The following is a 136,551-nucleotide window of genomic DNA, read 5'->3' as shown; positions in this document are numbered from 1 at the left end:
TGTGCTGATGGGTTGGGTGGAGTGTCCTGGTGGTGATGCGTCACGCCTAAGGCTTTGCCAGTGCCTACTGGTACTATTATCTGGCGGCTCAGATAGCTTTCGATACACGAAATATTATGGTGTGCAAAGAGGTAGCGCTAGATCACAGATCGACATGGCATCACAGTTCAGCATGGCATGATACTACATAACCAGCTACTTGACTGTATTGGTATTCAGGGCGGTGGATATGCTCTTGACGAGCGGAAAATGTTTGAAGAATCAACTGCAAACTCTGCCATTTACACCAGGCTAAATCACAACCAGAGAAGTAGAAGCAAAAAAAAGTAGAGCATGTTTACGGCCTCGAAAAGGCCGTTCCTCGATTCATCTGTCGCGCTGATATGTACAATCCTTCCATCCAATATAGACATGTTCTTATTGGATTTCACTCCTTGAATCCAGGTGCAACCTTCTTGCTCCCACCCACCCACGGCATCCAACTCGGAAACCTCCCACCAGTAGTATCGTCATAGACAGTCGTAATCTTCCCTTTCCTCTTGATCCTCTCCGCCCTTTCCTTTTCCACCTTCTCGTTCTCCCGGGCATAATACTCCATCAGCTTGCTGAGGTCTGCGCCCCCTTCGCCTGCTACCACATTCCATGGCGACGATCGATTTAGAGCCCTAGAGATAGAACACATCAGCGAACCCTCTCCTCATAAGCTTTGAAAGATGGGAGAGCTATGGGACCAAAAACACTCACTCAGGATACCTCAGATCGACCCCCGAATGACTCGGCGTCGCAGACGCAAACAATTGTCGGTCAAACGCCGCCTGCTCCGCAGCAGCCTGATGTAGTGCATTCCTCTGACCATCGCGTTCCTCACGGTGCTCCTTGAAAGATGCAATCAGGCGTGTTATCCGGGGTGCGGTTTCCGAGGATGTGGCGAGAGTGTAGCCGACGAGGCCGACAGACATCAGCGAAAGGCTGATGTAGAAGCCTTTCTGTGAAACTGTCAGATTGGATCCGTGAGGTAAGAGGGGATTTGAGCGAGGCTGAGGGAGGGGGTTTGTCGTACACCGAACGATTCAGACCCGGAACCTGCTGGGACATGGTGGGCACTTTCGCCATGGTGGGCGGATTGTGAGGCGAACCGTGGGCTTTGTCGTGTTAGAAGCTGTCTCGAGGACTGAGCCGCAGCTCTACCTCCTCTTGATAGCATTGTGGCCGTAATCTTGGTGGGGGGTGGTCTGGTGTTTGTACTTGGGCTTCCGAGGTTCACCTTATAACGTCCGATGGTTGAATTGCCCTAACTAGTTAGTTAACTAACTTTAGGATTAGTTACAAGCACAGCACTGTAGTAGTTAGTGGCCGGAGCAGCCCATTCATTTGCGGGCCGGTCCAGAGGCACCTGGCTTAAGCCAATAAAGTCAGCTCATGCTTTGCCTCCAAGCGCAGCTTCCTACTAGTATCTGAGCTGATATTTGTTGAAATGCATTCACCGTCGTGGCTTGATGCTGTTGTATCACGAGCATGAATTGATTGCTATTGTCTGTACGGTGTCTGAATGCAGTCCTTTGATCTGGGAACATCTGTTGATACATCGAGACTTGAATATGCAGACAGGCAAGTAGGCCATTGGATTTCCTTACAATTCTCTCACATCGCATACAAGATTCACATACCCTGTCTGATTGCCTCTCCATACATTCGATGCATGATTCAGACTTGCAACAGCGCTTCTCAAGTCGGTACCCATTCCTACTGGTCCACTCCCAACCACATCAATTGTTCCGGCTGTGCACGATGTCGCGAAGGCGTCCAATAGCTCCGCTATTTGAGGATGATGGTTCTCCAGTTGTTTGACGTGGATGAACCGCCCACCAGCACAGAGAATGTCTAGACGCTCACTCACCGAGGATCTCTCCACATTCTTGAAGGTTGTATCTTCACCTATCTCATTGCTGATGTCGCTTGTGACTGGACTTGAAACGCATGAGCCTGTCGCTTTCGGCTCGTTCGTTGATCGTCTTGTGACCAAGATGCTAATCTTCACCCTGTCCGCGTATAAGGCGACTTTCTCTTTATCACAACGAACCCGGTCTTCAATGCTCTTCTTCAATCCCTCAATCTCTGGTAGAAACCACTGAATATCTGCCCTCTTGCGGACAATCCACACGAGCTGTGTTAAGCCCCTTTCCCGGTCGTCGACAGTCTTGGCCAGCAGTTGCAGAACCTGTGGGAAGACGAACGAGATGCCTGTACCTCCTGCGATAGCAAGCATGTTCTTTGCTCTGCTAGTATCTGTAATTTCACTTCCCGCGCCATAGGGCCCTGTCAGCAACACATCCAGCGAGCTCTCACCGCCCCGGCTAATCGCCAGATCTGCCAATCTTCTGGTGATGCCTCTCTTGACTCTCATGACGTACACGTGACGCTGCCATTGTGGATGCTCTGAAGATAGGGATGCCGGTGTGAATGGATGCGCCTCCCACCATGCCAATTCCGGAAACGTCAAGAAGAAGTGTTGCCCAGCACGCCAGGGTCCGTGGTTGTGTTCGAGCTCTAATCGCAGTATCTTCCCACCATCTCCATCTTCAAAGACCTTTAATTTTGCTTCTGCCTTCTTGAATCCCACGCAGTTTTTCGTGCCAAGATAGCCGGTATGGATAAGTAATAACCGCATAAGCCGTATGCCTCGGTCGATGGCAAGTAGAATGATAGCTGCGATTATCCAGCAGGCCAGACCCGTCCAATGGATCCAGCAAGCGGCCAAGTACAAAGCGGCAGTGACGTAATGCGTCAACTTAAAGAACTGATACCCGGTCCGTCGTACAATACGCTTCAAACTCCCAAGGTATAAGACCGTTATTAGCAACATGGCTACAACGCCGAAAATGATGTACAGCTGGCTCATGAATTCGCGATATACGGCCGGTTGAGGCTGGTAGAGACGTGCTTCGATAATGGTCCACCCAAGGGTGTGCAGAAATGATTGGATGAAGATGATGCGACCAGTCCAGACATGGAGGAATAGGAATGAAGTATGTGGTAAGCCTGTCAGAAGGGAAAGAGCCGAGTCTCGAGAGGAAAGGAGAATCGAGAGGGGTGTCAGGGCATAGGCCAGGGCTCCAACTCGGTCGGAAAAGCCACCCAGGCCGGTACGGGTGTTGAACTTGCCGGGTGACTTCTTCACCGGAGTGATCCATGTTCTGTAAGATATACCCACGAGCCTATTGAGAAGAGGCATGTTAGTGAATGTAGTGATTGAACTCTGTATTTGGGTTTGATATGGAACAACAGAAGAAGCGATCGATTCAGGTAAGGATCTAGCTTACGAGAAGATGAGCAAATAAGCCAGCAACCCAGCCAGAAATACTAGCTGCACCCTCGAGATGTGGCCAAAGACACCTGTGAAGCTCTCCGGCAGCATATAATGGTTTATTGTGGCTGTTGTAGCCCTCCAGACTCTCAGTGCATTGGATTGACCATGTTTGCTCTCCGACGCTTCTGCGTCCCGAAAGGTTGCCTTCAAAAGTCCCGTTGACTTTTCACGTGGTCTGAAGATTCGAACAGCTACCCAGAGCGCCAGAACACCACCTATGACGGCCCATAAGATGAAGGTGTACAGCATGGAGAGGTCGTGCATCCGGTAGACGGCATCAAGGTACTCACAAGTTCCCTGATCGTTGACACAGGGGACTACCCGATCGGGGTAGCCCCAGTGAGTCTCCAGACCGGCGGCATTGTCATGGTCCTGGATGTGAGCCCGACGGAGATGAGTGCCCATGATGGCTGGAGAGGTACCAGGAAAATGGAATGGAATGAGAAATCAAATTTGACCGATAGAAATTATGAGATGAACGAACGACAACAGGGAAATAGTAACTTTTCTTGTTATAAGAGATCGATGAGCATATCGGCAGGGCTAGATATGGCCCAAGGGAAGTCCATCCCGTCTGAGTGCAATATTTTCCTGCTCTGGATCGTTTGAGAAGCACTGCAAAAGGGCGGAGAGAGCATTAGTTCTCAACCGCTACGGCGGCACACTGCAAATGCAGAGCAGGTTCGGATTCTGGCCCCTTGGTAGCTCGTAATGTCCTCATGCGTTGAGCAAGGACTGAGTGAGTTCCTCCCCTCCAAGTTCCAGCAGTACCATTAGAGGTCAGATTCTTGAGCAAGTTTATCCCTAGCAGCCGGCCTTGGCGACGCCCTTAGGGAAGGCAGCTTCCAGAAGGAGCTTAGTATGCAGTCCGTTGTATTTTCTACCACGTCCTCTAACTTAGCCAACATAGATTCTGCTTCTTACATCGTGCACCGCACATACCTTGCAAGACTCTGCACCCCCTTGCCACCGTCAACGAATAACGTGCTCGCCATGTTGGTCACAAAATATCCTCATGTCTGAAACACTACACTTTGCACTGGGGAATACTCGTGCCATAAGTCATATATCATACTTATAAATCATCAACCTTTTGAGCATATCATTATCATTAAAACGGTACGGAGTATCCTGCACCGAATCCTGATCGCGCCTTGGCACCCAGTTAAGTTGGCGGTTTTGGCTGTCTGACTCAGGAGTTAGTCACCCAGCTCAACTTCCGCTCAGCCTCTTACTCATCTTCTGTCCTGGTGCTGCTCAGGGAACTTGAGAAAAGCTAGCGTGGTCTACAGATCCATCGTCTACATATATCCCACATATAGTGACATAAATCTCATGACCCACCACTAGCAGAGTCTAGATCAGGAGGTCTAGTCTAGCCCTCATTGCCATCACTGGCAGATGCCTCGTATTACTAAGGGGCTGATGATAAACATTTCATACACAACTTGAACCCCATTACCCCACAAGCAACTGCCCCGTATTACTAAAGGGCTGATGATCAACATTTCATACACAACCCCATTACCCCACAAGCAAATACCTCGTATTAGTAAAGGGCTGATGATGAATATCTCTTACACAACCACGTTACACCACAAGCGAATGCCTCGTATTACTACAGGGCTGATGATAAATATTTCTTACACAACCACGTTACATCAAGGCAGAGGCCGGTTCTTGCAATAGCGATGTCATCCTTGAAGGAGCAGACAATGAGTTGAAAGAGTGGAAGATATCAGGATAGCTGCTACCGCTGTCGCCTATAAAGTTCGACGATTTTCACTTTTACATCAACTTGAATCAGCAACTCATCTCTCTCTCTCTCTCTCTCTCTCATAGCCTTTCGAAACGCATAGAAGCCAGTGTGCCAATTCAGTGCCGTTGCTATTCGCGAAAATGAAAGCCCATAGACTTATCCTTTCTGCTTGCATTGCCGCAGTTGTCGCCAAGGGTAAGCGAGTTGCTTAAGTTTGGGGGTTGTAAGCACCGGTCAGCTAACGTAGGGACTCACTCAGCATACACCTTTGAGAGACTGGACAAGAATAATTCGGGTAAGATAGTATTTACTACGAGTTGCAGCTTGAAGGTAATATACTAACATGAATATTCGCAGTACTTCTTGTCGTCGATCACCAGATTGGGCTGGCCCAACTAGTCAGGGACTTCACGCCGACCGAGTTTTGGAATAATGTCCTTGCTCATGCTGCATTGGGGAATTTGTTCAACTTGCCGACCGTTATGACAACATCAGCAGAGACGGGTAATGCTCTTCCCTAGTGGATAAAAGATACCCTTCTGAACATGTTGGTGGCAGGTCCCAATGGGTATCTACCGCGGGAGATCATCGAGATGCATCCTAATGCGCCTCTCATTCGAAGGAATGGCGAGGTCAACGCTTGGGATAACCCGGAGTTCAGAGCAGCAGTTGAGGCAACAGGAAAGAGGCAGGTCATCCTCGCTGGCATCGTGACTGAGGTTTGTACGTTGAGTTATGGTCATTTCCGGTGTTCTTTTGAGCATTCCACTCACAAGCCATTAGGTACTGCTTTCCTTGCCCTCTCACTAAGAGAAGCTGGCTACTCCGTCTGGGCAAATACCGACGCAAGCGGAACCTTCACTCCCCGCCTGGCGGACGAGGCGAACAGACGTATGGAGCAAGCTGGGGTACACTTAGTAAGTTGAACATTTTCAGAGTCGGTTCAGTTGCTGAGATACCTCCAGATGGGAACGTTTGCTATAGTTGGGGATCTCATGAGAGACTGGAGGAATACGCCTGGGGCGGCTGAAGTTTTTCCTTACTTAGACACGGTAAGCAGCGGGCAAGAAATATCAGAAACACCTCTTCCGATGCTGATTCTCAAAAGTACCTAACGGCATTCTCTATCACGGCACGAGCTCACGGTGGAGCGGTAGAAAACGGAACTATAGTCCCAGGCCAGGCTGGATTGATCTGAAGGTTGTCTGTCGGAACTCTGTCTGAGAAGTAGAGCGAGTAGTAGCCGGAGAGCAGTAAAAGGTTGAACTGTGGATACTGCTAAGAGACCGACAACGGCTTTGTGAAATATTTGTTGATAACAGTCAGATGGCGGAGTGCGATAGGCTCATACCTTCACGCGGTGCTCTCTGTCAGTATCTCATAGAGAGTAGACTCTATGAGAGAAGCTAAGATAAGTCCTCTTGCCTGCGAACAATTACAACGCGTTATAGTAGGTGCCTTCTTAGCAGCCTTACAACTAAAGTGTTGCAAAAGAACTCTATTAAGCAAAAGTCGCAAGCGTATATAAGCTCAGGGTAGAATTCAGTTGATGTTCAAGACTGCTCAGGGTTGCTCAGGACTGCTCAGGCTCGGAGCAGTCTTGCACAGCCACAGCTCAGGGCAGCTTATTTATCGTTCAGGTTGCAGTCACGTGGGCTCAGGTCTTAAAACAGAAATTGAATTTGGAGAGGTTGAGATTCGGGTATGAGTCTTCTGGTATCTGGAACTATCGGATGCATGATAGAAGTCTCATAAGACTCGGCAGATCAATCTTGATGCGCTTTCGACCAGGGGGAGCCGGACAGAGCTTCGAATAACCTCTGGCTACTCTCAACCACAGCAAACCGTAGGATCTTTTACGTCGCCTGGGCTGTTAGAATCGTTGATTAGCACTAGACAACAATGACTGCACAAAGTGAAGATCTTACCCAGGCCACCCACCAAGGGCTTCCCAATTGAAGATGAAAGACCCAATAAGAGCGCCGATAAGGATACAGATGATGATGTATCCGTTGTAGTACATTGCAAGCAACATGATGAAGTATGCGACACCAAACTGTAACATATGAAGTAAAGCTCTGATGAATTGCTGCAACACGTTGGGTTTGAAAGTGCGTCCCTGTCCAATGCCTCGTGTCACTGTCACGGCTCCGTCTTTTGCGCCTCCGGCATGGTGAGTGGCATTGAGGGTCTCGTCCGAAGACTCGGTAGGTGTTCTTTCCGAGGACTGCCGCTCGAATTGGCGGACAAGATATCGATCATACTCCTTGCCCAAGCGGCGGAGGAACTCGAGAGAACACACGAGAAGGATGACACCGATACAAGAACCGGCAAACATTCCGCCGGACGTGATATGCCAAGTGCGAGAGATGAAGCCTGGTAGTTAAATGAGGATCTTTTTGGTTTGCCGAGGTTCGTCTTGCAGAGTTTCACTCACAGGCGTCGACAGTATACCAATTCCACAACATCTTTCCGTTATCAACCTCGTAAATTCGTGGCAGCACGAGCATTACTGACCGAGATTTTGCAGGAGGAGCCGCCGCCCATGCCCATGCCTCCCATACTGCTGCTGGTCGTAGCAGGCGCCCCAGCTGCTGTACCCGTTGCTGATGTCGATGGCGACATGCTCATGCTCATGCTCATGTCCATTCCCGTAGCAGACGTACTCATCGAAGACATATCCATGATTACTGATTAATCTTCAAAGAGGTCTAGCAATTGGCGGAGCTAGCTTGTAGAAAGACAGGAGTTCAAGAAGCTAGAAATTCGTATGCAGAAGGTGTAGACAACGGGTAAGGTATATACACGGGCTCGGGGCGGATTGGTACTATTTAATCGTGGCCGCACATGGTGGGGGACACATGGGCATGGCGGGTCGCCATGCAAATGAGCAAGTTTTTCGCCTGGGACAATGACTGATCCATTTTGAGCAAATATCACAGTAGTGTTGGTAGTGACGTTGCTCAAAATCTGTGATTCAAGTAATCTCTTTCCAATTCACTTGCTCCGATCTGAATTAGGAAAGTTGTTCAGTAACACGCAGGCCGGGCGTCTACTGCCTGCGCAGTCCTTTGGGATCAGGGTTAGCAGAGCACATGCAGTGCAGTGAGCGGTTCAGGCCAGGGGTCCCGTCCCATATAAACAAATGGTGGCGCACTTGGCGCATCAGATATCAACAAAATGAACGAGAAAAACAGCTTACTGTTTGTCATGCTTCTGCGTACCATACAATCCGTCAGCCAAACTTATGGCAAGAGCTACACCAAAACTTTAAAGCCTACATGTGCCTTGGAAGACCTTAAATGACTAGGAGCTTCAGGAGAGTGGTATTTTCAATGTGCTTTCAAAAAACTGCCTATGGGTGGATTGAAGACTTGGTGTCATTGCTAGTTCTCGAAGCGACACCATCAATATGCTCACTTCCTGCCATTAAGAATTGATATTGTATTAGTCCGGGCACAGCCACTCATCCTTTGAGGAGGCAAGGTTACAAGGCGTGGTATACTAGTCTACAACAAAGATACCCTGATGTCTGATGATGTACTGCTAATCTTTACCCTTGAGAAGACCTGGAAACCCATGGGATTGGTGGCTCATCAGCACATGGGAATAGGTCCCATGGGCCGCCGGTTCCAGTGGTATTGTTTTGAGCCAGCGTTGCCCTTTACGGTTAATTTTAGACGGGCCGGTCCTTAACAGAATGCCGATGACGCTGCATCCGACCTGTAACAGCAAATCAGGCCGTACTACGGGGACCCATGAAGTGCTGTTAGTTCAGCGCTAGTATCTTTACTGAAAACGTTCTTTTTACAAAACAGCTAAGCCGATATTAGTTGAAGGGGAAAATTTTAATCCATTGAAATGAACGTGCTTAAATCAGGCTCTGCAGTAACAAATCACTGGACTGTGATAGAGTAGCAAGCACTAGCCGCTACTAGCACCAGCCTAACTATAGTTATGCCTCCCCCCTGTAGTAGTCAGTCACGCCCTCACTTACGTGAATCAGTCGAGTATCAGGCACTATGGATCTTGAACAAACTCGTAGCCTGTGACTAATACCAGTGATCCTGCCGAAGGTTCAAACATCTGTCCGTTCCAAAAAGATGGTACTAACATAAGCAGCTTGGGTCATGCAGGTTCGTCTGCATTTTGTAAATTGCTGCCCAAGCTAGCATGAGGACTCGGAACTTCTGTAGTTGTCGTGCCCAAGCCGCTGGTTAATCTCATGGATCTGGCCAGTTGCAGTGCTCACAGACCCAGTTCGAACTCCTCTGACGTATGCATGTACCACCAATTAACTTCTTTCTGCTCAGGTGCTGTATCACCCCCAGTTTTAAATTTAGACTGGTTGTCGTTTTTCCTGTACTCCGTATAGTTCTCAATTCCCTATTGCTGTCATATTTTTCATTTACCCTAATCTTGAGGCTTCGGACTGAAAGGCCCGCCCCAAAGCCCTTTGATATTGGACCGCGTCACAATTCCATACCACCTTTTCATGTCGTTTGTGTTCCTTCGGATGAACACTTCGTGGCACCATGAAGTCCTCCTTTTCTTCCACCTCGCCTTTCGCGTATCAAATCCCGCCTTCGTCGAAAAGTCATCGATCTGGCGAACACTCAAGAAGCAAACCTTTACCCGAAAGCGGCGATGTATCGGAGCGGATTGTGAAGAAGCCGCCCCGAAGCTCTGATGAGGGAAGATCGAAAGGCAAAAGCTCTCGGTCTCAGTCATCTTCTGCGTCTACTCTTTTTTCGCAACCCAATGTCACACTTGAGGATATACCAATCTCAAACCTACCATCATCATTGTCGACAACAAGGCCGGCTATGGTAACTCCCCGGCCAGCTCCACAATTCGTTGAAAGGTCTGTAGCACAACGAGCCCCGACTCTCCAACCAACGGTGGAAGAAGATGTCCAGAGTGTCACATCAACTCCAAGGATGGCCAAGAAACTTCCACAGAAGTCAATGGACGCTGTGCAGCCACCACCACCGCCGAGCACACCAGAACTTACCACAGCACCATTGCCAGTACAGAAACAAGATTTTCCCAAACCACAGCTAGTACCTGTGGAGCCGACGGTCGGCATTGGTGAGGCTCAACATCCCTCTACATCCCCATCTAGCACGGATGGATCACCTGCGCAAGCCAAATCTAAGCCTAGAAGAAGCCTTGATGACTCCATGACAAGACACTCAGTCGCAGCACCAGGTAATTCAGCAGTAACATCGGCGGCCATAAGAATATCCCCACCTCAGTCTCCCCAACTTCATGTTTACAATCCTCATAACTACCACCAGGGCTATATGTCAGCGGCTCCCCTTCCGGACTCTAAGAGATCCTCCCCTGCGCCCCAGCCGCCTCAGAGTATGCCACCCATCAACTATGGGTATTTGCCAATGATGGGAGGTGGACCGCAACCATCGGTGTATGCTAATCCTTATTACGGAATGCCATTCTCGCCACCTGCAGAACCCAGCTTGCAGAATAACGATTCTCCAAGATCCCCACCTCCAGCTCAGGACGAGCATGAGCAGCTCCTAGAAAAAGTTGCTGGTGTCCTGCCTGATATCAACAGACTGCTGAACAACTATAAAGAAAGACAAGGTCGACTTTCTGCTAGAGAGTTGCTAGAAAAACAAGCGCATCTCTCTCACAGCGAACAGTTGAACAAAGTTGGAATAGAGCTAGAGGCCACAAAAAAGGAGTATGAAAAAGTGATTCAAGAGCTCGTCAGCGAAAGAGGAAAGCTGGAAAGAGAACTTACAGTCCTCCGGCCTCGGGTGACCGAGTTGGAAAGTGCCGAAGCTGAAAAGAAAGCCCTAAAGGCCGAATTGGAAGCCATGAAGGTGAGCAAGAAGGAATTGGCAGAAGCATTGGATGGTACTAGAAGGGCTAAAGAAGAAATGCAAACCACCAAGCTTGCTAATGACACGGAAAATGAAGCCCTCAGGAAAGCTCTTCATGATGAAAGAGAACTGCGCCAGCGTTACGTTGCGGATGTGAAGGTTCAGGCCCAGGATCAGATCGCTTTGAAGCAAAGGGAGTTCTCTAAGATCGTCGATGATCATAAACTCAACTATTCAAAGGCCCAGATGGAATTAACATCTTTAATATCTAAGCATAGTATTCAAAAGGCGGATTTGGACGCTGCTCGAAGCTCAGAAGCAGACCACAAAACCAAACTCAGCCTGAAAAGTAAAGAATTCGATGACGCCCTTCTAAGACACCGGCAAGAGATCGAAACGATAAAGAAAAAGCATGAGCAAGATCGAGGAAAAATGGCGCAAGGAGCTGAGGAACGGGTCGCCCAAATATGCCAAGAACATTCGATCAAGGAGAAAGAATGGAAGCAAGAGTTTCATAGTATTAGCGCTGAGCTCGAATCGCACAAGTTAGAAAGCCAGCGCCTTCGGGCTGAGCTGGAAACGCTTGAAAAAAGCAAAAATGAAGAGAAGTTACACAAAACGGCTGAGCTTGTTGAGAGCCTTGCGCTCTGGAGGACGAAATCCGATGAACTTCAGAAGCAGAATCAGAACCTGGATAGACTCTTGCAGAGTCTTGGGTGTGCCGCTAGGAATTAAGAGCTAAGGGAAATTATTGCTGTGGATGAATGTCTCCTCCGTTCATCACCGGCCCTTAGGGTAATAGGGAGTGATTGACCCTTGCATAGTCGTGAGGTATTTCGCCAACTTGCAGAACAGATCGTTGAGGTTCTCGTGAATGCCTCGTCACAATACTGAGCCACCAGCAAAGCCCCAGATACTCGCGATTCCATGTGAGGTTCCCAATTTCATAGATATGAGTACTGCCACAATGGTCACGGAAGCATGCTATATGCAACGCATGATATCCAGCATATTGCTCGTTCGAACCTTACGTTGAAATCCAACTCTCCCTAACAGACGATGGGACCGAGTAGAAACGTTCCTGCAGCCACTCACATAAAGCACAAACGTGGACGCCCTGAGTCTGCTTGGAGACCAAATACCTGCGAGCTGCATATACATTTTCAAGCCAGAGAAACAACAAATGTAGCGAATGCGATGATTGATCAATCATCGAAAAGGTCGAGAACGTTGCTCACCGTTTTGCAATGGCTAGCCATAAAGCTTGCATTTACGGCCTCGTGGAAATAGCTGTAAGGGTATGGAGATACGCTCAAATTGAGAGAAAGACCGCTAGCCCATTCATGCTCGAGACTGAAGCTGTTGATTTCCAAGGATGCAACCGGCCCGAGCCTGAATGCGACGCAGCCGTTGACGAGGATTTGTCGCATGGCCATGGGACAATGACACTTTGCATACTCAACAAATAACCTGGTGTATCCCCTCCTCTCACCGTCACAAGACCTGTCTCGACAGGCAGAGGCATATAAAGTTGGAAATCAACCTTGGACCTATTTGCAGGGGAAAGCTCTCTTCACCAACTCCTCCATTGGCGTTTGCCACTCGTAGGGAGCTCATAGCAATACCTGAAGTTTGCTGCTAGGCCCGGGAAAAGTCGCAGTTCAGCAATGAAACCAACACATCCCGTAATTCTGTGGGTAAAAGGGATCCCTGCTCACATTCAGCAAGGCTGGACGTGGTGGAGTCCAGCTAGCTAGGCTATTCCTCAAAGCATGTTTCCTTACTCCGTCGTTCTTCATGCTGCTGTCGATGATCTTAATAATCATTGCTAGTCAGGATCTGAAAATCTTCTTAATGGAAGCCCTGCCCAGGCATTCAAGGCTAATCATTCTTGTCAAAATGTGGTTGACCTCAGAACCACTTGCGTAGCTGCGCCACGACCACTGCCAGTATTCTCACCCTCTCGAACCATGACGGAGAATTCTGGCAGTTTTTGACGACACACATGCATCATGCACCGCAAAGACACGTTGGCATCTGAAACAATGTACATGAGATCATCTTAGGCTATCATGCATTTCAACAGCTGCAATGATCGTCCATAATACCCTTCACGCGACTTGGATTCTGCCTTGTGGATGATCAAGCCACATCCATGGATGAGCTATCACCAAGCAGTACTAGCTGGTGTCTAACTACGTAGTACGTTATAGCTAAGCGAGTTAAGCGTTGGGCTGATCCCGTGGCTAAATCTGTTCGGGTTCGAATTCGAGTTCGCGCGTGGGTTTAGCGCCCAGTACGGCCCCCATTTTGCGCAGTCTTCGATGTACGTGATCTCCGCGCTGGACGTACTGCGCATTCCTAGCATACTACTAGACAGCAAAGTCCACCGCCTCAGGCGTTTCCTCAATCAGCCATCGAGTACGCCATATCATCCATACTCGATCATCTGCTTTCGATGTCATCTCCAACCTCACAAGCCCCGTGAATCCCCTGGTCAGTTGCGCCTTGTCGACCTGTTCTTGCACCCCAACGCTCAAGGCCGATTGCTGCACCTCGTTATCCAAAGATTATTCTATTCTTATCGCATGATCCAGTACTCGTTGCTGTGTGTTGATCTGCTTTTTGGGAAGCAGTTGGCAGCACCAATTCTGTCTGTGAACGCAACGACGGTACTCTAAGTGTGCTTACCAGTGGTACAGTTCAGTCCCTCTGTTGCCCCAAAGTGGTCACAAGCTGCCCTTCAGCACGTTTCTTACCTACACAACTCCTAGACGTCTATCTCAGGGCAATCCTTTGAAGCGCGGCCCCTTGCAGTGGCCCAGCTGCAGTCAAGGGCATGTAGGTCAATACCGGTGCGACCAACATACCACCACAGTTAAGCACGACCGATTGCTTTCCCTCCGTACGAAGCTTCTCTGAGGCTACCACGACAGGCCCTACCGGATTGACACACGGCCAAGCTCGGTTATATAATAAATTTATTGGAGCCGCAGGCATGTCAAATGTTGCATCCCAGCCTCGTGCTTCTCGCTCGCCTTCATGCATTAATCGAGACGTAGAGCTGGATTATCCTCAAGAGCCAGATCAATTTGATCGTTTCATTCCTTCAATTCCAGAAGAGTCTTATCCTAACCATAATATTTCCTTGACCCAACCCATGTCTGATGTACTCAAAGGTACGTCACAGTCTTGCCCTACCGTCACAAGCAAACCTCGTATTAATTGCCGCAGATCAGTTTATTGTCGAGACCGAGCAGTATTCTGCTGATCTAGGCACTTACAGCCACGCCTTCTCCCCTCCGACCTTGGACCACAATTTCCAGACGCCTGAGTATTCCTCTGAGAACCAATTCAGTGACCCAAGTGTCCCCCACACTCCCATTTGGGAAGATAATTGGTTTCAATCCGGTGCGCCAGTCGAGTTGGATAAGACCGAACCTCTCACTAAACATGCTTCAAATGACTCTAACCATCTCGCTATAAACGGTGCGCTCTATGATACAATTCAAAGCCGAGAGCTAAAGGTCGTTTCTGCGCTTCTTCCGTCAGAAATCCCGCCACAGTTGATGAGTCCGCAGCTCACAAACACTCCTAGTCCTTCTGGTCAGCATTCTCAGAACGGAACCATGGGCCCAACAAGCGTTCCCGTTGGTGTGACACCACAGAGCAACCCGGAAGAGAACAAGGCTCGGTCTAGGAGTCTACGCGTAAACCCGCACCACACCCCAGCAAACTCTGGGTCTAGCAGTCTTCAAGCAAGTCCATCAGATGCATTCATCCCAGCACCAAGTCCTATATTGATGGTCTCAACTTATAACCGCGGCGACTCACCTGCCAGGTCAGCCATCCCTATGGTAAGAAGTTCCAGTAAGAGGAGTCGAACTAGTCAATCTTCAGCTTTTCTGGCGCCTGCCAATCACTACTCGGATGATGAAGATGATGATGGACTACACCATGGCCCCGGTCAGTCGGCGTCCTCACACGTATCACGGGCCAAGGATGGCTCTTGGCTGCCGGACAGCACGAGCGGACATACAGGATTAGATCCTACAGCGCGAGGCGATCAATTTGTTCCGTCACCCAAAGAGATCGAAGAAAAACGGCAAATCGATGAGAAGAATGCAGAAGTCGCCTCGTGGTTAGAGAAGAGCGAAGCAGGTAGCGAGCTTGGTGAGGAACTTGAAGTGGGTGCACAACCGCGTCCCACGAGGTTGGCAAGACCTAGAGCTCGTGCTCATAGCACTGGAGCTCGGACTGGGACCCCTAGGCTTAGCGCACCGGACGATTCATGTATCCCAGGTCCAGGAGTCGTGCTCGATGAAGACAGTAACGGCGCGTATACTGAAGACTCCGCCTCACGGTCTTCGGCAGATGATGTTCCAGAGTCTCCGCCTGCCGACGTTGACGTTCACCTGTCTGATGATCAAAGCTTATTTCCTGCCATTGAAGAAATTCCTCCGGAGCAGGAAGAGCCGCTTCCACGCCAATTTATCAGAGCTCAGCCATGGCAGGATGTGGTAAGGGGGCCAATTTCATATGACGCAGTGTATCAGCCGAAGACTTCGAACGCTGCCATGTACAAATATGATCTGCTAGCAACAAAGTTTGAGACAGCTTCGCGCGCAGCTACCTGGGGCACTCGGAGACGATTGAGCGAGACTGATGTTCAATCCATATTGTCTGGTCAGAGTGTCAGAAAGCTTTCACTTGCTCAAAAGACCCGCGAACGAGGAAATAGCTTTGTCAAGCAAGCGTCAAGATTTATACCACGCAGGAGCAGCAGCAATGCTAAGAAGAAAGATGCCGAACCCTCACGGGATAACTCAAGTACGGAGTCATTGCAGAAGAAGCGTACAGATACTTTATCAAGCTTTAAATCTCTTCAACGAATTCCCAGTATTGGCAAAGCTCCAAAAACACCTCCAGTGAATACTGGAGGTGCTCTTTTGGCGATGACCGGTCAACTCACAGCGGTAGGACGAAGCACGTCTGCCAACCCGGATACCGGAGGGTTTCTGCAGGGTCCATGGCAGGCTTTGAGCCGTCATAGGAGTAAGAGTGAAATTCCGAGAACGAAATCCTCTGATACACCTGGATTGGCACAGCTCATGACTAATCATGGAGGCCCTCCGATGCCGACTCTTGTCTCACCAATGCAGGAGAAAGCTTCGGTGGAGAAACGTCCTATGGTGCATGCCGATGATGACCAGGAGATCGATGAGGACGAGGATGAGGCAGAGCCCATCACCGAACAGGGAGTAAGAATCGATCTCAAGGTCAAGATGGACAACATTGTGCCCAATTTTGAGGGCTTTCGGACTCACGCAACGCAGCTCAATCCACGATTACAGCCGTTCCTCGCAGAACGTATTGTGCATGAACAAGTTAGAAGATATAAGAACCTTGTGGAGAACAAAGTCAAGCACACGCATGCCGTCAAAAACTTGAAGGAGTGTCCATCCAAGAGCTTCTGCTTCGACCTGGGAGGCGAGGCAAAAGACCTTCCGCCTCGCATGAGCACCAAGGATCCGGAAGCCAGCGGCGCTCAGTTCCAGGTTTCAGGAAACGGGGATTCTGATGGAGAAGCAAATACGTTTGCCGAGGGTGTGGTGACTGCTGCGCTATTTCCAGCCGGCATTCCTCTTCCTCCTGTCAAAAGGCTACCCGCAGAATTCGAGTGTTCCCTGTGTTTCAAAGTCAAGAAATTCCAAAAGCCATCAGATTGGACGAAACATGTTCACGAGGATGTACAGCCGTTTACGTGTACATTCGCGGATTGTTCGGACACGAGGTCCTTCAAACGAAAGGCGGACTGGGTCCGACATGAGAATGAACGACACCGACATCTCGAGTGGTGGAAATGTAACATGCCAGAGTGCAATCATATTTGCTATCGAAAGGATAATTTTGTGCAGCATCTCGTTCGTGAGCATAAGAAGAGAGAGCCAAAGGTGAAAGCACGTGGGTCAGCTAGTAGTAAGGCAAAGCCTGTAGCTGATACAACGGCAGCCTGGCAGACTCGGGTGGAGCAGGAAGAAATCTCGGAGCTATGGGGATTGGTTGAGATGTGCCATGTCGAGACCCAGAAGAAACCGAAAGATGAGGTTTGCAAGTTCTGTGGGAATGTCCTCACTAGTTGGAAGAAATTGACTGTTCATCTGGCCAAACACATGGAGCAGATTGCCATGCCTGTTCTAGAATTGGTTAAAAGTCGCGTGGTCTCCCCAGACACTATCATCAGTCCGATCGAACGGAGCAGTCGGCAGCACCGTGTTCCCAATCCAGCCAGTCCGCAGGGAAACATGAAAGCGGAGCCGAACAGCGTTTCACCCTACCTGATGAATGTTACGCCTCAACACACGGGGTTGCAGGCGACCACTTCTCCCAGTGCCTACAGCCAAGACTCTCACTACACAGCTTCGATGCAGAATTCACCCAATTTCTCACACACACCAACCTCTACCTATGATCCACGAGTCGCAATGCAACCCCAAGATATGACTCAGTTTGCACAGATGCACAATCTGCCGGCCAACATGAGCTACGGCCCTTATCAAAATGCACGACAGCCTCCATCCTTCACACCAATCAACGCGACCGGATCCGCAACAAGCACATATCCTCCACCATTTAATTCCGTGCGCCGTTCGCCACAGCAGATGATTCCAGATGGGCCACAATCTCATCCTGGTTTCGGTCAGATTGATACCATGTACAATAGTCAGCCACCACAACAGGCAGTATTTTCCAGTCCCACAGAAGCAGGACCATACGCTGCACAGTTTGAGGTAAGCATGGGGCAGATGCAACACTATACGACGAGCACGATGGCGTACCATCCGAGCGGTCTGTCGACAGGGACGGTATTGCCGCCCAATCTGATATATGACCCGCAACAGGAGTCGCCCTTCCTGGCGAATCAGTCTAACGATCAGAGCTATCCTTACACGCCGCACTAAGGGCCGGCAATATGGCTAGCGTGTACGAATATTGTGAATTTTGTTGGAACAGGTGGGGGATGGAAAACTTCGGTCTCTCTTTGTATTTTCCTAGTGGACCATGCCGAGTCTCGGACAGGATGACGGCGCGGACATGACAGCCCTTGGGTTTTAGATATGGTCATGAATGAATTAACGAAATGATGGACTTGCTTGACAAGATTTCAATGGGAATGCGTTTTCATAATCAAGCAATCCTAGCAGGCCGGCGCCGTAATCGCAGGACATCTTACTTCTACGTAAGAGTAACTGTTTCCCCCGCCCCCCTTCTTCCCTTTTCTCCCTGCGTCTCCTTGTTTCTCCTTTCTGTTTCCAACGCTTGTCACCAAAGTATAATCATTTAATCCATGCGGATAACTGATCCCTCTTCATCCAGAATTCTATTCTTCTTTCTCTTGCTCTCCCCGATAAATAAAAAGACCAGATGCCTATTGCACCTGCCCAAACATCATTTAGGAAAGGTAGTCAATAATCGAGCTTGTAGTTAGTGGGCCTGAATGGAATGGGTTAGAATTCCGTGAAACCATTCGTCCAGCTCTATCTATCCTATCTGATCATGCTAGGTGTTTTAACTCCGTAGTTTCCCCGAGTCTACCGGGTTCTGTAGCATATTCCCGCGGGATAAGCACTAGTTAGAGCTTGAATTGTGGAATTGGCACACGATTGGGCGATGGGCAATGGGCAATGGGCAATGGGCGATGTCGAAAAGCGTATAGGTGGCCACCAAGGAACCTCTCAGCTAGACGAACTGTGAAAGGTAGAGGTGGGAGCGAACCCTCACACAGATGTGATTAGGAGAGACTATGTGCCAGTATACTCAGGCATTCTCTAAGGCGGCCCGAGGTCGGTCTAGAGACATCTCACTGTCTTTCCTGAGCTCCCACAGCAACGGCTGCGGCCGCAGAAACAAAGGTCTTAAAAGTTTCAAGATGCAGTGTAACAATGTAAATGTATAATATCACCAATCGTACAAAACAGCCCAAGGCGGTGCGGTGGTCTGGTCGGCTGTTGCATAGTCACCTGGTGGCTGAAGGGGCCTGTTTCTTTCTCTTCTCCTCGACGCCGTATTCCGTATCGAGCTCGGTGCGGAGCTTGATCTGCTTCTCAAAGAAGACGAGCAGGAAGGAGGTGCAGGAGATGAGGATGGAGATCTGCCAGACGAGCCTGAGGGAGTCCACGTAGACGCTGATGACCTGCGCGCGGAGGAGAGGGGCGAAAGAGTTGACGAAGTCGGCAGTGGCGTGCTGGTAGGAATAGCCGGCGGAGAGCAGAGTCCAGTCCTGGTGCTGGGGTCGTCGATCCGGAAGGAGAGCTGCTCGGAGGAGCTGGTGAAGATGGCGGCTGGGATGGCGACACCCCCAGATACTGCCCAAAAGTGGAAGCCTCTTTTAGGCGTAGCTCCCCAACTTCTGGCGGCTGATGCCGCAACCGAGCCAGATGTGGATCTAGGCCCTTCGGCCCCAAGTCTAATGCAGGGGTCTCGCCTACTTTACTACGTACCTTTACTTTTACATGCGTATCGGCAACACCTGAGCCCTTGGCTGGTGCTTTCTCTGGATCCAGATCCATCATCGGTCAGTTATTGATAGGAATCAAAGGACGTGAGAAAGGGGTGTGAATGAAAGAAATTGCTGGGTAATATGGACTTTACGACTTTACAACCTCTCCCAACTGGATGTCACCGAGTCTGCTCTCGTGATTCGGAGGACAGGAGACCTGACAAAACAAACAGGAGAGTCTCCGAATTACGTGGTGTCTGCCTCTCTATCTCTCTGTCTCTCTTTCTCTTTCTCTATCTCCATCTTCCTGCTGTCATTCCATGGGGCTTGACGTGTTCTGGATGTTCTGGGTTTTCCAACAGTGATGTAATGACCATCCTGCTGTCCATCCCAGAATTGAGAAAGTCCGTCGTCTGTGCAAGGACGAAAGTTATGGAAATACAGGTGGTCTGCAAATTGACCGGCGGATTTTGCCTTGATTGACTTGGAAATTGAGGGATGCAGCAGGATATAACGTCTCTGCTAGTCTAGACGCCCGGAGAGCTGTTCTTGCAACTCCTTCGGCGGGTCTGGAGCCCATAATGTGTGTACGTAGGATGACGAGGACGTAGCACTCGGTTGTTAGATTAATCTGCTGGAGGGAAAAGAACTTCTTTATCGCAATCGCCCGTGATAGATAATCGTGATTGTTTCTTTTTCGTCTCGGATTATGACACAGAATTTGCAGTTTTTATCAAGGATATTTTCTTCATGGATGTTCTCGTTGAGGATATTTGCGTCATGGAGCTCCAAACGTTTGTGTAATATCTTTCGTAACTTACGATTGAGCGGAAACATCGTCAGGAAAGTACAGCTGATCTTACTTTGCTTTTTTGGCTGGAAATTTAAGGGTGTAATTCTCCTTGAAACCATCTGGTGTGGTTTTTTAGAACACCCCTGATTCCAGTAATAATCGCCCATCAGCCTCCAACCGTATTTCTGATTGAAGTGAAAGGTTTGCTGTTTTGGATCTGTTGCAAAAATTGTGTGATCATGTTGTGGAATTGGAATTTAAGGTCATCGCGAAGTTTTGTGTCATCTTCCCTGCTGCGTTTCCTAATAAACTCTGTCTTCGCCTCGGCGGTGTGACTCGGGTTTAGTATCTTTGCTGTGGACAACTAGATTCAAACAACTCCTGCGACTCCGATAAACAAATGGGAATGATAATTATCAACGGTGTGAGGAAAAGGATATATATCTCCTACTGAGCTGCTGAAGCCTCTAATAAGATCCACATGCTCCTCCAGTCTGCCTTGCATACAGCTTCTCCTAAGGCAACAGTGGTCCTGACATCGAGTCTTGTCTCATAACAGATATTGTGGAAGGCGTTTGCTGGGGGCGCGGGATCTAAGCAAGAGTTAATGTAAGCTAGCCTCTGGATGACACGGGGCGCCAGATCAAGCTTGCGCTGATTCAGCCCCAAATTCAGAGCAAAAGAGATTAGCAGGGTGTAGATCGCTTCCGCTTGATCGGTGAAGAGAAGACACTCGATTTTATACATAACCAGATGCGCTAAACAAGCAAATCCCAAGCCTGTCAGAGGTATTGACGTCGCACAGGGGATCAACCAGGACATTAGCAGGGATTGAGATGAGGTTACGGGAGATGACACATAACCGGCCCTAAGACTTTCAACCCAGTCCTTACATCCACTCACCTGCACTTTGAGAATGTTGTCGGAAAGGGGGAACAGTTGAAGCTCCGTTCTGCGATTTAAAGACTGGCCAGGTGAGGTTGCAGAAAGAGGAACTAGAAGAAAAGTAGCAGCCAAGCTACCTTGCTATCCACGAAATACTGGTCTAAATATAATAGAAGACGTAATTCGATCGATTTATTAAAGCCAGCCACAATAAAACCGTAAAACCCGGATTGTCAGTAAGACCCTCTTTAGAGCCCTCTGTTAGTATCTACCATAAACAGATTGCGTCTTTAGTAAGGTAACTATACAAAGTGACGAGAGGAAGAAGAGCGCGACGGATACTTTGCATAGCTGCTAATTCTCTTGATATTGGGGTTTGCCTGAAGGGTGCCGGTAGATGTATGTAGAGCACCCGCTTTCGCTAGCTGGGAAATTGGATGATGCGGTGTAGTTATTGGGCGGAAAAGAGACGACCGTAGTACTACGGGGGGCCTGAAGTAATGTTAGTCTGGCGTTAAGAGCAACTAGTTCTTATTATGACAACCTAGTGTTATGATTCGCCACCTCAAAGCTTGTTCTGTGTGCATCCATTCTGATGAGTCAAATCATTACATCTAGCTTTTTTCAGGCATAGCTGTTCTGTACAGAGAGGGTTTGCAAGTAAAGATACTAGCGCTGAGCTAACATTACTTCAGGCCCCCCGTAGTAAGGAGAAGCCCTGCACGGCAATAATTGACCTACATTTAGTAACACGAGCCTGAGGACATTCAATATTCGCTAAATTTAGAGGGTCACTAGCACACTCGATCTAAGCTTTAGTGGCGTGTAGAAAATACGCTATAAGGATGAAGCCCCAGAGCTACTGCTATTACCTCCTCATCCCAGAGACACCTAAGGGCCTCTTTAGGTTATTTGACGTAACTTATAGGTCTATATCAGCTAAGCTTCAGCCATTAGCTCCTCTGACCATCTTTACGCCCCTACTGCCTGCTGGAGGCAAGCTAGTACAAGAAAAGCTAGCTTTTATATATCCTAGTTAGCGTATATCAGAGATTTTGGTGGGGTGATCATTACCGTTGGGGGGCCTTGGCGCCTATGGAGCTATTTCCGCCGAACTCTGTACTTTAGATTTGACCTAGCTAGATACACACTACCAATTGATGCTCTGAGTCATTCTGCTCCACCCCCGTATATTTGATTGCTGATATCGTCTTGCAGCGGCCAGATTCTAGGCTCGCTTAACTAGCGGCTTGTTACCTTCCTTTTCCAACCTGACCTGTGGGAAATACAGGTAATCTATGCTATTCCGGGGGTTTGTGGCTCGGAGAGAGCCTTCCGGGCCATCCCCCTGCGTGACTGGCAATCTCGTATTTGATGGCCTGTTGTAACCACAGCGCCAGCACCGTTTCAGTCTCGAGTTTGCTATCCTACGTGCATACTCCACGTGGGTCACCAAGGCCTCAAGCCAATACTCTAATTTGTCTTTCTCCTCACCATTCATCGCGTGCTCAACCAGTCATCTCGGACTCGCACACACCACCTTGCCTGCCTAGAACCGCTGGCGGCTTAAGCCGTGGCCAAAAGGGGTTGATGAGTAGGGCGTCCAAACACTGGGCAGGGCTGCCACCCTGCAAGCAGGTATAAGATGAAGATGACTTCCATAATGGCCGTCCCCAAGCCCTCTCCCGCGTTCTGTTAGGTCCCTGTCGCTGAGTGTGCTTGTGACCCTTTGTCAATTGTTGCCTAAACAGGTGGTTGAGTATCTTGATTGTTTACCTAGTACCGATAACCACCTCAGCAAACAAGCAACATGCCCAGCCATGTGGTGGCCCTTCCACGGTGGTTTTTGGTGCTTCGCATCTTTCAAATACTGGTAGCTGTCGCTATCCTCGGACTGGCTGCCCATGGCATTTACTGGATTCCATACAATGTATGTCACAGCGATTGTGCTTCACCCTGTCCTGTCAGGACCAGCTAACAAGGCCTGTAGTCCTGGATTCTGGCCCTTTTCACGGTAAGCTACTTGAAAACTTGTCAAGTGATGCTGCTCACTCTGCGTTCTCGTGTAGAGCATCGCAACCCTCATTGTCGTCGGCTACTTTCTCATCACTTCTCTGGCCGAAGCGTGCAAGATCGCCTACAACTACTGGGCAGTTCTCGCTCTCGATATATTTGCCATCATCTTTTGGCTCTCTTCAATGGCAAACCTGGCCGCCACACGCAGTGCATTTGTTTATAGTGTCTACAATACCTGCCTGTTCGACTACTACTACTGCTACAAGAAGCGTGATATCGGCTTGGCTGAGCGTGATATCGCCACCACTGGATACCTGGACACGATGAGTGCCGCAGCCGGTCTATCAGGCCTTGAATTGTATATCTCTCTGCACCGGTTGGCCAATGTCTGTTGAAGAACACTAGCTAACCACAACATGTCCGCCAGGCTTCTTTTCATTGCTACCCTTGTCATCTTCTCAGTGCAGATGCACCGACACCGGATTTCTGGCGCTCCTAACGAACCTTCTCCCAGCCAAATGGAGGCGAATTCAATGAGCACAATGCCCGCTGTGGGAAGCCAACAGCAGCAGCAGAATTCGAAGCACACGCAATCGAGCAACCAATACGAGGTATCTCCCGCTTAGAGCCTATATCAGCAATCCCATTGTAGGTGCAATTGCGCATCGAATCTTTTACTTGGTATACAGGCCGATGTGAAAGGCGTTACTGGAGAGTCTTCTATTTTTCAAAGGAAAGCTTGGAATTTTGTTTACGCCTTAAGTGATATCCCTTATTAGTCAATGGACATGGCACATGAGATTGCTCTCCTATTCTATGATATCCTTGTTGCCTGTGAGATTCTCTCGTACTAGGCTCTTTGTATGTCGAGTACGGAGTGCTCAAATGGGAACACCAAACACCTAATTTCAATAATCACAATGCCTCGCTATCTGCTTCGCAACACCCCGAACGGCGAATTCCGGACCACGTGTACCTTCCTTTCCGAAATTATGCCTCCCCAGCCATTCTAAATTCCGTTAAACCTGCGTGAAGCACTATTCTGAGAAGCCTCTAATAGCATCAGATCGCTTGGATGCCCTACTTGCCGCCCACAAGCATAGGATAAAGGTCACACATACTTTATGTTTTGCACCGTTCAAATGTTATGGCCAAAGATGGACATATCATAAGCATAACTGATTGGACCGATTCCGGCCGGTACTCCTGTAAAAGTATCGTCACTTGCCATCTCAACAACCTCCCTTTTATGACAATTCGGGAAGCTTCAACCTCACCTGTGAGGCGTCTAATGTACTCCGCGCATCATCAATGGCAGGAGCATATTTTCCATTAAAGGTCAGTATCTGTCAGCTGCTTGAATGACGGCGATGATGCCAGGTGCACCAGCAAGTCCTTCCATAGCCCCAGGTGAATGTTTATCCGTTGATCTGATAGAAGGTACAAAGAACGAACATAACGTAGCTTAGAAGTGGAGTGATGAGTTTTAAGGTAGAGATGAGGACCACATACGACCGTCATCTTGGTGATAATCGGACATGAAATTTCTTTTCCCCAGTTCCATTCAACTATGGCCTTCATCCTGAGTAGTGGCCACTTTATCAAGCCAAGGCTGAACAACTTGAGATAAAAATAATGATAAATTTATGCGAAATTTTGCTGTAAATCTTATCGGTGCTATAGTTCAGTGGTCAGAACACCTCGTTGTGGCTACTGTTTAATTGTTATGAACTCTTGTGATTCCGAGGAAACGTGTGTTCGATTCACACTAGCGCCATGTTTTTGTTCATCCTCTAATAAGTAGATGTTCTCTCTATATTACAAATGCTCAGTGTTTTAACATTCTTAACATTACTAGCACCTAGTGTAAGGTCTCAGTACTGTAGAGCATCTATCTCTCTAAATTTTGAATAGTTTCTTAGTCGATGTGACTCTCCTAGTAGTTGCAAACTACGTCACACTGGTGTCTTGGAAGATGATTCTGAAACTAAATCGTCCATCGACTTGTAGAAAAGTAAATTGTGTTGAGAGAATGGATAATGGGATCTTGTCTCACAAATAAGGAGTTTAGTGCTCCCGTAGTCTAGCTTGATAATTCTGCTACAGCCTTGACGAAAAGTTTTAAATGTTTCTCTCCTAAGACTGCAGCAAATTTACTTACTTTTTTAGTCCATTCAAGCTCACAGGAACACTAATCTATATTAAGTAGTAATACTGATTCAGTTACGCAGAGAATATTTCTCTGGCGACCGGCTGTAACTAGGTGTGGCACCAAGCTCAACTGCTCTAATTGTCAGTCGCGCCATTTGCGGTGTCGGTGCCGTGGGTCTCTTTGCAAGCTTCTATCGGATCATTGCGGTCTTGCTACTGCTAAAGAAGCGATCTAATACAGCGACCTATGAGAGGCGCTGACGGCGTAGCGAGCATCATTGGACCACTCATTGGCGGTGCCTTAACAAGTAATGTGACACGGCGTTGGTGGTACGACCTGATATCCCAGACGCTCTCGAACAGTACGTTCGCTAACAGCATTGCAGCTTCTACATCAATCTGCCAGCCGGTAGCCTCTCTGTAGCAGTCATTCTGTTTTTTGTGAATCAGCCCCCAGAGATCCGTCTAAGCTGGCAGCAGATGTTGATCGAAATGGAAATCGTCGGTATGGTACTTGTTCTCAGAGGTGTGACCTGCTACATTCTTGCAATGCAATGGGGTGACATCTCGAAAGCCTGAACAGCACGGACGTCCCTGTGGCCCTTGTCGGTTTCGGTGTCCTCATTATTGCCTTCGTTGGCGTCGAATGGTATCAAGGAGAGAACGGTATGATACATAGCCGGATCACGAGCCGATGCACTATCGCTGTTGGCTCCCTCATGGCTTTTTGGTGAGTTTGCTCGCTCATGGATGGAAAGTATCACGGGGTGATTGATGCCATACAGGATCAGCTTTGCATTCCTTCCACGTTCTACTATCTGCCCATATACTTCCGTAAGTCATGATGGCCTTCTGGCCCCTTAGACGTTTGCACACGGAAGACTAACGGCATGAAGAATGGGCGGAGGGTATATCAGCAGCAACAAGCGATATCGGAACTGTACCATACGATCTTCCAATCAATAGGTGCAATGCTCCGCGACATGAATCCTTAGGGCAGCTGCTGACTTTTCAAGCTTTTGGCGTCATCACCGCAGATCAAACCATATTTGCTCTTGGTCATGCTGTGCCATGGATGGTGTTGGGATTGGCGTTCACCGCGGTGGGCTTGGGTCTTATCTATACTTTCAACGTTGGATCACCAGCCAAGGTTTGGATAGGCTATTAGGTGAGAAAGTTCTGGGCTCTTATGCGGCTTGGTATTGACCTTGCGCTTTTTTCAGATTCTGGGGGTGACTGAAGGGGGTGTCCGCTTTCAAATGCCAATCATGATCATGCAGGCAACGACAAGAGAACAGGATGTCCTCCTGGCAACAGCTATCCTCCGGCGTAAGTGCGATAACTGTTGGGTGGTATGAAAGGGGCTATCTGATTTATTCATTCTGGTCTTTAGTCATTCAAACTACCAGTATAGGGGGCGCCTTTGGTTTCTCAGCTCTACAGGCGCACCTTTCACAACTCCCTTTTAAAGCAGCCTCCCATCACAGCCCCTAATATCGACCCAATACCGATCCTCCACCCGGGGACGACGCAGCTCGAAGAGATCGTGCCGGTAGGTTGGTTGGATGGAGCGTTGAAAGCCTACGTGGCCGGTTTTAGGGAGATTCTGGTTATTGCTGTTGCATTTACTGGTGCTACATTTATCAGCGCGTTTGAATTCAGGTTTCTAAGCATCCGACAAACGATGATGGCGGAAGTTCAGAACTCGTAGAAGACATCGTGTCGCGCATATACGGAAGGGAAGACAATTACACTCCAGCAAGCCAGGAAGTCCGTGTTGTACCATCCAGGTACACGAGAAAAAGACAACGAGATTTTGAGTGGGCTCTGTAATAAATTCCTTAAACTCTACATCGAGGCATAATCACTTCCTCCAGTAGTGGTCAGAGAGCGCTTGCAAAGACCTCTGCCAAAGCTATACCGTGCATGTACAATGAGCGGAGATTGGGTGGGATACATAGCGCTTTATCTATGCTTAAGGACTCTACAAAGTGAGTACGAGATGTCTTCTTTCACTCTCACTACACATGCATGCTATGGAGTACGCATATTGCGATCGCGAAGTTATGCAGGCTGGTGACTGAACGAAATATCACCTCTTTCTTGTCAGGAATGATGACCCATCTAGTGTGGTCCGAAACTTGCTGTCCTTTTGGCGAGGTTGTTGATATCCCCTGTTCTCTCCTCGGACCTTGTCAGCTGATAATAATCTAACTTTCGGTATAATCGCGAGGATTTTATGTTATCTATTGTCCAATCGACAAGTCCAGTTATAGCTTGCTACGTCAAAGCTGAGATTGCTGTCAAAAGCAACACTAGGCTAGAGCTACGACTAGGTTTTATCGATAGAGAAAAGTGATAGGCTTCCGCTAGCGCTTTTGGTGTCTTCCTCTTGTTTTCTTGTTTTCTTCTCCCTTGGATTTCTTTCAATCCCCTACTATGTAGATAAAGAACTCTGATTGCTGCCATCAATTCAAGAAAAAGGTCGAATAAGGTACCTCCAGAAGAGATGACGCAGTAAAGAAATTTTGGATTATTTTCAATAGTGAAGAGACTCCTGATAAGCTCTATATCAAGTTCAAGTCTTATTTCTGGTTTAATTTTGAAATGAGTACTTGTACATATCATACCATACTACTATATCATCTATAAACCTATCTTAGAAGGACGAATTAACTTATCTATTGCGGTGTATGACCAAGAATGTCACGTGAGAATAGCTGAACGTGGACAGCACGTGATCCAATGTGCACCATCACTACGCACAAGGCGAACGACGTTGCATTTCAATAGTCGCTGCCTTGCAGGCAAACATCTGCTGCGCCTCACTGGCACGCTGCGATCAATTGGTGAATGAATGAGTGTGCAGGACTGGGTTCCATCATCATGTTGTGATTTGCCAGCCTTTGAGTATCATGCGGCATGTGCAGTCCTTTCGAGTACTTTCACGTCTTCAGGGATTAATATCCGCTCGAATTGCTGGTCTTGGGCGGAAGCCTGTGCAGTGTCACGAGTAAGTCCCAGTAATGGCATACTCGTAAGATTATTGTTGCTAACATGTGGAACATGAGCTCTGCTTACAGCCTGACGGACTAAGTCACGGGGCGTTGAGCAGTCGAAGGCTGCCCTACCTTGACTAACTAGCTAACTGCATTGGCGCACCGGAGTAACAAGCATGATTCTCCATTCGCCATTCTTACTCGCAAGCGCTGCGTCACCTTGACTTCCCTCAGTACTTTTGCACCCGCTCGAATGTTGCAATCCGCCCTGTCAGTACCGACAAAAGGTCGTGCGGCTTCCCACTCGCCCATCATCATTAAGCTTGAGCAAGAGCAAGATTAGGCTCTATGCTATCGCTTTCCTGGTGACCGCTATCCTCTCTGCAGACGTGCTTAAAACACACGTCGCCCACCTTCGCCTTGAATTTGCAGCTTCGACTGCAAAACCAGGCGTCCATGACTGCGGTTACCATGGACGCAGAAAACCACAAACTCGATTCCCCTCGTTAGGTGCGCACGCCTCACTCTTCGGCGACTACTACGAAAGATTTTTATGACAGCTTCTGACTTTTGTATAGCTCTTTTCCACAAGCCATAATGTCTCAAGTACAGGGCATAAGGCTGCCGATCCCAGGTTGTGCAGAGAGAGCCTCGAGTGCTGTAGGCTACTCCGCCACAGTTTGTCAGAGAATATAGTTACGGTGGTTGACACACCCGGTGTAGGCTTCCGTCAGCCTGGACTCCTCAGATGGATCGGCTGCTGCCTCCGCAGCCTTTCGAAACGAACCCCAAGAACTCCTAGGTCTATCTTCTGGACCGCGACCTATGTCTATTACCTCTCCTATACCAAGGAACCTGAGCAACTCTGCCTCATCAGGACAGCAGGCTTATACAATTGACATCCCACCAGACTACAGCTTTCCAGAGGACCTCGGCCTCAATGATCCAAAAGGCTCTCAGCAAGTCTGGCCTGGCTACCAGGTGACCGGCAACGACAATGACAACGTCGCGTATCCACCGCGACGTGTTACTCCAGCAGAACCAGAGCAACCGTGGAACCCAATTCATCTCAATGGGCCGCTGCCTTCTCAACCTCGAGGAGACGACGGGCAGCGTGACTCAACAGCTCCGATGAATGCCAGAATAGGCCAGCAAAGGTCAATCGTCGGCAGTCATGCAAACGAAACTGACGAAGGCTACTACACCTACTCTCAACCCGACATCCGCTCAACCTACAGCGATGACTCGGGCCAAAGGCATCGCATTCGATCCGGACCCTCGTCCATTCCACGCTCGATACCATTAGCTCAAGGGCACTCCACGTTCGCTCAGTACAACGCCGAGCAATCTTTCACGGCCATGGACTACCAGTTCCCAGGGCCGATGGAGCCGCAGCTAACCAGCCAGGTCCCACGAGAACCCCATACTTGTACCGAGCCTGAATGCAAATTTACCTGTAAAACAATGTCTGACCTCAAGTAAGCCTCACCTTGCAACAAGTCTTACCGCCGCTAACACTCTCGGTAGAAAGCATACTGCTCGCCATAAGAGGGAGCATGTCTGCGATCAGCCTGGATGCACACGAGCTAACAAAGGCTTTCCAACCATCAACGATCTAGAAAGACATCAGAAGTCTGTTCATGGGATAGAACCACGCCATGGTCAAAGTCGGATGTACAAATGCTTTGCGCCGAACTGCAAAAACCGGGAGAAGAAATGGCCAAGGCTGGATAATTTCAAGCAACACCTTCAACGAATGCATAAGGACGAGAGCACAGAAGAGTTGATCCGGCAGTCCAATCAGTGGTATGATACAGAAAAGAAGCCACACCAGCCAGCATCCCTAGTAGCTGGCGCAACACCATCTCAAGGCTCGCATTTTTCAAACTCTGGGCCTAACCTCATGACCGAAACATCTCCTCTTGCGAAATCTTACAATCATCTATCCCCAGACTGGCGGCCAACACGAAATGCATTGCGCCAGCAACAGTTAACAACACCGAATAGACCACGACATTCATCCTTATCAAGTCAGCCGAATTCTTCTGCTTCTCTTTCTCCAACCCGAAAGTCTTCCTCCGTACCGTTCCTCGGCCTTGATATGCACTTCGGTAGTTGCCCCCAATTAGGTCAAACGTCAATGGCCATGATCCCTACGCAGCTGTCATCAGACTTGCTGCTTGACAGTTCACAACGCCCGACTCGTGGAAGACCCACTGCGCACACCGTACCGAACCCTGATACTACGGCTCTGTCTGATCTTCCGGACATCGGTTATTCCGCACCGTCAGGATCTTTCCATATTCCACAAGACGACCTGGCTCACATTGCGCCCAACTTGAATGCAGAGGCTCAGTCTGCCTTCCAGTCTGCCTTCCTTTCCGCAGATCAAACCCTAAGTTCTCCTTCCATTCCCGCCAATAGGGGTACAGGGTCCTCGTCATCCCCTATCTCTATTGAAGCCCTCACGGCTTTCATTAACAACAACACCCGCGGGCAAAAGGACGAAAGTGCAGTCCTTCTGCGGATTCTTCAAGCCGGCATCAGCAAACTGGCGGAAGCTGAACCTCAATCAAATACAGCTACAACGACATCGTCCTCTTCCTCAGTCGTGACCTCGACTCTTACTTCACATCCCGACTCAACCAATACCCGTCTGCAACATAGCTGCCCGGAAAAGCCCTGCACAAAGACGTATCCTCGGCCGTGTGATTTGAAAAAGCATCTGAAACGCCATCATCGACCCTACGGCTGTACATTCAGCAAATGCTATGAGAAGTTCGGCAGCAAATACGATTGGAAGAGACACGAGAATACTCAACATTTCCAACACGAATGCTGGAAATGTGCCCTGTGTTCTGGTGGTACAGCCAGGAATGGTCAGGCATCGACATCGTCGTTTCCGGCCCAGTTGTTCTATCGGCGTAATCTCTTTATGGCCCATATGCAAAAGGTGCATCAACTCCCTCCAGAGGCAACACGCGACCACGCTCACAAGCAACGCATTGGCCGAAATTGTCAGACTAGATTTTGGTGCGGGTTCTGCAAGAGAATTGTGGAATTGCAGAAGAAAGGGTTGGAGGGTGCAGATGAGAGGTTCAATCATATCGACAAACATTTCAAGCAGAACCGTGACATTTCCGAGTGGGTGGTTGTGGAGGGCAGCGAAACTAAAGGGCAACACGACGAAGTAGATCGAGAGGAAGAGCAGGAGGAGCAGGAGGAGGATATCAACGACGTGCTAGGCTCCGATGGCATTGGCGACAGCCCGACCAGGGTTGGGGAAGATACCGCTGATGGGCGCTCACGTGAGAATTATGATTATGATGTTAACGACCGCGGTGGTGGTGCCAATGCTCGAAATGACATTGGCCAGAAGCGAACTCTCCCTTCCGATTTTGAAGGGTCGTCACGACCATCACAACAGCGCCGGACCCATCCCGCACATGGCAAAAAAACTCCATACGCCTTCAACTGCTGCCAGTGTAGAGAAGGACCCCACACATTAATGCTTGGCCGACATTGTCCTATGTGCTCGCATGTGTGTTGTGCATTTTGTTCCTATATGGATGATAAGTGCCGAGACGTGGGACGTCCAAGGTGAATCGAGCAAGTTTATGGGGAATTGGTGTTTTGTGTCATCGCTTTTGGCGATTTTGGGGTTTCCTTGGATTCTGACATCTTTTCTTGTGAGGAACGGGCAACAGGACGTTCCAATATCTTACAGCGATAAGGGGGCCCTGGGTTTGTGGGAGTGTATGGGATTTGGTTAGCACTGGCCGTGCTGTCTGGCCAGGATTGTACGGCCTGAACGCTGAACGGTCTTGTCGGTTCCCTCGAGGGTTGTTTTGGTTTTGATGGTGGTGTTGGTTGAAGTGGATTCGCTCGTTGTTCTCTGTTTTGTCTTTTGGATACCACTCTGCGATTCGTGTTTATTTGTTGTCCTTGCTCCGTGGTCGGTTGGCCAGTGGCTGGGCCCGTCCGGACGAGGGACTGATTGATGTACAAGAGATGGATCTGCGAAGACAGCGTACGTTGATATGAAAAGATGTTGAATTGATTCATGTTCTAACGTTTTCTTGATCAACCGACGCATTGCAGCTGCTCTACAAGCCTCTCTTACCCATACCGTCCACTCCCTTCTTTTTGTTCTACGTTTTCTACCTTCCCACTTCCCCTGTCTATGGTCTTTCTTGGTCGTGTGGTTGGGTTGACCTGCTCTTTGAGCGAAGTGACTACCAGCTTTCACACTCAACCAGTTAACTTACTTTCCTCCTAGCTCTACCTCTGTCTCTAGATGCATGCTTGTCTAGATCAATCAATCGACTGACTGACCATGTTGGTCTGAGGTTGCCTAGCTACTCTCCCTCCTAGAACCAGAGGTTGCAATATTCCCGTCCCTACTCCACTCAGACCCGACACTCTCTCACACACCTACAAAACCCCATTGAATCCAGCCTTGAACACCACCATATTAACTGATCATCCGCCTACACATCTGTGCAAAGGCTTGGGAGCGTGACCTTCACAATCACCCTCCCAACCCCGCCGTCATTGATATCTTTCACAACCTGCACCAGCCCGCCCTGCTGGCGGACCAGGGACGTGAATTCATCCACCCCGCCCCCGACGCCGAAATACATCTTCTTGGCCGCGACTAGCGCTGCTGAGTCCGGGTGCTGGGATCGTTGGAGCAGGGAGAGGAGCGTGCTGACGAATGGTTGGAGGGAGAGCGGCGAGTAGATGGTTTCGGATGAGAGGATCAGGATTGGTCTTGGTTTTGCTGGAACCGCTGTTGCTGGTTTCTCGTCGGTGGTGGTGGTGGTGGTGGTGGTGGTGATTAAATCACTGGGAGAAGGAGAGACGAGATCCACGAATGCTGGACCCCATGCTCCGGAGATGAAGTCGATGGATATTCTGGCGTTGATGAGGGTCCGGAGGATGGTGTCCTGCAGGAGGGATGGGGTGATGTTGTCGAGTTCACCCTCGCCCTCGCCTTTGACGTTGCCGTTGCTGTTTCCATTGCCATTGTTGGTAGGATCAGACTCTTGATCACCGAGATCGTTCTTATTCCCTGCAGCGTGACCGCTGGAGAGAGCTTCCCCCCTTTCGCTTCCCCGCTGAGCAAATTGAAGCAAAACATTAGCTCCGGTCACGAGCCGTAGGACCTCGATGTTGTAGTCGCAGAGGACGAATCTGATTCCGCCTCCTCCCCCAATCTCAATGCCGTTCCCGTCCTCGACGTAGTCTTCCCTATCCTCCTGCCTTCGACCACGCCTTCTCGCCCTGGTGCCGAGTACGTGATTCAGCAGAACCAGGCTCGGCATCGCACTACCAGCACCTAACTCAACAACGTCAAATCCTTGCTGCTGCTCCTGCGGCTCCTCTCCATCCTTCCCCAGCCCACCATTCCAACACCGATCTACATCAGCAGCAGTAGCAGTACCGCGTACCCCACGCTCGCTGAACCACCTGCCTAAAAACCCACAACCGGGCATCACGCCATCGACTTCAGTCCCCCCTTCCTTACTAACGTACAAGCACACAGCAAGATACGTCGCGAGATCGAAGCCGCACTCCCACGTCTTGAACCCGCCCTCATACACCCTGGAGCGGAGATCATCTCCGCCTTCTAGGGTAGAGATCAGAGCTTCATAGCTGTAACCACCGGCGTCTCCTTCGTTGCTGGCGTCAGCGTCAGCGTTGGCGTTGGCGGTTGCGTCCTGCTGCCTGGCTTTGGCGTGTGGGTTGATGTCAGCTTCGGCTTTCAGCTGAGCCACGACATCGAAGAGAGCACGGCGGAGGATGGCGGTTGTGGCTGGTTGGTGCGGTGGGGCTGGCAACGATGCTGATGCTGGTGCGGGTGGAAAGCTGAGAGGGATGCAGAGGGTGTTGTAGGATAGGCTGGAGGGGAGGGTCGATAGCTGAAGCGACGGAGAGATGGGGGGTTAGTGGAGGAAGCAGAAAATATATAACCACTACATTCACATTCACGTTCTCATTCTCATTCTCATTCTCAAGTCTTGCTTTTGATGATCGTGATAACAAGATGCAAAAAGTACGGTACTCTTATGGAATGTAGGAGACTCCACGTAAAGAGAAAGCACGCTTACTATCTCAGTCAACGTATGCTTTTCGGGGGCCACAAGCTCTGGCTCCTCGTGGATGGTGTCAATTTGCATGCCATCGTCGAGGTAATTGGGGTCACCCTCAGCATCGGCATCGGCATCTATGTCGTCGCCGGAGAATGCAAATGTGAATGTCGAGGCCATGGTGGCGGTATCTGGTCAAGTCAATGGAGAGCCATTGCAAAGCTTGAGTGGGAGAATCAATTCCAACTGAGCAATGCTGGTTTGGTGCCAGAAACGGCACAATCTTCTTGGATACACCTAAGATGCTATGGAAGACCTACAGTCCAAGATCCCGGCATCTCCACCTTTGGCTCCACATTCCTTCTAGAGAGAGATCTAAGTCTTGGACCCATCTATTCCCATTCCGCCTTCAATCAAGATCTCCTGAACTCCACGCTATCACAAGACAAGAGCCCCCATCAGAAACGCTCAAAACATCTAATCTCCGTTGGGCAGGCCATTCGTAACACGGCCGCCAGGCATACCATTCGTGATCTTAGGTGCCACAATCGCCTTCTCCAATGCCTGTAGGACGTCTCTCTTCAGGTCCTCTGCATCCTCGATACCACAGCTGATCCTCACCAGGTCTTCAAACACTCCTGCCGCTTCCCTTTGAGCTTGAGGGATGCCAGCATGAGTCATACTGCTGGGGACCTCGACAAGACTTTCGACTCCTCCCAAACTCTCGGCTAGGACGAAGATGGAGGTGTTTTGGCAGAATCGCTCTGCAGCTGCGTGACCGCCCTTGATTCGGAACGACAGCATACCTCCACCCATCCCATCACGGTGCTGTTTGATCGCGATGTGGCGATGAGGATGTGATTTGATGCCTGGATAGTTGACAGAAATGACATGAGGAGATGCCTCCAATGCCATAGCCACAGATGTCGCATTATGAGACGCCTCTTTTGCTCGCAGATGCAACGTCTTTAAGCCTCGGTGTGCCAGCCAGCAGTCAAAAGCTGATGGGACAGCTCCAATAGCATTTTGGAGAAAGGTCAATCGCTCCTTGAGATCATCCGAGTTGAAGGCCGCAACGCCCATGACCACGTCGGAGTGACCATTGATGTATTTAGTCACTGAGTGGACTACAATGTCTGCGCCATGATCAAGAGGATTCTGGACATATGGACTCAAGAATGTGTTATCGACCACGACCATGATACCATGCTTGTGAGCCACCGAAGCGACATTTCGAATATCGACAAGTCTGAGGGTAGGGTTACTTGGGCTTTCGATCCAGATCAGCTTGGTCTCTTTTGGCCGTATCAACTGAGCGATGTCCACCTCGAGAGATGGTGAAAAGGTGACCTCAACTCCATGTGCTGCTGCTACCTTGGTAAAATATCTATGTGTACCTCCATAAACATCCGAGACGGAGACAACATGTGAGCCTGCGGCCAGAGACTGGAGGATGGTGGCAGTGGTAGCAGAACCGGAAGAAAAGGCGAGGGCATATCGAGCATGTTCGAGAGCGGCGATAGCTTCTTCGAAGTTGTCTCGATTCGGGTTGGAGGATCTGCTGTACTCGTATGCACCAACTGGCTTTCCAACTGCAGTTTGCGCGTACGTGGTGGAGAGGGAGATTGGAGAAATGACTGCGCCGGTGGAGGGGTCTAGGTGAGCACCAGCATGGACTGCTAGAGTTCCGAAATTGTGGACAGGCGTAGGTGCCCGAGGAGGAGTGTCGATTGATCCGTTGGCTTTGGTGAGAATGCGCTCATGAGGCCGCAGAGGCAATGGCGAGATAGTCATCGTGACGGTTGGACAGAGCAAATGAACGGGGGCCTAGGGCCTGAGATAGGTGAGACCAGATCTGCAGGGGAGTCGAGGTACGGAAAGGGTCTGGTTCTGATCTGAATCGACTGGCGGGACAGTTCAAACTGCCGCAAAAGGTAGAAGAAGACAGGCGAATGGAGGAAGTAGAGTCATTCTACTCTGTCTTCAGCGGACATGGTGGTTTATATCAGGTACTAAGTATACCAGGGCATGATTGTCATCTCGTAAGAAAAGAGAAAAGATCCCGTATTGAGCAAGGGGCAGGATGACGCCATTTCACCTGCATAAAACCGTTGCTCAAGCCTTGGCCGCCATTCCTTACCGCTTGCACTGTCTGAACGGTCTTCACTTTTGACTCCGCCTGGAAGCTTACAAATACTGCTGACTGAGGAAGTGCTGGACTAGAAGGCCCGATGGCCCCTAAACTACTACGGCTACAGGCCTAATTTTTGCACCCCCCCCCTGGTCAAAATATCTTACAAACGCGTTTTTTACATGCGCATCCCTGTCAGCATCCCTGTCGCTATTTTGCACGAATTTTGTCATTCTGCAAATTCTACGAATTCTACGAATTCTATGAATTTGATATAGATACTAATGAGTCTGATAGACCCTCTACTCCTCCTTATTCCTCTCATTCCTCTTATTCTACTCGAGATCAATATTTACAAATTCAAACTCTACATAACGCAGGCTATATGTACAACGAAATTTGTCAGCAGTTACCAAATCTCACTCTATACCAAATCAAATATGCTATTCACAATTGATTAATACCTAAAAAGCATACTAGGTGATATTCAATTATTATTAAAGAAGAACTTAAGCAAATTATTATGTAGGTTTGTTCTTTTGTAGCTAATCAATATATACTATAGATCTAGATCTTTCTTATTATAAAGATTAATATTAGATAATATACTATTCAAAATGCTCTACAAAAAGTAGACTTTTCATATTAAGTTGCTTATTACAAACTTCTTATTTTTAAAAAGAATTAAAAAGCGTATTTTTAATAGGCTTCTAAACATATTAATTAGATATACAAACAATAAAAAAAGATACTATAAAGTAATAAAATATAGGTTAATAGAGATTAATATACTAAAATGTACATTACTTGTTAACCTAATAAAGAGTAAGATCCTATATATATTGTTGAACATTATTAATAATGTAAAGGTTAGATGTTTTAGGGTTATTTCAATAGTGATAAAAAAAGGTCCTGGTATCTTTTAGGAGAAAGAATAAGGTACTATCAAAGAAACAACATATCAAGAGCACATCGTACCTCTCATTGATAACTGGATACAAATAAACAGCAGCGAAGGATTGATATTTATGCAAGATGCTGCACCTGCTCATGCTGCTAAGGGTACTATTCGAGATCTTCGTCAACGTGGCATATCTTGTGTCCAATGGCCTGCATATTCGCCTGATTTAAATCCAATTGAGATAGTATGGAATTAGATGAAAGATTGGATACAAGAGCGCTATGGAGATACTCTACACAAGTACGATGAGTTACAAGCAGCTGTTAATGCTGCATAGAATGCTGTGCCCTCTGAATATCTCAAGGAGTTGCTTGAGTCAATGCAGGAGAGATGTCAAGCAGTTTTGGATGCCAATGGAAAACAAACTCGATTTTAGAGACTAGTCCTAATTAAGCGATTTTGTGCACATCTATACTTAATTTTGCATAGTAGGTTTTGTACGGATACTAGCGTTTTCGACCAGGGGGGGTGCAAAAATTAGGCCTGTAGCCGTAGTACTAGTTACTAGTAGCTTGTGTCTGATAGGAAGCAACAGCTCGACCATGCAGGCAGTGCGAGGAGGAGCTCATAGGAACGCACTCCTCTAGAGGTACCCAATAAGTTCTCGTCAAATGTTGAAGCTACCAACTATACTCTGCGCCACTTCCAGCATGTGAATACTAGTAGTACTAGTAGTAGTATTGCTTTGGCCGGGGATATACAACCACTGAGAATTGGATACGAAGAAGTGTCCATCATCCATGTATTCACGGGCCACTGAATAGAATGTTTGTCAAGTGCACTGACCTGTTCTGCTTGCTATATGGAAACGAAAAACAAAGTCATGAGGAAATCGCTACTCCGAAGATGAACATAAATCTAGTGGTGACCAGAGGGCTCTTCCTCGTCTACATGAACTGATTCTACATATTTCAGGCATGGCCATCTCTCGCTCCAGGCTGACAGAAAAGAGTCTACAAGATTAATTCGCTCTGCTTCACGACAGTTTCCCGAGGCTACTACACAACCTCATACTCCAGATCCCCCCAAGGCCCGATCACACGTCGGCTCAGCCTGAAGAATCTGATTCTCCGCTAACTTTTCATCCATGAGATCGGCTGCAATCTGGTAGCTTCATGCCAATGTGCCGCCTCTAAACTACACTCTCTTTGATCAACATCATCCAGCATTAGATTATTGGTATCTGCTGATATTCAAAATGGCACACCGAACTTTAGAGCAACATATCTCAGTGGACATGACACACAAGAAGCGCTGCAATGAAACTGGATGGGGACTCTACGCCAGCACAAACATAGCAGCACGTGAAGCTATCATCTCCATCGAAAGACCCCTTGTCATCTCGCTCGATATTCCCCGGCTCAAAGATACTTGCTACGAGTGCCTAGGATACGGGAGTGAGGCGTATCGAAACCCCGAAAGAATTGCCTGGGAGGAAGACAAGAAACTACAAGTCTGTACCGGCTGTCATGTGGTTAGGTACTGCTCAAAGGTCAGTATACGATTCATAGTAGATTCAGCTGCAGTGTCTCCTAGCTCTAAGGAACCACGCCCAAGACATCAGAGGGAGATAACAAGTTCTTTGTGATAGTTTGCTGATGGCGCCTTTCTTCAGGAGTGCCAAACGTTGTCTTGGAAATCAGTGCACAAGCATGAATGCAGTCTCTTTGCTCGGTTGCATCCGAACATCCTACCAAACAACGTTCGTGCCATCCTCCAGCTCTTGCTCCTTCGGAAAGCAAATAGGCTTCCGCATGGCGAATGGGATGCCTTCATGAACCTCGAATCGCATCTCCAGCAATGGGAAAGCAGAAATGGACGGCAATGGGAGGACATAGGTCTGATGGCTCGAGGAACGAAAGAATATGCTGGAACCGATCTCAGTGAAGAAACCCTACGAGAGGTTTTTGGAAAGGTGTGGCCATTTAGCCATGGCAATATGCATTTTACTAACCTTTGCTAGCTCTTAGTGAATTGTTTCACAATGGTCAGCCCATTCTATGATCCTTTGGGGCTTGCGCTTCATCCACTCGCTGCGCTTGTCAATCACAGTTGCAATTACAACGCATTTGTTCGCTTCGATACCTCGTCTCATTGTCTCAGTGTTCTCGCATTACGTCCCATTGCTCGCGATGAACAGATTGTTGTATCCTATATTGACGCAACCAATCCGCGTCATGTGCGGCAAAAGGAGCTGCAGGACAAGTACTTCTTCGACTGTGCATGCAGCAAGTGCTCGGACTATGTCACCAAGGAAGAAGGAGTTCCCCAACTGCCAGAGTCCAGTGAGCACTTGCTCGTTGAACAACGCGCATTTGAACTCCTAGCTGCAGCCCAGAAAGACACGAGTATCACTGGGCCTATTCAGAAGTGCCAATATGGGATTCATATCCTCCGAAAGACAGGCGCATGGCCGCTCCATCGACAACCTCTCGCTTCCCTTCGACAACAGCTCGTGGTGTCTCTCATAGCTGCAGGCCAGATTCACCTCGCGTTCGTACACGCTTGGATTCAATACCGGTCCATCGACCCCAAGCTCATGACAGAAAAACACCACCCCATCCGCCTCGTCCATCTCTGGCTCGTTATCGTCCTGTTAAAGCGCATATACTTTGCCTCATTCTCCCCAACAGATCTTCCTATCCAGAAATACACTATTACCAGTAACAGCATCATGCACATAAAACTCATTCACTACCTGCATTGGGCCCTCATGAAGAGAGTTGGGGATGACGACGATGGTACATTCGCCCAAGTGGTTCGCCATCATTTTATCCAGGATGGTGGTTATGAAAAGCAGCGATACCCTATTGCCAAAAGGGATGATTTCCTCAAGGAAGCTGAGAAACTGAAGGCCTGTACTACTGAGATCCTGGAGAAGGAGTTGGTGTGGGGTGAATCTGGTGCCGCAGCATGAACGAGGCGAGGCTAGCTGCGCACAATTCTGCAGGCAAGCCGACAGTTTGAGGGTTTTCATTCTGGCCAAATAGGCAGTCTGCCTGTTGAGTATGGTCCGCATGAGAGGCGAATGGCGCATTGTACCGCCTTGATCTCGTGGAAAGATCTGTTTCAGCATAAACTCGAACATCAGCGGGGATGCATAAGCGTAGCTAGATCCATATACTGGCTCTCAGACGATGTTCGCTGAGCTCCCATAGGGATCAGAACACGACTTGCCTTTTTGATTTTAACGTATTTTTTGGGAAGATAGCGAGAAATCCGTAGTTCCCTACCCCACAAATTGCTCACGTAGCATGCAGAAAAACTGCTCTCTGGCCATGGATCAAGGCTTGCAAGTTCATCTTGTAGAGAGTGGGTGATGAATTGAGCTATCTGCCAACAACCTCATAGAGCTTTGGTTGCATTAATTCAGGCCTATGACACCATCCCCTCCTCTGTGTAAACACGACTTGCCAACCCCACCAACCCCGGCCCTTCCCAGATCCTCTACTTCAGCGGAATAAACCTCGACGAATGCGTCGCACCAATGCCCGGCCTCCCATGCTTCACCGGCTTGTAACTGATACTGAACTCGCCGAGATAAAAGCCCACCATCTCCGGCTTGATCTCGACCTGATTGAAGTCCTTGCCACTGTAGATGCCGATCACCGACCCGATCATCTCCGGCACGACGATCATGTTCCGCAGGTGCGTCTTGACCAGGTCGGGCTTCTCGTTCGGCTTGGCGGCTTGCTTGGCTTTGCGGAGCTTCTTGATCAGGCCCATGGGTTTGCGCTTCAGACCGCGGTTGAACCGTCGGCGCGCACGGGCGTGGACCACGTCGCGGAGTTGTTCCGAGGTTAGGTCGAGGAGTCTGAGGAGGAGGAGGGGGGGTTGGTCAGAGTGTGCTGGAACGGGGAAGTGGTAGGGTTAAGAGAAGGGGGATTGGGGGTGGTAGTGCTGGTCACCCAGACGCGGGGGAGGATATATGAGGCGACGAGTACGTACTGGTCGAGGTCGATTCCTCGGTAGGAAAACTTTCGGAAGGTTCTCTTCTTCTTGAGCTCGGCAGCTTCTTCGGCGTTCTGTCGAGAGTAGTTGGTCAGTCAATCCAGCCCCCCATCTTCGCCTTTATGGATGTCTCTTACGTAGTTGGCGTCAGCCATGATTGCGATGCTTAATCAATGGCTTCTCGCTTATGAATCGCCCTCAGATAAGAGATGGATGACGATGAAGGTGCGGTTGGCAATGGTGTTTAAAGTGATGTTGCTAAGACTGCAGATTGGGGACGAGTGCGGGGCTTGGCAGCTTGAAACCAAATTAGGGCTAGGGCTTGACCATGCATAAGCACTGCTCAGGGAGCCAACCTTGTGAAAGCTTACAGGTGTTTGCAGAACATCAGTAGTGATTATATGTTACTCGGGGGCAAATGGTATGGAGATGGAGAGATTCTTTTCAAGGATATCTGTAACGCCTCACTTCCCAATGTTAATCATAGGCGCAATGACAATCACACCTGGTTGATGGAAATATCTAGCTTGACGAGGTCTGAAATTGGTAGTCTCCATGATGAAGTAACTATCAAGAGAAACACTCTGGTATCAGAGGAGAGTTCCCATTGATCACAGCTAAGACTTTGTGCGAGTGGTAGCCCCTCATTGCGAAGCTGTTGCGGTTGGAATTCTTGGTCCTTCACGAGATTCACTCATAGAAAGCTTCTAGTCGAAAAGACCAAAACCCATATCTTCGTCAGACTCTTCTTTCTCTTCTTCCTTCTCAGCAGGTTTCTCTTCTTCAGCGGCTGCGGCACCACCGGCGGCAGGGGCTGCACCTCCAGCACCTGCACCACCGCCAGCACCACCACTCGGAACAGATGCCAACTTTGACGAACCCTCTTGAATCAACTATAGTGACAGACTGATTAGTAGTATATCCTGTCATTTCGTAAGATTGCTCCCGGCGTACTGTTGAAATGTCCTTGTCCTTCAACTCCGAGAGAAGCTTCTCCAGTCGGTCATCCTCCGCATCAATACCAACAGATTCGAGGACGCCCTTGATATCGGAAGCCGATGGAGATGTGTTGCCAGCAAGGCCGAGGAGGAGGTAAGCTGCAAGATGCTTCATTTTAAATTCGTGTCTAGATCGTGTCAGATTCAAGGACAACAAAGCGAATGTGTGTGTGTGGGCGCGACGAACATAAGAAGTCGAAATTGATGAACGAGAGAGACAATCGATTTAACCGCGAAATTGGGCGGAGACTGAAACGTCAAGTTCGTGGTGTATTTTAATGAGCCTTTCAAGAATTTGAACAACTTTTTGGATTCAATTGTGGGCTGCACTCACAGTGCGGAATTCGAGATCTTGGCAAATTCGGTGCTTGGCACTGGGCACCATCCGCGGCCCATAGCACGTCAAACAAGGGAACCGCCACCATAGGCCCGCAGGGCTGCAGGGCCGCAATCAGTGATTAAAACACAACAATCACCTCACTTTCACGTTCACTTTCAATACTTGTCCGCTATTTCTGCCTGCACGGTCCTTACTACCTTGGCAATCCACATTCTACCGGCACTTCCATGTGATTAGCGAAATCCTTGACCAATTCTTGATGTCTGGGCAGGCATTTAACCTCTGTTCTTAGACGATATCATGACATTAACTGCTTTCACAAACCATCGACGGTGACACTTCAGCAACCCTACGATAAGACTCAAGACCTTCCATCTAGACAAAATGAGCTTTCTTGATGTCCTGGACTCCATCGGGACAGGTCAGCGCGTAGCTGCCCCTCAGATGCCACAGACTTCTTCTGCTCCTCTAAAGCCACCACATCCTTTGTCTAACTCCACTACAGCGAAGACAAAATTTGCAGTCTCTAGAGATTCAGCCAACAGATTGTCTTTGCCAGGAAATGGAACGGAGAGAAAGGTCGGTGAAGCTTTCAAAGCTGTTTCCGAAAGGCCAACACGACCGTCCCCGAAGCAAGGCCCCCACTCTAGGTTGCATGACAGGAGTGCGCCTGTCAGCGCCTCTTCTCAAGACGCCTCCAAGAATTCGCCTGCCAGAGTCGGTAGCCCCGCTTCCTCAAATGCGACCACCAAAGCCCCACCACCAGGCTCATTTGCTGCGCTCATGGCAGAAGCAAAAGCGGCCCAGGAACAAAAGGCGAAGAGTGAAGTTGGTTTGATCAAGCATCAAGCAACGACTAGGGTCCGATTGTCAAAGTCTGAGAGAAAGAAACAAGAAGAAGAGGGAAAAGCCATGAAAGCAAAGCTGGGCAAGCAGCCGCAACACAACAGCAAAGTGGACAAGAAAGCCCGTTTGGATCCTAAAAAACGTCCAGAGTCAACATACAAGGGGACTGCGAAACCAGCGGCACCAATATCTTCCTACAAGGGCACTGCTGGTCTCCCGAGCCAACATCGGTCCTCTTCGGCGGATCTAAGACATAGGGGTGGTAAATCATCCAGCAGGTATGATGAATATCTCGGGACCGATGAAGAGGATGAAGGTGATGAGGATATGGTGGATGACGGATATGAATCAGATGCATCTTCTGACATGGAAGCTGGTGCATTTGATGTTGAGGAAGAGGAGAGCAGAGCGCTTCGTGAGGCTAGGGCTGACGACGCCAGAGAAATGGCATTGGAGAACAAGCTGAAACGAGAGAAAGAGGAGCGGAGAAGAAAATTGGAAGCCCTGGCGAGAAAGCGACGTTGAAGTGCTGACATGGCACCTGGTGCCTAGTTCTCGTTTAGAGGAACTCGAGCCCCGCGACTCGATGCCACTTGCTGAGCATCAAACTGAATGACGAATCCTCTTAATGGCCTACTTCAGAATTAGCGAGCATAAAGGGGTTGGAGTTTGGATTTGTGCAATCTTTCGCGTCCAGCGTCAGCCGAGACCCGTCATTCCCCAATTGTCACTTTCACAATCGGCTATTCACAGCAATCTATAGTATTGGTACAATCACCTCTGCAGGCTAAATGAAGTGGAATAGATGGCATAAATTAAGCTAGACCTAAGTGTCAGGCCTCACCTGTTCCACCACTTTTCAAGTACCAGAATTCTGACGACTTTTTGGTGTATAACTAATTCGATTCACTATGTAACCCCAAAACTGGCCACTTTAAAGACTCATTACGTTCGTGACATCACAATGTGTTGATGACTGAACCTGCGACTTTTCCCCTCGTGACCTATACGATATTTGAGGCGTCCAGCCCGTGAAAAGTTACTTGTGGAGAGATTTCTGCAGTGTTGTCTACGTTCAAAAAGGGGCAAGAATGGAGGAAAAAAAGAATAAGATGTATGGAGATCGCGTGATCTTTGGTATCAGAGCTACTCCCACGGTTTCCAACATGTCCAATGCGGGAGGCATATTTTAAATATCATGTCTTCGTATACCAGGTACGGCATTGCCAGGGCAACGCAAGTACAGCTACAGATTGTCCTGCCGAAAGGACTAAACGAACATATCATTTCCGTTGAACTGGCACCACCAATGTATCGATCCCTTGGGTCCTGATATGCCTGGTGTTGGAAGCTGGAGACCTGAACGACAATTGAAATCAGAAACCTTTGTTCCTAACAGAGATTACTATGTGATGTGGCCCAGCGACCAGCCAACACTCCATCATCCTACATCTATCTAGGGTGTGAGACACGCATCCAAAACGCATCCCGGGTCAACCATCATCATGGCAAACGAGACGCCATGGTACTATCCTCCTGGCTGGGATCGCGAACGTATGCTCAACGCCACCGACGAAGAGAGCGGGACCATGACCCAAGAGCAACGTGACACCTTCCGTGAAGGTCTGCACGCTGATTTGGGCGAAGCAGGACTGGAAGATTTTCAAGCGGAATCCTATATGCGCTGGAAGCGGCGCGAGAAGACGAAGGAAGCAGCCACTGTCGTCCCTGAGATTCGTAATCCCCCACCTTACGTGGAGACAATGAATCTCGCAACGGAACGGAACGGGCGTGAGTGGCCGCAGTGGGGTTTCGTGGTGTTCCGGACGACGCCTTACATGGACGAGGGAGGCTGGCGCGCGATGAGGCATCGGTGGGACCAGATGATCGACGACCAGTTTCAAGACGATTTAGATCTGCCCGGTGTGCGGGAAGCGAAGCGGAAGTTACGATTCCTCTGGGTCGAGGGGCCAGAACTCGAAGGTGCGCTCCCAGCTGTGATCGCAAGGTAAGTAAGCCAAACTTTACATTTGTCCCTCGGTATTTATTAAGCCTGCGGTATCATTGCTCCAAACACTAACATCTGCCTCTCCTACTCTTCACAGCCGATATCAAGCTATGGGCTTGCCATATGGCATAGTCCATAATGTATGCCTCTGTATCAGTCAAGCAAGTATGGACGCGATCTTGAACTCTCCAATGCCATCCCAGTTGTCTCGCAGACAGCGCAAGAAAATCCCATTTGTCTTGGCCGTCACCGGGAGTGCAAAGCAGCCTCGTGCGTCGCTGGAAGTTGGACACGAAGAGAAGGATTGTCAACGGGAGGACTTTCGTGGCTACTTCAACGTTGCTGTCGAGGCATTGCTGAACCATCTTTTCGCCTGCACCGCTGACGATATGATGGACCCAGATGTACTTGGGAGTCGGGTCAAAGGTGATGACATCTGGTGCAATGCCTACAGAGACGGAATCCACAAAACAGATACGGGTTACTTCCACGATGAGAGAGGTGGCTAATTGTGTCAAACTTTCCCTCGGCGGAAGGACACCGGAGCATGATGAGGACCCCCTAACAGCAGTATAGATTCTACCTCAGATGGCAATCTCTGCTCAAGCGAATCAGTGGTAAGCATAACTGAGCCTTCATCTGCTGCGCACACGGCAGGATGTCCGATGCGAAGGACAGTTCAATTAATGTATGTTGCCAGCACCGACCGCACGTGAGCTGCTCACCATGCCTCGCTGTTGACTCACCATTACCCAAAAAGATTCCTTATCTACCGAGTCTTCGAGGACACCGCATCTACCGCGGAATCCGACACCATCGTTCTTGTCAACGAGGGTCTCTTTCCATTACCTCGTGACTGACCTTGCTCGAAATGTTCCAAACCTCGTCTAATTACAACAAGCTCGTCGCGCTGCACAAAAACAATATTCCCATTCCGGAAGATCCCAAGCATCAAATTGCCCGTTGTACTTAGCCAGTCTGTGGGAACGAAGAAGTGGCGGTCATAATACTCGACATCGAAATTCAGAGAGTCGGCAGAGCAGATCCAGCCGTCCTGGTGCAGGAAGACAAGTCCATGTCCATAGGCGCCGACAAGGCACTCGACTTGGTCTGCCAGTGGCTGGTACTGGGGTATCGGAGTGGCAGACTCGGCTTGTGGAGTGAAGTCTGAAGTATTCCAGAGCAAGAGTCTTGACTTTGATCGCGCCGCTATCGACTCGGCGAAGGTGGCGGCTACGACTTCACCATCGAAGCATGGAACGATGGATCGTACGGCGAGTTCTGGGAGTACTGAGCCAAGCATATGAATTCTCTATTCTGGTGTCAACCTGGTCAACGACTGCCAGTGGTACAGATAGGCCACATTATCGGTGACAAGTAGCAGCTGGGATTTCTCCGCAGGATGGGTGCTCCATCTGTATCGTCGACGATTATACCATGCCTCAATTGACCAGAGGATGTCGTCGCAGCTAAGGATATTAGCGGTCGTGTACAGCCTGCATTAGTTAGAAGTTGACTCACAGCGATATATATAATGTCCTGTTCGCGATTAATATATTAACTACAGTAAAACCCACAATTCTGTAGAATTCTTGGCAAATTCAGAACATTACTTTTTTTCCCGGCAGATTTAGGACTACTACGTATTGATACACCAAGGGTATCCAGCAAACTTAGTCCTCCTTACTCATTATAATTGTGCGATTCTAGTTAGCTATTGTGATGGATGGAGCATTTCCTCTGCCATAGCGCAGAAAATGCACGTGACCAGCCACATGCTCGGGTGACAGCGCTTAGTATGTACTACGGCTACAGGCCTAATTTTTGCACCCCCCCCCTGGTCAAAATATCTTACAAACGCGTTTTTTACATGCGCATCCCTGTCAGCATCCCTGTCGCTATTTTGCACGAATTTTGTCATTCTGCAAATTCTACGAATTCTATAAATTCTATTAATTTGATATGGATACTAATGAGTCTGATAGACCCTCTACTCCTCCTTATTCCTCTCTCATTCCTCTCATTCTACTCGAGATCAATATTTATAAATTTAAACTCTACACGACGCAGGCTATACGTACAACGAAATTCGTCAGTAGTTACCAAATCTCACTCTATACCAAATCAAATATGCTATTCGTAATCGATTAATACTTAAAAAGCATACTAAGCGACATTTAATTATTACTAAAAAAGAACTTAAGCAAATTATTACATAAATTTATTCTTCTGCAGCTAATTAATGTACACTATAGATCTAGATCCTTCTTGCTATAAAGATCAATATTAAATAGTATACTATTTAAAATACTCTATAAAAAGCAGGCTTTTTGTATTAAGTTATTTATTACAAACCTCTTATTTTTAAAAAGAATTAAAAAGCACGTTTTTAATAGGCTTCTGAATATATTAATTAGATATATAAATAATAGAAAAAGATACTATAGAGTAATAAAACATAAGTTAATAGAGATTAATATACTAAAACGTACGTTATTCATTAACCTAGTAAAGAGTAAAATCTCCTATATATATTGTTGAACATTATTAATAACGTAAAGGTTAGATGTTTTAGGGTTGTTTTAATAGTAATAAAAAAGGTCCTAGTATCTTTTAAGAGAAAGAATAGGGTACTATCAAAGAAACAAATAGGCTTCTGAATATATTAATTAGATATATAAATAATAGAAAAAGATACTATAGAGTAATAAAACATAAGTTAATAGAGATTAATATACTAAAACGTACGTTATTCATTAACCTAGTAAAGAGTAAAAGAGTGGGATCCTACGTGTATTGTTGAACGTCATCAACGACGTAAAGGTTGGATGTTTTGGGGTTGTTTCAATGGCGATAAAAAAGGTCCTGGTATCTTTTGGGAGAAAGAATGGGGTACTATCAAAGAAACAACATATCGAGAGCACATCGTACCTCTTATCAATAACTGGATACAAGTAAATAGCAGCAAAGGATTAATATTTATACAAGATGCTACACCTGCTCATGCTGCTAAGGGTACTATTTGAGATCTTTGTCAACGTGGCATATCTTGTGTCTAATAGCCTGCATATTCGCCTGATTTAAATCCAATTGAGATGGTATGGAATTAGATGAAAGATTGGATACAAGAGCGCTATGGAGATACTCTACACAAGTACGATGAGTTACGAGCAGCTGTTAATGCTGCATGGAATGCTGTGCCCCCTGAATATCTCAAGGAGTTGCTTGAGTCAATGCAGGAGAGATGTCAAGCAGTTTTGGATGCCAATGGAAAACAAACTCGATTTTAGAGACTAGTCCTAATTAAGCGATTTTGTGCACATCTATACTTAATTTTGCATAGTAGGTTTTGTACGGATACTAGCGTTTTCGACCAGGGGGGGTGCAAAAATTAGGCCTGTAGTCATAGTAGACCTTTAGCGCAACTATGTACAATAGCCAATTTTCCACTCTTCCCATACAAATTACTACTGTACGCCCGGTATTTATTGGAATCCTATAAGAATCAATTAAATGGTACGTTAAAATCTGCTTTTTCGAATGGTACTAATTTCCTAAATAGGCGACTAGATATCAGAAGCGGGTGTACCATCCCTTGGCCCTGATCACTGCATTTACAGGTATTCATGCTCTTGATCAAAGCATCAATAGCTTCTTGCCCAACGGCGTCCCAACCCTCATGAATAGCTGTAAACAGACGTTGATACTCAGCCTTGGATTTGCCTATTTTGATTAAGTTAGGGTAGTTGTTATTGATCTATTGCTTGAGTTGCGCCTAGAGATGCTCAATTAGGTTCAGATCCGGACTATAGGGGGGCCATTTAAGCAGAGATATACCCTCCTTCTCAAACTAGGCCTTGACCTTTTTTGCAGTATGGATTCAGGCGTTATCTTACATGAAAATCTGACCAGATTTATACATTTGAGGGATTTGCTCACGGAGAACAGTGAGATAAGAGTTGGTAATATATCCTGACTTCTCTGAATCAGGATCACGCTCTAAAAGAATGATATCTGAACGCCTATTTCTATAAATTGCACCCTATATTATGACGCTGATATCCTTACCTTTCTTAAATGGCTAAATCATATCCTTATCCCACTTTTGTTATGGCGTACGAAAGTTCCAAACTCGCTGGGCCCTAGAGCCTCTTTCAAGAGAATATTTATTACTAAATATAATCTTGCGCTAGTCATCTCACGTCTAATCTTTTTGTTCTAAACACTAAGCAAGGCGTTTAGCGACTACTTCAGGAGTTAGAAGAGATCTTTTTTTAGCAAGCTAATTAGTAATGCCCTTGTCTTTGAGTATTTGACAAAGGGTGCTTTTTAAAACAGGTACCCCAAGGGCAAGTCAAAGAGCTGTATAGGTAATTCTTGGATTGGCTCGAATAATGTATAGAACGTCTCGTTTTTGAACGCGATTTAATATAGGGGGTCTACCAGAACGCGGCAAGCTATTACCTTCGTTGCGGAGTGGATTTCGTACGAGGGTGTTGAAAATAGTGGATTTGTCGCAAGTAACTTTTTCGCCAATTTCTGCATTTGACAGCCCCACAGCCTTGTAAGCTGAAATCTGACCGCGTTGAAATGGAGATAGCTCCTTGCCATAGCTCCTGTTGATTTCTAGAGGCGCCAAAGCCCTGCGTTGATTCATGGTGGTTGGTTGAAAAGGGTAGTAAAAAACGCGTGTTGGAAAGAAAGTGCGCGTCGATCCAATACTTTTGACGTGGTACTGTATGACAAGCTCTATGCCCTTAGCCCCATTCTGGTTTGTTGTCTTCTTTTTGTCGACTAAAAGAAGACACCTGAATTTATCCTCTTCACTCTTGCTTCGGAGGCAGGGTCCTCGGAGCCCGACAAACCACATGCGCCTTCTCCATAACATGGCTTTCATCTGGGCCCCCTGTCTGCGGCTTTTTCATAAGCACTCCAAAAACGGTCAACCAGACCTCGGATAGTCCGAGCTTCTCTTTGGGACCTATCATATCCTGAGGCACGAATTCAGCATTATCAGTTGCGTTGACCTTGGTATCCTCGGGAATAGACTGAAATTGATAAGTGTCTGTGCTTTGCCGGAAGGTGAGTGTAAGGCTTTTGTGGCGGAGTAAGAGCGAGAGCCAGTTGGTTACTCCCAGCTGCCATAAAGGCACCAGCACCGACAAAACTCACAGCGACAGCGGACGCTACGGGCGCGGCGAAGGCAGCGAAAATGGTTGTTAGAGTTGCTGCAATCCAAAATGCTACATCATCGCCGTGGTATGCTGGGTCTTTCCAGGGGAAGAATAGCGTTGCCATTTCGTCAATGACGCCTAGATATCCTAGTTGGCCTCTTGTTATCCCGTCCTTTATTGAAGATAGAGTTAGTAAACGCTGAGTTATAAGCTAAGCTGGATTGTATAATGTCGAGAGGGCACTAACATAGGCAGAGTTGAACAGCGTGTTCGGGTGTATGACAGATGACAGGGAAAGATAGGCCGACGCAGGATCCCTACTAGACTCGAAATCTGTGTGAATTAGGAGATTGTTAGGAATTCATCGCTGATAGCTGTGCTTGTAGAATCGATACCAGAAGGAGAGACTACATAACGAACCTGAATACCCTTAGGCAGCACAGGTTGAGTAGAGATAAATTCCACATTTGAAATCGTTCACATGCGCTCCATATTGGCGACCAAGGGCATTATCGAAAGGCTGAGGCCCATCGGACGTAACGTTGTCCCACCACCGCTGAAGCTGCGCGTCAGTATCTGCCTCTACCCAGGCAGCGACCGTTGGTTGCCAACGAGGGTCAGTCCCGCAGTCAGCTCGTTGCCGTTGCTCCAGGGTAGGCAGCCACGCTTTGATGCTTGTTGTCCATAAAAGAAAGAACAAATAGAAACAAGAAGGGATTGTGATCTTCATCTTTTCAAGTTTGCTGTATGCGTAGTATTGCAACTTGGAGAAGACGGTCTTCTCAAGATCTGATACCTGAAGTGGTCTGCACTGGTAGACCGCACCCTAATTAACGTAGGGAAACCATCAAAGCGATAGGTTTTGCCTATTTCAAAATAGTAAAAGCTGATAGAACCATCTCTGCCTTGAGTGAGGCAGATACTAATGCGCAACTTCAGCGGTGATAGCACAGTGTTGTGTTCGATATTTTGCTCAGGTGGCTCTTTTGCTTTATTGGTCCACTTACGTTAAAGCAACGCCTGCGCTAAGCCTGCAAGCCCAAGTGAAAGGACCCGGCAGCCTCGTAGGTAACTTAGTACTTTGCTTTCTCCATCATTTGATTCATCAACTCATGGACAGTGCCGTCGACCATTGACAAAAACGTGAATCGCACGCTTTCAACCCCTACGGCCCAGATTTGCCCTACAGCCCGCCTTTTTGACGTGGCGCCCCGAACTCTGTCCCGCAGCCTGATCGAGGCATCACGCCGCAGAAATGCCATTCCAGCCAATAAAAGCTGTCTTCAAACCAGGGGACAGTTTCCCAATTGGGTTTTGAAACAAGAACGCTTATGGATCGCTCCTACGGAGTACGCATCAACGGATACGCAAATTCGCAGCCAAGATACGTGATTGTCCATGCGGGGACCCTCATAATAGGCCAAAAAAGGTTCACACAATTCATGAGACGAAATACAGCTAGTTATTCGTATTAAGATTAAAAGGAACATCACTTTATTAACGGGTTTCAATGTCAAACGCCAGTAAGGATTTACAACTTTTCTACTATTTTCTCTTTAAACATCATCATTTGTACACCAAAACAGCTTGTATTGATATATTCCTATGTTACTTCAACTTTTGGTGTTCCTCTTGCCAAGGCTGCAGCAGAATCATGACGCTAAATCGCGGGAACGTTATTCTCAACAAGGAAGTGGTCGCATTCAGTGACAAAAGGGATAGATTTTCTTAAAAAGGGTCTCTAGTTGTCGTCGATATTTTTCTTATTTAATTGCTCCTTGGTTTTCTTTCTTGCTTTTCTCCTTAACCTTTTTGTCAGAGGGCAATCTGGAAACAGACGGACAGTAGAGAGTCTTCCGTTCATCAAGAGATACTATCTAACAAGTATATAGTGAGATAGTGATCCAACTTCACAAAAGAGTTACGCCCAAGTAACCAAAGTTACTTGAATGCAGTTGGAATAGTATATTAATCCTTATCCAGATGCCCTAGAGAGAGTCGGACCACGACTCCATCTAGGCCCCAGGAGGCCTCCATGTCAACTCCGTGACATATAGAACGCATGCAAATAACATGCGAGTAACAGGTCAAGCGAGTAGACGATGGCAGCCGTTTGGTAGATACAAGAGTAGAACGCTGGCCAGCTGAAGAATCTCTGTCGGCCAGTCTTTATCTACACGTCAAGAGTCTCTCCTAACATTTTTGGTCCGCCTTACTTTGCGTTGACGGTAATGTTACAGACATTTTTAACTTCCCTTTATTAGTTAGCTACTATCGACGAGCTTGATGGCTAATACGGCCGTGGGTTGAGCATACGAGTGGCAGGCGCAGGTGCACTACTAGCCTGTGGCTAGCGCCGGGGAAATTGGCTGTACATGTACAGCCAACTTCCCAAAGCGGCCTAGCGCCATGTTGATGGGCTTGTCGATCTAGATCGACAAGGACTAGCTCCACGCTTATTGCCCCTGATCAATAAGCTCACCCTTGTACTTAAAAAGGGCAGCACTGCCAGATCTAGATAGATTTAGACAGGCAAGGACAGGACCACAACAGGTGAACAGTATCCTCCTGCAAGGCGGTACTTCAACAGATATTCTCACAGAATGCAGCAGCAGCCACAGCAGGTAGCGTTGCAACGGCGTGGTCTGTGTCTTCATGTCCATGGGGAATCTGCCTATCCTCGGTCGCCATGCGCTACTACTTACCAAGAGAATGGGTAGCTATAGATTTGCGCTAAGTGCCATTACTTACCAGGAGAAGAGGAAGCTAAAGATTTGCACTAAGTGCCGTTAGTAGAAATGACAGTCATTCCGTCAAATGACCACCATACTAATACGATAAAAGAAGCATATTTTGACCATACTATAACCATATTTTTAGTAAAATACGTTGTAGATAGTAAGATTTTATTAGATCATAAACGACTAAGCTGTATATCCTTGTACTCTCTAAGTAATATCACGGTTAGGCTTAATCTAAGCGCACTTTGATGGCTCCCCTAGCATTATTTTAAGAGGGCCTCTTCCTGCTAAGTAGTACGCGGTGCCCAGAGCGGTCTTGGCGTCACGTGACCGCTCACAAAACAACTCTTGGCGCAATCCCTGATACTCGCTGGTTTCCGATTCGAATTGCAGCATGAAGCAAACAACTTCAACAGGCTTGACAGACATCTTCGGAGTCTCGTCAACTCTTTCTGCCTCGAAGATGCTATTGCCAATCGCGTGAAGATGGTCAGCCAGCAGCATCCACAAACCTCGGTGGAGCGACTCCTCGCGCAGCTCGATAAGGCAATGACGCATTACCAGTTGACCAATAGCTTTTCTTGTGGCGGGTCCCTCGAGGTCCGACTTGGAACTCACTATAGTGACTTTACAATTACAAAGAAGCCAGTCATGTGTTTCCGGCCTATTGTTTTTTGGTGCAAAGGCAGCGTGTCCAAGCATACAACTATCGACTGCTCCTGGACTACTAGCAGAAATTGGGAAAATAGTTTGGATGAGCTGGTCCAAGATTGCAGTCCTGCCACCTTTGGATGCGATGGCGAAAACATCTTCGACGAGAAGATTCGCAAAGCCGGCGTTTTAGATGCAGCCTCCTTTTCGACAAATTTCAACCCTTACGACTTCGGTATTGTGGATGCCGTTGCCCAAGAGCTTCTCCCTGGCCTTGCGAGAGCCGGGAAGCAGCCGGCTGTGGAGCGATGGGGCGTGGTTGCAGAGCTCTACAAACTGAATGTGTATTCGGCGCCTTCGGGCATGTTCAAGCCACACGTCGACACGCCTCGCGGACGGACTCATTTTGGGTCGCTCGTAGTTGCATTACCGACTGACTTTCAAGGTAGCATTTTTGGCGATGAAGGGTTCGAAAGTCGCTGATTTGTTGCCAGGCGGCCAGTTGCGGGTTGCTTATAAAGGTAAGGAGCGAGCCTATCTCGACGACGGGTCGTTTTGTCGGAGCGATATCAACTGGGTTGCGTTCTACAGCGATTGCGAACATGAAGTTCTACCCGTCACCGCTGGACACCGCATCACGCTAACCTACCAACTCTACGTCTCCGAATGCATTGGAGGCCTTGTACAGCCCCAACTGCAAATGCCAGATTCGAAATTTTACCCTATGTATCGCTGCATCAAAGACATGCTCGCCTCACCCACGTTTATGAAAAATGGTGGAATCCTCGGCTTTCATTGCGTGTACCAGTATCCCGAAAAGTTCGAGGGCACATATTTCTACGAACGCTACCCACGGACCTTAAAGGGCATCGACGCTGTTATCTTCGCCATCTTCCGAGCGCTTGAACTCACTGTTCATATAAAGCCCTACGAAGCTGGAAGTATCATTGGTGGGAAGATCGCAGATGCGAGGGTGCGACTTGAAAGCCTCTTCACTGAAGAAGCCACCTGTGGAAGGCTAGTAGCTAATGAGGTACGCACCACCCCAAATTTTGGATTATCGCATCAAGGTGACTAAGGAACAGTTTGAACGATTTGATTGTGGCCACTATGTTGGCGACGAAATTTTTGAGCATGTCAAGTGGTTTAATGAAAAGCCCGCTCTACATCCGGCTGGGGAAGGATGTCTCGATGTTGCAAAGCCAACTAGGTGGATCGGCAATGAAACCGAGGTTGATTGGGATTATTTGTTCCGCGCATTGTTGGTGGTGGTACCTGCATCATCAGACCGAACTCTGAAGACTTAGACATTGGCGCCGCCTGATGGTGGTTATTGATTTGGATTCATCAGCAACTGCAGTAGTGGACTCTTGGTCCTAAATCTGGGACCCTCCTTCAGTAAATGTTCAGACAGTCATAAAGCCTCCAAACAAAAGCCCCAGTTCACCATCGGCTGTCCGGAATCATGGATCACTCGCAATCACTCGATGATCGAAGCTCTGGGATATTCGCGGCCATCGATGTCCGAATACATAGATCACTGGCAACCATCGAATACCCGCGATCGTCAGATACTCGCAATCATCAGGTACTCGCAATCATCAGATACTTGCAATCATCAGGTACTTACGATCATCAGATACTCACGATCATCAGATATTCGTGATCATCAGATACTCGCGAGCATCGGATGTCTAAATACATATATTAACCTCCCCCTTTGCGCAATGGGACACCTGCTATGTTAGGACGCATGGGACTTGTGAACATCACATATCTGGCTCCCATATTTTATAGATCTGTCGTTCATGCTGCTCAGTTTTTCGGTCTCTATTCAACACGTTTCTTGCTTCAACCATAAAATTACGCATGTCTTGACTCTTTCTCTGATCAGTTCTTTCATCGTACAAAGAGACACGGGCCGTTATCCCCTGCTAAAACGTCAACTTCGGAAGCTTTTCAAATTTCGGAGGTATGAAACAAAAGTCCCACTATGAGTCACTCTCGCATCAGACTTCATCAATACTCAGGCCTCAGTAGCTGGCATTCTGGGAGTTTAGCCGTGCTGCGATGGTTTCACCAAGACTTTTATCTCACACGTAGGTGAAAAATTGTTAGATTGTGTCATGCGCCTGCCCTGCGCCTGCTGTTCGGGTAGCATGAGCCAGGGATAGGAGGAATTGACGTACAAAAGGCGCCAAATAGACATAGATTGAATCAACACACTTCCAACACAAAATTCAGCGTCTTTTCTGCGCCTTTTCTGCGTCTTTTTCTCGCCTCTTTCTGTTAGGCCGTGGCCGTCTAACAGATTGAGTATTAAGAGAATGCTTGTCTATTCTCAAGAGCGGAATGGCACTCAGCTATACATATATAACAGCTATCTAGGCAGCAAGATAAAGAATGTGACTCATTCGCGGTTGTTTGGAATAAATGACATGGGCCAATAGGAATCGAAAGGTAGCAACATCGCACAACCACAATAGGCAATTTGGTCGAGTTCTGGTGGCTCAGGCCACCCGGCAAGAAGTGATTCAGGATGAGCATCACTGAACAACGAATTCCTTTCGTCTATATAAACAATGACCCTTCTGTCTCCTAGATAGTACTTAACATCTTTATTATATCTGTATAAGGGCGAGAAGGTTGTGCATGACCAACTGCGGGCTGCGGGGCATCCAAGAAATTTTTGATTTTCAAAAATTTGAATTGGCCGTAAGCCCTTAACTGTCCGCCGTACCGGAGATAGCCGAACGGAAAAAACAGCACCCCAAAAAGGGCCTTCGGGCCAACAAAGCAATTATTCTCCATCCATATTTTGCCCTTCCCCACTGCAGTGCCATCAACAAACACGTGATTACAGGACCGATGGGTGACGTACCCACGGCGTTGATGCGCTGAAGCTTTTCTTTAAGAGGTAGGGCCGTGCCTAGGTTTTACCACAGGATCGTGAAAGCCGAAAGCGGTGAGCGCAACGCACCCAACACTGCTAGGGGACGTTGACGCCGATACATGCTCGCCAATTGAAGGCGTCCAATCAAAGCACCTCCAATCATCGGAACAGACACCAGTCCGATCTCGAGTGCTTTTGGGTAGTCTGACCATGAAAAGCACCAGAAGCCGTCTCTAGTGTAGACAAAGTCCAGTAGTGAGACAAGCATCAGACCCGTTGGTGCTTTGATGCTGATTCGGCTTCGATGGTGTGTACTTACTACGTAGGTAGGAGGAAAGGTGAGGGAGGTAACAGAGGTTTGGCATTGTTGATCGGCAACTGGATCAGCAATCAACGTTGGTTTCCTGCTGTCGTAGCTCGTTGTAGCAACTCATCAGCCGACACGTATTTACTCTTTCACTCTACGATGTACGATAGAAAGGCAGAGAAAGGCCGGACGTGACAGCATGTATTAGGACATTAGAAGGTCGTATGGTGTATCTACCCCAAGGATACAAAAGGACCAAAGAAAGTGACCAGTCGAAAGATCAAGAAGACACCCGAAGCACCCCCGGCCCCCTACGCAATCTTGACCCATCCCAATAGTGAAGCTTGATCGAGCATAGGCGTCTCCATTCTGAGGACTGTCTCCTTGTGCATCGTGCCCGTCGACCTCTCATAGTGGCATAGCACGACACGCAACATGCCTCCTTCCTGCCCACAAATCAAAGCAGCTGATGGAGGCCGCTCGGCCGCAAAGACACTGACTGTCATCGAGCCGGTATCAAGCAGAGTGAAGAAGCGCTGGCCGGGCGCCAGTGTCGGCGGCGCACAGGAGCCCGGTCTTTCAATCCACCCAGGGCCTTCACCCACCCGTTCACGAGCCTGTTTGCAAGAGAGGAGCGTGCTTGATGGCGCGTACGAGATGCGCCCAATGGCATTTCCGAATGCCAGATGTTCGATCTTAGCGATGGGAAGAACGCCTTCGATTCCAATGAGCCACGGCGACTGACCCCAGATCTTACCGCCGTAGAGAAGCTGGACTGACCAAGGCGCAGCAATCAGGAGAACCAGGCCGATGACTAGGAGGATGGCACCTGTCGCTACTGTAGAAGGCATGCCTACCATGATACAACCGATGATGAACCACAGCGGTCCAGAACGGAGTCCTATCTCAGCAAACATTCTTTTCCATGCCTTACGTCGCAGATAGGTGATCTGCGGAATATCCTTCCAGCGGATAGAGATACCCCGGCACCCATCGAGGATGACGCCTTCATCACCGCAGACACCAGCCACCTGGCATAGAGGTTGGATGTCCCAGAGCTTGGCGCCAAGCTGATCGTTGACAACAAACTTCTTGTTGAGCTTGGGGCTTGCGCCGACGTCCGGCAGCATGCACATCATCCGCTCGACAATTTGATCCGAGTCGTTGGCGAGAGAGAGACGCGCCAGAGCCTGGAAGAGCGTGTCGTTTGGGTTCGTGCGTGGTCTTTGTTTCAGCAGAGACATTAAAGCATATGCAAGATCGCCCTGCGTATGTAGATTCTGCGTCTCGCGACTACCGAGGGCTTCCAAGCCCAACGAGATAAGTTCCAGTCGAGAGAGGGTCAGCAGGCCGCTGAAGTGCTCTGCCAAGAGACGAGATACTTGTCCGTCTTTCCAAACATCCGAAGCGAGTGCAATCTTGGAAATCTCCATTGTGGAATCCGCTGAGCAGAATTTGATGTTTAGACTTGACGACAGCAGAGCTTCCGGCAAAGTCCACAGGCGGTTGCCCCAATTCGCCATGCTCGCCTCGCTAAAGTCGGGCACCATGACACAGACCCCAACGGCGCCTCTAATGCAGTCACATATTCGATAAACATCTTCCGAAAACAACGGGCCGGGTGTTTGTTCCATGCACCGGTGGTCTAGCCAGTATGCCGTCAAACCAGCCTCTTCCGTCATCTTCTCGGCGAGCCGTTCAAGTCTTTGACAAGCGCTAGGATCTTTGGGACTAAACTGGGTCGCGGTGTAGCTCACGAATAGATATGGTTCCGCTGAGTTGGTCACGAGCTCCCACGAGGCCCCACGGCGGACAATGAGGCGCCGAGGACGGAGAAGGCGCGACATATCTCCGTTGACAACATAAAGGTTATTTTTCCAGTCAACGGTATCAGCAGCAAGCGGGCTTGCATCCAGGGTGTTTCGAGCATATCTCGGATAGTCCCAACAGCGAATTAGGAGGCTGTAATACGTGGACCGAACCGCACTTTCATTGCCCATGGGAATCAAAAGGATAAATATGTGTGCTGGAAGAACAAGGAGCACCTTGCCTGCAATCAAAAGAATATCTGTGATATCCATGGTGCTCCCTGAAGTCTTGATGATCCAGGAGGATAGGCGAAGAAGCCAAGGCGCATTCCCCTGAACTTCTACCCGGCGCCAATCACCGCCTCCCTGGTGCACGTCCACAGATTGTACTCGCATGCGAATTGGTCTGCCGTATGTCGGGCTTAGATAGCGCAGAACATCTTTTGGCCGTGTGGTTACTCGGGACAAGATGTCGCGATGGACGAAGTGTTCGGATGTGGTGGCTTGCTCGGCAACGCGATCGGGATTGCGATACTGGCCCCATTTCGCCCAGCTCCAATGTTTCTGGCCATCAAAGTGCTTGGAGACGTCAACCTGGGATGTGGCATCGATGACGTTAACCTCTGCCTCTGTCTTCATTTTGAAGAGTTTTAGTGCTGGAAACGACGAAAAGCATAGAGTGGATGGGAAAACCCGGTGAGAAAAGAACGCGGAGGGAAAGGGCAAAGAAAAAGGGAAGGAAACAGGGAGTTATAAAGAATGGTTGGTAGTAGATTGCAAGGCTGTGATTTTGCAGTTAACAGCCTTGCGAAGAAAACCCCCTAGGCAACCTGCCGTTTCCATAATAGCCACCATATACATCTTGCAGCCTAGCGTACGAGCTGCGAGTGCTGGCAGCGATTGTCATCGTATGCAGCGGTTGGCTCCTGGTAAAGAGCCCCTTTTCCAATGCAGGATGCAGGATGGATGTCTAGGCGAACGCCACGGTAGGTCAGGTCGGATGTGAAACAGGCACCGCAAGGCTGTCAGTGGTCGGGAGGTCAAATGGTACTCGTATGATCGGACCACATTGGGGGCTGAGCCTCTTCGTGCAATGAGTATAGTATTGCAGAAGGGTGGGTGTAGTCAGGGTGCATGCTCTGGTGGCTCCGAAAAGCTGCACAGAGAATCGAGTATGCCTTGTGTAATTGGATGGTTGACCCTGTCTTTTTAAGATTAGCTACTAAGTACTGCCGCGGACTTAGCGCCATAATTGTGCTGCAGCCTTGGCAGGAGGAACATACGGCGGGACTATTCTTGGGTTAGCCTCACATCCAAAATTTTGAACTCCAAATTTGTAAATCGCTGACTCCACAAGATGCCTTGTAAGATGCCTTGCAAGATGCCTTACAAGACGTTCTTTAATCTAAAAGAGAATTTTAAAAAGAAGATCTTTAAAAGAGGATCTCCTTAGGAGGAGAGAGTCTCCTTCAGATGGCAGTTGCACTCAGAGGACCGAGTCGGTAAGGAGATTGAAGCTTTAAGAAGGACAGGAAATCTGAGCTTGGAAGAATGGCGATTCCTGGAAGCTTGTCTGCACGCCGCATCTGGGAGTCTGTTCACGTCGGTGGTGATTTCGAGGTACGGCGGAGAGGAAGCACGTTTGAACAAAACACCAACAATACCCAGTTAGGCTATTCCTAATCGGATCTAATGCAGGATCTCCTCTACCAGTGATACTGCATTCAAACCTCGATTCCCTCCGTCTTCAAAGCATCACCGTATTCTTTCAGCGAGCTTCGTAGGAAGCTGAGAGCCACACTGCCAAGGAGGTATCAGGGTAGGGAATGACGCGGATGGAGGCCAGAGGACTTGTGAATTTCAGGCTTCGTGTGGGCTTGCGTCTAGCCAGGAAGTTCTCAGGATTACCGGTATTGTGCATTGCAAAAGTGTTGCAAAATTCTCAGCGGTTGTGCGCAGTTGCTGGCCTCGCTCCGTCAAATAGAAATAGATCTTGCAAGCCTCCTATATTCTGAGATCAGACGAATTATATAGCCAGGAGTTGCTGAACCTCGTCTAATTCTTTTGATATACATTAATAGTAATAGGTCTCACCTGATGGAGCCAACTCTTTACATCATAAACTGTATTGTTTCAATAGAATCTTATACATTTGATATACATGTCAAAGGTATTAAAGGATGCTCAACATGATTTTGATATGGAAGGCTTCTAACAGGTTCAGTAATTGAGTGCTCATGGGCTGTTCAAGTTTGACAGAGCAACGTCAGCAATCATTCTCAGTACGAGTACGCTCACAGGAATGAGTAAAAGCTAGCCCTTCCTGTACTAACTCGGTATCAGTAGTCAGTAGGGGCGTAAACATGGTCAGAGGGACAGATGGCTGAAGTTGAACTGACATAAGCCTCCGAGCCATGTCAAATAGCCCAAAGAGAGTCCTAAGGGTCCAAGGAAAAAGGCGGTCATAGCAGCAGCTCTAGGGCTACACCCCTATAACAAAGATTTTACGTGACACTAAAACTTAGATCGAGTGTACTAATGGCGCTCTAATCTTAGCGTATATTGATGACTTTTGATGCACCACTCCGTACACTGTTTCAGACTCGCTTATGGGAGCCAGCCAGACCCCTCTCCTCGCCCCACTCCTCGCCCCTCTCCTGTCCCCGCCGCTGTCCCTGGCAAGCTACGATAAGCTGTGGCGACAAGTGACATCACCCATTCGGCAATGAAATGAGCTTCCCCATGCCATGTTCACATCCATGTCCACATTCTGCCCTTTTCAGATGTTTCGTAGAGAGTACCTACCCAACATCGAGCAGGTTATTTCACATTAACCCTAGAATTTTGCTATCCAGTCTCAATCTTCTGCGTTCTTCCAGGACACGTCCAATTGTCTTATGTCTCCACCAGCCCCGTCCGACTCGTCCATACCAGACATGACAACCTCCACGAAAGCCATGATGGCTAAGGTGAAGCAACTGGTTCCGCCTATGCTTGAGAAATTCCACAAAGGTCTGTACCCCATGATGCCCTGCTCAACAGAACTGATTCTAATCTTCGGTACGCAGGCCAGTTGGGTCGGGTAGCAGTCATTGGAGGCAGCGCAGAGTGAGTTCTTCACTTCTTGATCCCTTACATATGCTACGGGGTTGTATCCGACACCTTCACGCTGAGCTTCGGGAGCCGCCGGCGAACAGCAAGGTTGAAGCTAACAATGCATCATTCCATCAGATACACAGGAGCACCATACTTCTCAGCCATGGCCTCGGCGCGATTAGGTCGGTGCTTACTCAAATGCCTGTTCTCTGGCATGTCAGCTGATATTGACCAGGATGTGATCTTGTTCGTGCTTCATCTCTGCGCTGAGAATCACTCTGCCGGGTCGCTAAGTACTCTCACTTTTCAGAGCTACGTGATCTGCGAACCGTCTGCATCACAGACCATTAAATCTTACTCGCCGAATCTCATGGTGTCTCCACTACTCCGCTCGACTAAGTCCCTTGCTACGAGCCATTTTGACCCATCAATCGAAGAAATGACGTCCCCAATCCTCGCTCTACTGCCGCGGCTCCACGTCTTAGTCATCGGTCTTGGACTAGGACGAGATGACATCACCCTAAAACAAGTTGCTGCTATCATCAAAGCTGCGAGAAGTCAGGACCCGCCGGTTCCTCTTGTTCTAGATGCTGATGGATTGTTCCTGATCAATTCGGACCCTGACCTGATTAAGGGGTACAAAGAGTGCATCTTGACGCCCAATGTGATCGAGTTCGCCAGAATTGCCAAAGGAATGGGTGTCAATCTTGATGAAGGAGATCGAAACAAGGATTGCGAGAACTTGGCTAAAGCACTTGGTGGAGTTTGTATTATTCAAAAAGGAAAGGTCGACCACATCTCAACCGGGGAAGGAACCACAACTTGTGACTTCGAAGGAGGTCTGAAGAGATCCGGTGGACAAGGAGACACACTGACTGGCTCGTTGGGCACCTTTCTGGCTTGGCGACAAGCATATCATGAAGGTTTGTGGGAATCAGCAAATAAAATGTCAAGAGAGGAGACACTTCTGGCGGCGGCATTTGCAGGCAGTGCTATCACCAGGGAATGCTCGAGGAAGGCCTTCAAAAAGAATGGACGAAGTCTTCAGGCTAGTGATCTGACAGATGAGGTTCATGGTTCATTTTTGAGTCTGATAGGTGAGCCAGAAGGTGATAGCAAGCTGTGAATATCTGCTTTGATAGTGGACTAGATGATCCAAGCGCATCCATTCATGCAAAAGCGGTCGAGTTCCTCTCAATTCGTTTTCTGGTCTTGCGGCAAAACTTCCAGAATTGGCATCAAAGAAAATACAGCTAAGTTAGCAGAAGTATGACAGCTAAATCAAATGACGTAACTGTTCGAAATATACGGAGTATATTTCAGACATTTCCAGCGGTATTTCTTTCGTAGTGAATTGAATCAGCTTTCAATGATAACTTGTTACGCTTTTTGTGTCCGCCAGTGATAATCATGATTCTAGCCTTGCCGTCGAAGCGTCTTCTTCGTGCGCTTTCGTCTATTCTGAAAGACAGCGCTCCTACACGCCCTGCCCCGAGGCACATATGCCTTGCATGCCGTGGGCAACTCCTGACTCCACGAGCCAATCGTGCTCCTCAAAGAGCGACAAGTTTGTTGATTACGAAAGCGACCCGCTCAGCTTCGACCTCAAGTGCTCAGGGATCTCCTGATCCCCAAAGCTCATTTACCCTGCCTGATATCTCAAGCCATTACTCCATCTTCCCAAACACGCTTCCGCTTGGGCCTCCGCCTGCCGGTCCATTCAATATAAACCTCACCGCACTTCGGCGCGAATTTCTTCAATTGCAAAGTCGCTTTCATCCAGACAAGTTCCCGCCAGAGCAGAAAGCGAAAGCTGAAGCTCTATCGTCAAGGATTAATGAAGCCTACAAAATACTTCGTGACCCATTGCTACGCGCGCAATATATCTTGCTCAATACATATGGGATAGATGTGACTTCCGAAGACAACAGCGCTCACCCGATGGATCTCGGGATATTGATGGAAGTGATGGAAGCGCAGGAAAATATGGAAGAAGCTGAGACAGAGAAGCAAATTATGGCGCTGAAAGAGCAGAACCAGGAGAGGATTGATGTGACACTGCAATTATTGGACGATGCCTTTTCCAGCCGCAACGCGGAGGTGGCAAGACGAGAGTGCATTCGACTTCGATATTGGGCTAGTCTCGCAGAGGGCTTGAATGCTTGGGATGGCAAAGGCAGCGAAGTGAGACTTGCGCACTGAGTTATCTAAGACTGAAAAGCTCGTGCACTGTGATATGCAATGAGTCAACCCATTTCATCACTCATCTCGACCTACCAACGCACCTTTTCGCCGTCATGACAGAAAAACCTGTCGCTGATCTCCTCCGTCGTTCTATCCACCTGCCTAAAGCAGCAATCTGCAGACTGCTCAACACCCAGCAACGGCTCCTCGACCAGCCCAGGACTACTCGCAAGAGGCAATCCCATCTCCGTCTTAAACCGCCCTAGCGTCAGGATGAATCAACGATATTCGAGTATTCAAAATGTGGTTTCGGCATGGCATAGTTTGCGGTGACGTTCTATTTGTCATAATTTAGCGTGTCAAAGGTAGGTCACACATAATACCGATACACGCGACGGATAACGAAATGATGAAGAATCTCCTACCAGTGGACTCCTCGAGAAGTGGCAAAGTGGCCTGGAAGAGCAGAATAGGTTCAACCTTATTAATGAGAAAGTGGGATTCGCGATCTGAAGGCTTATCAGCAGCAACTGGTCTCCATTGCCCATTGATGTCGTCGATTGCTGTGACCATATACACGAATGCCATGTTTGGATTGGACGGGGACCTACCGCGCATCAGTGCGCATCATCCGACGCAGCATTGTGTCTTCATGATATGATTTTGAACCCTCCGCTTTGAGGAGGGAGGGCAGGCTCTGCGACGTCGGAAGAATAACACTCGGATAGGTGTGACAACTGCCGTTTGAGGCAACTCGAGAGCTTCCCAACAAAGCCTTCATTGGTCTCGCGGTTGCCATAGTTGCTGAAATATGTCTTCAGTATGGATGGTTGCTTCTGGAGCTGGTTGCTTGCCGACGACAGCAGATTACAGTAGGATCACGGTGTCTGTGAAGCGTGCTCGACTAGGGACGTTTCCGATCGGGACTAAATTCAATCTCTTGGATCTGGGAATATAGTCCTACTTCGATGTGAATCTGCCCACTTTGTGTATTCCACGTCCTCAACGCACGCAGACCAAAGGTCCATCTTCTGCAATACACTAAGACTAGATAGTTGTCTATGTTGCCAAGTTGAAAGATCTTCAACAGCTCAAGCTTCTGAGCTACATCCTCATGCGTAGACCATCGAGCCTACCAAGACTTTTAACATCCTTACGTCCCACTCTTTTCCTTTCACAAGGCTTGCAACGTTCATTGCTCATTACCCAATGCCGCCAACGTGACGCCCCGCAAGCCTTGACCCACGAACAAGAGCAAAGCTAATAAATCCTCAATTGCGATGCAATACCTGACAGGCAAGGGAGCTGAATGGCTCGGCGTGAATTGCTTCGATTGCAAAAATCTCTGACTCTGGCTGGGTCTTAGTTTGTCGTATGTGGGTTGAAAGGACAACCCGGTAAACAAGTTGACAGTAAATACTGATAACCCGAAAATATTCCGTGGCACACTTCAAACTCAATCACCTAAAACATTGAAAACACACAGCACCAAATGCCAAGAAAAGAAGGAATATAATCAACTAATTAGCAGTAGTTTCTGTCCCCGGGCATATGGTCGATTTGGAATAATACTTCAATTGACAGAAAAGCCTCCTTTGCGAGTTTTCATAGCAGATGATTCCTGTTAGCCCTCTGATTATCCTTGGCATTGACCAGTAGTACGTAATCAGTCTAAATTATTCTGAGAGTCCCGAACCTGATGTATGAATGTCGGATATGAAAGACGCTTGGAAACATCTTCGAACTTTTTGCTAATTATGTGGGAGGTTGTGGTCATGGGTTCGAACCTGGGCTGGGGAGCTTTCTTTAAATTATAAACCTACTCTTTTTTTGTACTGATTTTGTTCCTCTGAATATAAATCGAAAGGGACTATTGTGTTGATCTTCTGAGAGGGCCTATTGGCCATGTTTCAGATCGTAATCCCTGCGCTTTGCCGCTTTCGATTCTACTGCAATTTCGCTTCTAGCCAATTGTACTTAGAGCTACGCTCGCTAACCCCCCTAGCTATCAATCAACTCGCTTTCTACGCACTCTGCACAGCAGGTTCGCATATTGTTATTAGCAGCATTAATAATTCCAAATAAAATAGCCCAGGAAGTCGTATCCTCCCACCATCAGGATTCTACCGAGCACTATGGGAGCTGAAGAGCTGGGGCCATATCTCAAACAGTTGCGCCAGAGATCGCGCGACCCGTCCTTGACCAGTTCTTCTTTTGTTCCACCAAGTCATAGCCTTCCACGCATGAGATCTCCATCCGAATTTGAATGTCGTTGCACTATTCTATCCTTGGTATAAACTACCGTGAGGGGCGACTGCAATCCATTTTCTTACCGACCACGGAGGAGAAGCAGGAGCAAGTGGAGCAGAAGTTAGGATCGGTCATTTTCCAGTTAGCTATACCGGCATCTGTGCGGCAGTCCAAGCTATCTTTACCATGAAGCGTGTGCTGGTAGTCCTGATATCATTCCTGCCTCTACACCTTCGTGATGACTACAGAATCGACACGAGCAAAAGATATGGCGGGCCTGCGGAACGGAAAAAGAAGCGGCTTATGGAGCCGGATGTGTAATTATCTATATACCTGAGCTTGGTGGTTACGTACTGGCCTGATTCTCTGGCTGCTTGGATGGGTTGGAGACATCCACATTCCAGTTTTTCGCCTCGGGGGATCATATCCCTGTAAGCTCGACACAATCCTCCAGCAGGAACTATCGGCTGCTGCCCCGAGGCAGGTTGATAAATCGGTGAGATGCGACGGCAAGATCCTTCAGTGGTACAGGCACCATCATCGAGTAGACCATAGAACTTTCGGATCCCTCCTCGTACCACATTCCTCCATCAAATACCTACTGCACCTTCTTCTCACCACCCAGCGCTTCCTTCTCCGCCCTCTCGCTCAGCACAAAGCTCTTCACCGCCCGGGCAAGGCCTTCCTCCAGCCCAACAAGAGGGGTATACCCACATCTCCTCTTCAGCTTATCACAGTTGAAATATCGTTGCATGGTAGCATACCTGATGGACTGTCTTGTCATCTTTGTCTTTTTTCCAGTGATATACGTGCTCATCTCGGCGAGTGCACCAACAGGCAACAAGAACCCCTTAGATAGCTGCCATACTTTGCTCATAGATACAGTTCGGCCATACAATGTCCAAACGTAGCGTGCGATATCCCAGAAGTAGGCTGGGGAATCATTCGTAACGATGAAAGCTTCGCCGTCGACCTTCTCGTGATCCAACGGGACGGCTTCGCCAGCCGCTATCCGCGCAGAAGTGTGCAAGAGAGCTTCGGCTGCTACAGCTAGGCCATACGCGACGTTGCCGACATAGGTACAGTCGAAGAGATTGTTGCCCTCGCCGAACTGAAAGTGTAGTTGCCAGTCCGGTGCATGAGCAGCGGTCTGGAGGAGAGCGTCTGTCATACCGGCGCGATCTCTCTCGCCAACAATTCCTGCAGGTCGGATGGCGCAGGTTAACATGTCGTTATGCTTTTTGTTTGCTTCCAGCACAATCTCTTCGGCATCAGCCTGTCCTCAATGCGCTTATCGTCAGTCAAGACCCCACTAGGAATAGGATGGACTCCTCCCAACGACCAGAAGATTTCCAAGAACAGCAATGAACGTACCTTGCTTTCTGTGTAGTATTCTACGGGATGTGGTCGCACAAGTGGCCACCTCTCATCGGCATTGATCAGGTCATTAAGACAATCATGGACCACCGAGCTCGAGCTTGTATGTACGAATGCCTTGCATTTACCACCCCAGTCTCCATGCGCGCCTCCAGCAACTTCTAGCAGAGTTTTTGTCCCTTCAATGTTGACTTTCCGCAGGATCTCACGTGGCGCGTCATAGGTGGGCGAAGCGGTGTTGATAACGACTTGAGGCTTCACCTCCCGAAAGACAGGGAGGAGGGACGCAGGGTCGCAGAGGTCTCCTTCGTGGTAAGTGGCGCCTGGTAGACGGTTGCGATTACATCTGAGGTCAAGGACGTGTACTTCTGTCTTTGCATACAAGGGGTATCGCGAGCGTAGAGTGGGGAATTCGAAGGATGCTGCATCAGGCTTCGACGTTCGCGTCGAGGTAGCAGGCTTAGGCAGAGGAAGATCTTCTTCAGAGGCAAAGTTAAGGAATTGGTCCACCACATGGTAGCCCAGGAAGCCGCAGCCTCCCACGATCAGGACTCTACCGAGCACTATGGGAGCTGAAGAGTCTGGCGCCATAGCTCGATTGCCGGAAAATGGAGGGATTACTGGGGTGTGAGCTCTAGATTGAGAAGCATGATCGAACAGAGACCAAAGTAGATACAGCTCTGTAAAAGTACAAAATTTGGTCAACTGGAGAAGTTGGCGCCGCGGGAACGGTTGATCCTGACCGGGGTGCCATGGCAAAAAGTGGTGCGATGCGGGTCACGGTGGGGAGAAATTATTAGTTAGGTTCTGGAGCTGGTCCACGTTCCCAATCATATATATTGCAGGCATGGTTCATATGGACGGTAGTAGTACAACCTACTACAGGGATGCTTACTTCACTGTGTGGATACATGAAAAGAGGCTCATATTGCTTGTCATATTTGTGCAATCAAGAAGAAATAGTGCAGCATTAGCTCTTCCCTCAGGGAACCTCACCGTCACAACGCCATCGCTCTGAATGCTGAACCTTGTTCACAGACCACTGCATGGCAAAGTTCTGTATCCTCCGCTACTGGTGCGGCCCCAGGAGGCATCATCATACATAGCCACCTTGCGCCACCTTGGATGAGGCTGGGTATGAGAAATAACAATAATCCTCCGACCTAGACAAGCTGGTACAGCAAGTCCGAAGGATTAATGGTAAGCAAGATGCACAGCACCGTTATTAACATTCATCCATGCTTCGTTCGACCGATCGGCGTAGCTGGCGGTGATATTTCTTCTTGTCATCTGCGCTGCCCCAGTACAGTTTTGCGGCCTCTGGATGTACAGTTGTCCGTGGATCGTACGGTGGAGAGTCATCTTCCAGAGCTTCAACGATGGCATCGATATGAGACTTCATCTCCTCCACCTTCTTGGGGAAGTAACAGAGTGTGCCGTCTTTGGCGACTCGATGATGATAGATAGGCGTCAGAACTTTGACTCTGGGTTGCTCGTCCGGAAAGCGAGGGCTTAAGCAAATCCTGATCTTGAACATTCCTCCGTCCAGATGGGTCATGGGCTTGCCAAAGTACGTTATCTGCCAGACAAAAGGGTTATCGCTCGCGAGCTCCAGGTCGATTGTGAAAGCTTTGTCCTTGTGTGCTTCAACAATCTGCTCATGCTGGCGCTGTAGATTAGCAGACACGCCGACTTCTCGTCTCTTCGCGTTCAGACCCTCCTCGGCCCATCTCTCGGTTTCCATGTGAATGGTGCTGTGAATTAGATTAAGTCTTCGCTTCAGATCACTGTATTGGTATGTGCCGTCCATGGTGTTGCCTCCATGCTCAAATTCCATTTTTTGAAATTTCTCGCCATCCCGGTGCTTCTTAGCATATGTCTCTATGGTGCTCAGATAAGTGTCGTAATACCAGAGGAAACGTCTTTTGAACAGATCCTTGAATGGTTCGAATTTGGTTTTCTCCACGTCACCCATTTTTTCCAGCGCTTCTTCTACGTCCTCGTCAATCTCTGACTCCCAGGCCGGTGCTGGCGGCTCCACTTGACCATTCGGCAAAATGCCGAGTTGCTCCTCGAGCTTCTGGATGACAGCGATGCGCAACGTTTCGTGCCGAATCTGCAACTGGGTCAGCTGCCGCTCTTTGCTCCAAGCATAACGTTATTACCTTATCCACATAGAGAGCTTGGTGCCTCAGCTCGTCTGGCCCCTTCTTGTTTTCGTAGCCTGGCTCGTTTTCGTATGGATTGGAGGACATCAAGCTTTGAATGGAGATTAGAATTGATTCCAGGCCCTGCGCTGAGGACCATTCTTCTCCAGGACGTTCCCCCCTCCATGTCCCTAAGATCGACAAGCACACCTTTCCCCCAGCGTAGATATTAGGGTTGAACCGACACCTGCCCCCATTCGTGGTGGTTGCTGTCACGGAAGGTGGGCTGCTCGGATAATCTCTGCCCAGCCTCACGTTGAACTCAAAGAAGCCAAACTCGTAGGGTGTTTCGGGAGGACCAACGATGAGCGCCTTGATATGTTGGATGTTGGAGTCCCGATATGCAACAGCGATAGCTCAAGGCTTGTCAGAATAAGGCAAATAGGGTAGTGGGAAAGCGCTTACATAGGTCAGTGCCTTGTTGAATATGGCGAATCTCCTGCCTAGAAGTCAGAGCAGTGTGGGAGCACTGGGCCGAATGCTTACCTTTGTGATTCTTACAATCGTTGAGGCCATAACGGTAGCTGGTGGCTGGCGTACGGTTCAGTTATAAGATCGGGCAGGCGTATGATGAAGTTGTGTCATAGGCCTTCTGAACCAAAGGAGCATGACTGCAAAGAACAGGAGGAGAAGGGAGAGGATGCCTTAGATAGTATTCGCAGTACTACTTAAAACAAGAGAACAAGGTGCTCAGTGCATGATCCAGGCATCAATGCACTAACTGCAAGCAATCGTGGATCTGTAAGAATTGGTGGCCATTGGTCATGCACATCATTGTCTTCGCCTCTCCGTTTCTCCAATGCCCCAAAGGCTCAACGACGCGCCGCTGAGCCGCAGCTCTTAGCCTCATGCATAGAATGATAAGGCTGGAAAATGGCCTTTTGTTGGGTGGTTTCTACGCCGTACTTCGGGTGCAATAGGAGATGTCATCAACTAAGCATCTGATGCTGGCATTCCATACTGTTCACTGTAGTCCTGGAACAGGTCAAGCTCCCTAGGCTTTACCTGCGAGGTCAAAGATAGGGTATGCTACGATGACCCTTCCTGAGCAGAGCCCACCATTTGAATACTACTGATGATGAGGACTACGGTGTACGCAGTACTGCTAGAACAACGAGAAAAGCTGAACACACATGCTTCTGAGGTAGTGTGTTGGTGGTGGCTAGTAACAGTCCGGCTCAAGTTCAGGCAAGCTGTAAGCTCCAAGCTCCAAGCTCCAGGAGGTGACTTTATTCAGCCTTCACCTTGAAAGCTGCTATATAAAGTACCACTAGCAGCATCCACTGGGTAACCTTCAGAGCTAAGTGGCCCACTGAACTGAGCACCTATGAGAACTAAGTTAGTGTTGTAGAGAGTTTGTAGTGCAAAGTATAGCAGTGAAAGATTTCAAGTAACTAAGTTACTCACTCACCTAGTAACTTAGTAGTTGCCGTGCAGTGGTTTCTCTCGTTATTCCTGTCCTCGAGGCGCTAGGTGGCTTGGCTGGGGTCATATTTCTTGCGCTTCCGAATAACTTCCTAGGGGCAAAGGTCTGGTGTCGTGCTTGACTGCGAAACTGGAAGACCTGCACTGTTCAATCTGTTCATCCTCAGCAGCTTGTCGTTGTTGCGTGCGGATCTTTTTCCATTGTCGCTCGTTTCTTCATCAAATACTGACTAGACTACGCTGCTGCTGCTGCTCCGCGGGACAAACCCTGAGGGTTGGAGCAGCTATTACTGCGAACAACACCACGCCTTTTCCTCACTCCGATTTTCTGCAGCCTGCCTGGAACTACGCCTACTTTGATCTGTAACACCTCGGCCTGGGACCTAGATCTCAACTGCCTTATGAGGCACTGGAGCTGTGAAGTTTCAATTGGTATAAGCTGCTGTTAGAGTGTGATGCTTGGAGGGTTATGAAAGTGAGGACCTGTCCTGAAGCTTGTCAACCAGATTTGAGCAGCAGCCGGAATTTCCACCAGTAAGCAGATACGGACTTTTTGTCACTTGGTATAGTCCTAATGTGAAATCTATGGCAGGCACCTTGGTCACGAATTTGTGCAACCACAGTCCACCTATCTCCGTCTCGTACATCTGACTTGACGCTGCTAGCACTGCTCTATCCGTTCTGGCGCCCATTGCGCTCATCAAAACAATTCTCCTCATCATAAACTTTGCGCTCCTCTCTTCACTCCATACGCCCTGGCGCCCCTCACGCCCGTCAGCCTTTTGCCGGAGCTTTCGTCGCTCAAATAGCCATAGTATTTCCCGCTATGGGTACCAACACATATGCCGAGAATGGGGAAGCTCCATACTTTATGAACGGGCAACATAATATTACCCTGCCTCACGAATCTGGCAATGGTGGTCATTACGACAGCGATGCTCAGTACTCAACCGACAGCCGCTCTGGTAGACACCGAGAAGTCGAAGAGAGCAACGCCACCAGGTCTAGAAGTCGATCAAAGCCGAACGGTGTAACGCGTCAAAAACCCTCCAACGCACAGCTGAGAACCTGCAAAAAATGCGGTGAAGGTCTTACTGGGCAATTTGTTCGTGCTCTGAATGGGACATTTCACCTCGATTGTTTCAAGTGCAGAGATTGTGGTCAGATCGTTGCCTCAAAGTTCTTCCCCGTTGATGACGAAGACGGTACTGGACCCTATCCTCTCTGTGAAACTGACTACTTTCGTCGGCTGGACCTGCTTTGCTACGAATGTGGTGGAGCTCTTCGAGGCTCATACATTACGGCACTGGATCGAAAATATCATATCGAGCACTTCACCTGTTCGGTTTGTCCAATCGTATTTGGAGCCCAAGACAGCTATTACGAACACGATGGCAAGGTATACTGTCATTACCACTACTCCACCCAATTTGCACAACGCTGCAACGGGTGTCAGACCGCGATTCTCAAACAATTTGTTGAGATCTTTCGCAATGGAGCAAATCAGCATTGGCATCCAGAATGTTATATGATCCACAAATTCTGGAATGTACGCCTTGCTCCAGGTGGTACTCCGGCGGAGCCAGCAGAAATTGAGGCAGATGTCTCAGAAGCTCAACGCGAAACTGTGAAAGAAGATGAGGAAAGGATGGAGGCCAAAGTCTACCGTATTTGGAGCATACTTTCGACCTTCGAGGAGTCATCTGCCGCGTGTATCTCTGACATGCTCCTCCATGTAAGCAATGGAGCTTATGTTGACGGGGTCTTGGTAGCCAGGAAATTTATCTGGCATGTTGACATTCTTTTTGGGGCAACCGACAGACTTGCCGACATGATTGCAAGGTCTTCTCTGAAAGAGCTTTCGTATGGGCGAGAGGCCAAGCTCCTATGCAAGAAGATTGTTGCGTTCTTTACACTCCTTTCGAAGACGCAGGAGACTGGCGTGCGGAAGCTTGGTGTTACGCAGGAATTGTTGTCTCTTGTAACAGGTCTCGCCCATTACCTTAAGCTGTTGATCAGGATCGGATTGCAAGGAGCGCTGAAGCTCGAGCGGGAAAAACAGTCCGCCGAAGGTTTACATCGCTTCCTCAGCGAGTTGGAGGATTTAGAGTCTCTCAAGGAGCGAGAAACGACCTCTCTGGATCTGAACGATAGCAACACAGATCTTGCTCACGCAGAATCCGATTGCTGTTTTGCTTGTAGAGAGCCTATCGACGACGAATGCGTTCTACTCAACGGGCGAAGGTGGCATCTGAAGCCGTCCCATCTCATATGTGCCAGCTGTCAGCGAGACCTTAGCACCGACTTTCAGGAAGGCACTGTTAGTGAAGCAACTGGCAAAGTATATTGCTCGAAACATCTAAACCGGGCTCAGGATGCCTCCTCGGGCTTTACGTACGTCACCAAATTGCAACAATACGTCTTTCTCCTACGAGTTGCACTTGCACGGTTGCTTCAAGTCCTCAAATCAGGTGGTACCCTTCCTCACACCTCTGACGATCCAAATCTCAATCCTTATGAGGCCAACGAAGGTCATCGCGTCTCTCCGTCCGGAGAGCTTTCAGCTCCCCACCAAAGGATCAATTCCCGCTCTCGGTCCTATGCAGGTGCATTTCGTGAACCTGCAGCGGAATCATCCCTTGAGCAGACCGTTGGCGAAATGAAGCGGCTTCGGTCAACGCGTAATGAACGGACTCTATCTACCGCCTTTCGAAAATCTAGAGCGTCTCGCATATTAGACGGGCCGAATGGCATCAGACCTGGATCAGCTGGAGCTGATGGGTCCGACTCCAAGCAATTTCAAATAGTCGAAGAACGAGACATCGATGGCAAGACCCGTCCTGAACTTACATTTGGCAATCAGGACGCGCTGACCCTAGACGACATTCCTCGGATCGTGGCGGCCGAACAGGCCAAAGAGCAAAGACCCAATGCTTACCGTCACGCCCGCGAAAATCTGTTCGCCTCTGGTGACCCCGCTCCGAGGTTGGTGAATGGGCATCGAAGACCTACCTCTGCAGGTCCAAATGAGCTTCTATCAGGAGAACCTTCTGCAACGCGGACCAAGCGATTCTTCTCTGAGCTTTCTGCACTAGAGTATTTTATTGTTCGTCATCTTGCGGTGCTGTGCATGGAGCCACTGCTTAAAGGACACTTTGATCTGGAAGAATTGGTTGCCCTGATCGACACAAAGTCTAAAGCGTCTTTTTGGGACAAGATCGGCAAAGCGTTCAAAGCCGATGGTAAGACCAAGAAAAAAGGTGTCTTTGGTGTTCCATTGGACAATCTTCTTCAGACACAGGCCGCCGAATCAACTCATGGCGTGGGACCGGGTGCTCTCAAAATCCCGGCACTCCTTGACGACTCCGTGTCTGCTATGCGACAGATGGACATGTCAGTGGAAGGCGTGTTCCGAAAGAACGGCAACATCAAGCGTCTAAAAGACATGGCCGAGCAGATCGATGCCAACCAGATTCCAGATCTCAGCCGCGAAAACCCCGTGCAGATTGCGGCCCTCCTCAAAAAATTCCTACGTGAGATGCCAGATCCGCTTCTAACTTTCAGATTGCACAAGCTCTTTGTGACTTCGCAGAAGATAGAGGAAGAGAAGAGAAACCAGGTCCTCCATCTCACTTGCTGTTTGCTGCCCAAAGCCCATCGCGACACGATGGAGGTTCTTTTTGCGTTTCTGAAATGGGTGGCGTCTTTTGCACACATTGACGACGAGTCTGGCAGCAAGATGGACAGTCACAACCTCGCCACAGTAATGGCACCAAACGTACTGTACACAAGTGCCAAAAATCCAACAGTCGATGACAGCTTCTTGGCTATCGAGGCGGTAAATCAACTGATCAAATCGAACGAAACGTTCTCGCAGGTAAGGCCTACTTTGCTCAAATGTCCAAGCCAAGAATCACTGACATTATACTAGTTGCCGGAGCATATTCAGTCCATTCTCGCCGACAGCAATTTACATAACGATCCTGCGGAAATAACTGCTCAGCAAATCCTGACCAGGTACGGAGACATCGCCAGGGGTCAGGTTCCAGTCCACCAGCAAAATGCACATCCGCCAGACGCACCCGCACAAACCCCACTATCTGCTGCCTCAAACAGGTCAAACGCTGCTCCGCTGGCAACTCGAGTTGACGTTGATCCTTACCAAACCAACGCATGGCAGAAACAGAGTTCTGTTCGGCACGTGCAAGCGCCTGGAGCAGCGTCCTACCCAGCCGGACAGCCAAGTCAATCTTATAGTGCTCCTGACAGTCCATTCCTGCGCGACCGAGCAGGAAGTGCGAGTAGCCAGGGCAGCTTTGGTGCAGCTGAAGGTCGGCGAAGTTATTACATGAAGCCAGGGACACCCGGAGTCGTCAGTTGAGTGACAGCTTATGAATGAATGCAAATTTGCAACACGTCCTTCTGCTCTCAATAATCTACCATTGAGTTGCAATCAGGGCGAAGGGGTAACCGATCATGTCCTCGCCGTCACTTGAAAGGAAGGCAGGGTTTTCCCACCAAACACTAATGCCTGCATTGCGCCCGGAGTTTCTCTCGGGACGAAGTTTCACTGGTTACCTAGTCGGCCTTTCTTGATGGATAGGAGCAAGTTGAATGGCTACATCAGCAGGAATATCTCTTGATGAGATGGGTTGAAGATGGGGTCGTACACAGGGTAATGACGCCAGTAATCTATTGCAGTGCATTCACCAACCAGCATTGGACACATACGGGACAGGGCGCTATTGGATGAGCAGCCATGGCTTTTCAGCACCACTGGAGCATGCCTTTTTGCACAGCAGGTCAGGTTATTGGGCTTGGGAGGCACTGGTAGGTACTTGCTTTGATAGTCAGTAAGACGACACCAATCGCATGCTGCAAGTTCTCTACTCGAGATGCGCAAGCAAGATGTATGCAGCAAGTAATGAAAACAACTGCAAAAACTGTTTCATCAAGACTTGTGCCCAGGAATAAGCCTGAGGAGCAAGCCTCAACTACGGAACCGGTAGTCATTGTTGTCCTTGTGCAGAAGAGGTATGTCGCTCAATCACTATGTAAGGTCGAGTCGGGCCAGGATGGTGCCACAGCATGATCTAGATTACAAGTAGGTGCATTGAGCCTTCGAAGATGACGATTCGACTGGTCTCGCACGTCGAAATGTCGTGCTGCGCGCAGCCGCTTCTGAGACGCTTTTATAACGTACGACGTATGTAGAGCAGACAACGGGCGATCCTGTAGACCCGGAGCTCAACATGCGAGCTAGTAGTTGTGGGGAAGGGACTGCCAGGGACCTCGGACGGGAGAAAATAATCGTCGATCACAACCTCGTCCCCTCGTACGGAGCAATTCAAGCTCTGGCTATCCCGCCTTTGAATTTTTGTGAAGTGCGTCACGCAGTCTATTTTCAAACTCGAGGATACAAGGGTTAAACAATGGACACTGCCGGCAAGGTAATGCGTGATGATTGAACCCTACGCACCCGCTTGCGCCACAATCCTTGTAGAAAACTGCAATCTGGGATGAATAAATGGTTTCCAGGACTATGGGTCTTGCCTACAAACAACCATCAGCTGTTGAGGAACGTTGGCGGGTAGTGCTGCCCGTAGTGCTGCCCAATGGTAAATCTTGAGACCTTGTTGTAGTTGGATAGATTTGAGTAGCTCTTTCTTTCAACCGCCAGGCTGCTGAATGCTGTGTCTGAAGATCCAACAATAGCAGTGATTACTTGATTTAGGATCTCTGGTTTTAGGTGCAGGTGCAGATTCTGAAAGAATAGAGGAACTCCCTGTTCGCACCCATTTATAACAACAGGACGGTCAAGTATCCCACCCAATTAGTATTAGTTTAGCGGGACTGAGGAGAGATGCCCCGAATGCTTTCAATCTGGGGGGGGCAGCCCGAGGCGAGAAATCAGCACTTAGCTATGAGCAGTTAGAAGGCACTGCAGGACCCCGCTTCTGTTTAGTTAAGCTAGCTCAACTAAAGGCTTCGTAGTTAGAGGCCGCTGCATTCACTTCTCTCACTTCAGTTGACCGCACCACTCACGCGCTCCAGCAAAGAAATGTCCCGCGGCAGGACAGATTCAAGACCACCGTTTCTCCTGACCTGGCCCAGATTATGTTGAAAAGAAGCCCTTCGAGGACTTTACTTCTCTTCAGATCATTCATGTAGTTGGCTCGCTTTGCTCCCAAAAGAGGCGGCAGGAGGCGGCTTTCATCGTCAAGACCTCTTTGTCCACTATCCTACGAGTCTGCTTGCCGACTCTTCCGCCAACCCTCCCTCCTCTACCACTTTCAATTAGAGGCGGTTCTCCAATCCTTTCTACAACATGGCATGCTGATCAAACCTACGCCTGGACCCCCTTCAGCGGGTCAATTGGCCCTGAAGTGGCAACCACCCACACTTTCATCGACTACTTCTCTGGCGGCCACCAACACTGCTATTGTTTAGCATGGCTAGTGATGGAACCGAAAAATTACACCTTGCCGCGCCTGCAGTGACAGCTTTGAAGAATGCGGCTGCTGGGGAGTCTCTAACTACTCGGGTCCGGATGGAGAGGTCTTTTAGCGAAGATATCCAAGAAGGTTCTCGAGAACTGAAAGAAGCTGCAGAGCAGACAAGGAACATCATCTTGGATCTTGGCCTAGACGGCATTATTCGATGGGTCAGTCCTTCGTGGACCGATGTGGTTGGCACCGATCTGGAGGCGGTCAAGGGTAATCCTATTTCAAAGTTCATCCTGGATAAGCCAGAAGCTTTCACAGAGGCCATAAACTCGCTCAAGAATGATGACTCAAAAAGCCAATTTGTCAGGTTCGCAATCAGGGTTGGCATAGCATCAGACCTGGAGCCGATGCTCACCTCTGAGCAGAGAGCAGAGGCAGACGGAGACAAATCCGTCTTGGAGCTCGAGGGTCAAGGGATCATGGTCTACGATCGTATATCAGGAGGGGAGAGCCATGTAAGCCAAGGCGACCCCCTTTGTTGGCTCTCCGACTAACACTTCTTAGACTATGTGGATGTTACAACCTGCTGCAGAGCCTGTGCACATCACTATTGCCCTTCCAAGGTTTCTTGTCGAGTCTCTCGGCGTTGGCGCAGAGCTACTGGCCAAATATTTGACAGAGCTGGCAGAGAGCGGCGCCAACGACCCTGCCCAACATCCACCGCCTCTACCCGTATTGTGCAGAGTGTGTGAACGTACCATTGTCCCTTGGTGGTTCGAGAAGCACTCTGATCTGTGCGTGCAAGAGCATCGAGCGGAAATGGACGTGCAGATGGCTCAAGAGGCCCTTGTTGAACACCGCCATGCTATTGTCAGAGTACTCGATGCCTTTGAAGCTCGCAAGTCGCGTAATTCATCCGGCGAGAGCAGCCCCGTCGTCGTGCCACCGCCAGAATACAAAGGGATGCCTATTGGACCTACTTCGAGCCCGTCGTCTGGGCTGTCTTCTGCCCCAACGTCGCATCCCGGAACACCTCTGAGATCTCGCAGTCCCTCCGGAGCAGGCCTTGGTCACTCGCGTGGGAGGTCTTTCGCCGTCAGACGGCCACTTGCGCGCATCGTGGAGCTCATACTAGATTTATGTGACACGGCTCTTGAAATCAGCATTCCTGCTATCAAAGAGACGAAGAATGAGCCCGGCGATGAATTCAGAACCCAGTCCCCTCAGTCGGAGTCGCGCATTTCGCAGATTCTTCAGTGGCAGACACCTAGCAGTTTGGAGCACGAGATAGGTTTAGCAGCCCTAAGCGTGGACACCGAAAAGCTAGCTAAAGCAAAGATCGAAGCTGTTCACCGACATCGCACGATCATTGAGTATGCGGAGCGTATTCGGCAAGAATACCTGGCTGAAGTGGACGCTTGTATCGGCGAAGCACTGAGAAAGGCTGAAAGGGTTGCAGCTGGTGAAGAACTATCCTCTTCAAGTGAAAGCGAGACTGAGGTGGAGAATCAAACGCTCCCAGATGTTACAGAAGAGTGTCTTTCACCTGCTCCAGAAGGCGTCGTACGATCTTCACAATCGAACATAGAGCTGTCCTCAATGGCAGCTGCGCTGAGGAGTAGCTCGAACGTACCATCCCAAGATCATTCACTGCCAAGGCGATCTTCTTCTGTTGCTATATCGACTCGCTCAAGCAGTCCGCTTGAATGCCCTACACCCCGGTCACACCGAAGCGGTCTGCTTGGCCATCATCAGCCATCAACAATGCGAAACTCCATGTACCTCGAGAGCGATGCCAATGAAAGTGACAGTAGCTTGGTCTCATCTGGCGTACCAGGAAATTTGCGAACAGAGTCTCCTTCGGAGTACACCCTGAGTCGCACCCCAAGCTGTCGAGATCGCAAGAGGAAAAGTTTGCATCTCCATGGTCTTAACTCTGGCTCCCCACGACGGCAGCCATCACCTGGCCAGGTTCCTCCGCCTCCTTCTTCCCCGCTACGAATGTCTAAACCTCGCGTTCCTGGTGCTATTCCTAGTGCTGAACGTACGCCGTCGCCCGTTGTCTCGCCATTGCTGACCACAGGTGAATACATGCCACCCCATCACCATCCACATCACCACAGGAGGCAGTCATCAGTGCATTCGTCGGATGCGAGACCACCGTTGTCACCCAAGATAGGCTCCATAGCTCAACCTCCCCAACGAGTCCAGCCGCCATCCATCAAGGACTTTGAAATCATCAAACCAATCAGCAAGGGCGCTTTTGGTAGTGTCTATCTCTCTAAGAAGAAATTGACTGGGGAATACTTTGCCATCAAAGTCCTGCGGAAGGCTGACATGGTTGCAAAGAATCAGGTGACCAATGTCAAGGCAGAACGAGCTATTATGATGTGGCAGGGTGAAAGCGATTTTGTCGCAAAGCTTTACTGGACATTTTCAAGCAAGGACTATCTGTACCTGGTAATGGAATATCTGAATGGGGGGGATTGCGCTTCTCTGATCAAGATCCTTGGGGGGCTCCCGGAAGATTGGTCAAAAAAGTATATTGCTGAAGTCATATTGGGGGTGGAGCATCTGCACAGCCGGGGCATTGTGCACAGAGACTTGAAGCCAGATAACCTGCTGATTGATTCGAAAGGCCATCTGAAGCTGACCGATTTTGGGCTCTCACGGATGGGTCTCGTTGGGCGACAGAAAAGGGTGCTGAAAGACAACGCGGAATCTGCACCAGATTTGCTCAAGCAAGGGCCGTTTGTGCGCGCTCAGTCGACTGCAACTTCCAGGTCAGCATCATTTGATTATCAAGGTTCACATTCACCAAGCCAAACACCATTGTTGACGCCGGCACTCGCAGGTGGCCTGGACCAGCCATCCTATTTCAACCTAAGCCGTGAGAATACGTTAAGCCGACAATCCTCCAGAAAGACCTCAGGTCATCGGAGTGATGCTGGCGGTGTTTTGAGCCATGAGCTCCACCACGCTTTCAGATCTTTTTCCATCCACGATCCAGCTGACATGCATGCTCCACCCACCGCATCGAGAGGTGGTCCAATTGAGGAAGAGTCCAACAGCCATGGCAGCAACTCCCCTGATATTTATCCCTTGCAAACAATTGTGAGCAATGTTTCTTCTCAGGCTCCTGCTGGAGTCACACCGTCTATGTTGCCACCTCCAATGGCGCTTTTCGACCCAGAGGATAGCACTCGTCGATTTGTCGGTACGCCTGATTATCTGGCGCCGGAGACCATCAATGGATTGGGTCAAGATGAAATGAGTGATTGGTGGTCCATAGGCTGTATCCTGTTTGAGTTTCTGTTCGGGTACCCTCCTTTCAATGCTGATTCTCCCGAAAAGGTTTTTGAAAACATTCTGGCTCGCAGGATTGCGTGGCCAGAAGAGCCAGACCTGCCGGTCTCAGAGGAAGCGAGAGATCTGGTCAACAAGTTGATCCAACTAGATCCGCGTGCTAGACTTGGGGCAAACACCAGTGAGAAATATGCCAGTTCCGCTGAAGAGATAAAGAGCCATCCCTGGTTTTCTGATATCAACTGGGCGACACTATTCGAGGACGAGGCACAATTTGTTCCTAATCTAGAGAATCCCGAAGATACGGAGTATTTCGATGCTCGAGGAGCGACTCTCCAGTCATTCCCAGAAGAGCTTGAGGAACAACTTTCACCCCGGATGACACCAGGTGGGACAGAACTTTCTGAAAGGCCACATGATGCACTTGGGAGAGTCAGGTCTCAAGTAAATACTCTCAAGAGAGGTCTTATGCCGCTTCACATACCTCCCCACGTTGCTCGTGATTCGCGAAGCAGACGATTGAGTGAACCAGCTGTGGCTGATGATTTTGGGAATTTCACTTACAAGAATCTGCCTATTCTCGAGAAGGCTAACAAAGACATCGTGAACAAAATGAGGGTTGAAGCAATGCATGCACAAACAAGAGGCTCAACTTCAACAGCCGTTACTACCAGCAACACACCCGTCACCAGCTCTCCGGGACCATCATTAGAAGGTAGCCCTCTGCTTCCTGGGCCGTTGAAAAGGACTCTGTCCATGAGCAAAGGGCTTCGGTCGGCATCACCTTCCGGTCCACCTGGATCCAACTCCTCACCAAGTCGTCCTTCTCAGCCCTCCTCACCTTTACTCGTGCAATTCTCTACAGGTCAAAATCATGAACGGAGGAAGACCTCTGGCTCCTCGCAATCCAGCGGTTCCCTTCAACCAGGCAGCTTTTTCGATCTCCCTCGCGAAACTGTCGCAAAAGCGCCGTCTGCCGCGTCATCACCCATCAAGAACATGCGGCTTCCTGTTGTATCTCCTGCCAAGGTGCCAAGTGCGCAACGGCAGAGTAGCATGCCCAACCGTGTCAGATCGCAGACAGTAGGCTCACAGGACGGTGCCGAATCTCCTCGCGAAACCTTCATACCGGGTCATCACAAGCGTAGGAGTCAGTTGTTTGTGCAAGACATCTCCCCGTCTTCCTCGGACAACGAGGGATCGCAGTCGAAAGCTCTGTACAAGATGCAACGGCGACGGCAGAGCTCTCGCAGGATGTCACAGTTCAACCTGGTGGATGGCCCTGTCTATCGACCTTTAGATGTGTTGATCTGTGAAGATCACCCCGTCTCGAAAATGGTTATGGAGAGGCTGTTTGAAAAGCTGCGTTGCCGAACCATTACTGCCTCGACTGGATCTGAAGCTATGCGCCTTGCTGTTAGCCAGATTCAATTTGACATCATCTTTATGGAATACAAGTTGCCGCTGATAAATGGTGCGGACCTCGCCCGCATGATTCGTGACACGAAAAATGCAAACACCCATACACCTATCGTTGCCGTCACTGGCTATCTGAAAGAGTTGCCTGAAACACATCAGTTTGACAGTCTTGTTCAGAAGCCACCAACTCTGACCAAACTTACCGAAGCCCTTTGCAAATTTTGCGCCTGGAAGCTACCACCCAAGGACTTCAAACCGTCCATGCCGCTGTCGATACCACGCTCTAACCTCCGACAAGAGACCCAGACCATGCAGGATAGTCCAACCTCTACAGCCTCAACGGCGCCAACCATGCCGGACTCCTCTTGCAGGGGTTCGAGCAGAGAGGACTCTATCAGCAGCAGTAGCTTCTTTGGGGACATGGAACCGGTCAAAGGGGAACCAGGAGCGGTCATTGTCAAGAAGCCAACAGACGAATGGCCGGTCAAGGGTGGTCTTGGGATTTCAGAGGACATTGTCACGGAAAAGAAGCCTTACATCATGAGTGGATTCCCACATCTCGTTCATACAGAGTCTGCTCCTGCGGCGCAAGAGTCCCTCACATATCCGGGCCTTCAGACTCCTCGCCGACAAGTGTCACAAGAAGGACTGACAGCAAAGCGAGCATCGCGCGAAAGGCATGGCTACGAACTGGGCGCTGAGTCTGGTGACGATGAGGATGACGAACTTGGGGATGTGCAGGTACGCGCCAAGTCGCCACATGGGAAGCAAGTGCGTCAAGCTTCGAAGTTGGGGCATGAGATGATGCGGACCAACAGTCGAGGCAGCGTTATTTCGACCATTGAAGATGGCAAAGCGGCTGAGCTGGAAGCTTCGAGGTCTTCTTTGGAGATACTGGAGCGGAGGATGGAAGAGCTTAAGATACCCGAAGAATACGAATCACCGGCATCTTTGGTGGCTAGCCAGCCACGAAAGCTGAATAGGGCTAATAGCTACCATGCCCATCCAGATCCCGAGCCGGTATTTGATGAAAAACGACCGCAAAGTCGAGGTCACATAACTCCTCCCGTCATCTTCCCCCAACAGCCGGGAATGGAAGTCAAAATGTTTGAGATGGATGCGAATGCGGAACGAGTGGGCGACGGAGACGTTACTCCAATGCCGAAGAAGACTGTTGACTTGGAAGAACAGCCTACGCCGAGACCGCAAGGCAGTCCACTCAGCCATTCTTGACTTGCATCAGCGTACAGCGTAGAACTTTCCCGGTCCCCCCAAATTCTCAACTTCTTGTTTATATTTGATCCCCGTCTACTCTTATGACCTACCGATGGCGAGCTGCCAAATAAGAAAAAAACAGGGCTCTTTTTTGTCTGTCCTTTTGATGCAAGGCGCTGGGGTGTTTAAGATATCTGATTTGACTGGATGTCAGCAGATCGGCGTTTGTCTTCGCGGGAGGAGGATGTTCTATTGCACATAGATGCCTGAGCACAGCGATTGTCCACCGTAACAGCGAGCTTCACTCATTGCTTTGTATTCTGCCAGACACACCATTTTTTCTTTGTGCAGCGTGCTTCTTCTTCTGCCACTCATGCCACTCATGCCACTCATTTTTGCGCGGCTGCGGCTGGCGCTGGGACTTGCTTCCGAGTTTGATCTGACGTGACGTAAAACATCATGCTGAAGCCCCTGTGCTTGCAGTGTTGGCCAACTCGCAAAGGTTTGGAGCGAGCATATCGCCATACCATATCTAAAATGGCAACGATGTTTCGCCCAGGGAGGAAAAAGATTTGCACACAGCAACCGCACAAGATGAGCTAGACTTGCCCAGAGAATTGATCTTTTGTCCAGGCTCCGTACCTATGATTATGCATCCGTGTGAGTCTTGTACTACTGTTGGTGAAGGGGTATTCAAAGACCGACACTCTCCTATGGCATCGTTCCAGGCAGCCCAGTTTACAGTTGTTTCAATATGTACTTTCACTCTGTCGGTCTCTGCTCTGCCACTCGTCTTGACTGGTTGAAGCACGATCTGGTTGTACATCAGGTTTCGTCCTATTATATGGCCGTCAATGCCTTGGAAACCTGCACACCATGCAGATACCGGACCCCCTCTGATGACGCGTTAGCCCTCAGTCTGAGATAGCTATCTTGCTTAAACAGATGTCTGCGAGTGCAGTACAAACATACAAATGCCACTGCTGCCACATTAGTCAACCAATATTACAACAGGCGAAGACCAAAATTGATCACCACCTTCAACTGAAGTACACCGCTCTCGCAGTTCAACCAACATGTTTAGCAGAAAACCTCATCACGAGACCAACGCCAACAACGGCGACAATTCCACAAACTACAACGATGCGAGCGCGTCTTATGGCACCGGTTCTGGCAACACTGACAGCGGGCGTGGACCTCACAAATCCTCGTTGCTAAACAAACTCGATCCTCGCGTTGATACCACCACTCGACACCAGCCAAGCGACACTGGTCGCAATGGCGGTGGAGCGCTCGGCACAAGTGCTCGACATGACAACACGGGCTACGGCACCAGCAGCAATGGTCATGGTGACACCACCGACTATGGTAGTGGGATCGCTGGACGCAGTGCAGGATCTACCAATGTTGGGCCTCATGATTCCAGCCTGGCGAACAAGGTCTGTTTCCTTAACCTGGAGATAGTCCTTGACAATTAATTCCGACTGACCCTCTTTTAGATGTATCCTCGCGTTGACTCCGAAACGGACCGCAATACCACGCGTATGAGCCGGGACTCTGGTTAGACTACGCAACATAATTCCGGCTACAGTAATCCGTCCCCAAATACTGGCTATGGCGCTGCCAATTTTGCGAGCGGACCACACAGCTCCAACTTTGCCAACAAAGTAGATCCTCGGGTCGATTCTGACAACTTCCGGGGCAACCATGGCGATACTACTGGTAACTATAGCAGTTCCTCTGGCTATTACGGCAGCAATACCACCAGTGCGGGCTATGGCAATACAGGTTCCACGACGACCAGACCGCACAGCTCCAATCTAGCCAACAAGCTGGATCCGCGTGTTGGCTCGGACAATTTTCGAGGCGACTATGGCAGTAGTACTGGCACATACACGAATGCTAACACCGCTAACACCTACGGCAACAGCTACGGTGAAACAGCGAATAATGGTCCTCATAAATCGCACCTCATGAACAAGCTCGATCCCCGCACTGATTCTGACATGGATGGCTCTCGAAATACTAGCATGGGGCAAGACACCAACCAAAGCATAGGCAATCCCAATACCAAAATCATGCCCCAAGAGATATCTAGTCATGCTCATGCCACTGGTGGTCCGGCAGGTGCTCTGGAAGGTAAACACGCCAAACATACATCTGGTCAGCACAGCTCCTGAGCCCACCCTCTCTAAGATTACGATAACTGCTAACCAATCTTCTTTTACAGGAAACATCTCGAACGCCACTGCTAGTGCTAAGGTCTCTGGTGGTATGGTTCCAGAAGGATCTGCCGACGCGAGCGGTCCTCTATCAGCGGATGCGGGAACCACCTCCTCCAATCAAGGCGGGCTGAAGGGAGCGATCAGGAACTTGGCCGGTGTTGGTGGCAATCTTGACGCGTCTATAGATAATAACAACCATCACGATCGAAGTGGGATGGGTCACCAGCAGGGTGAGTACGTGCCCAGAAATAGGAACTATTGAGGTTTACGGTACGAAGGCAGTCATTATGGCGATGGACATGCTACTTGTCCAGTACCTGGGTGTGAAAGATGATGAGAGGAACCGGAGAAAATGGTTAGCAGCCCCATAAATATACGTTCTCGATTTGTAATCGAACCAACTACTCAACCATGGAAGTTTCCCTTTCAGTCTGTCAATACCTGAGCACATCAACATTATCCTGACCTGTGATTGTGCCAAGACAGAGTCTTTCATCCATCCTATGTCAATCGAGCTCCTTCACAGCCTGAGGATCCGATGCATTGCTCGCTTGCTCCCCTGTCTACCAATTGCAACACTGGCTTTTCCGTCCATCTACCCAAGGTAGCTGATCCAACTCTCGCCCACTCTGACCTTCATGGCCATATCCACTACATCTTGAACGCCTGCGAAACTGCTATCTGTTTTGCTCTGTCACGACAACTATGCCCGGGAAGATGATTTCGCCTCAAAATAGCCCGGAAGGATGGCGCTTTTTTTTCATCAACGAAAAGAGAAAAACGCTCATACTCGGGACAAAAACCTCCGTCTTACTTATCGATTCCAGATTGGACTGTTTTAGCTGGAAAGGTGTGGGACGCCCTTCTCTCCTTGTCTGTCTCTCAGAGTCCGTCCCGACGGAATTCGGAAAAGGGGGCCTTCTGCCTCAGTGGTCTTTGCGCGGATGTTGTAATTTCCTTGTCTCGGACATAGTCTGGGATCGATCCCCACTGCGCGCTGGGGCGATGGCCCTCGAATTGGGCGTATATTGACCAAAATTCAAAGCTCAAACAAGATCGATCATTTGGAGAACTTCTTTCTGGCAACAATTCTCTTTATTGAAAGGACGTCTGGGGGAACATAACTCCGGGGGGATATTTTGCATCAGCCCTATTTTCTTAGTGGTGTAACTCTCTCAAAGGAGAGATGTAGGAGGTTATTTGATATAAGTTTCAAAACTTATCGCAACATCGAACGACCCAAGATCCGACACCGCTGACGGGGGGGGGGGGGCCGGTTGCTCGCGGAGTGGATAAGTACATACTCAAGTTTTATCTTGAGGAAACATATGTGTATTAAAGGAGACGGGAGTAGGGGGATGTCTTCATTCCAGTTATCTTGAGCGAAGCTACTGCGGCGGTTGTTGCGTTTTTGTTATATGTAGGCTGTATTGCAGCACGGTCTTGAGACTTGAGATGGCTGAAGACGTGTCTTCTGCAACATGGACAATCTATTGCCCTACATTGCCCTTGCCGGTGTCGAGGGAACTGTGAGACCTGCTTGGCTATTTGGGGGGGAAAGGGGGGGTTGTTACACGAAGCAGTTACTTGATAGGGAACAACAGAAAAGGGCATCGCGGGCTCTGTTGCCTCGTTGAGAAACCCGCTTAGCAAGTAATCTCGTGGCAATAATATCGTAGCACGATTCCCCACCCATAATCATCAGTAAATACAGCTCAGGCACCTATCTACCTATGATAGTATCCAGCATTCTTGATGGTACATCGTCCTCTGCGATTGCTAGCTTTTTGACCAGGAAGAGTTGGCAAAGGAGCTCAAGATGCGGAGAGCCGGTGGCACATAAAGCAATGCTTCTGACACAATGCCTCTCTATGTTATATGTTTGTGGCGGATTGATTTTCATTCCCCGTCCCAGCTTGAGAGGACAAGGCAATGCTGATCTCGACTCGTTGCCAAATCTGCCCAACTCATCCATCCGCCATTGGAGTCTGCGCTGCAGCTTTCATCCGGTGATCTGCGACTCCAGGGATATTCGGCATCTTCGCTTCGTGCGCATCCCCGTTCAGCAACCTATTGATGCCCATATCCTTCTTTACTGCCCCATCCGTCCCATTGCTCGCTTCCCCACTCCCATCTTCTCTGTTCCGGCTTTCGATTTCCTCCAGACCCTCTACCTTCACATTCTGTTCTAATGAGCTTGGCCGCCATTTGCTCAACACCTTTCTCGCCGCTGCGTTCGCCTCCTCATACTCTTCTTTATCCCGCCAGATATTCTCTACCGTGTCGATCACCAACTCTCTAACTGGTGGCCGCAACAGAATCAGATACTGCAACGCCATAATGCACATATTGACCCTCTCTGGGTCTTTGGCCAGACTCTTTATGCGTTCCAAGACATCAGAGTGAATCGCAGGAATCTCTGAGAGAAATCGGATTAGTAGCCGATTATCACGCGCGTCGAGGTAGGGAAGGAGGGCGTCAAGCAGACGAAGTGTCCAGACCCTGTAAGGAGTCTGGTTGGAGGCCGCGGCAGCGCCAGACTCTTTTACGCGTAAGCGATCGTTATACCATTCCTCGTTTAGCCACGAGATGGCAATGGGCAGGCGAGACCGAAAGTCCTCAAGGACGTATAAGTATAGTGTCTGTCGGATGCCGTTTGCAAGAGAGGGACTGTCAACATCAGGCTGCAAAGCAGCTGGTTCACGCTTCACTACGCGCCCGTCGTCCTCCGCTCCCATCTCAGCCTTGACAAGATCATCCAGCCCGCAGGGGGCGCGGGTGGCAAGGCGAGTGAGCATTGTCACCCACGCGTCGCGATCGTTGGTGCTAGCAGCGAGTCTGTTCAAACCGAGTCTCTGACGCAAGGATGCAGGTGGTGCCATATCGAGAGAGGCCACCTGCCCAAATATTCGGTCGACCGTCTGCTTAGCCAATTGAGCGGTTTCGAGCTCGCTGAGTGGAGGAGGTTTTGGTAGCTCAAATGGTCCCAAGGTGATATCAGGCTGGACGAGACCATGTAGAGTCTGTGCAGTGACCGCGGCGGGAGCATCTACAGTATGATCTCCTGGATCATATTCAGGGTCGTAGTCATCTTCGTCGTCCACGCCCGTGGGACCTGCCATGGGTATGTCTGGTAGAGGAGTCGGTTGTTGTATTTTCTGGAGGTATGCATATCTCTCTCTGACCGCTCCAATAGCCTCATTCAAGGCATCAGGGTCAAGATGGTGAAGTGTAAGGTGTGTGATCATTCTAACCATTTCTTCAGTCAGAATCTGCACATCAAAGTTCATAAAAGCAGCATCTTCTGTCAGAGTGAAAAGCTGAGCAAAGGAGTTAGGAGGTGGAGGCATAGGAGGAAATCGTGGGGCTCCATCAAGCCTGGCCCGTTTCGTTGCAAGGCCATCTGGAGCCTCGGGAGGAGCAGGTCGTTTGAGGGATTGACTATCCGCAAAGACCGCAGCGCGGGATTGGTTGAGTCGAACCAGATATGCATCGATCTTGGGGGCGAGAACTCCGTTGGGGTTGTTCTTGTTGATGTTCTTCAACAGTGCTCGTGTGGTTCGCTCTAGAGACCGTGCGATTACCTTGGAGCGCAACGTCATGGGAGAATTCGCCAGCTTCAAGGGGTTGAAGTTGAGGATAGCAGTGATGATCTTGTTTGCAATGGCCGATCGGCTACGGATTAAGATAGACGTGCAATTGAGCGTGGCGTCCACGAGGATGGGATCACTTCTGCTATCAGCAAAATCTCGCGTTCCGTGTGCGATGTTGACTCACCTCGAATTCTCCTGGAATACGTTGAGAAGTCGATCTAACAAGCCGGATGCTTCGGCTTCGAGGATGGGAATGGATAGTATGCGGTCGTTACGAGGCACGATTGTGATAGACGTCTCATTTTTTTCGGGGCGCTACCAATGGTCAGCACTGATGTTGACTCCCTCGTCTACGGATTGACAATCGCAGCGTACCCTTGGATCGGCAATCCCACCAGGCGTCTGGACTTGGACGACTTTCTGGACGAATTTGATGGCACAGACGCGCACACTGGTAGGGGCAGAGTCCATCCGCTTGAAAATGTTTGATTTGATCGCAGTCATCGTTTGCCAGGCATTTGCTTTGGAAGAGATCGCCTTCTTGGTGAAGAAGTCATCCGACCGCGTTACGCTGTACAGAGCATCATATGTTAGACACAGTAATCAAGCTCAGAATGGTCAATCGCCTTCACCCCAGGGCGCCTTCAGCAAGGAGAACTACACTTAGTGGGAGCTTGCCAGGCTGGAATACGTACATTGCTCTGAAAAGTAGAGTGTAGAAGCTGGCAACGGCTTGGATAGCGCTTCTGACAACGATGACATCTTCCGCAGGAGACTCCAAGATGCCCCGTATGAAGGTGACAACATCGAGACATATCTCTTCCTTCTGCACGTCTGCAAGTGCCGGCGTCGCAAAGGTCTCTGCTAGAAACTCCGCTCCCCATCTTCGAACCTCAACAGCCGCTGTAGAACCGACTATGGGAAGTATGCCAGGAACGATTTGGGAGTAGAAGTGAGCATCGCCGAGGACAAGTTTACGCGCCGCCTCGAGTTGAGGCAATATATCGGCAGGCGAGGTGCTTGCCTGCGCCATGTTGGGGCGCGCTCACAGGCGGACGAGCAGAATGGAAAAGGTATCTACGAGAATAGGAGGTGTCGAGGTGGTATGGTATTGTATCACTGCCGCGAAGCATGGGCGGGACACGAGCTGGCCAGGAGTCTACTAGGAAAACAGAGTCAACGCGACTTAGAAGAAGAACGGTGCAGACAGATGCTTTGCGCTGGGAGATGCGGAGGAGTCGAAGTGAAGTAGAAGAACGCATGGCCGATTCCTCACGCATGGTGCTGCAGAAAGCGGCCATTACTTTAGAGATTACGGTCCGCCTGTAAGACCATCGGACCTTCGGACCGAAGCTTGGCGCCAAAATTTATGGCACTTCTCAGATCCCCTTCCTCCCCCCCCTTCTTCATTCCCCTATTTCTCTACTAATACTCACTCAAATTAAGGGAACAATGGATTCTGAACGGGGAAATAGACGACGCGTCTGCCGAAAGTCAAATTCGATAGATCCTCCTTCTCCTGCACCTTTGCGAACGCCAAAAACGATGCTCGATACGCCGCGCTGTGCGCGCCTTCTTGCTGACGCACGCCACACAGCTGGCAAATTGCCTCGTACAGAGCTATTTAAGATACACAATGTAGCCAGACGAACTGGCTTTCCAATCCTTAAAGAAGGAACTGCGCGCCGTAGCGAAAATGTCCATAATTGAGGTCGCAAAAAGATACTTGCTCTATATGAGTGCGAAGCAATTGAAGCTGTTGAAGACGCAAATTTTGGCTTTGCTTCGTCAAGTCACTTTAAGGTGGCAAAGACAATTGGTATAGAAAATGGCTCTGAACGTGTAATTCAACGAAATATGAAGGATTTTGGCGTAGGGACCTATATGGCGGCGCAGAAAAAAATGCTTTTACAAGCGCATATTGATGCCCGAATTATATGGGGATTTGAGCGTCGATATTAGCAATTAGATCAATTCAAGAAGTATAGATGGTGTGACGAGTCTCATTTTGCCACTTGCTTGCAACGACAGGCTCGAATTCATCGTCGACCAGGGCTTGAAGCACGAAATGCCCTATCAAAGACCCAATTCAAATTAAAACGTTATAACAATATCGCAGGTTATTCGCCAGGACACTAATGAGAAATGAATCCTGCTAATTCGCCAGATCTCAATCCAATTGAGACTATTTGGAGGATAATAAAGCAGCGTTTGAAGTCTAGGGGGGTCATCTTCGAAGAAGCCATTCTGCGCAGGGCTATTGAGGAGGAGTGGGATAAAATCACTCTGGATGAGATTAATAAGGCTATCTCAACAATGCCAGATAGAGTAGCTGCCCTAAACGAGCGAAATGGGCGCCCTATCCCCTATTAAATGGCTGTGTAGCATAGCAGGAATCTGAGAAGTGCCATAAAATTTGGCGCCAAGCTTCGGACCCATGCAGTGCTTCTTCACAAGCTTGGTAGGCAAAGCATCATCAACTTCAATTCTACCATCCGTCCGACGAACTGCTTCAAGGTCGCCAGGATGCCCATGTAAGCACTGCCTGTCTTCTCGAATACAGGACCATTGTAACAATATCCCCCAGATTAAAGCGATCGTCATATTACGAGTCCGACTATCGACAAAGCGCAGCGCTCATAAGAGCCCGAAGACCTTTATCTCTTCAAGAATATGGCGACAGGCGCTGCTATCTTCTCCTTCGCGCTCGGTGTTTGTACGACCATCATGAAAGCCGTCTCTGACGTTTTGCTGATCGAATAACCAGATGCCTTTACGATCCACGCTGTCGGTCAAGATAATTTCGAGGATGTCAAAGTTCCTGATGCACCGCTTCAACCTGCGAAAACTCCCAACGTGGCTGTCAATGGGACCGCTTCATAGATCGACTCGCTTTCTTCATATCCTCACGAATCTAAGGCTGCAGTCGAGAGCATGAGTGAAGTTGGGGGTTGATATGGATAGAGGCTTCAAGGAGAACATCCAGGAATGTCTGCCAATTGGGAGCTTTCTGATGAGATCGGAGTTCACCAGCACTGTTTCCAAGTTCGGCCTCCTCTCTAGAGTGCATCGACAGGTGGGCCAGCTGAAAATCCAGGCCCGATGAGGGCGCAATTGTGAGATATATCTGCGCGTTCCTCCCGCGTTGAGCCAGTTTTGCTCCCCGCTTGATGCACTGCAGTCGGGGCTGAGAGGCTGTCTGTCCGCGACTCAGGGCGTGGACTGAAAAAATGTCCAAACGTTGTTTCCAATGCTACACGGCTAGGCTCCCGGCATGCTCAACTACGAACATCAACTGAGAAAACGCTCTTCTAGGATTGCCAAATTAAATTCTGATCAAAGGCTTTGAATCAGACGCTTGCGCTACATCCATAGACTAAGTTATTGATTTGATGTTGGTCTGGGGAGGCCTTTCATTAAGCGCACTACATGTCGTTGTGTCCATCTAATTGGCAACCCAGATCATGTACCCAGTAACGCAAAGGAATGGGGCGCACCCTTGAATCCCGTGGACAAGATGCCAACCTGAGCATTATACCCTGAGCGCCTGGTTCTAGAATACAGTGCAACCGAGTTTGCAGGATAATCCTTACCGTGCACCTATTCTGCTTAATGCTGTGGTTGATGTCAGGTTATTCTCTCTAGCATGTTGGTGCAATGTGATGGGAGAAGATGTGGCATGGCGGGCACCCATCTCGTTATTGGACGAACCGTTATGGACCAACGATTCTGGTCGACTCGGGGTGCTGAACAACGCTATACGAGATGGTTTGTATGGTTGAGAAGCAGCGCCTCCACTGCCCGTCGCCGTCGCTGCACCGCCGATGGAGTTTCGCTTGCTTGGTGTGGCGTCATATGCGCCAGCGTTGTGCTTCCTTGCTTCGATGGGAGAGAGTGACTGTGGTCGGTGTCTCGGCTGTGGTGGCTTTTCATCCGCCGCGGGCGAATGTGGATCGGCGGCAGTAGCTCTGAATTCTGTCGGTTGTTGCTGTACCCTTCCATCATGATCGTATGGTCTGGCAGAGGCTGACGAAGCTTGTGCCGATAGATGCTCGGGAATGGTAGAAGCAGAACCCGCTGGTCTATCTAGATCTACCAAGCTTTTCTGTGTGGCTGGTGTGATGATCGCATCTGCTATTTGAGTTTGATCAGAGACACGGCGAGATAGACGCCCTGTGTGCTGTTGCTGATGCACAGGATGCTGCGGATTGGCCCATGGATTCTGCTCCAAAAACTGTTCTTCAGCTGCCGGACGAGACATGGTCGACGCGAAGGCACTCCGAGACAATTTTGATTGTGTCGGCTTGTTGTTCCTGATGTGGTTCAACGAGATCTGCCAGCTTTTAGTCGACCCGAGAGAACCAGGATATTTTGCCGTAGACTTACCCCCATCTTCTCCATGTCTTCGTCCATCTCAGCTTGAAGTGCGGCTTTCACACTTGGCGCAGCAGGAAAGCCTACATACTTGGCAACCCCTGAGAGTATCGAGACTTCTTTGTTGTAGGACGACTGCTGTGTGATCTGAGTGGACCTCCGGCTTGGGAAGGGAATCGAATAACTGGGAATCTTCTCATCCGTCTTGACGTGATCTCGTCGAACCCTACTCAATTGTTCGCCAATTCGGTCCAGATGCTTTTCTCGCACATCTCTGACAGTCTGAAAATACGCACTATGTATTTGACTCCTTTGCGCGACGCTTTTTGTCTTCAAAGATTTGATTTTGTAAACCAAGAGCTTCTGTTCCAGATCAAATTTCTCGTCGCGATATTTTCTGATGCACTCAATCTGTCGAAGAAATTCGGGATGTGAGGGTTTTGGTGCAGAAAGCTGAGCCAGTTCCTCGTTCAGTGTGACTATTCGCTCATCGTAAAGGCTAAAAATCGTCAGCCAAGCTGGAAGCATACTGACACGGCGTCCGAACGAACCGGTCTCGTAAAGCAGCAAAATGCTTCTCCAAGGCGGCCAAGGAGTCCATCGCGGCCATCTTCTTTGCGTCTGCGGATTGTCAGCATCCTTCATGATGTGCAGAATAGTAACATTACACTCTTCTTCATCCCTTGCTACAGCTTCTACGTCTTCATCCTCGCCTTCAACACGCTCTTCCTCATCAGATCCAACACGAGTTTCGTCCACGCCCAGCTCTGTAACCTTGCCGAGGTGCTCTCCCTCTTCAGTTATGTCTTTTAGTGTCCCGCGGCCTATTGATGTACTATGCTTTGCGTTCGAATCTGTCAAGCCTTTTGGGTTGAGATGGTCTTGTGCAATCCGCAGGACGTTGGAGGTATCTTCCTGCAAGTCTTGGTCGTTCGGTACACCGCCCATGGGTTCGATAGTTGGCTCTCGACTTAGACCCGGCTCTGTCTCCTCATCTGCCTCGCTCCTCATTGACTCAGTGCGCCGTCGCAGGCGCCGCACCTCTTCTGCATCTGCTTCACTGCCGCTGTCATCCTCCATTTCCAAATGCTTGCGCTTCCTGGGTGAGCTGCCTCGAATCTGCGCGGCTTCAACACCGACTCCGGTATCTGAGGCTGCAGTGTTTTCTGAGCGCAGTTCACTTTCAAGATCTTCATCCGATGTGCCTGGCGAAGAGACACCACTATCGCTAAAAAGCTCTTGTTCAGCAGCCTGCGGCAGTGCCGATTGGGCAAGCTTGCTTGGGCTTTGTGTATATGGTAGGTGACCGATCACAATACCGTTATGATTTAGGTTCTTATTGGGCGAGTTCTCAAGACGCTCCGTCTCCGCTTCCGAATCTGCTTCGATGTGCCTCGCAACTGGGGAATTGCCCAAGACCAAGTCAACTTCTTCTACCCCATCTTCAAGGTCACTGAGACTACTCGAGCGGCCCTCGTCGAGTAGATCCCTGGTGTTTGCATATTCAGGCTGGTTATTGGAAATTGGATGGCCCAGCGCCTCCATTTTATCGAGTTGTGTAGATTCTTCACCATTTTCCTCGACCATCGCTTTGGAGATTTGGGGATTCCGAGGAGGATTTAGCGTGGCTTGATCTGTATTGTGATCACTGGCGATTGATATGTATTACATTGGGAAGCACGCTCTAGATGCAGATCAAAGTTAGCTGCGACTTCTCCAAAAGACAAGGGCTGAGAAGTATCAAATCGGCCAGGCAACCTCGCACGACAGGAAGAGGCATTATAGGGCTACTAACATGAAGTTGATTAAAGGTGTACTCCTTCGCGATAAATGCTGGCTCAAAAAGTAGAGGAGTTTGCGCTCTGTGGGATGCGACAGATCGGCAACGCTTCGAATCAATCGTCTGAGGGGCTCTTCACCTGAAAGGGGGCGGTCGAGCAATCCGAATGATGCTCAAATATCACAGAAGAATATATAAAGGCAAAGCAACGGGAAGAGTAGCGATTGAGGTAGGCGCTTGGTTGTGGAGAGCAGTTGACTAGACTCCGGGCTCGGATTTCTGAGAATGAAAACTATGGCGAGGTTTTTGACGGGTGATGGAAGATTATTGTATCAATTTTCAGCTGACGCCTGCGATCTCTTGTTTTCAAGGTAATGAAAGGAAAAGATATGTCTTGGGGAGAAGAGATGGTCGAGCTGCTGATTCCCTACCCACGGAGCCCAGGATCCGACGCCAGGTACGTTATCGGGCGCGGTCATCTGCGCTAACTTACTGACCGCAGCCAATTGTGTTAGGAAGACGCTAAGTTAGTCTGTCGCCCCCCCCCGCATCCGCCAGCTTCTCCAAAAAGTAACAATTTTCTGCGCAGGCCAGAGCGAAGTGCCAGCAAAGCTTCGGAATTGTGAATTGGAACACCATTGACAAAGAGCACCAAACTGGATGGAATGATTAAAGGGAGAAGAACATGGGGAAGAAGCTCGAGGTGGCTCCGGACTCTTCGGCGGATCCATCGCGATCTGCAGACAATACCCTTACAGCTCCATCTTCAGCATTAGATGCCACCCTTACCTCCTTGTTTGCTACCAGCGTTCGTGAGAAGTCTTTCTGAACGCTATATTATTGACTAATGATGGCAGTCCGGACCCGTCAACGTTCCGCCCGTTCGCAAGGCTAGGAAATTGCAGGATTCGAATTCTTCACGGCCAGATACCGTAGCCATCCCCAAAGATATAAAAGGTGGGGAAGATGAATATCCTTCGAGGTCAGAGTTGTTTCGAGCAGAATTTCCACCAGATCACCAGGCCGCCAGTTCAACACCTTCGGACATAGATGAAGACACCCTTCCCTTGCCATCGAGGAAGCGGAGGCGAATGGTACTAGCTGATGATGTCGAAGAATCTTTCATGAGACGCCTTGCTCATCAAGAAGCCCGATTTCAAAGCGAAATAGATGTTATTAGACGGCCAGTATCATCATCTGCCACAAATACGGTGGGACCTAAAGATCCATCGGAGCAGGTTGCCTCAGAAGGCCTTGAACCAGAAGACAATGATCATTTCCCACGACACGAATCGCTAGGTGGCGTAGTCGACGGCAGTTCAATAGACAAGTCTGATAGGACTGTCTTCTTGGGCAATGTCTCGATCGAGGCAATCAAGTCAAAATCTGCAAAGAAATTGTTGCTGAACCATTTGTCATCCTGTCTCCCTCAGCTGCCATCTGTGGGGGTACCGCACAAGGTAGAATCGCTGCGGTTCAGGTCAACCGCTTTTATCTCTGGAGTGGGACCGAAAAGAGCTGCCTACGCCAAAAAGGAGCTGATGGAAGAGACCACTCATTCCACCCATGCATATGTCGTGTATACAACTCAGATGGCGGCCAAGAAGGCGGCCACTTCATTAAACGGTACCATCGTGCTTGACAGACACCTGCGTGCCGATCATGTCTCTCGTCCCGCAGAGATCGATCATAGACGTTGCGTCTTCGTCGGCAATCTTGGCTTTGTTGATGAGGAGATTGTCGAAACCGAGACCGCTAGCGGGGTTAAGGAACGCAAGGGAAGAGGAAAGCATCCGGCTGATGTGGAGGAAGGACTGTGGCGAAGTTTCAGCAACGCTGGAAAGATCGAGAGCGTGCGAGTAATCAGGGACAAGTCTACTCGTGTCGGAAAGGGCATCGCATACGTGCAATACCATGACGCAAATAGCGTCGAAGCGGCTTTGCTATACAACGACAAAAAGTTTCCACCTCTTTTGCCTCGAAAGCTCAGAGTCACCAGGGCTCGGAAACCCAAGGAGGGACGGAAGCCTGCGCATCAATCGAAAGACAGAAGCACGCGCTCAGAAAGACCTGGTGTCAAATGGGATCCTCGGGGCAACGGCAAGGCCTTGCAAGCCAAAGGAGAGACAAAAGGAGAGAATAGCGAGCAGTCGAGTAAGGCCAAACGCTTTGTTTTTGAAGGTTATCGGGCTACCACAGCAGGCGCTCACAATACAAAAGCGAGCGGACAGAAGAAGCGGAAGCATGCAGTCAAACCTACCACCAGAAGTAGTCGTCGAGGGGCAGCATTCAAGGCTGCAGGTGGGAAGCGACAGCAGGAGTAGTTGGATGTTTTAATTTATGACCGATCTCATGAGTAGCGTCTATGGTGTGGTTCCTGATGGCTACCGTGATAACGTTGGGTTGCGCTGCCTACTTCGGCATTGGCTTTGCTTGAAGAATAATTGTCACCTCTTGAAGACTATAGAGGACCAAAGTTGGAATCGTGCGTGTGATCGGGGGGTAGCCGATGTTGATATGGCTTCTCCACTAAGGGGCAGCTCTGCGGTGTGAGAATCAAACATTGCTCACTCCCCCACATTGCCCAAATTTATCTGTGGAAGATATTCTGCAACCTCAAACCTCGCCCCTCACACAAATTCGGTACAGCATTTCCGGTTAGAATTTACGCTCAGACAGGCTTCTACATGCTTGGTAGTAAATACTGTAGTTGTTGCAAATTCTCTACAGATGCCACGAGCATTCATACGTTACAAACTGATAGTATTCATGCGGATGCATCCCAGAAGGGGTGCCTATGCTACTACTACTAATACGCGACTTCTCTATTCCGCGTTAGCCAGAATAATCTTCTACCCACAACAACGTAACCAATACTCGTCTGACCTGGAACCTCAACCTTGTAACGACCTGAGCCTGTAGCCACCTGGTGTGACGGTCTACAACGATCTTTCACAGCTGATCACGAGTAACCTGATTGCATCTCTATGGAACTGACTACAAGCGTCCCTGATACAAAGACCTAGCTTGCATGAGCTCGAGCAAAATGCCTCCAATCCACAAGAGAAAGTTCGAGGATTATCACCCTGAGCTTCATCATTCTAGCAATCCTGAGAATCACGAAGTGGTAGGTTCAGTAATCACTGCACCGAAGAAGCAAGCATCTCATGCGAGAGATCTTCCGTTGGTTTCAAACAGTCAGAGAGCATCTGAAGATGAGCCGCCACAAGACAATGGCTCCTTGTCCCACGCCTCAAAAGAATGGCAGATGGTTGACCGCAAGGATAAGCGAAAGCCCAAGCGGAAGAAGGCTGGAGATGAAAAGGGCCGGGTCAAGTATCCTGAACTGACTTATCACGCCAATGTCACTGCCCCCATACGTATCGCTGACCTGCAGGCACTCGTTCTTTACGCCCTTGCCGATGGAATTGGTCCAAGCTGGGTTGCTTTTAAGAACGTCCGCCACACAAGGAAGGTAGTGGTGCTGATGGTGCCTGGACTAGAGAGGGTGATGTTCGATGGTAGTATGTCCATTGATGAAGGCTCAGACTCGGTTACCAGTTTCGGAGAGGAGGAGAGCAACGTCAACGAATCCAGGTGGAGAGACGATGGTTTCCGAGCCTGGAGGAGCGCCGTCCCAGCAAAAAGTTATAAAGAATGCAATCCCATGGAAATCAAAGTGCAATACCTTCCGAAAGCTCTGCAGCCTCTTGGTGCTATTTTTGAGGACGTATGGCAGGTGAAAGCGCCCGGTGACAGTCGATATGCCAAGCTACATTCTCCAATTCAAGCGATGCTGATTTCACCACTTCCCCAGTCCAGAGAGAACAAATCCGTCAAGGGCCCAAAACCACCAGCAGAAGAGAAAGGGTGGCAATCACAGCGAACGGCTATTGCTGATTTCATCCATACCGCAGATGACCTCCGAGACGCAGAGTATCCTCTCCATCCCGCTGTCCTCGATGGCGACGTCGAAGCAGCTTTGCTTGAGCAAGAGCGCCGAGCCAAGACCGGTCAAAATGCTGCATGTGGTTGGGTTGATACCCGTGTCTCGAAATTTTCGGATGGTACCGTCTCAAGCATAGCCACCCAGCAGGGCAGTATCACTGCAGGCCGCACAGTATATGCAGTTGATTGCGAGATGGTCCTCACTTCCGACGACAAATACTCCCTGGCGCGTATCAGCATAGTGGACTGGGACGGAACAACCGTTCTCGATGAACTTGTGAAGCCCAGCTTGCCAATCAAAAATTACCTTACACAATTTTCCGGCATGACAAGTGCCATCCTTGACCCAGTCCAGACCAGTCTTTCTGAAGTCCAATCTGAGTTGCTTGACCTCTTTAAACCCCAAAGCATCCTTCTTGGCCACAGTCTCGAATCCGATCTTACCGCCATGAAGCTGACACATCCTTTCATCATTGACACCTCGTTGATCTACCCCCATCCCCGCGGCCCTCCACTACGCTCATCTCTTAAATTCCTTGCGCAGAAGTACTTGCGGCGTGAGATACAGCAGCATGATTCGAAAGGTCACAACAGTGTCGAGGATGCTTTAGCCGTGCTCGATCTGGTCAAACTGAAGTGTGAGAAAGGCCCAAAATGGGGTACATCGGAAGCCGCAGGGGAGCCCATCTTCCGCCGCTTGGCCCGAAACACGAGAAAGGACGTGGGGGGAGTTGAAAGGGGCATCACAAGCGCAATGGTAGATTATGGAACTCCCGAGCGAGGTTATGGCAAAGAGGCAACCGTACACATTGGTTGTGAAAGCGATGAGGAGATTGTTAAGGCGGTGGCCCTGCCTGGATGTGGCGTGGATTTCATTTGGGGAAGACTGAGAGAGCTCGAAAGTTTTCGTGGATGGTGCAACAACAATCGAGAGTACACGACCGTTGATGAACTACATGCTTCCCGACCACAGCAAGCTTCTGCGCCAGATTCTGCGGCGACTGGGGGAGAGTCCGACCTTCCAGTACATCCAGTAGAGAATGATTCCATTACCGGCACTGCAAAAAAACCCAACCTCCGCGTCCGTTCCGAGAACCAGTCATTGGGATCACATTCTACAACGCCGACTCTCCAATCAACCATTGCTTCGACCAGTTCCCACATCCACGCAATTCACGACGCCCTTCCTCCTTGCACCCTCTTTATCGTCTACACTGGCACAGGTGATCCACGTGAAGTCGGCCGGCTACAGAAGATGCAACAGCAGTTTCGCAAGGAGTTCAAGGTCAAAAAATGGGATGATCTGAGTGTGAAGTGGACGGACGATGAAGAACAGGCTCTGAAGAGAGCTGTTGAAAGGGCAAGAGAAGGTATGGCTCTGATGTGCGTCAAATGAGAGGTATGAATCATCAGCATTATGAAGGTGTTTTTGAAAGGACCACGTCAACAGAACATGTGTACAGAAAGAGGCGCGGTCTCGAAATGCAACTGCAACTGCAACTGCAGTGGAGCAAGTTGCCGCATCACCCCTTCTGCAAGATATTCAGCATTGCCATAGTGGTGGATGCCATCATCCTCGGCTGTGGTTGCTGAACATCGTCTTTCTGGTATTCGGCGAGCTCATTGCCCATAGACACAGATACAGGTTCCTCGCAGAGCAATTGCTCTTTGTTTGCTTTAGAGCAGCCATTGAAGCTTGAACAGCGCTATGTGCCTACCGCGTCCTGTAGAAGAATGATTGGTTCGCCTTCCGCACAATTGCCGAATTAGACTGGGTGGAGACAAAAGTTCCTAATGCTTCGGGTCGAGAAACAATTCAATCCTATGAAGAGAGTGTTCATATTTTTATTCCACTCTCAAAACGCTTGGATCCCTCCGTCTCGCTGCTCTCTTCTTCTTATGGCCTTTCTCAAATGCCACTGCGCTCGCATGATCCCTGCCTACGTTGTCGAGATCTTTGACTTTGTAAATCCGTATAATCCAGTTCTCGCTTGTGTAAGCTTCTTCGAGTATGCTGAGCTGTGGTCCTTCTGCTGGGAGTCGAGCACCCCGAACTCTATCTTGTGCCTGTCCCGCTGGGAAGAGGGAATTGAAATTGTAGTAGGACATTTTGTACCTATCCGGCGTTCCTGTGAGTAAGTGAAACAAGACAAAATAAGGTGGGTAGCTTACATCAGAGATTCTTTCATCGTAGGGGTTGCGCCGTCATCTACCCTATACTCTCCTCTTTCGGTGAAGAAGTTTCGCTCCTTCACCTCATCGGGCCAGATGCCTTCCGCAATTCTTATCATCCACAAGAATTTGTTGATGTCATCACCGTTGTAACCAAGCAGACCGCCGAAAACCACAAGGACATAGTCGACATCATGCTGACGCAAGATGGGATATGATACTTCCTCCCGTGACGACATGGCCTTCCCGACCGTTGCAATGTGAGTATTATTCCAAGTGTTGTTGTCAACAAGAGTGGGCCTATCAGCCATGCCACCAATCTGGTAACCATAATCCCACCACGACATGATTTTGGCATCTTGAGGCGTATTTTGGCGAAGCCAATAATATGCTTCTCGGTAGTCGTCGATGATATACTGTGAGCCGTCAGGCATCCGGGAGGACAGGACCACGGACGGAGACGAGTATGCATTTGAAGTGACCCAGGTGCAGTGCAGCACAAAAAGCAATAGATATGCGGTGGTCGTTGCTGTGATGATGGACTTGGAAACAGAGGAGTAGATTCCCACAAGAGGATTACGCATCGAGCGTAGAGATGCCATCGTCGAAGCCGACTTGGATGCGCCCTTGCTGCTGGCATCCGCTGATCCATTTTGATTCGGTGCAGCAGGCGTATCGGCCGCCATATAGGTGTCAAGGATATGAGACAAGGCAAGAGCCGAAGCTACGCAAACGATCGGCGTCAAGGTCAACATCAATCGAACCATGACGCCAGCAAAGTAGCTCGACATCACGGCGTAGATCACCACAAACACGTGCTCATCCTTCAAATTGCGGAAGCACATATAGACGCCAGCAGGGAAGAGCCAGATTAGTAGATTCAGGTCGAAAAAGAAAGCTGGCCAGGCCGTGGGTTGATGTTCCGAAACCGACGCGATGATGGGAATATGAATCTTGGCATATCCGGTATCGAAAAGCGAATAAAAACGTCCACTCCAAGGCGCAATGATGCCAGTAATACTTAACAGAACCAAGCCCAGGCAAGCTACTACAAAGAGAGCAAGGACGGCGCCAAAAAGCAGGGTCTGGAACTGTTTGCCGGGCACTCTACTCCGAAGGAATTCCGCAAATGCAACAAGCTGTACCAATCCGAAAGTCCCAAGAGCAGACATATGATCGCTGCTTCTGATGGGTAGAAAACCCACAAACGGTACCTGCATGCTAGCTAGTGTTCCCAGCGCGAACCAGGTTGTGTAGCTGATATAGAGTCTTGAGCTGAAGCGACCCATGCAGATGAGCGTGAAGACATGAAGCGGAATGAGATTGGTTATAAAGACATATCCTCCCCAAGCGGACACCATGTAGCCATAGAAGAGGGCCGCAAGTGCGCCCCACAGGATGGATCCGTTTCTGACTGCTTTTATCCAGAGAAAAAAGGTGAAAACGAGCAGGAAAATGGCAATGGCTTCGTTGTCATAGCTGCCAGCAACTGACCGAGAGATGTATCCCGGAGCGATGCCCATGAAAGCTGCTGCCAGCAGGCCGGCTGATGGAGAAGCTGACATTTCGGATGTAAGCAGGTACATTGCGAGGGCTGTCAATCCCGAAAATGCAGGTGCGAGTAGCACACAGATGTTCCTTATATCGACAGGAAGAGAGAGGAGTCGAAGAACATGATAGATAACGCCGCTGGTAACCATGAGACCTGGATATAAGGTGCCCCCTGTAACTCGGCCGAGAGGATGCCACGTTCCTAGCACAAGCATTAGCATTTTTGAGCCTCTTGATGGATAAGAAAACGGCTGTACTATCGTCGAACCAATCCCAGAAGCTGTAAAAGCCATGCTTTACCAGGTATTTCGTGGCACGAAAATTGAACCAGGGATCAACTGTCGCGATTGTCAGCCTTGATGTAGTATGGTCATTGCTGGCAGTGTTCCAGGACTGACATTCGTGAATGACACTCTCAAATCCTGTAGAGAATGTTAATGCGGTGATTTGCATCATAGGTGGTATACTCACGAATAACAGCGAACAATCGAGCTGAGACTGCCGCAGCAGCAATAGTGAGAAGGATGATGATCCTCAGCAGTCCCCGTACGCTTTTGCTTGAGTTACCCTGCAAAAAATGATTGGAAGCGGCCATCATGGCCAGACAAAGGAGGCAATGGGAAAGGGACCAAGTATCTCAACAGTTGTGCATGAAAGCATACGAAAAGCATCCAGGTCCAAATATGAAGGTGTCGGCAAAGCGCAGACTTGGCAAAGATCGAGCTCCAACCTCAGCATGAAGAGATGAGGCTGGATTGCACTTTGCGGCCATGGCGCTGCTTCAACAATTGCTTCGATACGCAAATCATGAGCAGCAATTGTAGGAATTTGCAGTGACTAAGAAGCCTTCTATGCTGTCGTGACTCTCGGATAACTTGGTGTTAACTGGTGGTGATGTCCAAACCACTGATTATGTTCTATCCTCCACTATAAACTCTATACTTTTGTACCCGCCGTGCAAACCTATCTGAGCTGTATCACTGAGCTCTCTTCTCATGGCACTATTATCCTCATCTTCGGGCTTACCTTCTCTCTCACGCAGTCGAATCGCTAAGATCAACAACAGCTTGTGCCCCTAGGCATCGTATAGCATCTACTACTAAGTAGCTGAGGAAGCGGCGGGCTCCTGACAGAAATGGGCCTGGTCTTAAGAGATCACGGAGGGAAGTGAAGTGCTCTGGTCTCACCCAAATTCTTCTACTTAACAAAGGCCTTGTGGATCCTGGACCGACGACTCCAAGAACAACCTCGGCCGATCATCTTCGGCGGGTTGCCCCTTAGCCTGTAGGGACACCCATTCTCACGAGTTTCCGGTGCTGTCAAAGGGGTCAGATTCCCTCTCTAGTACCTGCATCAAATCAAACATGATGCGCCAAGACCCATTGACGACGTTACAACTGACATCATGGCCGAGGGTCACTGACTAATTCACAAGATCGATCATGAGAGAGAAGAGCCGTTACCACTATCATTGCTTTGTCCAGACCGGGGAACATGTATCTTATGCAGCTGTAGACACGATTCTCTTCCCTGGCAACTCGGAGTGAATTGTCCCAGAAGTGGACGAGGAAACACTGAACGAATAGACCCAGTCTCCACTCTTTCAGCATGACAGATTCTGTGGGGATACCTAAACCCTCCGGAATTGGCCCTGGCGCAACCACGGCTTGAATGTGTAACAAATTAGCGATGGCTATTTTAATGGTATAATTATTGTGAAATAGAAGCAGGTCGCCTTGGAGGCTCAAAGACGTAGGAACAACAGAGTTGCAGCAGCAATGCCTATTGCTTCAATTTAGACACAGGTAAGATGTCGTTCCTTCAAGAGCTTCACAGAACATAAGCCACCAATTAGAGGTACTGATCTGGGTAGAACTTGAAGTTAACGGCTTCTTCCATTAGATCTTTGGTCTTGTGGTTAGGGCCATTCGTTTACGATAGGAAGGAATTCCGGTGTGCGAAAGCGTACAGGGACACGCGCAGATATTTATTGCAATGATAGATAGAGTAAGCCCGGGTTGAGGAACCGTAGTATACACATAGTATTTAGATGATCGAACATATGTACAAGGGACGTGAAGGGAATCTATGGCATTGGAAGGCCTGAGACAGAACGACGACGTCGCCAAGTCGTAGTGGTCACTTCCGAGGAGGTGTAAGGTAGGTTGCTCGTCATCTCTTCACTCTTCACGTGTTCTCTGCAGACTTCAGTGTCAAATATGCTTCAAGGTCGAAGTTCTTGTCCTCCGGATCTGTAATGACTGTATGCCGCGATGAGTACTGATCTGGGTAAGTGGCGAGGAATAGGACTAACCTCCTCCACTTCCGGTTCTTGCTTCTGGCGGTAAGTTCTTTTTCTTCCATTCGAGCTTCGCTTTTTCGATCAAGGATTCTCTGTGTTTGTATTCATTTTCGACATGGGAGGCTTTGTTGTTGGCGTAGATTGTTCTCTGATGCGAAAAGCCGTAGAATATGCCAAAAAGCAGAGCAGAGTATCGAAGTACCTTATGTAAAGTCAGCTGGGCTTCGACAAGGCATAGAATGGTCTTGATTGAGCAATCCGCAGAAAGGAATATTGCGCTCACGTTCACTCCCTGCGAAGTCGACATCGTAGGGACACCTGGTCCCACACGAAGACGCTCTCCGATAATTCAATATAGATTATGCGCCTTCTTGTTGTTGACGTCAACGTATGTAAATTTCTAGCAGTGTTTCGCTTTCGTGGTGTTTGGAAAGCTATCGCAGCTCTAGCTTCCGGGGCTTGAATTGAGGTTGGATTTTTGCCGTACTTTATTTAGGTCAATGCTTGGCGCCACCAGCAGAGTACTATACTTATTACTAACCAAAAATTTCATCCCACACATTCTTACATTCTGATCACTGCACGACATACAATTACTTCTTTACTATAGAAATTGCATATTTATTCAGTCTTAGTGTGTGCATTATCAACTATGTACTCAATCATCATAAATCTATTAAGAATATATCTATTTCTTAAGAATCTCACAATTCATTTTTTACGAATCAGTGCCCCTCCAATGGGTGATGTCCCCTCATTTACTCTGCATCAGACTCTGTACGGTTGCCGCTTGCTCAACCTTCCATTTGCGTTCATTGACCTAGCACTGCGCGTCGAGATGTGCTATTTGGATCAAAGTATGGGCGCTCACCAAGTCCAACTGCTCGATTACCGAATCGGTCTCCCTCTCCTTCGTAGTCAAACGTGGCCGAATGAAAAACGCTGCGGTTGTCCCAGATTGCTACGGAATTGCAAGTTAGCCTTCGCTCTTTTCGTTACCTGATTTGGGAGGTAGCTTACCAACGTCGTTTTCGTTCTTCCACTTGAATCGCACCTGCAAGTCATGGTTCTTGTACACCAACTCAAGGAACCAATCGAGGATATTCTTGCTCTCCTGCTCAGTGAGACCATTGATATGCCTCACGTGACCACCGACGGGAAAGATACTCTTCCATCCTGTGACAGGGTTGGTCCGAACCACTGGATGGATTGCCTTAAGCTCGCTTCCAACATTCTCAGGAGCTCCTCTTGGCTTATCGTACAGCGAGAAGCCGCCCCTTCCAGCCACTTCGTTGAAGGCTGGTTGCGCGAAAGTTGCGCTCAGTGTCTCCAAGAAGCGCTGATATGGCTCGCTGATTCGGTCATAGATCTCATAACCCGACGCCCATAGGGTATCTACTGACTTTAGCATTGTCTTAGCAAAATCGGATCACATTCGACGTACCTCCACCCGTTCTAGGTAGCTGTGTCAAGCGGAGCGAAGTGTAGTCAGCCGGAACAGGCTCAAAAGCGATGTCGCTGTGCCAAAGAGCGCTGCTCTGGATCTTCTTGCTCTGGTCATAATCAGTCTTTTTATACAGCTTGTCATGCTGCACTGAGCTAATCGTGCTAATCTCTGGATCGCTACCCCCAAGCTCCCGCTCTGAATTCAAGATCGGGTGTATATGGAGCTTCGATGTTGAAGGCTTGCCAGTGAGCTCGCCAAGTCGTTGAATAAGCTGCTTCTGGACATCGTTCGTCAGGTTGTTCTGTGCTCTGAAGAAAACGACCCCGCGCTCAGAGACTTGAGGTTCAGTGAGTTGGCTTTTACTTTGAGGTAGGCCCGGATGGGCTTACTTTTGATGGCCAGATCTCGCAAACTCTCGTCAGCATTTGGTGCATTGATCCATTCGACAATATTGGCGTCGGGATACTCGGTACCAATCACAGGAGTGATATCGACTGTTTGGTATTGGTCCAAAGACCCAGAATATTTTATTGGCTCTCTGGTCTGGGCTAGTTTCTTCACTTCAATCCCGTCAGTATATTCAACAGGAATAGCTGATGGTGCCATGTCGCAAGTTCTATTTCTGAAATGGTTGAGACGGTATGTCTGCTTCCTGAAGACGATATGCCTGAAAGCTCCATGAGCCGGTCTCATCAGTCGCTTTATAAAGCATTACGATTCATTACTCTTCGCGTCGGCGAAGCGGCATGGCATCCTGGAAGCACGAGCACGGGATCATCGCGGGTGAGTGATCCGCCATCTGAGGGGCGTATGGTGCTCACATACAGTGGTTCTGATATTTCGCAGTCCGCTAAGATCCATCTCCAGCCCCACTCTTCAACACTCGTGCTAGTATCGGCACACCATAGTGCCCCCGATGGCATCATGCCACATTTCTACTGCGTGATCAGAGGGTGTGTAACCAATCACGGAAAAAGGGCTGATAAGCTGCTTGTTGCAGGCAGTCCTTGCCACGTGGACCCAGCCTTTCCAGCTTCATGCCTTGCCATGTACTCACACCCGCGTTAGTAACTACCAACGGCAGAAGATTTTCTGTTGTATCTATGGGGTACGTGTGAAGATTGATGCTTCCACAGCAGCCTCTTCCTTGATTCTCGCCAGCAAGTCCAGGTACAACGTTCAGAGGAGCAAACATGTCCGTGGACATCAGTCTCACGCAAGGAACTATCGTGCCGAGGACGAAGAGCCATGTACATGGTCGAACGTAATTAGGATGGCGTACAGAGTTGATCTCTGCCGGTTGTCGGAGTGTGTTGAAGTGTCACAAGTTCATGACTAGCGAGGCCACAAATCCCCCTCGCTACAGAATAGACAAGTCGCTCTAACGAAGAACATCGAGCTACTCTTCTAACCAGATACTGCAGTCTTTATCTCGATATCACGCAATATAAGCCACTTCTTTGCTTACTCCTAGCTTGATGACTATGATATCTGCCAAGTGAATTGTTGGCTCGCATCTTGACCAGAATTGATCCTTGTTTGACCTAGGGTATGTTACAACAGGTGTCCAAGTGCTGTTTTAAGTCATTTGGTATCTATCAATTGGTACATTCCTATTTTACTACACCTTTTGGGATGAAAATTTAAGGTCCAGGTTACCGGCGCTAACTTAGACTGGCAGCGCTAGTAGCTGGCACTGACCAATTAAAAAAATGTCAAATTCTATGACAGCGTGGTGGTGGATGACAAGTGACGAGCTTCGGGAACAACCACGTAGCATCATCACCATGTCAACTTGTTCCTCTGAGGAGCAGACACGTCCCAAGCGGTCCAACCATGAACGTACTGCTTGGCGTAGGGGCCCATTGGATCCCAGGATACGCTGACTTGTGCCCGGGAACTCAAAGCCTGTTCTCAGGAGCGAATTGGATCCTTGGAACCTCTAAAGGGCACCCAATGTTCCCTGTCTGATTCCCGTTATAGCCTGTGGTATGGATCCGCGGAACCTTTAGTGTACCTGTTGACCAATTCACTTGTCCTTATCTTGTGGGCGAGGCCCGGTTCGGATCTTGAAGCGTCCATAATGTGTATAAGCCGGTAATGTACATTATCTACCTGCTCAGCTGACCCCCCTTGCGAAATGAAGTTTGATTGGTGAAGACCTCTGTAGCTCCTATTTCATCTGATTTTAGCATACTGTCAATCATTTAAAGCTGTTTTGAGCCAAAATGAAGCTGTACGAGCTGCCTAAATCGGAAATGCTCTAGCTGATAATGTTCAAGTTAGTAGTCACTTCGTCGTCCTTCCTCGCGACTTTTAATAATAGCTGTCCTAGGTAGCTGGTGTATGCATATTCGTTTAAACCGTGAGAGCGCCTGTTGGCCAGCTTTGCTGCGTTTATTCTTCCAGCGTTTGATTGGTCACTTTCTACCGCAATTTCGCAACTAATTTCGCTTTGCCATACAGCTTGTACGCATATTTACAACTTGCTTTCTACGCATTCTACAGAGCAAATTAAACAATGTATTTCTATCTTAGCATCACACTCGTCTCGTGCCAGTTTAAAAACGTTGCAACTGCGGTATTACAAACCATTATGCCCCGTGAAGAATGACGTGCTAAGACCCCCAAATTGTGTGCAAGCACAACTTTCGGGCATGTCGCACATGGAATGTGCGCTGCTGTGATTATAGCGGCCGCCCAATATTGCAATGCTGCTGATCCAGACCTAATGGATCGATTGGTAAGTCGTCCTTGACCTATGCTCTAGCTGTAGAGGCGTGCGCGCGTCTTCCAGCTGTGCTCGATTGCCAGCGTCCAATTTTACTTCCGTACAGAATTCTTTTTTCTAGAAAGGAACTTGGATCCAAACCATCCCCTTGATTGCAATGTCCGACGTGGAGAGTGAGCCCTTGCTCCGTCCCGACACTTTTGGACATATCGAACCTTATGTAACCGCTGAGCAGTTGCAGCATGCGAAGATTGAGCGAGCTATTGACAACGATGTTCTCCCAGACACATCTCTTGTCGGCAGAAATATTGGTTGGGGAAGCGCTTACATCTTGGTCATCTCACGTGTCGTCGGAAGCGGGATCTTTGCGATGCCTGGAACGATCGTTCAGAATGTTGGAAGCCCTGGACTCGCTTTGAGCATTTGGATCATTGGAGCATTTGTGGCGTGGGCAGGCCTCGCTATCGATATGGAGTATGGATGCATGCTGCCACGCTCGGGAGGAGTCAAGGTGTATCTCGAATACACCTACCGTCAGCCTCGCTTTCTGACATCTACGCTGGTTGCTCTACAGGCCGTGCTTCTCGGTTTTACAGCCAGCAATTGCATCGTCTTTGCCAAGTACACCTTGTTTGCAATTCGAGTCCAGCCAACTGACCTGATGACGAAGCTTCTTGCCGTAGGACTGCTCACTGCAATTACACTCGTCCACGGCTGCTTCTATCGCACTGGAATATTGATTCAAAATGTACTTGGTTGGATCAAGGTTGTCTTGATAGTACTTATGATCATGACCGGATTTTTTGTAGTACTCTTCCGGGCGCAGACGCTCAATAACGCGTTCAGCTCAGCCAACATTACGTTTTGGGATGACCTATGGAAGGACTCCAACTGGGCCTGGAACAATCTGTCTACGGCGTTCTTCAAAGTTTTCTACTCCTATGCTGGATTGAGCAACATCAACAACGTTTTGAACGAAGTCAAGGACCCAATCCGAACGTTAAAGTCTGTCGGGCCTGCAGCACTTTTGACGGCTTGCATCATGTACCTGCTCGTCAATGTTGCCTATCTGGCAGTTGTTCCCCTCGAGGAGGTGAAGCAGAGTCGCGAGTTGATTGCGGCTCTCTTCTTCGAGCGCGTGTTTGGAGCGGGATTTGGCAATGTTTTTCTGCCATTGGCTATCGCGCTCAGCGCGGCTGGGAATGTTATGGTTGTGACATTCGCTTTGGTAAGCTTTAATTGCACTTATCAGACAATGCTGATTGTGAATAGGCCCGACTTAACCAGGAAGTTGCACGACAAGGCTTTTTGCCATGTTCGAAGCTGCTGGCGTCCTCCCGACCATTCGATGCACCGATGGGCGGCTTGATAGTGCACTACGTGCCTTCGCTTTTGGTCATCATTCTTCCTCCCTCGGGGACAGTCTATGCTTTCATTGCGGACGTCGAAGGCTACGCAGGTCAATACTTTGCAGTTGCGGTCGCTGCCGGTCTTCTCATTCTCCGTATCAGGAAACCGGAGTTGAACAGACCTTTCCGAGCATGGCTACCAGCAGTTTGGCTCCGAGTTGCGCTTTGCTTGGCCTTGATACTGGCACCCTTGTTTCCCCCCCCAAAAGGCACGTCTGATGTCAGTTTCTTCTACGCCGCCTATGCATTGGTTGGTATTGCGATGTAAGTTGGCATCCTGTGGATATCATGCACTGCTAATCATGACAGTATCGCTTTTGGCGTGATCTACTGGTTCATCTGGACCATCGCTTTGCCTCGATGTAGAGGCTATAGACTCGAGAATGAGCCTGACATCCTCGGTGACGGCACAACCATCACGAAGCTTGTTCGCAAAGATTGTTAATCATCACGACTGCTTCATAAGCACAACTCCACTGAATGGCAGCATAGGTGATAGAACATGCGTGGCCTTCCAGGTATGTTGCGCACGCCATTCATCATGGGACTTCCTATTGGCTTTGCTGCTGAGCTCTAATCTTCATCCGACTCTCCGTCCGACTCTTCGTCCGACTTCACGTCCTGCTACCCCGCATAACTCCGTGCATGGCGCGTCTATACTCACAGATGGCGTGCGAGCTGACATATCAACGATACTTCTGGGAAGCCAATATAATGAGTGTTGATTGCTGGTCGAAGACATGCAAACCAACACTTTACAATGGCGTCGGCGGCAATTCATCAACCCCAAGGTCATTCCACCTCATTTGAGCCATTCCCTGCGAAGGTGCAGGCGACCTTCATCACTCAGTCTATCAAGCCACATCATATCAACACTTCGTTGAACTACTACAAGGATCCTGGTGATGGCAGTGAACCTGCTCCAACATATGTGGGAAAGCCTGAGACATATGAGCGTCCTGTTGAGCCTCTCGATGTGACCGTTCACGATATCAGAGGAGAGGAAAAGAAGTACACTCTTGACTCCACTGGCTTCCAGATCCATGGCCACAAGAGCGCCGAGAAAGACTTCATCGACGACGCTCAAATAAAAGCTGTCTACTATCCTGAGACCGAGCAGCTTCTGAAAGACGTGTACGTTGATCGGCTTCCCGTAAGGAAGCATGCTGACCTTGACAGGACTGGCGCATCTCGTGTTTTCATCTTTGACCACACCGTCCGCCGAACACCAAAGGATCCACAGTCGCCTGCGACCCCGCTTCGTGGTCCAGTCAATCGTGTCCACATCGATCAATCATACAGTGCAGCGAAGTCTCGAGTCCCCCATCATCTTCCAGATGACGCAGAGAAACTTCTGTCTACTCGGTACCAGATTATCAATGTCTGGCGCCCGATCAAGAAGATTCTGAAGGACCCGCTTGCTGTCGCTGATGCCAATTCGGTCCCTGACTCGGATCTTGTTGGCATTGCTTTGATCTACCCTGATCGACGAGGTGAAACATACACTGTGAAACCGAACAAAGAGCATAAATGGTTCTACCTGTATGGACAAACTCCAGAGGAGGTAATGTTAATCAAATGCTTCGATTCCAAGCTGGACGGTCGTGCTAGGCGTGTGCCACATACAGCATTCGTGAACTCGGCTACTATTGATGAAGAGGCGAGAGAAAGCATTGAAGTGCGTGCACTGGTCTTTCATGAAGATCAGCCGACAGAGTAGGGTTGATTGAAATACAGTGTTTCAATACGTTCTTCACTAGCAGCAATTTTAAATCAGGCGCACTGCATATCTTTGGCTCCAACCCTGTAAGGATTGTGAACCGATTTTATGTCTCTGTAGAGGATTCCAAGTGTCCATCATGCCGCATTATTCGCAGATACGCTGGCAAGGCTGTGTCATGCAAAGAAGAGTCGGTTATCATGGCATCAGTTCTAAGACTTAGCGTGTACCTATATTTACTGCTCTTACTCAGTGTCGGACCTCAGCCGCTTCTGCTCCACATCACCTCGGCTGACACCATTATCGGTTCCTGGGCAACGTGTCTTCCTAAACAGACATTTACACGATGGCTCAATCTGCGTTGCTTGTAACGCTGCTTGTAACGCTGCAAAGCCACTCAAACAACCACCTAAAAATGAGTATCTCGCCGCTCCTCAAGCCCGTAGACCCCTGCCTTGGTCGGTTCAAGGTCAAGCAAGGCCACGTCTGAGTTGAGAAAGAGATATGGCTCCATCTTTATGAGAGGGCCGAAGGGACCTTTCAATTTCTTGATCGGTTGGGTGCCTCTTTGGTCTCTTATCAAGCTGACCAAGGTGTGGGTATTCCAAGTCTGAAAAGCGTTTCCGCTGTCTCAAGAGCTGACAGCCGATTCGTGTGTCGCGATAGATCTCGTGCAAAGAACTACATGGTGGGGAGTTAGGAACCCCCAAACCCGCGGCTAGGCATCGGCGGTAACGGTCTCATCTACTACTACGGTAGGAGGCATAATGTTTGTCAATACAGTGCTAGTAGTGACTAGTTCTGATACGAGTCCACAGATTGCTAATTGGTCGTTGAAAAGCTTATAAGATCAAGCAGCCATAGAAACAAGTCCACCAGCTCTGATTAAGCCATCTTTGATTAGTGCTACCTAGCCTCGCTCGTTTGATAATAGTTTTGGTCCAAAGATACTAGTGCGGAGGTGACAAACATTATGCCTCCTACCATAGTACTGTATGTTAACGCGCGATGCGGGTACTTTTGGATTCAAGGGTCAATGGCACCCAGCAACTGCATTTAGCTAGATTCTAGCTATCTACGGAGTCGTGCATCAAAAGTCTTCAAATATACACTAATTGGGATCAACTACAGCTAGCTGTTCTTGTATCAGTGTCATTCTAGTCTCTGTGGGCGATGTCAGGGTGGCCAAAGGGGCCATATGCTGACAACTTAGCTAGACTGGACGTATGAATCACGCCGCATAGCCTAAAAGAAGGCCCGATGGGCTCTATAGATCTCCAGAATAGGGGGTCACTGTTGGGTGGCCTTTCAGGGGCGGCTCTCTATAATGCACGATGTACGTATTGAAATACCAACTAGAGCATCTAGTGGCGTACATTGAAGACTTTTGATGCACGACTCCCGGACTTAGTAGTTGGATTAGATGGCTCTCTACCCCCTCTTTATACAAGGGCAAGACAGTCAATTCAGTCATTTCAATCAGTACTACTACGTACGTAGTACATAGTACGTACTGGATGGCATCACCCTATGAAGCAGGGTGAGCTCAGGGCAGATTTTACTGATCTTGGCGTTACTCGTTCATGTACATAAAGGTACATGTTCGCCGGTCGGCACCATCAAAGATCATATTTTCATGATTTAAATCCAATCGATACAGCGATCCGAGATGGCATCGCGTCAAGATGAGCTTCAAGCGAAGAAAGCCAGGCTCGCTGAGCTCAAGCGTCAGCGCGAGCTTCGAAGTCAAGACCCTAGCACACGGAGACAAAGCAATGGCACAACATCTGAGGTGTGGATCTATCTGGGACGAGAAAGATATTGTGCTAACAGGGACTAGGAATTCATAGTATCGTCATCAAAGTTGGGAGAACGTCGTGCTCAGGTCGAGGAACTGGTCTCGAACCTCATCGGTTCTCACAAAGAGACAGCGGAAGTGAATCGAAATCGGAGAACAGCCCAAGACCCTATAGCCTATACTCCTTTCCAGGGCCCTGCTGAGAGTGTGAAGGTGGAATCAATTCATGTACAGAGGCAGTCTGTCTCAACACAGACATTCTCGACTGGCCCAACATCTACCGTCTTTGAAGTTGCTCCCGACCCAATACCACGAAAAGAATACATTACATATGACAAAGGAGTACAGTTCCCAAACCCGGATGAACCTCATGAACAGAAGGAACTTGATGATGAGGCCGAGAGTCTTGCTAGGAAGCGCCAGAGTCAAGATGACCAAAAGCGAGAGGAAGAGCTCCGCGAACGCTTGCGTAGAGAACTCGAAAGGGAATCGAGCGTGACGATGCAGAAAGTACCTGACAAAGACTCTATAGCCCAGCAAAGACCTCCGCTTCGGAAGCTGACATCGGATCAACTGCATGCCATGACATCTACTGACGACTTCTTATCCTTCGTTGAACGTTCATCGAAAGTGATAGAGCGTGCACTTGACGACAACTACGACCTTCTTGCCGACTACAGTGTTTCGAACGGTCCGGAAGACGGAATCTCTGACGAGGAGAACCTTTCTTTTACAAGATCGTCAAGAAAGTCGCACACTCTTAGGCAGACTCAACAGTTTGTGGATTCAAAGCAGAGCCGCCGTCGGCAGATATCAGACCTGCAATTCTCACCTCATTTTCCAGAACTCCTTCTCTCTTCTCATACCAAAGATCCGACTGCTATCAATGACCCTTTTGGTCTTCTTATGCTCTGGAATGTGCATGCTCCTTCGCGCCCTGAATATACCCTTTACAGCCAAGGCGCTGACATACTCTCAGCACGCTTCTCACCCTTTCATCCTAACCTCATCATCGGTGGTTGCTACACAGGTCAGGTTTGTCTTTGGGATACCCGTGCCATTTCGCACTCTAGAGGTGCTCCAGTTTTGAAGACACCGCAGTCGGGATCCCACCTTGGTCACAACCACCCGATCTACAGCATCAGCATCATTGGCACACCAAATGCTCATAATATCATTACTGCCTCTACTGACGGTGTTGTCTGCTCATGGAGCGTCGATATGCTTACCCAGCCTCAGGAGTTCCTGGAGCTGACGACTCCGCCTCCAGCGAGGACTGAGGATCTTGCCCCAACGTGTATGGCATTCCCTCCTTCGGACCCATCCTTTTTCCTTGTTGGGACAGAGGAAGGAACTATTCACCCTTGTCATCGATATGATCGAGCAGGGGCAAAGGCAGGTGTGGATACAAAGTTAGCCTACAAAGGGCATACAGCGCCTGTGATGAGTAGTCAATTTCATCCGGCAAAGGGGCCAGTGGACTTGTCCGACATGCTACTTACGGCTAGCGTCGATTGGAGCGTGAAGTTGTGGCGTATCATGCCTGCCACGAGCTCTTCAAGCGTGACGACAGCGGTCGGGTCTACGTCACTTGCAAGCGGCGGACCGCTGCCAATTACGCCTGTGCTGGACATTAGCAGGGAGGATCTGGTGTATGACGCGAAGTGGGCACCGCAGAAACCCTCGGTTTTCGCATGTGTCACTGGTGCTGGAGAATTGGAGGTTTTCGACCTCAATATTGACCTTGAAGTGCCGGTTGCGAAAGCGGCCCCTTTCCGGAGAAAAGGCGGAGCTTTGATGCATGGTCTTAACAAGTGTGCGTGGGAGGAGAAGCGGGGCGGTTTGATCGCAACTGGTGGGCTGGCTGGTGTAGTGACTCTCTTCGAGGTGGGAAACGCGCTTAGTGGTGAAGCAAGACTTGATGAATGGACGGCTATGAAAAAGGCCATCACAAAAGCTGAAACCAGACGATGATGGTAGCCTGGAGCGTATAGGTGACGGAGTTCTCTTGATTCTTCAGACCATTGGGCATGGCGTGGCATTTGTTTGCGAACTGCAGAGATACCCTTTCCTATCGTAGCGCAGCACTGAACCCTCTGCTTAAGCAGAAATTTTCCATATTCAGGCTCTACGAACAATTCATCTTCATTAATGAAATCTACGACTCTTCTTATTTCTACCTTTTCAGAGCATCATTGAGGAGATTCTCAGGTTTCAGCCTATCCAACGGTGCAGGCGCTGACGATGTTCATGTCCGCTCAAAACCTCAATACGTATAGCGGAAGCCAACTACACCTTATATGACATTGCCGACCTTTTCGGTATTCCATTCGCATGCTAAAGTAGAATCGTCTATGCCGAGACGATCAAGATAATCAGCATATAAGAACCAAAATAACATTTGTGCTTGTGAACCATGGCTATCGGTCCATGACGAGAGAGATCAAACAACGAATTTGACAACTCGCAACAGAAAAGAAAAGCCGAGGTGTGACAGAGAGTCCAGAGACCAAAACACTTCTCAATGTTTATACCCACCGCACGAAAAGGGCAAGAATCTTTATTCTTCTGCAGTCCACTGGAAGAAGGCTTAAGGTGCTGTGCAATGCGAAAGTGTTGCAAATCATGGGGTTCAATAGAAATTGCTGACGCCGCCGCCGCTGCGATGGTCTTGTACCAACTCTGCGAATATCAAATAGATTCGGACAATATCTATACCAGAACGTAGCTATAGAATCTATTGATTCAGAACGGTCATACTTTTCAGGATCTTAGATACTTCTGGTCATATGAAAAATATGGAGTACATCTTCTGAGCCCATTTCTCGAGTCCACGTGAGCTGTTTTCGTTTGACAGAGTGGCGTCAGCAATTCTCGATACAGCGCCAAGGATTCGCAATACTTACATTCGCAAGCTACTGGTACCAGAGGCCAAAAGACCATTCATCGAAGACACTAAACTTAAAGCTTGCTTGCAATATGTTCAATCAACGTGGTCCCTCATTCCATTCTGATAGAGGAGTGATCGTCTGCTAAATGGATGAACCCTATCGTGACGGCATATACGACATGTGACAAGTTCACAATTGGGGATTCGATCATTGAGTTGCGGTAGGCCATGACTTCCTTAGAATACCTCACCTGTCTCTTTCATGTCTGGCGTCTACTTTCTATGCGCGTCTCTTGCATGCTGCTACCGCGTTGCCCCCCCACCCCCCTGGCATCTGTTTACCACTAACTTAGTTACTGGAGAGGTTTCATCAACCTCAGCAAGCTTTTTGGACCCGTCCCAAAATGGTCGACTTAATTTCTGCTCCAGATCCACACCAACTTCTTCCGCCTGTCCTGGCCTGTCTTCCGACTGCCTTCGCTTCTGATCGCCCTCCACCCGCTCTGCTGGACCTCGTATCCCCCATTCTTCGACAGCGATTGCAGCTCATTACCTCGACGTATACTTCATCCTCCGAGAGCTGGCTGCGGCTCCTATGCTGGGATCAAGAGAAGGGAAAAGCACTGAAAGATGTGGTAGAGGGCGGTACATATGAACCGCACCCCTCTTCCGGAGAGATTGAAATTGGGGAGGTTGGGTCCACCAAATACAAGCGCTTGGATCAAGACACACTACGTGCACAGATCGTGCTTCCAGAATGGAACTTGATTGCTGTTTATCTCTGGTGTGCCGGAAGCGAGGGTGGCGGTGGATGGAAGCTGGCCGAACTGCTGCCTTGGGACAGTGACCTGGAGCTGGATCCATCGTGGTCTCATTCCATAGCTGAGGCGAATGACAGCTCCAGGGACCATACGGTGTCGGAAGCCATTCGGGATCCCGACGCCGGAGAACAAACCCCGGTGGGGGAAGACGACGATGACGACTACTGGGCACAATACGACAAGACTCCAGGGCGAACTCCTGCACAGAACAGTTCTCCCACTCCCAACGGTAGTGCCGCCGGTAGGCGAATTAGTCACTCTGATCGTGAATACTATGCACAGTACAGTAAAGTGCAGCCTGTGATGGACAGTCATGACCTGTCTGAAGTGCCCAATCAGATTGGAAGTTCATCAGTACAGGGAGATATCCTTGAGAGTATCATGCGGCGGCAGTCGGGGAAAAAGGAAGGACCAGGGCCGATGCAGCGGGAGACTCAGGGGATGCAGACAGGAGTGGCGGAGAACATGCTTGTCAATCACCCACAGCCATCCCCACCATCGAGCGCAACCTTGAGCGCTGTGGCACGACTAGAAGAAGGAGCCTGCCAACAATCAGCATCGGAGATCGGCATACGGCAGCATATCAGTACCACTATGAAAAGTCTGTACAGGCTGGCGAGTAGTGCTGGAATAGAGCGAGATGAGTTTGATCGGATCATACACAGGGAGTTGGAAACAAACAGCATACTTGACACTTAGCTCTGATGAAGAGATTAGCAAGTAAATCATCAAGCAACACAAGTTCGCAGAGCCAATGCAATATCAACAGGGACTGGTAGCAGTGTTACTATCGTGGCTTACTGCAATGCTGTAAAGGCTTTGGCGCTTGACACGGATGAAATTGAAGCTTGCTGAAGCTTGGACCAGCGATCCGTGAAAGCCTCCCTTGTCCCCTTTCGTAAATAGTAATGTTTAATGTTCAATCTGCGAACGAGTTGCACCTGTCGTTAAGGCATGCCTTCTACCCATTCTCGGTCCTCTGGTCTCGCAGTAGCTCATTCTTGCTCTCATAATTACATCTCAGCGGCAAAACTATAGGACTGCCCCATCGGCCGCTCATCCTCGAGCAGAACTATTTTCGGCCACTGTCAAATTCAGCCGCTCCTTATGGCCTCCCCAAGCTCGACCCTTCGACAACGTGGTGGACAGAAGGAGAAGAAGCAGATGAACGGGAAGACTGATCATGCGGACGCATATCTGGACAATGTCATCGAATCGACCAAGAAGGTCGTCACGTCTGAGTGGGACTACAAAATTGCGCTTCTGATCATCACTATCCTCTCTTTCATTACTAGGTTCTGGGGGATCAGCCATCCAAATGAAGTTGTGTTCGATGAAGTACACTTTGGCAAGGTTCGAAAAGGAAGCGCTCTTGCCTGTGCTGCACTGACTTGCCTACAGTTCGCATCCTACTATCTTCAGCGCACCTACTTTTTTGATGTTCACCCTCCCTTTGGCAAGCTGCTATTCGCTCTTATGGGTTGGTTTGTGGGTTACGACGGCCACTTCCTGTTCGACAATATTGGCGACTCATACATAGCCAACAAGGTGCCTTATGTGGCGTTCCGAGCTATGCCTGCCTTGATGGGCGCTCTCACTGTGCCCACGGTGTTCCTGATTATGTGGGAATCGGGATATTCGCTCCCTGCTGCGGTGACAGCTGCTGGACTGGTGCTCTTCGACAACGCGCACATCGGGCAGACCAGGCTCATCCTCCTAGACGCAACGCTGGTCTTCTTCATGGCGGTAAGCGTTCTTTCTTACGTTCGCTTCTACAAGTTTCGGCATGAACCGTTTGGTCGGAAGTGGTGGAAATGGCTACTACTGACTGGAGTGTCGATGAGTTGTGTCATCTCTACCAAATACGTCGGCGCCTTTACTTTTTTTACCATTGGCTGTGCGGTCTTGATTGATCTATGGGATCTTCTGGATGTCAACCGAAAGGGTGGTGCACTGTCAATGCCGACTTTTGGTAAGCATTTCGCGGCACGAGCAGTTGGCTTCATTGTCGTCCCGTACTTCTTTTATCTATTCTGGTTCCAGGTCCATTTCTCGATCTTATATCGGTCAGGCCCAGGGGATGATTTCATGACGCCGGAGTTTCAGGAGACCTTGAGCGACAATGCCATGGCAGCTTCATCAATTGATATCCAATACTACGACACCATCACCCTGCGACATAAAGAGACCAAAGTCTACCTCCACAGTCATCCGGACAAATACCCTCTGCGCTACGACGATGGCCGGATCTCTAGCCAAGGCCAACAAGTAACAGGGTATCCTTTCGCAGACACCAACAACCACTGGCAGATTCTTCCTCCGCAACCGTTTGGCGAGGATAATCAGTTGGGACATCCTGTTAGAAATGGGGATGTTGTCCAACTTCGTCATCTCGTCACGAACACAATGCTTCTCACCCATGATGTTGCCTCACCGTTCTACCCAACAAACCAGGAATTCACTACTGTCTCGCTTGATCTAGCAGCTGGCGAACGGCACAACGATACCTTGTTCGAGATCAGACTGGAGCAGGGCAAGGCTGGGCAGCAATTCAAGTCTGTGTCCGGCCACTTCAAATTGGTTCATCACCCTACCAAGGTGGCTATGTGGACACATACAACGCCTCTTCCTGAATGGGGCTACAAGCAAGCCGAGATCAATGGCAACAAAAATGTCCAGCAGAGTAGCAATGTGTGGTTTGTCGAAGAGATCCCGTCCATTCCAGCGGAATCGCCTCGCCTGGTGAAAGAGACGAGGAAGCCCAAACATATGCCGTTCCTAAAGAAGTACTTTGAGCTGCAGCGTGCGATGTTCTTCCACAACAATGCCTTGACTTCGAGTCATCCATATGCATCGCAACCATTCCAATGGCCGTTCCTGCTCCGCGGTGTCAGCTTTTGGACGCAAAACGAGACAAGGCAGCAGATATACTTCCTAGGTAACCCTATCGGTTATTGGATCGCGTCGTCACTCCTCGCCGTTTTTGCTGGCATTGTCGGAGCAGACCAGCTCTCGAAGAGGAGGGGAATTGACGCTCTGGATGAGCGTAAGTCTGTCCCTACGTTTTGCGCTTCTCTGCTGACAGTGTCAGGCACTCGATCTCGTCTTTACAATAGTACTGGATTCTTTTTCCTTTGTTGGGCTGCCCACTATCTTCCATTCTATCTCATGGGCCGCCAACTCTTCCTTCACCATTACTTGCCCGCTCATCTAGCCTCGACCTTGGTCACTGGGGCATTGGTGGAGTTCGTATTCAACGCGGAGCCGATCATCGAGGATGAGACTGTCTTGACAAAGAAGGATGATCTGAAGAAGAAGGTTCCAGAAAAGGCAAGGAAAGCTTTCCAAAAGGCGAGCGAAAGGCTGAAGGGACAGAGTATGCTGGCTACCTGGGCTGCGTCTGGCGTGATCCTGGCTGTGACAATATGGGGTTGGTGGTTTTTCTTGCCATTGACATATGGAAAACCTGGCTTGACGATCGAACAAGTCAATGCAAGAAAATGGCTCGGGTATGATCTACATTTCGCGAAATAAGTGGTGGAAATGGTCTTGGTTGCGAAGGATGCTGAAATTAGAGGCTCAATAGCAGCCTCTGCTTTGGTACATCAGCGCTGTGGTGCCAAAGGAGGACATACTACGGTAGGAGGCATAATGATTGTCACCTGCGTACTAGTAACTGTTTGTAACGCCAAGATAGAACGCCACAAAATTGCTCGTTGAGAAGCTAGTCTATTTTTCTCAGTATCAAAGTGTGCATTTCTTTAGCATCAACAAATGTCTTGTATCTTGTTAGCATTGAGAATTTGTAGATGGCGCAGAATGAGATAGAATCAGTAGAATAATGCGTAAAATCAACAAAACGCGCGTAGAATGGCGACAGTAAGCATTCGTGCAGAGCAACAGGGTATCTGTATGAGCGCTGTTAATGACGTTACTTACTAGTGCGCAGGTGACAATCGGTATGCCCCCTACCGTAGTACACCCTGGTCTGTTAATTCCAGAATGAACTACTACGTACGTAGTATGAACAATCGGCACTAGTGGGGATGCAACACCAGAAACCAGGAGTTTGGGGTGATGCAGATCTGGCCGAGGGGCCTCTGTGGTTGGCAAGTGCGTAGCCTAATTAGAGAAAGATCATTAACTCGGATGAAGATTTTGGGATGCGTCCAGTGTCAACCTTGGGCCTCCGGGCTAGTTCTCCAACCAAGACTTTTACCCGTACGCTGGTCTCCTACCCCTTGCATAATAGCAAATCTATTTGCCGGTCATCTACGCATCGCTTTCTGTAGGTTTAGTCGCGATCTGTTGACTTGCGTCGTCCCAGACATTGCATCCAAACGATCGAAGAAACGACTCCGATACCCGAAGAAACGATAATTCCGATCATCTTTCGTTCGCACAAACATGGTTTCAACTTACGGAGACTCCGGGGTTGTGCTGGCACTGGATGCGTCTCATGAAAGGACAATCCAAGCACCATCAATACCGAGTCATAGCAATGCCTTGATCGGTAGTATGCAGACGGCCACTATTTCCAGTGTCAAGCCTTCTTCATCTGTCGTTTGACGCCTGCTTTCTTTTGTTCTTCCGAGCTAGGTCTTATATTCTGAGCATCTAGCTATATGGTGCGACATATTCCATACTTCACACCAAACTGCTTGAGACAGTCGTGCTGCAGCAGATGTACTGCTACTTGATCTTCGATTCTGTTGGGCTCTGCAACTCGACAGGTGAGAAGTATAAAGTTAATCGAATCGTCCTTTGTTTACGACTTATCTTACGAAGTATTCCCCCAAAATTCCCCGGCACACCGCAGCTTCCAACAGCTATTGTCATCAGCCCTATCATCTTTCTCCTGTTCCTTATCCTACAGATTCATTTTCCTTGCACTAAGAATGGGCTGCGGCAAGAGCACAGAACGGCATGCCACTGCAGGCCATGAACAGCAGACGACGGTCGGGGCATCATCAGGTGATATCTCTTCTTCTCAGAACTTAGGCTTGGCCAGAGTGTCTGGCTCCACTCGCAACACAGGATCAGGTCGAGGTGCCGCCTCTCACGACGCAGGAGCTCAACCTCCCCGGGGCACTGGGTCAGATCCCGTGCCTTCTTCTGCACGTCCATCTGCTCCTGGCGCAGAACCTTCTGTTCTGAGCGCCGAAATATCCCAGTTATCTCTATCTCAGGGTGCTCGAGCGGCTCGAGGCTCTCGCCCCTTACAGGGGTCGGAATCGTATTCGCAAGGTGCACCAGTAGCCGAAATCTCTGCTCCTCAGAACTTGGAAGTGGCTCATGGGCCTATCCATCCGCAAGAAACTCGCCCCTCTTCTCACGAATTGGCTCGATTATCAAGTTCTTCACAAGGAGAAGGTTCGCCCCACCGCTCCTCCCCATCGACTACACCACGAACACCACAGCCACCAAGAGCTTCCTCTGCTCTAATGCATTCACAATTAGCCCGCCGTTCACAGAGTTCTTCAACAGCATCATTGGAATCCAGAGCGGGGCGGCCACCTCGATCGTCATCGTCTCATGCCCTGGAAGCGAAAGCAGGGCCGCAGACCCGTGCATCTTCGTCCAACTCTCTTCACACTCAAGCAGGGCCGCAGACCCGTGCGTCTTCGTCCAACTCTCTTCACACTCAAGCAGCCAGGCAGCCACTGATGTCCTCATCTGCTTCTTTAAAGTCTTTGGAGGAAAGCTCCTGGCACCTGAAAAACTCTTCATCTCCGTCTCTGGAGGAACTATTTGATGCACTCGAAAGACCAAGTACATCTTCGACTTCTCGCCAGGCGCAGCAGTCATCCCCACGAGGCACACCTCGGGCTAGGCAGCGGCCAAGCTCCTCGCGAAGCTCCCCTAAGGCTGGACAACCATCGGAAACTTCTTCCCAAGCCCCACGACGAACCAGGCCTCGATTTGAGCCGACTCCATCACAAGGAGAGTTGGCACGATACTTTTCTGCCGACCCAGTCGTCACCTTGCCAGCTGAAGCTCTTACCTTTGATGAGTTTGGTGGTTCAGATCATTCCTCAACGTGATACAATAAGATAGAAGCTTGTAATTTGTCTAACAAAGTCTACTCGGAACTACAAATGAAAAAGTAGTTAGAAAAAGGATTATTACAGGGAGCTCAATATTGAAGTTTTTGCAATGATCTATCCTGGCATGCAGAGCCTGGCTGATCTGTGCATTCATACGACATCCCCCCCTTCACTAGATGAAACCAGCTTACAATAAATGCAAAATCTTGTCGTAAGAAAAGTGATGACAGCACTACATATTACGTCTACCTCTGTAAGAGCCTTTAGAGTTGGATATTATCGAACTGCAGGAGCGCTCATTGGTTGGAATTTCTATGCGAAATCCCTGCGCGTTTCGCCTGCTTTGATTTCTCAATTCCGCAGTGTCGTCCGGCGAATTTAGTACTTATATCTGCACCCTACGTCCCCCTTTTGAGAGAGAAATAGAGCCGTTTCTTCATCCTAGTTGGTTACTCGACAGATTATTATCCTGACCTTGACTTGCGTAATCCAAGTGATGGAAAAGGGTCTGCAACCGAAATTTCAAAACAACAGCGGATAAGCTGACTGATAAGTAGGCAGAGACATCCTTGCAAAACAGCTGGTTGGGTTACTCTGCGGTATTTGTCAGTCATCTAGTTACTTACGCAGCTCCCTTCCATCCATCTTGCTAAATTCTGAAAAGCAGCCGTATTTAACCGCTTCCTTTTTTGGGGGGTCTTGAGGTCGAGACATTACGATGAACAACAACTGCGGCCGTGTTTGGTTCTAACTACTGAAAAAGCTACTGTAGCTTGTCTCCTCAGAAGCCTCACACGTGACTTAGTGCGTCCGCTTCTTGCCAGAACCTGCATTTTCTCGCTTCGGGGTAAACCATCTGGACTGGACAAAGTAGCTGTTAAGCCAGGTACACACCGTGCAATCAAGCTCCCCTCGCCTGTCAGGAGTGTCTTATATCTTCGCCTGCTGGGGGGCGGGGGGTTTCTTGGACGCTGTGGAGAGAGAGATTCGTCCAGACGCCAGTGTTCAGAGACAGGTATAACCGAAAACGGTACATGGAGGTCTGGACCGTATCATTCCAACCAGTAGTAACTATCTATACCGTTAGTACGTTGTACCATGAGTACAATATCAATGATTACAGGTTAGGTACCCTTTCTTTGGTGGAGTTCGCAATTCTAAGACTAAAACAGAATTTCTACAGTAGATCAGGTGAACGTTAAGTTAGTCACATCATAATATGTTGTTGAATAAGTTATTGAGTGGCACTCTTAAAGACATATATATTCCTTATCTAGTACTAGTACAATTACAATGATACAGAGGATCAGGTCTCATATCGTTGGAATAGCGAGAACTGCTGTACTGTAGCATTGTACCAATGGTACGGTTGCTACGGTTGTGCTGTTTTCCAACGCTGTCAATCCGCTTTCGAGTCCGCTTTCTAGCAGGATCTACCATTCCACTCTATCTTCAAGCCCCTTCTGAAGAAATGTCCTTCTGGAAAGGCTTCAGAACTAGCGGAGGTGGCGTAGAAAACTTCCTACTCTTCACCCATTGAGACCCACCTTAGCTGGCTCGTGGTCATCATGCTCCGACAGATCAATTGCATCATGTCGCCAAACCTCTGTTCAAACCCCATGAGGACGGTTGGCTGAGGTCAACCTGAGCTAACTCCCATTCATGAGATTCCCGTGACCTTCACCCGAAAGAGATAGCGTATAAGTACGTGCGAAGGATCGTAGACAACATACTCATTGAAACCCAGGGTTCCTCCTGAATAGGTATCACTGTACGGAACGGTCGTATCAGGCTGTAGAATCAGGTATAAATCAGTCACAAAATTCCCCCCGGAACAAGCAAAAGAAGGGAAGAAAGAGGATTGATTTCAAACGACATGCCATTAGAACCATCTCACTGCGTATGCAAGGCTGTGCCTCCATCTCCCAACCAACCCTTTTCCACTTCATGGGCCCGACCTTGCCAAGCCCCTCAATACACCTGTGTAGCCCGCCCGACCGTTGGATGACATCGTGCCCGTTGTACATGCTGTGCTGGCTCCGGATCCGCGGCAACCCGACATCAGCCTCGCACAACAGCAGCACCGCCTCTCCGTTCCACAATCGGTGCTTGCAGAAGCCCGCCGACTTGCTCGACGCATCGGCGAGGTAGATTCCGTTGCCGAACATGGTCCCCGTCCAGCTACTTCCTCGCCTGCGGATCTGTAGGCCGAGGTCGAGGATACCCAGTAGCGAGTCGAGCGGTGTGCCGTGCCACAGCAGGAGCCTCTCCTCGTCACAGACGTCGATGCCTTGCTTGGCCTCGATCCGGGTGCGGTACGGGTTCGGAAGATTAGTCTTCACGAAGAGTCGGTAGATCTCCTTGAGTTCCATGGTCAGGTAATGTTTGTGATGGCAGGAATTTTCAAGATAGTTCTTGAGCTCCCGGAACTCGGACGTCGAAGTATCTGTCAGGCGGCGAAAACCATGTCGCAAAGAGCTGTAGGCCTGGTACAGCGGCTGGGCAAGGGCCTTATAAGCGTTGAGCTGGAGGGACCCCCGGCGGTGAATCTCGATCATCGAGTTGGCTATATCCTGCCGTGGCCAGAGTGAGTGCAGGAACTTGAGCTCGAGGAAAATAGCGTGGTAGCTTGAGATTACCGGGGGTCGGTCGTACTCTGCGCAGAAGGGGATCTGGCTGCGGTATCGCGACGATTCTCTGAGAACCAGCTTCCAGCGAATGGGGCGTCCGGGCTCGAGATGTTTCCAGATACGCTCAAGAGTCTTGAACGCCAAGAAAATGGTCCAGGGGCTGAGCTGCTCATACGGAGCGCTGAATGCGGAGAAACTCGACGTGCCTGGGTTCTCGCCACCGTTGCATTGCCGCACTGGGCCACCATAGAGCATGTCCTCCATTAGATTCCTCACTTCCTCATTGACCTTGACGTCGAGCATGGCGTAGTTTGGGAATTCCTTGGGGCGTGCAACGGTCCCACGGTACTCTAGCTCGACGAACACAAATTTCTCGTCCATCAATCTGGGTGGTTCGTATCTGTTGGTCCACACCAGGCCCGTGTTGTCGCGGAAGATCTTACGGAACCTGCTCATGACTACTCTTACATCAGTTGACACAATTTCCTGCCGGCCAATGCCCTGGAGCCCGATGCGACCTTCTCGGATCAAGAGAGTGTACGTTTTGGTCTCTGGGCTGAATACTATCTGATGAACAGCATCTCGTTAGTAATTTTGATTTTGACGATATATGAGCATAGATGGTGACATACTTGATGCCTCCGGAAATTGTTCACGTTCTTCATAATGTCGGCCCGGAGCAGGTAAGCATCATATATCGACGCCGTAGCCCGATGTATTACGACCGTAGCATCTCGAGCTGCTCCCAGATCAACGGGAACACGTATTCGTACCCCATTCTGAGTATGACTCCGAAAATGGCCACGGTGCGAAGTGTGCCTCAGCTTCACAGCAGGCGACCAATACTTCACGACTTGAATGTCCTCAAACTCCTCTTGGATATACCGATGGCTGGAGTACCCACGTACCACAATATCGTGTTCAGGTTCGCAGTCGGAGGATATCCGGGGAAGAGGAGGAGCGACAGAACGAGGTATCTTCGCCGCTAGTGCTGTTGAGGGAGAGCTTTGGGGGGCTTCAGGAGCTTTCAGCGTGTCAGAGGCTCCGAACAAGGTTCCAGACGATGTTCCGGCTCCCTCGAAGAGCTTCGCTGGGTTGATGGTCCCCGGCGGATCTGGGCGCCGCCAGTAGCTCATTACTAGACGTACAGACAACGGGCCAAGTCAGTAAATGGGAGAGCAAAGTGGAGGTGGAGCAGGTGGAGGAGAAGTCGTTGCCGAGTGACTGGGTGGCGGAGAGAAGAGCGCTTCGAATGGATCTTCCTGAATCCGCAACCATTGTTAATATTACGTAAAAAATCTTCAAACCTTCAGCATACAACGTGCGTCCTGTGTTGCACCAATTATGCTATGATATTCCCGATTCACCATGCAACTCTGGCTCCATGAGCACCGAAGACAATACTACGTAGTACGTACGTGGGCTGTCACACCGAGGTTCTGTCACACCCAAACCTACGGGTACGCTAGGCGGTGCTAATGCATGGACCCCCGCCTGAGACGTTGAGCTACTACGAGCTAGTTTAGCCCACTCAGTCACTAACTTACTACGTAGTTATGGGCCCGAAGCTTGGCGCAGAAATTTATGGGACTTCTCAGATCCCCTTCCTCTCCCCCCCTTCTTCATTCCCCTATTTCTCTACCAATACTCACTCAAATCTAGTGAACAATGGATTCTGAACGGGGAAATAGACGACGCGTCTGCCGAAAGTCTTATTCGATAGATCCTCCTTCTCCTGCACCCTTGCGAACGCCAAAAACGATGCTCGATACGCCGCGCTGTGCGCGCCTCCTTGCTGATGCACGCCACACAGCTGGCAAACTACCTCGTACAGAGCTATTTAAGATACATAATGTACCTAAATCAACTGGCTATCAAATCATTAAAGAAGCAATTGCGCGCCGCAGTAAGAGGATACACAATCGAGGCCGAAAACGAGTACTTGCTCCATATGGGTGTGAAGCAATTGAGGCCGTTGAAGATGCTAATTTTGGCTTTGCTTCGTCAAGTCATTTGAAGATGGCAAGGACAATTGATATAACTTATGGCTGCGAATGTGTAATTCAACAGAATATAAAGGATTTTAGTATAAAGACCTATATAGCCGCGTAGAAAAAAATGCTTTTATAATTATATATTAACGCCTGAATTATATAGGAATTTGAGCGTCAATATTAGTAATTAGATCAGTTTCTAAAGTATAGATAATGCGATAAGTCTTATTTTGCTACTTGCTTGCAAAGACAGGCTCAAATTCATCGTCGACCAGGGCTTGAAGCACGAAATGCCTTATCAAAGACCCAGTTTAAGCTTAAGTGTCAAAATCAGTCAGTCCATATGTACGCAGTTATTAGATGGAATTTCAAGGGTCAGCTCCACTTTTACACCGGCTCCGGAGTAAGAGGACGTCTTATTCAGAGCGATTATATAGCTATTTTGAAAGAAATCGTCGCTCCTGATTGGGATAAAGATTACGTACTAATCGAAGATAATGACGGGCCTCATGGTACCAAGGGCAAGGGTCCTAACAAGGTTAAAGCACTCAAGGACCTTCTAGGGATCAAATGGGAAATGAACCCTGCTAATTCGCCTGATCTCAACCCTATTGAGACAATCTGGAGAATAATAAAGCAGCGCTTGAAGTCCAGGGGGGTCATCTTCGAAGAAGCTGTTTTGCGCAGGGCTATCCAGGAGGAGTGGGATAAAATAACTCTGGATGAGATTAATAGGGCTATCGCAACAATGCCAGATAGAGTAGCTGCCCTAAATGAGCGAAATGGGCGTCCTATCCCCTATTAAAGGGGCGTGTAGCATAGCAGAAATCTGAGAAGTCTCATAAATTTCTGCGCCAAGCTTCGGCCCGGCCTCGGTTGTTGCTAGGGGAGTTCAAAACAAACCCCCTGATGCGGCCACGATCTAGCTCCAATGCATTGGGATCAGGTTACTAAGTAATACATACAGTAGTTATGGTTCACCCCTGAAAACGTGTGGCTTTTCTGCACGATCCAAATAGTTTCTCCTTCATCTTCTCCGGTCACTCCTTAATAGCACAGCTGCATAACCCAAACTAGTGCCTGTTGAAACGTTGATTGTGATTGTACTTTGCTTGCCGGAGTTGCGCTTGCGAAGTGCTGAAGTCAAATCGAAGGAGGGGAGGTTATACAGAAGGGAAGGAGCGATGGCAGAAGATCCTCTCTCTGACAATTATCAGATGTTGGAAGAGCTAGGAAGTACGTTCTCCCATCATCCAATTGTAGCAAATGGCTGCTGACAAGAGCTGTCCGCAGGTGGCAGTTTCGGAACAGTATACAAGGCCATCGAGAAGGCCACAGGCGAGATCGTGGCTGTCAAGCATGTCAGTGACTATTAGACAGCACCAAGCTGCGTTTGCTTGTGCTAAATTCGCTGCTGTGCCAGATTGATCTCGAATCCACCGACGAGGACCTTCAAGAAGTCCAAGCCGAAATCTCCCTTCTGAGCACCTGCGCCAGCCCATTCGTCACCCAATACAAAGCAAGCTTTCTCCGAGGGTACAAATTATGGATAGTGATGGAATATCTTGGTGGAGGGTCATGTCAAGACCTGGTACACACCTTCAACATCACACTGCCGCACAGGCTTATTCTGATTGGAACAATAGCTCAAACCAGGAGTCTTCTCCGAAGCCCACATCGCTATCGTCTGCCAACAGATCCTCCTCGGACTCCAGTACCTACATCAAGAGGGAAAGTTACATCGGGACATCAAGGCTGCCAACATTCTACTATCACAATCTGGGAAAGTGAAACTGGCAGACTTTGGTGTCGCAGCCCAGCTCGTTAACATCAGGTCCTTACGGAACACCTTTGTTGGCACGCCTTTTTGGATGGCACCTGAAGTAATACAGCAATCTGGATACGATTTCAAAGCTGATATCTGGTCTCTGGGGATCACGGCGATGGAACTGATCCATGGCGAACCACCGAATGCAGGAAAGCACCCCATGAAGGTACTGATGGAGATCCCCAAGATGCCTGCGCCGAGACTGGAGGGGAGCCAATATAGCAAAGATTTCAAAGATTTTGTGGCAAAATGCCTGGTCAAGGATCCTGATCAACGTCCCTCGGCGAAGGAGCTGTTGAAGCATAAATTCATCCGCAATGCGGGCAGGACGGAAGCTCTACAAGAACTGATTTTGCGACGCCAGGAGTGGGAGGCAGGGCTAGAAAAGAAGGAGGCGCTGAAATATTATGCTGAGACACTGAGGAATGTGAGATTGCCCATACAGGGAGGAGAAGAAGAAGATGACGAGTGGGTATTTGATACAGTCAAAGCATTACCTACATTACATCATACACAAAAGCGCCGGAAGCTGACGACAACCGAAATTGGGGATGAGGTCAAAGCAGGCAACTATAAGGAAGAAACGATGAAGGAAGTGAAGCGCACGCAGCATCCTCAACCTTCAACCATGAAAAGACTATCCTCACCTCTCCTACCACCCTCTTCCTCCTCGTCCGTCAACCGCTCTTCAACCAAGAAGCGAATATCAAGTGGGCAGCAGAAACAGCCTCTTGGCGTCAACATGTCCTTCGGCAACAGTCCATCGACTATTCGCCAGTTTCGGCGTGTCTCACCCGCGGCCATTGAGAACGACGACTACCCCAAAGACAAAGATAGTGCAGCAACTCCGTCACCCTCATCCCTTTCTCCCTCCAAAATACGCAATACGGCACAATCAACGGCGTCTTCCTTATCAATAGCAGATTCGGAAAACGTACCCCCTCTTCCACCAGCTAGGCACACAAGTCGCATGCACAGCGGAAGTAACGGGTCGACCCCTGACACGTCCATGACCCAAAACACCGTTACCACCTCCTCACCTCCCTCAATTACGGCTTCCCAGTCCATAAGTCCGGTCCCAGTCCCATTTGGGCTAGCACACTATCTCCGAATCCACGCCATCAACCCTTCCATCCAGGAAATCTTCACGAGAACGACCACGGCCACCTCTGGCGATTCAAACAAACAAGCCGTACTCTCTCATTTGATGGAAGCATTCTCTGAGCTGGAGAGTGTGGATCCGGAGGCTTTGTTACAGGTATTTGGTGGGATCATGAGGAGGGTGGGGCGGGACGAAAGATTGAGAGATTTGCTAGAAGATGACACGGGCCGAACAAGTCCCCAGCAAGTCTCCGCGAGCGGTGCAGGTGCAGGCGCGAAACTGGTCCTCGCGCAGAATAATCCGCATTTGAAATCGCACCATCGGAGGAGGCAATCTGCTATTGTACAGGGACAGAGTCACGCGGAACAGCAGAAATTTGCAGGTGTGGGGCAACGAGCAGAAATAATGTCGAAAGATCCGAGTTCGGCAAGGTCATTCGGGAAGGGAAGGGAAGGCAAGGTGACAAGGGGAGAGGATGAGGAGGAGAAAGAGGACAAGGAAAGGGGAATTGACCTGGAACAGATGAAAGAGCTCAGGCCTGGTAGGGAAGAGGAGAGTGAGAATGGAAACACGAAAGGAATGGAACATGTGACGTTGTTGGGGGATGTGCTGTTTGAAAGATGGTGCGAGGGATTGAGGGCCCGGTGGAGTGGCAATTCTGGGGTCGTGTGATCGCATCATGGGGTTGAGCGTTTCGAGCGTGGGACTCGCTCGTGTTATATTGTATGTATTTTCTGCGAGAACTGTGAAGCTACTCAGCTTCTTATCAATGACTAAGAACCAGTCAACTATCTTGTCGTAGATATGATAATCATGTCTCTCCTAGTCTATCGCTTTCTATCGCATAGCTTTGAGCTCTCAGCGGCGCTTGTAAAAGGCTTGTGGCCAGTTTTCCCCAGGACGATAGACAGCACTATAATCGGTCGCAGGAATCTAGAAGATCGAGGCATACTGAAGCATGATATGTAGGCTAGATTCCTTGCAAATTTGACAGGTAATAAATCGCTATTGCGTGACATCCTGAGAAAGTAATTCACGAGTGTGATGGATGGAGTATCTCCTCTGCTATGGCGCAGGAAATACACGGGACCAGCCACGCACTCGGATGGCAGCGCCGATGGCGTATCCACAACGGCACGCGGAACTCTTGCCGTCAAGCTACTATGCCGCCGATAGAGGCATCCGTACGGCACGTGGCTCCCCGTACGAGTACCATGGAACAGGAGATTGATACGACCCCTTTAGGGAAGTACAATCTCCTCCGGAGGGAAGCTACCGCTTCTGGCCCTGCAGATACTCCGTGGGATCCTCTGCGCAGGTTAACTAGTAGCACCCCTTGTGTTCGATGGAGGAGTATATAGAGTAGAGCGCTGGCCGCACTGTAGATAGACTCCTCAGCTTACGTTTTAGCAATCTATGGACTATTGACTTGTTCTAGTTTCGAGCCATTGCAACGAGTACTTTTTCTTTTTGTGGGCTGCGATATTATTGTTTAGCAGCGTGTTATTAAATTAAAGTACTTTTATTATCGCAATACTATAATATTAATATAAAGACTTTACTAAATTTAAAAGGAATTAAATTTATTAAGAAAAATTATTATTATATTAAAAAATAGAAAAAAAATAAAAATAAAAGTAGAAATAAAAGTAGAAATAAAAATAGAAAAAAAATAAAAATAAAAGTAGAAATAAAAGTAGAAATAAAAATAGAAAAAAAGTAGAAATAAAAGTAGAAATAAAAGTAGAAAAAGAAGTAGAGATAGAAGTAGAAATAGAAATAGAAAAAGAGTAATAAAAGAAGTAGAAATAGAAGTAGAAATAGAAATAAAAAAAGAGTAATAAAAGAAATAGAAATAGAAATAGAAATAGAAATAGAAATCAATTTTAAAACCCAGGGGAGACCCCCGAGGACCCCTCTCTTTTCTTTTTTAAATTATTAATATTTTTATCTTTAGAAGATTATATTAAATAAAATGATTTCTTTTTATTTCTTTTTTTATTTCTTTTATTCCTTCTATTTCTTCTATTTCTTCTATTTCTTCCCTCTTTCTGCGCATTCTACGTGCATTCTATGGCCTCTTTCTGCGCATTCTACGTGCTAATTCTGCGCATTTCTACGTGCCAATTCTGCGCCCTCTTTCTGCGCATTCTACGTGCCAATTCTATGCCCTCTTTCTGCGCATTCTACGTGCCAATTCTGCGCATTTCTATGTGCCAATTCTATGTGCCAATTCTATGCCCTCTTTCTGCGCATTCTACGTGCCAATTCTGCGCATTTCTATGTGCCAATTCTATGTGCCAATTCTATGCCCTCTTTCTGCGCATTCTACGTGCCAATTCTGCGCATTTCTATGTGCCAATTCTATGTGCCAATTCTATGCCCTCTTTCTGCGCATTCTACGTGCCAATTCTGCGCATTTCTATGTGCCAATTCTATGCCCTCTTTCTGCGCATTCTACATGCCAATTCCATGCTCTCTTTCTGCGCATCCTGCGTGCACATTCTGATTTTGATAGGGTATGGCTTGGCAAGATTCTGCAGCCTTGGCAAGCTACCACCACCAACGTTAAACTCAAGAAGGCAGGAAAGGGAACTTTATCTAATCAAAAAGCTGATCCTTGCAGGCCGCATTTTTAAGCTTATAACCGCAACAACCAATCCCACAAGCTTGGCGGTGTAGACATATTAGAGAGATGATACTTATCTTTATTATTATTTTAAGTTCGCTTACTTATTACTTATAGTCCTGCCTTAATAAGACTTATTTATTTATTATTAAAGACCTAGTTTTTTAGTATTCTTTTTTATTTCTATTATAATAATCTTTTTATTTTTTTTAGTTATTTAGTATTAAAGGAACTTGGCTAATGATAAGGTCTACTTGTATATAGTGTCAGCTACGAACCTTCTGCTTAGCAGAAGAGCTAAGAGGTCCTTACTGTATTAGCGTTGCAGACGTAGCGGCGGCATCAGACTTGAGTCCCCTAATATTGTTGTCGCGTTAGGCGCGGCCTAGCAGCGATACGACTTCGCCACCTGTACGCCAGCGAAGCCAGACACGTTAACACAGAATCTATAGGGATCGTCCATGAGAGGCGCCCTAATCAGGAGGCTGAGGAAGACAAGAGATCTTGCCAGCGCGTGGGGTTGCTCCCAACCTACGACTACAACAGCGTATCACAGGCAGCGCACACTGCTTTCGTACGAAGCAGCTCACCTGGTGGAAGCCCTTCAAGGCTTCGGTTGCCCTATCTATGGCCAGGGACCAGAACCGCAACACACTAGACTGTTATCACCTGCTCAGGGAGCCTAGTCTTAGCAACATTCAACAGAATCCCTGTTATGAATGACACTAATGAAGCGTAAGCGGAGAACGAACAACACACAAATATAAAAAGAGTCACTTAGGATGTATTCTACATCTTACGACCGTGCTATAGGCACTCTGGAGGGGGATGTCGATCCCCACTATATCTGAGCCGGATGACTGTTAAGATTCATAACAGGAAGGAAGATAGTAGCAGACCGCGTCAGGGATACGTAGATAACGACTTAGGAGGGACTCTGATTCTGGGCGGCGGATAGAACAGAGGCAATAATAGTGTCTCACCTACGCATAGCAGGCGGGGCGCAGGCGAAGAATAATAAAGCGGCTACAGAAAGACCTTCAGGCATCAAGGGCAGTCGCCCACACAGACTGACAACGCACTCGATAAGACAGTGGCCTTTTAGGCCGTTGCAGCCCACTATTACTAGTCGATCAAGCGTTTCAAGATGCAATGTCTAAAAAGCACAATAATCACAGTCGCTTAGAGCACTACATAGTCGAAGCGCCAGTAAAGCGAAGACAAAGAAAACAAGAGTAACTATAAGGTTTTTTCCCTTAAAAGATTTCCTTATATATATATTCTTAATAATTTAGTTAATAGTTTTCTGTATAAATCACCTTTAAGGTAGGACTACATCAGAGTAAGAATTAAATAAATAAATTAAAAGAACTTTAATTAATATTTTAATAAATATCTTTACTAATAAGTTAATT

At 48.9% G+C, this 136,551-nt stretch overlaps 40 protein-coding genes across 40 annotated transcripts; 24 read left to right on the top strand and 16 right to left on the bottom strand.

The window, feature by feature from the left end:
• Window positions 1-427: 427 nt before the first annotated feature.
• Window positions 428-3,772, bottom strand: EPUS_05652 (uncharacterized protein; the record flags this gene model as incomplete). Its single annotated transcript, XM_007807673.1, has 5 exons — window positions 428-665; window positions 745-986; window positions 1,061-1,142; window positions 1,668-3,215; window positions 3,321-3,772. The coding sequence occupies 5 exons, from the start codon at window positions 3,770-3,772 to the stop codon at window positions 428-430; spliced, it is 2,562 nt and encodes an 853-aa protein (XP_007805864.1).
• A 1,494-nt stretch (window positions 3,773-5,266) lies between these two features.
• EPUS_05651 (uncharacterized protein) lies at window positions 5,267-6,324 on the top strand (the record flags this gene model as incomplete). The annotated part of the gene is made up of 7 exons (XM_007807672.1): window positions 5,267-5,321; window positions 5,386-5,421; window positions 5,484-5,630; window positions 5,685-5,849; window positions 5,910-6,043; window positions 6,092-6,178; window positions 6,235-6,324. The coding sequence occupies 7 exons, from the start codon at window positions 5,267-5,269 to the stop codon at window positions 6,322-6,324; spliced, it is 714 nt and encodes a 237-aa protein (XP_007805863.1).
• A 632-nt stretch (window positions 6,325-6,956) lies between these two features.
• Window positions 6,957-7,811, bottom strand: EPUS_05650 (uncharacterized protein; the record flags this gene model as incomplete). Its single annotated transcript, XM_007807671.1, has 4 exons — window positions 6,957-6,996; window positions 7,055-7,502; window positions 7,564-7,594; window positions 7,644-7,811. 4 exons carry the CDS (start codon window positions 7,809-7,811, stop codon window positions 6,957-6,959), a joined length of 687 nt encoding a protein of 228 aa, XP_007805862.1.
• Window positions 7,812-9,661: 1,850 nt separating this feature from the next.
• On the top strand, window positions 9,662-11,710 carry EPUS_05649 (uncharacterized protein; the record flags this gene model as incomplete). Its single annotated transcript, XM_007807670.1, has 1 exon — window positions 9,662-11,710. One exon carries the CDS (start codon window positions 9,662-9,664, stop codon window positions 11,708-11,710), a length of 2,049 nt encoding a protein of 682 aa, XP_007805861.1.
• A 2,263-nt stretch (window positions 11,711-13,973) lies between these two features.
• On the top strand, window positions 13,974-17,937 carry EPUS_05648 (uncharacterized protein; the record flags this gene model as incomplete). Its single annotated transcript, XM_007807669.1, has 2 exons — window positions 13,974-14,154; window positions 14,210-17,937. 2 exons carry the CDS (start codon window positions 13,974-13,976, stop codon window positions 17,935-17,937), a joined length of 3,909 nt encoding a protein of 1,302 aa, XP_007805860.1.
• Window positions 17,938-18,992: 1,055 nt separating this feature from the next.
• On the bottom strand, window positions 18,993-19,545 carry EPUS_05647 (uncharacterized protein; the record flags this gene model as incomplete). Its single annotated transcript, XM_007807668.1, has 2 exons — window positions 18,993-19,301; window positions 19,477-19,545. 2 exons carry the CDS (start codon window positions 19,543-19,545, stop codon window positions 18,993-18,995), a joined length of 378 nt encoding a protein of 125 aa, XP_007805859.1.
• Window positions 19,546-22,963: 3,418 nt separating this feature from the next.
• On the top strand, window positions 22,964-23,795 carry EPUS_05646 (uncharacterized protein; the record flags this gene model as incomplete). The annotated part of the gene is made up of 4 exons (XM_007807667.1): window positions 22,964-23,083; window positions 23,144-23,167; window positions 23,223-23,527; window positions 23,597-23,795. 4 exons carry the CDS (start codon window positions 22,964-22,966, stop codon window positions 23,793-23,795), a joined length of 648 nt encoding a protein of 215 aa, XP_007805858.1.
• Window positions 23,796-26,066: 2,271 nt separating this feature from the next.
• On the top strand, window positions 26,067-27,031 carry EPUS_05645 (uncharacterized protein; the record flags this gene model as incomplete). Its single annotated transcript, XM_007807666.1, has 4 exons — window positions 26,067-26,154; window positions 26,217-26,470; window positions 26,544-26,672; window positions 26,735-27,031. The coding sequence occupies 4 exons, from the start codon at window positions 26,067-26,069 to the stop codon at window positions 27,029-27,031; spliced, it is 768 nt and encodes a 255-aa protein (XP_007805857.1).
• Window positions 27,032-28,916: 1,885 nt separating this feature from the next.
• Window positions 28,917-31,923, top strand: EPUS_05644 (uncharacterized protein; the record flags this gene model as incomplete). Its single annotated transcript, XM_007807665.1, has 3 exons — window positions 28,917-28,979; window positions 29,043-29,797; window positions 29,847-31,923. The coding sequence occupies 3 exons, from the start codon at window positions 28,917-28,919 to the stop codon at window positions 31,921-31,923; spliced, it is 2,895 nt and encodes a 964-aa protein (XP_007805856.1).
• Window positions 31,924-32,809: 886 nt separating this feature from the next.
• Window positions 32,810-34,591, bottom strand: EPUS_05643 (uncharacterized protein; the record flags this gene model as incomplete). Its single annotated transcript, XM_007807664.1, has 2 exons — window positions 32,810-34,243; window positions 34,433-34,591. 2 exons carry the CDS (start codon window positions 34,589-34,591, stop codon window positions 32,810-32,812), a joined length of 1,593 nt encoding a protein of 530 aa, XP_007805855.1.
• A 297-nt stretch (window positions 34,592-34,888) lies between these two features.
• On the bottom strand, window positions 34,889-36,205 carry EPUS_05642 (Cystathionine gamma-lyase; the record flags this gene model as incomplete). The annotated part of the gene is made up of 1 exon (XM_007807663.1): window positions 34,889-36,205. The coding sequence occupies one exon, from the start codon at window positions 36,203-36,205 to the stop codon at window positions 34,889-34,891; it is 1,317 nt and encodes a 438-aa protein (XP_007805854.1).
• Window positions 36,206-38,701: 2,496 nt separating this feature from the next.
• On the top strand, window positions 38,702-40,420 carry EPUS_05641 (uncharacterized protein; the record flags this gene model as incomplete). The annotated part of the gene is made up of 3 exons (XM_007807662.1): window positions 38,702-38,995; window positions 39,119-39,418; window positions 39,467-40,420. The coding sequence occupies 3 exons, from the start codon at window positions 38,702-38,704 to the stop codon at window positions 40,418-40,420; spliced, it is 1,548 nt and encodes a 515-aa protein (XP_007805853.1).
• Window positions 40,421-40,950: 530 nt separating this feature from the next.
• On the bottom strand, window positions 40,951-41,609 carry EPUS_05640 (40S ribosomal protein S15; the record flags this gene model as incomplete). Its single annotated transcript, XM_007807661.1, has 3 exons — window positions 40,951-41,317; window positions 41,452-41,528; window positions 41,592-41,609. 3 exons carry the CDS (start codon window positions 41,607-41,609, stop codon window positions 40,951-40,953), a joined length of 462 nt encoding a protein of 153 aa, XP_007805852.1.
• A 552-nt stretch (window positions 41,610-42,161) lies between these two features.
• Window positions 42,162-42,567, bottom strand: EPUS_05639 (60S acidic ribosomal protein P2; the record flags this gene model as incomplete). The annotated part of the gene is made up of 2 exons (XM_007807660.1): window positions 42,162-42,347; window positions 42,409-42,567. The coding sequence occupies 2 exons, from the start codon at window positions 42,565-42,567 to the stop codon at window positions 42,162-42,164; spliced, it is 345 nt and encodes a 114-aa protein (XP_007805851.1).
• A 609-nt stretch (window positions 42,568-43,176) lies between these two features.
• EPUS_05638 (uncharacterized protein) lies at window positions 43,177-44,163 on the top strand (the record flags this gene model as incomplete). Its single annotated transcript, XM_007807659.1, has 1 exon — window positions 43,177-44,163. One exon carries the CDS (start codon window positions 43,177-43,179, stop codon window positions 44,161-44,163), a length of 987 nt encoding a protein of 328 aa, XP_007805850.1.
• Window positions 44,164-45,143: 980 nt separating this feature from the next.
• Window positions 45,144-46,155, top strand: EPUS_05637 (uncharacterized protein; the record flags this gene model as incomplete). Its single annotated transcript, XM_007807658.1, has 2 exons — window positions 45,144-45,646; window positions 45,744-46,155. 2 exons carry the CDS (start codon window positions 45,144-45,146, stop codon window positions 46,153-46,155), a joined length of 915 nt encoding a protein of 304 aa, XP_007805849.1.
• A 260-nt stretch (window positions 46,156-46,415) lies between these two features.
• Window positions 46,416-46,949, bottom strand: EPUS_05636 (uncharacterized protein; the record flags this gene model as incomplete). The annotated part of the gene is made up of 1 exon (XM_007807657.1): window positions 46,416-46,949. The coding sequence occupies one exon, from the start codon at window positions 46,947-46,949 to the stop codon at window positions 46,416-46,418; it is 534 nt and encodes a 177-aa protein (XP_007805848.1).
• A 3,520-nt stretch (window positions 46,950-50,469) lies between these two features.
• EPUS_05635 (uncharacterized protein) lies at window positions 50,470-50,944 on the bottom strand (the record flags this gene model as incomplete). Its single annotated transcript, XM_007807656.1, has 2 exons — window positions 50,470-50,711; window positions 50,779-50,944. 2 exons carry the CDS (start codon window positions 50,942-50,944, stop codon window positions 50,470-50,472), a joined length of 408 nt encoding a protein of 135 aa, XP_007805847.1.
• A 3,103-nt stretch (window positions 50,945-54,047) lies between these two features.
• EPUS_05634 (uncharacterized protein) lies at window positions 54,048-55,519 on the top strand (the record flags this gene model as incomplete). The annotated part of the gene is made up of 3 exons (XM_007807655.1): window positions 54,048-54,657; window positions 54,707-55,245; window positions 55,298-55,519. The coding sequence occupies 3 exons, from the start codon at window positions 54,048-54,050 to the stop codon at window positions 55,517-55,519; spliced, it is 1,371 nt and encodes a 456-aa protein (XP_007805846.1).
• A 2,204-nt stretch (window positions 55,520-57,723) lies between these two features.
• Window positions 57,724-59,859, bottom strand: EPUS_05633 (uncharacterized protein; the record flags this gene model as incomplete). Its single annotated transcript, XM_007807654.1, has 1 exon — window positions 57,724-59,859. The coding sequence occupies one exon, from the start codon at window positions 59,857-59,859 to the stop codon at window positions 57,724-57,726; it is 2,136 nt and encodes a 711-aa protein (XP_007805845.1).
• A 2,258-nt stretch (window positions 59,860-62,117) lies between these two features.
• Window positions 62,118-63,442, top strand: EPUS_05632 (uncharacterized protein; the record flags this gene model as incomplete). Its single annotated transcript, XM_007807653.1, has 3 exons — window positions 62,118-62,232; window positions 62,289-62,328; window positions 62,452-63,442. 3 exons carry the CDS (start codon window positions 62,118-62,120, stop codon window positions 63,440-63,442), a joined length of 1,146 nt encoding a protein of 381 aa, XP_007805844.1.
• A 284-nt stretch (window positions 63,443-63,726) lies between these two features.
• EPUS_05631 (uncharacterized protein) lies at window positions 63,727-64,518 on the top strand (the record flags this gene model as incomplete). Its single annotated transcript, XM_007807652.1, has 1 exon — window positions 63,727-64,518. The coding sequence occupies one exon, from the start codon at window positions 63,727-63,729 to the stop codon at window positions 64,516-64,518; it is 792 nt and encodes a 263-aa protein (XP_007805843.1).
• A 2,830-nt stretch (window positions 64,519-67,348) lies between these two features.
• EPUS_05630 (uncharacterized protein) lies at window positions 67,349-68,718 on the bottom strand (the record flags this gene model as incomplete). The annotated part of the gene is made up of 2 exons (XM_007807651.1): window positions 67,349-68,026; window positions 68,125-68,718. 2 exons carry the CDS (start codon window positions 68,716-68,718, stop codon window positions 67,349-67,351), a joined length of 1,272 nt encoding a protein of 423 aa, XP_007805842.1.
• Window positions 68,719-69,352: 634 nt separating this feature from the next.
• EPUS_05629 (uncharacterized protein) lies at window positions 69,353-70,850 on the bottom strand (the record flags this gene model as incomplete). Its single annotated transcript, XM_007807650.1, has 4 exons — window positions 69,353-70,243; window positions 70,293-70,690; window positions 70,740-70,773; window positions 70,821-70,850. 4 exons carry the CDS (start codon window positions 70,848-70,850, stop codon window positions 69,353-69,355), a joined length of 1,353 nt encoding a protein of 450 aa, XP_007805841.1.
• Window positions 70,851-72,585: 1,735 nt separating this feature from the next.
• EPUS_05628 (uncharacterized protein) lies at window positions 72,586-76,140 on the top strand (the record flags this gene model as incomplete). Its single annotated transcript, XM_007807649.1, has 2 exons — window positions 72,586-75,636; window positions 75,691-76,140. The coding sequence occupies 2 exons, from the start codon at window positions 72,586-72,588 to the stop codon at window positions 76,138-76,140; spliced, it is 3,501 nt and encodes a 1,166-aa protein (XP_007805840.1).
• A 2,070-nt stretch (window positions 76,141-78,210) lies between these two features.
• Window positions 78,211-84,163, top strand: EPUS_05627 (uncharacterized protein; the record flags this gene model as incomplete). Its single annotated transcript, XM_007807648.1, has 2 exons — window positions 78,211-78,720; window positions 78,770-84,163. 2 exons carry the CDS (start codon window positions 78,211-78,213, stop codon window positions 84,161-84,163), a joined length of 5,904 nt encoding a protein of 1,967 aa, XP_007805839.1.
• Window positions 84,164-85,221: 1,058 nt separating this feature from the next.
• EPUS_05626 (uncharacterized protein) lies at window positions 85,222-86,741 on the top strand (the record flags this gene model as incomplete). The annotated part of the gene is made up of 4 exons (XM_007807647.1): window positions 85,222-85,584; window positions 85,711-86,284; window positions 86,376-86,600; window positions 86,653-86,741. The coding sequence occupies 4 exons, from the start codon at window positions 85,222-85,224 to the stop codon at window positions 86,739-86,741; spliced, it is 1,251 nt and encodes a 416-aa protein (XP_007805838.1).
• A 1,596-nt stretch (window positions 86,742-88,337) lies between these two features.
• On the bottom strand, window positions 88,338-90,996 carry EPUS_05625 (uncharacterized protein; the record flags this gene model as incomplete). Its single annotated transcript, XM_007807646.1, has 4 exons — window positions 88,338-90,099; window positions 90,148-90,278; window positions 90,339-90,534; window positions 90,659-90,996. 4 exons carry the CDS (start codon window positions 90,994-90,996, stop codon window positions 88,338-88,340), a joined length of 2,427 nt encoding a protein of 808 aa, XP_007805837.1.
• A 2,556-nt stretch (window positions 90,997-93,552) lies between these two features.
• On the bottom strand, window positions 93,553-95,924 carry EPUS_05624 (uncharacterized protein; the record flags this gene model as incomplete). The annotated part of the gene is made up of 4 exons (XM_007807645.1): window positions 93,553-94,296; window positions 94,350-94,836; window positions 94,889-94,958; window positions 95,006-95,924. The coding sequence occupies 4 exons, from the start codon at window positions 95,922-95,924 to the stop codon at window positions 93,553-93,555; spliced, it is 2,220 nt and encodes a 739-aa protein (XP_007805836.1).
• An 878-nt stretch (window positions 95,925-96,802) lies between these two features.
• On the top strand, window positions 96,803-98,441 carry EPUS_05623 (uncharacterized protein; the record flags this gene model as incomplete). The annotated part of the gene is made up of 2 exons (XM_007807644.1): window positions 96,803-96,925; window positions 96,975-98,441. The coding sequence occupies 2 exons, from the start codon at window positions 96,803-96,805 to the stop codon at window positions 98,439-98,441; spliced, it is 1,590 nt and encodes a 529-aa protein (XP_007805835.1).
• Window positions 98,442-99,163: 722 nt separating this feature from the next.
• On the top strand, window positions 99,164-101,461 carry EPUS_05622 (uncharacterized protein; the record flags this gene model as incomplete). Its single annotated transcript, XM_007807643.1, has 1 exon — window positions 99,164-101,461. One exon carries the CDS (start codon window positions 99,164-99,166, stop codon window positions 101,459-101,461), a length of 2,298 nt encoding a protein of 765 aa, XP_007805834.1.
• Window positions 101,462-101,910: 449 nt separating this feature from the next.
• Window positions 101,911-108,143, bottom strand: EPUS_05621 (uncharacterized protein; the record flags this gene model as incomplete). The annotated part of the gene is made up of 6 exons (XM_007807642.1): window positions 101,911-102,181; window positions 102,238-103,990; window positions 106,962-107,051; window positions 107,111-107,485; window positions 107,535-107,873; window positions 107,927-108,143. 6 exons carry the CDS (start codon window positions 108,141-108,143, stop codon window positions 101,911-101,913), a joined length of 3,045 nt encoding a protein of 1,014 aa, XP_007805833.1.
• Window positions 108,144-110,425: 2,282 nt separating this feature from the next.
• EPUS_05620 (uncharacterized protein) lies at window positions 110,426-112,122 on the top strand (the record flags this gene model as incomplete). Its single annotated transcript, XM_007807641.1, has 3 exons — window positions 110,426-111,496; window positions 111,541-111,941; window positions 111,987-112,122. The coding sequence occupies 3 exons, from the start codon at window positions 110,426-110,428 to the stop codon at window positions 112,120-112,122; spliced, it is 1,608 nt and encodes a 535-aa protein (XP_007805832.1).
• A 315-nt stretch (window positions 112,123-112,437) lies between these two features.
• On the top strand, window positions 112,438-113,397 carry EPUS_05619 (uncharacterized protein; the record flags this gene model as incomplete). The annotated part of the gene is made up of 2 exons (XM_007807640.1): window positions 112,438-112,811; window positions 112,857-113,397. 2 exons carry the CDS (start codon window positions 112,438-112,440, stop codon window positions 113,395-113,397), a joined length of 915 nt encoding a protein of 304 aa, XP_007805831.1.
• Window positions 113,398-115,066: 1,669 nt separating this feature from the next.
• EPUS_05618 (uncharacterized protein) lies at window positions 115,067-117,169 on the top strand (the record flags this gene model as incomplete). The annotated part of the gene is made up of 2 exons (XM_007807639.1): window positions 115,067-115,189; window positions 115,238-117,169. 2 exons carry the CDS (start codon window positions 115,067-115,069, stop codon window positions 117,167-117,169), a joined length of 2,055 nt encoding a protein of 684 aa, XP_007805830.1.
• A 1,320-nt stretch (window positions 117,170-118,489) lies between these two features.
• On the top strand, window positions 118,490-119,605 carry EPUS_05617 (uncharacterized protein; the record flags this gene model as incomplete). Its single annotated transcript, XM_007807638.1, has 1 exon — window positions 118,490-119,605. The coding sequence occupies one exon, from the start codon at window positions 118,490-118,492 to the stop codon at window positions 119,603-119,605; it is 1,116 nt and encodes a 371-aa protein (XP_007805829.1).
• A 408-nt stretch (window positions 119,606-120,013) lies between these two features.
• On the top strand, window positions 120,014-122,440 carry EPUS_05616 (uncharacterized protein; the record flags this gene model as incomplete). The annotated part of the gene is made up of 3 exons (XM_007807637.1): window positions 120,014-120,259; window positions 120,308-121,952; window positions 121,998-122,440. 3 exons carry the CDS (start codon window positions 120,014-120,016, stop codon window positions 122,438-122,440), a joined length of 2,334 nt encoding a protein of 777 aa, XP_007805828.1.
• A 1,364-nt stretch (window positions 122,441-123,804) lies between these two features.
• EPUS_05615 (uncharacterized protein) lies at window positions 123,805-124,950 on the top strand (the record flags this gene model as incomplete). Its single annotated transcript, XM_007807636.1, has 1 exon — window positions 123,805-124,950. The coding sequence occupies one exon, from the start codon at window positions 123,805-123,807 to the stop codon at window positions 124,948-124,950; it is 1,146 nt and encodes a 381-aa protein (XP_007805827.1).
• A 1,663-nt stretch (window positions 124,951-126,613) lies between these two features.
• On the bottom strand, window positions 126,614-128,719 carry EPUS_05614 (uncharacterized protein; the record flags this gene model as incomplete). The annotated part of the gene is made up of 3 exons (XM_007807635.1): window positions 126,614-126,745; window positions 126,888-128,150; window positions 128,216-128,719. The coding sequence occupies 3 exons, from the start codon at window positions 128,717-128,719 to the stop codon at window positions 126,614-126,616; spliced, it is 1,899 nt and encodes a 632-aa protein (XP_007805826.1).
• A 2,042-nt stretch (window positions 128,720-130,761) lies between these two features.
• Window positions 130,762-133,179, top strand: EPUS_05613 (uncharacterized protein; the record flags this gene model as incomplete). The annotated part of the gene is made up of 4 exons (XM_007807634.1): window positions 130,762-130,813; window positions 130,871-130,938; window positions 131,001-131,168; window positions 131,224-133,179. The coding sequence occupies 4 exons, from the start codon at window positions 130,762-130,764 to the stop codon at window positions 133,177-133,179; spliced, it is 2,244 nt and encodes a 747-aa protein (XP_007805825.1).
• Between the last annotated feature and the right edge of the window lie 3,372 nt (window positions 133,180-136,551).

Source organism: Endocarpon pusillum, assembly GCF_000464535.1.
Source record: "Endocarpon pusillum Z07020 unplaced genomic scaffold scaffold7183, whole genome shotgun sequence".
Classification (NCBI taxonomy): Eukaryota; Fungi; Ascomycota; class Eurotiomycetes; order Verrucariales; family Verrucariaceae; genus Endocarpon; species Endocarpon pusillum.
Note: the sequence above shows the minus strand (reverse complement) of the source record. Positions and strands in the feature narration are given on the sequence as shown.